General features: G+C 37.8%; 3 protein-coding genes across 9 annotated transcripts; 1 reads left to right on the forward strand and 2 right to left on the reverse strand.

Annotated features, from left to right (window-relative positions):
* Positions 1-24274: 24274 nt before the first annotated feature.
* On the reverse strand, positions 24275-98778 carry LOC143028408 (protein FAM76A-like). 2 transcript variants are annotated; one of them, XM_076190441.1, is made up of 7 exons: positions 98597-98778; positions 83133-83197; positions 67364-67580; positions 52287-52423; positions 46238-46316; positions 36700-36843; positions 24275-36444 (listed from the first exon to the last, which is right to left on the reverse strand). In XM_076190441.1, the coding sequence occupies exons 1-7, from the start codon at positions 98675-98677 to the stop codon at positions 36112-36114; spliced, it is 1056 nt and encodes a 351-aa protein (XP_076046556.1). In that variant the 5' UTR covers positions 98678-98778; the 3' UTR covers positions 24275-36111. The 2 variants fall into 2 exon arrangements, with proteins under 2 accessions (XP_076046556.1, XP_076046555.1); XM_076190440.1 differs by having other exon boundaries at positions 46208-46316.
* A 525-nt stretch (positions 98779-99303) lies between these two features.
* On the forward strand, positions 99304-109632 carry LOC143028409 (divergent protein kinase domain 2A). Of its 6 annotated transcripts, none has more exons than XM_076190445.1 (8): positions 99374-99390; positions 100383-100427; positions 100530-100590; positions 101610-102270; positions 103354-103481; positions 105647-105813; positions 106886-106998; positions 109267-109632. In XM_076190445.1, exons 4-8 carry the CDS (start codon positions 101617-101619, stop codon positions 109465-109467), a joined length of 1263 nt encoding a protein of 420 aa, XP_076046560.1. In that variant the 5' UTR covers positions 99374-99390; positions 100383-100427; positions 100530-100590; positions 101610-101616; the 3' UTR covers positions 109468-109632. The 6 variants fall into 6 exon arrangements, with proteins under 6 accessions (XP_076046559.1, XP_076046560.1, XP_076046558.1 ...); XM_076190443.1 differs by lacking the exon at positions 99374-99390 and adding an exon at positions 99397-99563; XM_076190444.1 differs by lacking the exon at positions 100383-100427 and having other exon boundaries at positions 99304-99390.
* Positions 109633-110669: 1037 nt separating this feature from the next.
* On the reverse strand, positions 110670-121221 carry LOC143028410 (programmed cell death protein 6-like). The gene is made up of 5 exons (XM_076190448.1): positions 121062-121221; positions 115304-115487; positions 114707-114880; positions 114303-114446; positions 110670-111270 (listed from the first exon to the last, which is right to left on the reverse strand). Exons 1-5 carry the CDS (start codon positions 121065-121067, stop codon positions 111050-111052), a joined length of 729 nt encoding a protein of 242 aa, XP_076046563.1. The 5' UTR covers positions 121068-121221; the 3' UTR covers positions 110670-111049.
* Positions 121222-144179: the final 22958 nt, after the last annotated feature.

The raw sequence follows: 144179 nt of genomic DNA on the forward strand, positions 1-144179 counted from the left end.
TTGTAAATCCAAGGAAGCACAATCTGCCCATCCATCCCTTTCTTGCATTATATCTATTAACCTTGAATAAAAACAAATCAAGTTTGTGGCACATGATCTTCCTTGTCCAAAGCCAAATTGTTTTGGATTTTGTATATTATTTTCTTCCAGATGTTTAGTCCATCTACTTTTGATTTTTTTCCCACATATTTTAGCTATTGTGCTTGTAAGGGAGACTGGCCTATATTTTGTTGGGTCTTCTTTATCTCCCCCTTTATATACTGGTACAATATTTGTATTTTTCCAATCTTGTGGTACCTTTCCTTCTGAGAGAGCAATCTATTATCTTATATATGTTGTCCGTTGGTTCATCTATACATTTGTTTAGTATACAATTTGCAATTCTGTCTGGACTGTGTGATTTTCCGACATCAAGATTTATTATTTGGTCTTTTCTTCCTGTGTCACAATTATTTTTTTCATTGGGGGATCTTTCTTCCTTTCCTTCATCCCAATTGTGTTTATTTTCCTTTGTGAATACAGATTTAAAATGTTTATTCATAATTTCAGCCATTTCTACATCTATATATTCCACATTCCCTTGCTGCAGTTTCACTATTTCCAGCTTAATTTTAATTTACCAATTACATATCCGTAGAATAATTTAGGTCAATCCTTACATTTGTCTATTATGTATTTTTCAGTTTATTTTTTCTTCCCAGCATATTTTTATATATTAATTTCTTAGTTTGATATATATTTGCCACTTACCTGTTTTTTCCATCTTTTCCAAGCTTTGTCTTTTCTATCATTTGCCCCACCACATTTTTTGTTGTACCAGCATTTAAAGTACAACTTTTCCTGTTTTTTTTTGTATGTATTTATCTATTCCTTTATTATAGATTCATTTTAATATGTTCCATTTCTCTTCCATCTTTGTTTCTTCATTTAAGAAGTTTTCCCAATTCACTTTTTGAAAGAATTTTCCGAGTTTTTCAAAATCTGTTTTGTTATGAATTAATTTTCCCTTTCTGTGTTTCTCTTTTCTTCCCAAATAAATTTCCTCTTTTAGTTTGAACTCAATATATGGCCACTCTTCCCAATTGGTGTCATGTATTCCATTTTATCCACAATTTCAGGCTCCAATGTAAATATTAAATCTAGTCTCAATGGTTCTTCATTTTTTCTATATCTGGTATTTTATTTTGCCCATTGAGTCATTGTGTATTCAATGGTCATGTCCAGTAGTATATTTCCCCAAGGGTCCTCTCCACATTTCACTGTCATCTCCCAAAATATTTCTTAAAGTCACCCATGATTACTAAGTTTCCTCCTTTCAGTATTTTATCTAATGAATGCTTTGTGTCTTCCAACATTTTGGAAAGGTCCCTCTGTCCATGAATAAGTTTTTTGGGGCACATATATCACAAATTTTCTACTTTTCATGTCACTGTTTTCAGCTTTTATCATAATCAATTCCACATTATCATTTCCTTCTGTTATCTTTGTCACATTTAAGCTTTAGTCAAAAACATGAATCCACCCTGTTTCTCCTCTCTATTCTTTATCCAATGATTATATAAACCTTGTCCCAAAGTATTTAGTGGTAGTGGACCTTTCAATTTTGTCTCCACAATTCCCTTTATATCTGGTTTCTCTTCTGCCACATAGTTGTTTAACTCATTTAGTCCTGAAATGATGGCATCTATGTTGGTATTCATTATCTTTAATTTCTTCCTTTTCCTTTTTTAATTCTTGTGTTTCCTTTTTTATTTTTGATATACCATTTTCTCAGCCTCAGGTCCAGTACTCTCCAAGAAAACTTGCTCTTTTCAGTCTCTGTTCTTCTCTCATTTTTTTTTTATTTTATATTTGCTTCCTTTCTTAGTGTCATTTCCCTCTCTTTTTCCTCATCACTCATTTATTTTTTTAGCCATATATTTTTATAATTTTTGCTTTTTGCCAATTTTGCTGTTTTTGTTAGTACTTCTTCCGTTATCATTTCAGACCTTAATTCAATTTTTAGTGGTCTACGAGGGTCATTCAAAAAGTTCTGAGCCCCCCTTCATAAAATTTGCCACAGTGAACAAAACGGGATCAAACTTCTAGGTCCTGATTGTATATGTGTAATGTAACATTGAGCTGAATTTTGTTAAATATACTCATCATTTACTAGTATAAAGACGACCTTGATCAACACACTTTGTTCCATTTCGGAAATATGAGCTTCTCAAAGGAAGAAGTGCGAACGATCATCAAATTTTCGGTTCTTCTGGGCAAATCTGCTTCTGCCATCCACGCAGAACTTGCCCAAGTTCTTGGTGAAGAATCTGCACCTGGCCTTTCCACTGTGAAGCGTTGGGTGGTGAAGTTTCGTGAAGGAGAAGCAGAAGTCTCGGATGCCCCCAGAAGTGGACGACCAAGAACAGCGACCACAGACGACAATGTGGCGCTGGTGCAGGAGCTGTTAGCAGAAGATCGGCGTCTGACAGTTCAGGAGATCAGCTTGGAGGTTGGGATATCTGAAGGAAACGTTTGGGATATCCTCCACAACAAACTGCAGAAGAGGAAGAAGTGTGCGCGGTGGGTTCCACACCTCCTCACCAACGAGCAGAAGGCCTGGCGCATCACACTGGCTCGTGCGCATCTTCGACGGTTCAGGAGGGAAGGAGATGCTTTCTTGGACAGAATAGTAACCGGGGATGAGACCCAGACATCTCTTCATGTGACTTCCACCTGTTTGCAACTCTCAAAGAGCCGCTGCGTGGTCAACGATTTCAGGACGAAGATGAGATAAACATCGCCGTTTCCAACCGCCTGAAGACCATCCAACGTGAAGGCCTGGGAAATGGTGTTCCCAAACTTCCTCAGCGCTGGGAAGCCATCATAACCAAGAATGGAGAATATATTGAAAGTGACAAATAAAATTTTTGTAATAAATCTTCTGATTAAAATTTTGTTAAGGGGGGCTCAGAAATTTTTGAATGACCCTCATATGTTTTTCTTTACAGTCCCATTCTATGCGCTTCCTCTATTTCCTTTTCCATTTCTTGCCTATCCTCTTGTATCTCTTTCAGAATTTTTTTTTGCTATTTCTTTCGTCTTTTTCTCTTAAGCATCTAGCTACATTGTATTTTTCTTTAATACCATAAACTTTTTTTTATCAACTGTGTCTGACCCAATTTTCTTTCTTTTTAATTACTTTAATAACTGTTTTGAATTTTCTTCCACTTGTACAATTTCTTTAAAAGTTATTTTTTGGTTTTCTTGTTCCACTTTCCATTGAGTTTTGATTTCTTGGAGCTCTATCTCTTTTATGGTTTCTCCAACTTTCTCAATCACCACTTGTATTTGTTCTTTTACTTCTTTTTTCAAAGCCTCATTTTTGTTTATATCTTCATTTTTCATTCTTTTGTTCCCACTTTTGACTATGTTTAATTCCTTTTTAGATCATTAAGCTCTGTTTCAACATATCTTTTTTTTCAGCTCAATCACTTCTTTATTACATTGCCCTGTATTCAGCTTTCAGATTTAAAATTTCATTTATCAGTTCTGTAATCTCTTGATTTCTGAGAATATTTTCATACCTTGTTTCTCTTTACAAATCTATACCCCTACCTAGTATTCCACTTTCTTTTGCAAACCCTGAAAAATCTATACTTTCATACTTTCGATTCACCTTCGGTGTTTCCATGTTGCAACTCTTTTTTGGGATGACACCAAATGGTGATTCAACTCTGCTTACATCCAGTCTTCTCTTCATTGGTTCACTATATTTTTGTCTATTTTCATCATCCTCCATTTTATATTTTAACCAGTGAGTGAAATTACTCTATTATATCATTTTGGTCACTTGATGAACAAAGCTCCCTTTCCATATACCAACTAAGCATTTCCTCCAACTTAGCAAAAAAGCGATGTACTCCAGAGCTCATTCTAGACGTCTGTTCCAGATGGTGGTTCGCCAGTGTGTATGTATGGATGATGATGTGATGCATGGAAGGGAGTAGGTGGTGGATGGGGGGTGAGGGAGTATGTGTGAATATCTTAATACAGTCTGAAGGGATTTCTCCCCATCTTCTCTTTTTCTGCATGAGGGGATGGAGAAGGGGGGGTCACTGATTAAATGAAGTGGCCTTGCTGTGGATGTGCTGTGTCTTGCTACACTGCTTCTGAGCCAGGGCAGTGGGCAAAATACAGGGATGACCTGTCATCTAGGAGGAGCCAGGATATGAGGGAGGGAGGGGGTGAATGGGAGTGGAGTATGTGTGGATGGAATGGGTGGGAGTGGATTTTATGCTTTTTACTTTGGCTACCTCCCTTGTAAGGGGAAAAAAGCCATTGATATATGTATGTGCATATATAATTATATATAAATATATGTATACATACATATACACATATATATATAATATGTTCACTCCTTTCATGAATATGATCATTGCTATCACATCACCTTTCATTCTGTCTTCTAATATTGGCAGACTGGGACCAAGATCTCTCTCTATCAACTTCGGGTATATTTCTTACATCTTTTCACACTTGAGCTGAAAATCAGCAACTGCACCCTTCCACTACTTTCATCTCATTATGCAGAAACAGTCCCACACTAATACAACACAGACAACATTCCAAAATTTCTCCCCAAAGAGATAATTGGGAGTGACCAAGAACCATTGTCAGCCCCTGTGAGACTCAGGGTTTTCCAATTTATGAAACCTGAGGCAACAATAATTAATATTCTACCTGTGTCTTAGCTGCATCTTAATTTACCTCTTACAAATCCATAGACCAGCTTTTATTTATCTCTACAATGTCAATTATACTTTTCTCACTTTTGTACTAATACAACATCAATAGAACACACATTCAGAAACTGACATCTTTCCCATAAAGCAGCACATGAGAATGGCACACACAGTTATATGCAAATGCCTTTGAACCCTCCCACCCTTCACACCACATCCCACAAACACAACAAAATAAACATAACATAAAAACTACCCTACACTAAACTGCCCTAAACTCACCCTTTTCAGATAGTAACAGCTACTATTTATCTATATACCAAGGGCTTTTTCCCCCTAACCAGGGAGGTAGCCAAAGTCAAAAGACATATCCCACTCCCACCTATTTCATTCCCACCCATTCCATTCCCATCCACCATCCTTTCCTCCCTCTAATCTTAGCTCCTCATGGATGGCAGGTCATCCCTGTATCTTGCCCACTGTCCTGGGTCAGAAGCAATACAGCAAGACACAGCACATCCACAGCAAGGCCATTTCACTTCATTGGCAATAACCCCTTTTTGACCCTAACCCCCTATCCCTCATCCACTCCCTTACATCACAGTATCCTCTATACAGAGCCATTTTCCATTCACCCCTATCTATTTTCTCCCTTCTTTGCTCTATAGAGATCCCCCTCTTGCTCAATGCCCCTTTCACCCCATCCATCCATCTCATCCTCGGTCATCCCCTCACATTCACTCCATCCCTCTCTTCAACATCCCTTTTACTAATCTTTCTTCATTCATTCTTTCCATGTGTCCAAAATATCCTGATACTCTTTCATCAACCCTATCTGCCACCTCTTTTTCCACCCTCACTCAGCTCCTCACCACCTCATTTCTCACTCTATCCAACCTTGTAACTCCAACCATACTTCTCAGACATTTCACCTCAAACACATTTCAACTTTTCCTCTCTGCCTCTATCAAGGCATAAGATAGTAACATAAAATCTCATGGACTAAATCAGTGGCTGTGGGTAATTTTCTGGGGAGGTGGGGTGCAGAACTCCTGCAAGGGAACTGGGGCAAAAGACTGATTTCTTTATCTCTATCAAAGTTTCTTTCTTCTCTTCTGATTTTTACATATTCATTTCTGGTTTTCCTAATTTATCCTTTAGTTTTGTTGGTTTTCTTTCTTCACCTTATCCACACTTTGTCATGTGAATTGGTTGCATACATCTTCAACCTGAAATGTTTGGCCAATTATACCTGAAGCCCTGCTTCACTGAGCAACAGCTGACCTCTACACCAGTTACCATGGGCTTGACTCAATGATCTGGAGGGCCATGCACAGTATGATGGCCTAGGAATCAAAGCAAATTACAACACCACAAGGAACCCTGTGACTTGTGCAACATTCACATACCTTCAGTTGTCCATATCTTTCCTCAAGATGCTTCCACCAAGCATACCTTCCAACAAACAGTGACAAACCTCCCACAGCTGGGAGAGAAATATATCTTACATGGACTAGCTGACTGGGTCATACAGTTCCCCTCAGCCATTTCATTTGGCAAGGTAATGAAGCCGTTCAAGAACTACTTCAGGTGGGATGCTCCTGAATAGTTCATCACAAATTACAGCACTAACCTGACAAATGGTGAGATGGTTGCCTTCCTTAAGAGATGGGGTATTGGAACCTGCTATTCCTCCACCTAATACCAATCAAAGGGCAGGGTTGAAGTTGCCATGAAGACAGCCAAAAGTGCTGTAGGGCAACACTGGACTAGGTGCAGTCCAAAAAGCAACAGGATGTTCCCTGCTTTGCTTAAATATCTCAACATATCCCTCTGCATGGTGAACAGGGCATGATTATGCTTAATTACAGACCTGAGGCACAGATGAGCTTAGGGGCAACCTATCCTAATTGTATATTGTTGAATAGACTAAAAGTTGCCACACACCACTGCCAAATCACTAAAATGTACAAATATCAATATATATATATATATATATATATATATATATATATATATATATATACGCACACAAACAACAGAAAAACTACTATTGGAGTGAAAGAAAATCTTGTAAGAAAGCTAACTTCTATATTTTAGATGCCAACTGCAGTCCTCTTCAAGAACGTACAAGATAGGTGAAATAGTTGGAGAAATATATACTCCTGTCACCAGGGGGGATTTACTAAAGAACCTGGACAACCAGCTGACCTGGATCAGGGGTCATGTGTGGGGTCTGGAAGATCATTGCTGACAAGGAGACTTCCTGCCAAATGTGAAATAATGTCCGGAGACGACTGTCCTTTGGAGATGTTTAAATTAGGACACTTTTCAATGAGGGTGATTCAATTATCTTCTTCCTGAAATCACAGCTAGACTTGAACACTAGTTTGGCCTTTTCCAGTCAATCTGGTGGTTATGATGACTTGCATGATAGACAATAGCTGAACTTTCTTGGGCATATCTGATGGGTCATTTGTGTTTGACCCAAAATATTTGGGGTTGCATGTGGCAGGAAATGGAAGTTTGAGAGAGGCAGAAAGAAATTTGAATGTGTTTAAGATGAAATGTCTGAGAAGTATGACATAGGTTAGATAGATTGAGAAATGAAGTGAGGAGGAGAGAAGGGGTGGAAAAGGAGATGGCAGATAAGGCTGATGAAAGAGTATTGGGATGGTTTGGACACATGGAAAGAATGAGTAAGGAAAGATTAGTAAAAGAGGTGTGGAAGGCAGAAATGGACGGAGTAAACTTGAGGGGATGACTGAGTATGAGATGGATGGATGGGGGTGAAAAGGGGTTTGAGCAAGAGGGGAATGACAATTGAACAAGGAAGTGGAGAATGACTGTGTATGGATGATACTTTGATGCAGCCTAAAGGGATTTCTCCCATCTTCTCTATTTTCCACATGTGGGGTTGGAGTGGGGATGCCAGTTAAGTGAAGCAGCCTTGCTGTGGATGTACTATATCTTGCTGCATTGTGTTTGACACGGGCACAAGGCAGGAGACAGGGATGACCCTTCATCCAAGAGGAGCTAAGATGAGAGGGACACAAGGGTGGTGGATGGGAGTGGAATGGATGGCAGTGGAATAGGTGCAAGTAGAATGAGTGGGAGTGGGTGAGTGCCTTTGGCTACCTCCCTTATAAGAGGGAAGAAATCCTTGGCATTTAGAGACTTGTGTTCAACCAATTTAGTGTTCAAATCTCTCTCAGTTTGGCTTAGATACATCAGATCACAACCAGCAGGGGAAATGTCAATTCTAGGAGAATCAGTCTCCCTAAATCCTTGCACATCAAAGATTTAGGGGGGCTGAGGAAGACTTCAACACTAGATTGGTCAAACACAAGTGATTCATTAAATATGCCCAAGAAAGTTCAGCTGTTTTTCATCATGTTAGTCATCATAACCACCATATTAATCGGGAAAAGGACAAACTAGTATTCAAATCAAGTTGTGGTTTCAGGAGAAAGAATGTCCTAATTTCAACATCTCCAAAGGACATTGGTCTCCAGACATTATTTCATGTTTGGCAGTAAGTCTCCTTGTCACCAATTATCCCCCTCTTGACTCAACACATGACCCAAGATCCAGGTCAGCTGGTCTGTCACATAGGCCAAGTTCCTTGTTGGGCTGCAATTGGCAGCCAAAATATAAAAGTTTTCTCACAAGTTTTTCTTTCACTATAATAGTGAGTTTTCTGTGTAATTTACAAATGTGCTACTACATTTCTCTTTTGTGAATAAATCATATGTATATAGATACATATACAGATGCTCCTCTACTTACGTTCATTCGTTTTACGTTTTTTTCGATTTTATGTTTGAACTGACTGAAAAAAAAAAAAAAGTGAATTTTTTAGTTTAGCGTGCTCTCCGTAGTTCAAACGATACTTGCGCATGACGCTGCGTCCATTGTTTACATTGCACAAATGACAAACTGAACATGCCTTGCCTCCTCCTCCTCCTCCACCATCTCAATTTATGTTGCTTGAATTTAATTTATTTGAAATTAATGTTATTATTTTACAATGTTATGTGTATAATTAATGATTTAGGGGTGTTTTATAAGATACTGTAATAGAATTTACGGATGTATAGTACAGTAACAACTTACGTTCATTTTCAACTTACGTTCGGCCGTTTGGAACGTAACTAAAACGTAAGTTGAGGAGCGTCTGTATACATATATATATATATATGAGCCAACTGAATACGTTAAGAATAAAACATCTAAGAAACAAAATACTAGAAAAATTACCTAGCCTAGACATATTACATTCTAATAATCAACCCACCAAATAACCTCAACGTAATACAGATCACAAAATAAGTACTTCTATACTGACCACAAAACTCGCTTCTTTATAGCCCTCAAGATATCAGCCCTAAAGGGAAAAAAGAAAAAAGAAAGAAAAAAAAAAAAAAATCCTAAGGGAAGCAAGAACCACATTGTAACAACTATGTTCAGCTCACCACCCAGTATTAAAGCAACACCAACACAAAATAACCCTGTCAACAGAAACAAACTGCTTTAAATGCAACCATCACATAGGAGACTCACTTGATCTCATAACTGGCCCACCTTAGCCATACCCAGACAACTACACAATATTTCTTCCTTGAGTGACCTATGGCCCAATTCAGAAGCTGTTGCCAGTCACCTTAGAGCCGTGTGACTTCTGCAAGAGAGACCTTGGGGAACTTTTATCCTTAGGATCTAGGGACCAGAGGCCAGTGCATCAGGTACCTTATGGTTAATCATTCCCTGAGGGTGAAGATCCCCCATCCAGCAGGTGAAACAGGCCAACAGCTAAGAGATGTAGTGCCCACAGCTAGACAAACTTAAAAGCGTGGACCCACACTACCAGGATGTTCTGAATGAGAGGACCAAATGCCTTTGGAAAATGAGGACATGCTGCAGCAATGTGGAGGGCTATGCTATTAATGATGACAACTGCTAAAGTCCCATATCTGACTCCAAGACCCCCTGAAGCACATCAGGTTGCATGGTGAGAGTCTACTCTTATTGTCAGGATGTCATGAGGATAGATGGGTTCAGCCATATATCATCACACAACTGTGGCTATCTCAAGGAGTGGCAGCAACCCCGCAAGCTACCCTTGATACCATTGGTTTACCAAACCATCTTACAGGAGCTCTGCAGGTGCTGTAGACACTCTCACTAGCAAGTCTCAGAACCCTGCCCTTTGAGGCATAAGACAACGATGAGATGGACAATAATGTAGTGCATTATTTGTTTCATTTGGTATATATTCTCACTTACACTGTACTTCATCTTATTCAAATATACGCTGCAGTCATACTGTCATGGTTAACTGTGATCCACCTGTCTCTTACAATTTTGTGGGGAGTTGAAGAAATTTGAAGTTTGGAAAAATGCCAACTCTCCATTTAACAGTGCACCAATTGGGAGCCAAGCTATGGGGAAGTCCATTGGCATTCCCACAGAGAAACTATGGAATTTGAATGTCACAATGACATTTTTAACATTCATTGACTAGTGATGTACAATTTCTTTTCAGAAGGACAGGAGCTCAGTTAAAAAAGGGTACTCTCTTAGTATTCTTAAAAACTGAAACAGCAATGACATGCACTGTATAGTTACAGTATTGTATGTAGTACGAATGGAACCAGTAGCTAAACACAAAGTGTTAATAATGTGTCTTCTATCAACACTTATTTTTTTGCAATTTTGACTAAAAGGGTACTTTTGATGTGAAGGAAGAAAAGAGAGAAAATTACAGGGGCTCAAACACTCCTACTGTGTTGATTTAGGTTTCACTTGCTAGAAATCCATAGTCCCATAGAGACTACAAAAGATCCTATGGTCCTCCTACAGATCTCTCGGGAAAAACATTTTAGTCCGTTGTCTTTACTGTTTTGGTATAACTCTATTCCTATGTCACTGGCTAAAATGAGGAGGGAAGCAGTCACCAGTAATCAGTTCTCCTTATATAAAAGTGTGTACGGCTGGCTACACATGTGCAGTTTAAACTGACAGTTACAACTGTTCAGTTATAACTATCAGTTGAAACTGCACGTGTGTGGGTATCTCAGTGATACTGAGATACCCATACACATACAGTTTCAACTGACATTTATAACTGAACAGTTGTAACTGTCAGTTTAAACTGTACGTGTGTGGCCGGCCTAAGCTGGGGAACAGTTAAAATTGAAATAAAGATCATGGGTCCAGTTTGTAACTGAGTGCCAACTTCTCAAGGCTGTGCTTCCAGAAGGATGTGAGGGTATTGGGAGGTTTTGCAGGACCCCACCAACAGGTACCTATTGCTAGTCTAGGTAGCTGGCTTTTCACTCACAAATCTAACAAAGGCCAACAATTTGAGATCAAATTGGGATGGAGGGATAGCGGAACCAAAGTCATAACCACAACAGTCACAGCAGGAAAGAAGACTTAAGTATCACAATACATATACCTCCTTCAATAAGGTAATAGGGGTAGGTAATATCATGAACATGATTTCAGCAATACCCATGACCAATGTCACGCTGCTCATGGTCCTACAAGATGGACAGCAGAGAATCATCTTCTTGTTACCTATTTTCAAAACCTGTGAACTTCACTCCTCCATCTGAAGGTGTGTCCCCAAGGGGCTGATAGTCTCTACACTGGACCTAAGTTCTATCAACTTGATTGCATACACGTAGTGACAGATAACCAAGAATCCTATTTGGCTCCATACTAGACGGAGTTCTGTATGTATGCATTTGTTTATGCAGTATTAATGTGATCTGGTATGGAGACTGCACTATAGTAATGTTCCAGGGTTGGATGTAGCCATGTATTGGTGAGTGGTCTCTTATATAGAGTGATTGGTGCTTTAAATTTTGAGGTGACAGTTACAAGCTATGAGACCATGTCTAGGAAACTAAACACTTGAAAAAAGAAAAGAAAAGAAAAGAAAAGAAAAAAAATATATATATATATATCTATATATATGTATATATATATATATACATACATACATACATATACCAAGGCTCTTTCCCCCTTCCAAGGGAGGTAGCCACAAAAGGAAAGGCACAAAAACACTCCCACCCATTTCATCCCTAAATACACTCCACACCCCTCCCACCCTTCCTCTCATCTGAGCACCTCCTGGATGACGGGTCATCCCTGAACCCTGCCCACCGCCCTGGGTCAGAAGCAGTGTCGCAAGACACAGTACATCCACAGCAAGGCCGCTTCATTTAATCGGCGACCCCCCCTCTCCGTCCCCCTTTGCATATAAGGAGAGGACGGGGAGAAATCCCTTCGGGCTGCGTCAAAATTTACTCACACATACTACCCCCCCCCCCCGCCTATTCCTCCTCATGCAGTCACAACATCATCCATATACAACCATTCTCCACTCACCTCTGTCTTCCGTCCTCTCCCTTCCTTCCTCAACAGACATTCCCCTCTTCCCCAAAGCCCCCTTCACCCCATCCATCCACCTCATCCTAGGACGTCCCCTCATGTTCACTCCCTCCACATCTGCCTTCCATACCTCTTTTACTAGTCTTTCTTCACTCATTCTTTCCATGTGTCCAAACCATCCTAATATTCTTTCATCAACCCTCTCTCCCAAATCCTTTTTCACCCCTGTTCTCCTCCTCACCTCCTCATTTCTCACTCTATCTAGCCTAGTAACCCCCACCATACTTCTCAGACACCTCATCTCAAACACATTCAAACTCCTTCTCTCTTCTTCTCTTATGTTCCACGTTTCTGCCCCATACAGTGCTGTTGGCACAATCACTCCTTCATACAGTCTCCTCTTCGCATCCATTCCCAAATGTCTATTTCTCATTACACTCTTTAAACCACCAAGGCATTTACTCGCTTCTCTCAATCTACATTCTACCTCCACCTTCACTCCACCTTTTCCTGCTACACTTGCACCCAAGTATCTAAAACTATCCACTTCCTCCAGTCGCTCTCCCTTAATGTTCACTTCCAGTCTACTGCCACTTTCACCCCTTGTACATCTCATCACCTTACTTTTACCCACATTTATCTTTAGCTTTCTTCTATCACATACTCTCCCAAACTCTGCCACCAGCTTCCTCAATCCCTCCTCTGACCCTGCCACAAGCGCAGTGTCGTCCGCAAACAACAGCTGGCTCACCTCCCACTTCTCTCCATTTTCTTTAACCATCTCCAATCCCTGACTCACTACCCTAGCATTCACCTCTCGCACCACCCCATCCATGTATAAGTTGAACAGCCAGGGCGACATAACGCATCCTTGACGAAGTCCCACCTTTACTTCAAACCACTCACTCTCTCCATTTCCAATCCTAACACATGCTCTACTACTCACATAAAAACTCTTGACAGCTCCCAAAAGCTTTCCTCCTATCCCATAAATCTGCATAACCTCCCACAGTGCCTTTCTGTCTACCCTATCATAAGCCTTTTCCAGATCCATAAAAGCCCAAAAAACATCCTTCCCCTTTCCTATAGCTTTCTCACATATCTGTCTTACCACAAAGATCTGATCTACACAACCTCTACCCGTCCTAAATCCACACTGTTCCTCACCAATTACTCCTTCTGTTCCTCTCCTAATCCTCTCAATTAAGATTCTCCCATAAGCCTTCCCTACTACACTCAACAGGCTAATCCCTCTGAAACTACTACATTCACACTTGTCCCCTTTTCCCTTGTAAAGAGGAACTATACAGGCACTACTCCAGTCCTCCGGTACTTTACCCTCTCTCCAGCAAACATTAAATAATCTCACCAACCAGTCCACCATCACTGAACCTCCCTTTTTCAGACATTCTGCATGACATCCATCCAGACCAGGTGCCTTACCTGCTTTCATCATCTTTACAACTGCCTTCACCTCATCCTTCCTTATTTCTCCTCCGTTCTCCTCACTCATCACTCTCATTTTCTTCGTATTTCCCACTGCAGCTATCTTTCCTTCCCTATCCTCCTTCACATTTAGCAATTCCCTAAAATATTCTGCACATCTTCCCTCACTCACTGCCATCTCTTCCATTATCAACTCTCCATCTGTACCTTTTACCTTTTCTTCCCTACTTGATTCGCCTCCTCTTCCTCTCTTAATTTCTTTCCAAAACATCTTTTTATTACTTTCAAAATTTTCTGTCATACTCCTACCCCATTTCACATCTGCTCTCCTCTTTGCCTCCTTTACCTTTTGCTTTACGTCTCTTTTCTTTTCTTTGTACCTCTCATATGACTCCCCTGTCCTCTTTTGTAACCAATCTGTGAATGCTCGCTTCTTCTCTTCTACAACCTTCTTTGTTTCCTCATCCCACCATTCACTACCCTTTCTTCTATTTCCCCCTGTCCTTCTTGTTCCACACACCATCCTTGCACACTTTAAGACTCCCTCCTTGAACCATCCCCATTCCTCCTCCACACCCATCTCTGCTCTATCCTTTACTCCCTCCCACTCCTCCTTCAGCTTCTTTACGTACTCCTTCTCCTTTTCCTTTTCATTCAAGGAGTTCACTCTAAGAACCTCCCTACCTTTTGTCCCTTTCCTCCTTCTCCATCTATCCTCCACTCTCAACTTACCTTCCACCAAAAAATGATCTGATATTCCCCCACCTTCTCCCCTTAGCACATGTACATCCTTAACTCTTCCTATCATAATCCTATTTACCACTACATAATCCATTAGCGCTCTATCTACCACCCTCTCCCATGTGTACTTATGCTTGACTTTCTTCCGAAACACTGTATTTGCTATCATCAACTCTCTTTCTAGACACATTTCCACCATCAACTCTCCACTACGATTCTTTCCTGGAACTCCACACTTCCCAACCACTCCATCGATTGGACCATTTCCCACTCTAGCATTAAGGTCTCCCAGTACTATTACATTGACATTTCTTCCTAAACATTAAAGAAGCAAAAAAGCAGCAAAGGCCAAGTTAGACTATGGATAAGGAGACTTCTGATGGTTTAAAGAATACACAAAAATTGGGATGAACAATTTTCTGCTAAACAAAAATTGAGAAATTTCTGAAGATCTTTATCATGGAATCAGAAAGCTTATTAGATTAAGATTTCCCAGCAAAGAGGGAAGACTGGTTCAAAGATATTTGGTGATAAACTTGGAAAGACTTGCTCTGGATGGAATAGTCAATAGAGCATGCATTATGGCAACCAGGGTTATTAGTATTACAAAGAATAAAGGTATAAATCTGTGAAGATCAGAAAGGAGAGACCAATAACATATATCTATTAGGGGTGGCCCTGTGAGATACACAATAGAGAGAACCATCTCTATGCCACCAATTTTCAAAACCTATCAACACTTTCACAGTGGGACAAGGTCTATACAACCACTGGATGAAAAATAGAAAGGAGAAACAGGGTGGAGGAGTCATGTTTTTTTTTTACTAAGAAAGGGTTAAATGTAACTAAGATACATACATACATACATATACCAAGGCTTTTTCCCCCTTACAAGGGAGGTAGCCAAAAAGGGAAAGGCATAAAATCATTTCCACCCATTCCATCCCTGAATACACTCCACACCCCTCCACCCTCCCTCTTATCTGAGCACCTCCTGGACGATGGGTCATTCCTGCACCTTGTCCACTGCCCTAGGTCAGAAGCAGTGTCGCAAGACACAGCACATCCACAGCAAGGCTGCTTCATTAAATCGGCGACCCTCCCTCTCCGTCTTCCCATTGCATAAAAGGAGAGGACGGGGAGAAATCCCTTCGGGCTGCGTCAAATTTTGCTCACACATACTACCTCACCCCCCCACCCCCCGCCCATTCCACCTCATGCAATCACAACATCATCCATATACAACCATTTTCCATTCACCCCTGTCTTCTGTTCTCTCCCATCCTTCCTCAACAGATATTCCCCTCTTCCCCAAAGCCCCTTCACCCCATCCATCCACCTCATCCTAGGATGTTCCCTCATGTTCACTCAATCCACATCTGCCTTCCATACCTCTTTTACTAGTCTTTCTTCACTCATTCTTTCCATGTGTCCAAACCATCCTAATATTCTTTCATCAACCCTATCTCCCAGCTCCTTTTCCACCCCTGTTCTCCTCCTCACCTCCTCATTTCTCACTCTATCTAACCTAGTAACCCCCATCATACTTCTCAGACACCTCATCTCAAACACATTCAAACTCCTTCTCTCTTCCTCTCTTATGTTCATGTTTCTGCCCCATAAAGTGCTGTTGGCACAATCACTCCTTCATACAGTCTCCTCTTAGCATCCATTCCCAAATGTCTATTCCTCATTACACTCTTTAATCCACCAACGCATTTACTCGCTTCTCTCAATCTACATTCTACCTCCACCTTCACTCCACCTTTTCCTGCCACATTTGCACCCAAGTATCTAAAACTATCCACTTCCTCCAGTCGCTCTCCCTTAAGACTAAGATAACAGAAGGAAAAAATAATGTGGAATTGATTATGATGAAAGTTGAAAACAGTGTCATGAAAAGTAGAAAATTTGTAGCAATGTATGTACCCCCTAAAATTGAGTCTTGGACAGAGAGTGATCATTCCAAAATGTTGGAAGACACAAAGAATGTACTAACTGATTTACTGAGAGGAGGAAATATAGTAATTATGGGTGACTTTATCTCAAAAGAAACATGTCGGGATGAAATGACAGTGAAAGGTGGAGAAGACCTCTGGAGAAAAATACTATTAGATATGGTCACTGAATACACAATGACTCAATGGGTAATGGAAAATACCTGATATAGAAACAATGAGGAACTGTCGAGTCTAGATTTAATACTTTACTTACATCAGAGCCTGAATTTGGAGAGAATAGAATACAAAACCCCAATTGGGAAGAGTGACCACTTACTAATAGAGTTTGAACTTACAGAGCAATTTGATTTGAGAAGAAATGAGAAACATAGAAAAGGAAGACTAATGTACAACAAAACAGATTTTGAGAAACTCAGAAAATTCTTTCAAAATGCAAATTGGGAAAACTTCTTAAATGAAGAAACAAAGATGGAAGAGAAATGGAACATATTAAAAGAAATTTACAATGAGGGAATAAACAAATACGTACCAAAACAGAAGCAAGAAAGGGTATACATTAAGTGCTGGTACAACAAAAAATGTAGTGAGGTTAAAGATAGAAGAGACAAAGCTTGGGAAAGATGGAAAAAAGATAAAAAAGAAAAACGAGTGGCAAACATATATCAAACTAAGAAATGATTATGTAAAAATACACAGATGAAAAGAGAAACTATGAAAAGGACATAACAAAAAAAAATGCAAGGAACAACCTAAACTATTTTACAGGTATGTAAATGGTAAACTAAAACACGAACAAGAAATAGTAAGACTGCGCCAGGCAAATAATGAATATAAAGATGTAGAAATGGCTGAAATTATGAACAAACATTTTAAATCTGTATTCACAATTGAAAGTTCAAAAACTGGGAGGAAATACAGGATGATAACTCCCCCAATGAAAGAAATAACTGCGACATAGAAGGAAATTAGAGACCAAATAAAAAAACCTTGATATCAGAAAATCACATGGTCTGGATGGAATTACAAATTGGATATTAAAAGAGTGCATGAGTTCACAGACAAAATATACAAGATAATTGACTATTCATTTAAAGAAAGAAAGGTCCCACAGGACTGGAAAAATGCAAATATTGTACCAATATATAAAGGAGGGGACAAGGAAAATCCAAGTAACTACAGACCAGTCTCCCTTACAAGCACAATAGCAAAAATATGTGAAAAAGATATAAACAGTAGATGGGTTAAACATCTGGAAGAAAAAAATATACTGAATTCAACACAATTTGGATTTAGACAAGGAAGATCATGTGCCACAAACTTGATTTGCTTCTACTTGAGACTAATAGAAATAATACAAGGGATGGATGGGTGGATTGTGCTTTTCTAGACCTATAAAAAGCATTTGATAAAGTACCACACAAAAGACTATCAAGAAAAATGGAATCAATAGGTATTATTAAAGGAAAGTTATTGGAATGGATGGAAGACTTGACTGGGAGAAAAATGAGGATAGTAATTAGAGACAAATACTTGACCTTGGAGGAAATGATAAGTGGTGTCCTGTAAGGTCTAGTATTGGCTCTGATCATGTTTGCCATATATTTAAATGACATGGATGAGGGTGTGGAATGTTATAAGAACTTCTTTGCAGATGATTAAAAAATAAAAAATAAAAAAAAAGTAGAGGAAGATTGTGAATCACTACAGAAAGACCTAGATAAAATCTGGAAATGAAGTCAAAAGTAGGAAGTGAACTTTAACCCGTTCCTCCCCGTTCGTCTTCGCTCCTCATGCACCCCCGTTCGGCATCACGAAGAACCAAGCTGGCCGTTACTCTTGCCAACTTTACAAATCGATCACGGTAGATAGATAGATAGATAGACTTTATTTGGCAATGAATCAATATACATGAAGTGCAAATAATGACAAGAACACATAGTTCGAAATAATAAATGTAAATTGCCGAGGATAACACAAAAAGCATGTACGCTTATTTCCATTGTGGTCCTCATCAGGTTAACATCAAGAAATGTAGTATAATAGTGTTTGGAAAAAAGTAAAAATAGAATACTGAGAAGTATAAAATTGGTGAAAAAGTAAAAACAATAAGCTCAGAAAGGGACCTAGGAGTAATTATCAGCCAAGACATGTCACTAGACAAGCATATCAATGAAATAGTCAGAGAAACCTTTAATTTACTAAGGTCGATGAAAGTGGCTTTTGACTATATGAATGAGGAAATGGTAAAGAAAATATTAGTAACACTGATAAGACCTAGATGTATGCTGTGACACTATGGACACCCAGTACTAAAAAGAATATAAAGAAATTCGAAAGAATACAAAGAGCAACAACAAAGATGCCACTAACACTCTTCAAAATGACATACGAACAAAGATTGCCCAAACTGGAACTACCAACCCTGGAACAAAGAAGAGAAAGAGGAGATCTACTGACTAGTTACAGAATTATGAAAGGAATGGAAGCCCCTAGAGATGACTTATTAAAGTGGGACAAGAGAAAAACAAGAGGGCATGAAAAGAAACTCAAAACGGATAGTTATAGAAGAGATCTGAAAAAGAATAGCTTCCCACACAGAGTGGTGGATATCTGGAATAAATTAGATGAGGCAACAGTGTGTGCAAATACTATTCAAGAATTTAAGAACAAACTTGATGCTGAAAGATACAAAGATGGGTCACTACGAGCATAGCTCCCTTCTCGTATAATACAACTAGGTAAGTAAATACACAACACAAAAAAGAATATAAAGAAATTAGAAAGAATCCAAAAAGCAACAACAGAGATGGTACTACCACTTTCAAAATTGACATATGAACAAAGATTGTCTAAAGTGGAACTACCGACCCTGGAACAAAGAAGAGAAAGAGGAGATCTATTGGCCATTTACAGAATCATGAAAGGCATGGAAGTCCTTGACAGAGAAGACTTGTTAAAGTGGGATAAAAGAAAAACAAGAGGACATAAAAGAAACTAAAAAAGGATAGTTATAGAAGAGATCTGAAAAATATAGTTTTCCACACAGAGTGGTGGATGTCTGGAACAAATTAGATGAAACAATGGTGTGTGCAAAAACCATAGAAGAATTTAAGAACAAATTAGATGTTGAGATACAAAGATGGGTCACTATGAACATACCTCCCTTTCCTGTATAATACAACTAGGTAAATACACAAAATGCAAATTGGGAAAAATTCTACATTGAAGAGACAAAAGTGGAAGAGAAATGGACAATCTTGATGGAAATCTGTAATGAAGGAGTGAATAAATACGTACCAAGACAGAAACAAGGGAAGGTGTACATTAAGTGCTGGTTCAACAGAAGATGGAGTGAGGTGATAGAAGAGATAAAGCTTGGAAAAGATGGAGAAAAGCTAAAAAACCTGGAAAATGGCAAAAATATATCAACAATAGAAATGAAAATGTAAAAGTGCACAGAAGAAAAAATAAACTGAGAAAGACATAATAGAAAAATGTAAAGATCAATCCAAACTATTCTATAGATATGTGAATGGTAAATTTAAAAATAAACAGGAAATGGTGAAACTACACCAAGGAAATATACATACATACATACATATACCAAGGCATTTTCCCCCTTCCAAGGGAGGTAGCCAAAAAGGGAAAGGCATAAAAACACTCCCACCCATTTCATCCCTAAATACACTCCACACCCCTCCCACCCTTCCTCAATAGAGATAAAGTACAGCACTGGGATGAAGGAAGTGAAGTGTGATCTCCCACCCAAGAGGGAAATACATACATACATATACCAAGGCTTTTTCCCCCTTACAAGGGAGGTAGCCAATAAGGGAAAGGCATAAAATAATTTCCACCCATTTCATCCCTGAATACACTCCACACCCCTCCACCCTCCCTCTTATCTGAGCTGGGAAATAACAATAACAAAAAGAAATAATAGATCAATTAACAAACCTTGACATTAGGAAATCACATAGCCCACACGGAATTGCAAATTGGATACTAAAAGAATGTAGAGAACTAATGGAGAAAATATACATAATAAGTTGCTCACTCAAAGAAGAAAAAATACCAAAAGACTGGAAAAATGCCAACATTGAATTAATGTATATAAAGGAGGAAACAAAGGAGAACCAACAAACCCTTACAAGCACTGTAGGCAAAATTTAAGAAAAAATGATCAAGAATAGATGGATAAAACACCTGGAAGAAAACAATATAATAAATTTGAGACACTTTGGATTCTGACAGGGAAGATCATGTGCTACAAATTTAATCTGTTTCTACTCAAGATTAATAGATATGATACAAGAGTGGGATGGATGGGCTGATTGTGCTTTCCTAGACTTACAAAAAGCCTTTGACAAAGTACCACACAAAAAATTATTTAAAAAAAATTGGAGAGCATAGAAGGGATACAAGGTAACCTACTGAACTGGATGGAGGATTTCTTGCATGGTAGAAAAATTATAGTGCTCAAAGAAAAGTGTTCAGGTTGGGAGGAGGTAATTAGTGGAGTTCCACAGGGATCAGTATTGGCTCCAATAATGTTCTCTGTTTATGTTAATGACATGGATGAAGATGTGGAATGTTACACGAGCTTCTTTGCAGATGATGCTACACTGTTGAGGAAAGTCAAAACTGAAATGGATTGTGAATCACTACAGAGAGACCTAACAAGGTTTGGAAATGGAGTCAGAAGTGGGAAGTTGACTTCAATATTAAGAAATGTAGCATAATGGAGTTCAGAAAAAAATAAAAAAAGAATATCAGGACAATATATAATTGGAACAAAGGAAGTGAAGAGGGTGGGATCTGAAAAAGACCTGGGAGTAATTATCTCAAGTGACTTGTCCTCTGATAAACAAATAAACAAAATTGTCAGAGAATCCTACAACTTGCTAAGATCAATAAAGGTGGTTTTTACATATCTAGACAAAGAAATGGTAAAAAAAATATCAGTTACACTAATAAGGCCTAGACTGGAGTATGCTGCGACACTATGGTCACCCAGTACCAAAAAGAATATAAAGAAAATTGAAAGAATCCAGAGAGCAACCACAAAAATGGCCGCAGCACTTTCAAACCTGTCATACGAGGAGAGACTGGCTAAATTGAAATTACCAACTTTGGAACAAAGAATAGAAAGAGGAGACCTACTGACCATCTACAGAATCATGAAACCCACTGAAGTCCTTGATAGAGAGGACTTACTAAATTGGGACAAGAAACACAAGGGAACAAGAAAAAAACTCAAAAATGATAGTTATAGAAAAGACATGGGAAGAAGAAAAAAAAAAAAAAAAAAAAAAATCCACACAGAGTTGTAGACATCTGGAACAAACTGGACAAAACAATAATGAGTGCAAAAGCCACACAAATTTAAGAGCAAACTAGACACTGCAAGATACAAAGACGGGACACCACGAGCATTGCTCCCCTTCCCATAAGATACAACTAGGTAAATACACACATACATGTATATATATATACACTAGGTAAATACACAGGGATTTCTTGATTTATGCAAGGGATACATTTCTGAAGGGATTGCGTAATGTAAAAATTGCATAAAATGAACAGTTAAGTTTTACTATTGTTTACTTGATTTTCTACATCGGGTTATTCCAAAAGTGCATATTCTAAACATGAATAAATTGAGAAATCCCTGTATATGTATATATATGCATAAGTAACCACTAGGAAAAGTAAACTAACAAAGCAGAGCGCTTTCGTATAATTACATCTTCAGTGTTGATACAAAGACGGAATTATAAAATGAAGAAACACGGTACAGAATATATGACTGAGTGAGACATGGTGAAGAGGGAATTCAGAGAGATAGTGGAAGAAATACACGTGACATTTGATACTGACAATAACCAACCATCAGTACTACACCACAACTTCCATGGAAAAACACATTCACACTCAAATCATTAAAGCTCTTCAAAAGAGACCAAGAAGTTCAAAACTTCCCTAACTCCAAACCTCCCTCTGACATTGGCCCCACAGAAAAATCTTGGTTCAAAGAAGTACAAACCACACTGACATGCTTGTGTTCCAGACATCATCCAAGATAAACAGTATCAAGACAGAATAGACCTGGCAAGGGAATAAAAATCAAACCACCATAAATGTAACCACCACACAATAGAAACTGAAGACCTCATTCTACAATGCTCCACACTAACAATCCCTTAATAACAACACAGTATTTCTTCCCTGAGGGAATTATGGGCCTGTCCAGTGGCCATAGCCTAGGAACTGTCCTACAAAAGAGATCTGTAGGAACAGTTTGACTGATTTGGGAGGATTTTGGTTTCTGTGTGTAGGTGCTCTATTGGGATTATTTTGATGCATCCAGTTATTATTTTCAATACTTTATTTTGTATAATTTGTAAGGCATTTACATTTGTTTTCTTAATTGCTGGGAACCAAGCTGTGGAAGGTCTTAAATGAACTGTTCAACAGAAATCAATACAAGGCAGTTGTACTGGTCCAGGAAACTGCCTAAAAGTGATGCAATTCTTATCATAAACCAGGGAAGAAAACAACAACCTACTAAAGATGATTAAGACTGCCAGAATGAGACTGTTTATAAGTCATGGTGGAGTGTTTCTGTGCAGTGATGTCAAATATTAAGTCCATGATGACCAACTCAATCCATTGCCCCATGTTTATCCTGCAAGAGGTCCACAACTCCCAGGATATGGGGACAGCTATCAGATTGGTCCATAAGTCGCTTAATGAAGAGATACTGTGTTGTCTGGTTGAGGCAAGAGTAGAGCAGTGCAGTTTAAGGTGGTCCGTGTCTTCTGTGTGGCAATTACAACTGTGGCAATTTGATTCTGTGGCCAGTATTATTCTGTGTGGGTCTATTTCAATGCTAGGTGGTGGCTTGAATTCAGTTGTGCCAGTTCGTGTTCTTGCTTGTCATGGGAAGGATTTCTTGGTTGTGCTTATGTCTGAGAGAATCATGAGGAGTGACTTTGGGAACAAGTCTTGGGAGTGCTTTTTATGAGGAGCAATCTTGGGATTGCCAAATATCTTACTTGTCTGTTCTCAAAAGTAGTGCACTGTAGTGGTTTATGGTTGATTCTATTTAGTGCCCTGTGTAAAATTAATGAGTAGTGTTTTGATATGATGGGCTTTGAAACCATTTTGTGTAAATATGAGTAGGGGTTGTAGGGTGATGCTGAAGACTGCCCTTTTCATCTACCTTGGATGCTGTGTAGGGGAGTGTAATCCGTCCATATAATGATGGATCTGCTAGCTGACCATGACTTATGTTACTAAATGAAGGTTTAACATGTATGAATACTGGCCTGTGGCCTACGTTGAATAGTTTGTAAAACGGGTAATCCTACCATACGGCATTCTGATGCCAAGACATGTCACCATATTTCAAGTTTTTATAATAACACAACAGCCCAGTCATATTCCTAAAAATACCTGGGAAGTCTTAAGAAACATCCTTGGCACGTGAGTAGATCAATCGACCAATGAGACTGGCTAATAATTCAAATGAGTAGCATTTCAAGCTTCATGCAGGAGATACAAATCAAAACAACTAAGCAAAAAGCAAATAGAATGGCAAAAATCATTCCAAGAATTTCATGCAAACGATGGTTCATGGAAAATTTAACTACAGCTGTACAATTTAATGTATTATCTGTCAAACTACTTTCAAATATGTTGAACCAGTCAAAAAGTTCTTTACTTCGTATGAACAAAGAAATTTGTGTTATCACAAGACTTTTTGTTTTGATCAAAATAAAGAATGAATTCCTTACTGCAATATGACTTGCAAAATATGATGCAACAGAATAGAGTTGGTCTGTTTGAAATAACAAAATGTTCACTCCTCGTGTAGTGCTGCATTTGCATTAATCATAAACATGCAAAGCTCATTACAAGTATTTCGGCTAGCTAACTAGCTAAAACCAAACCCACGTCTTAAAGAAGTCTGGCATAATGGAGACAAAAATATAACTTTTTGCTTTTATTATGTAAAGCTTGATTACAAATCATTTCTTAAACTAAGAATACATAATACATGATAACTACTTACACACTAAAATAAATACAGAACACAAATGATTACATAAGAGATTTTTTTTTTATTACTGAATTCACCATATTTCAGCTCTCGTTTATTGCACAAACTTAAGCAACACTGACATGTTGCTTTGTGCAAGTATCACATCATTCTATATCAAAGTGCAATTGACTCAAATAATTCTTATTTTCATTTACAGTATTGCTTGGCATTGAACTCCAGAGTATAATACTCTTTAGAGAATTTACAATAATTTAAGTCATACTTAATCACATGTTATCAAGTCATTACTCAGGTTCCCCTATGCCATACTTAAGCACAATACTATTTAGCCTATTCCCATTACCTTCACCTATCAACTCAGTATGCATTCCACATTTAATGAGGATGCTAGGAAAAACTAAGTTGAAAAATGTTGTCTGGCCTAGTGAATTTCTCTTGCATGAAAATATGCTGTATATCAGTATGTTTGTACATAAATACAAATACATAATATACATGCATATATATATAAACATTCCATATATATATATAAGCACATATACTAAGTATAGAGCAGTAATATAAAATCAATGTACAATGTATACAGTATATACATGTGTGTTTGTGTGTATGTATACATGTGCATACTATTTGAGAATGAAAAACATATACATACAAATACATACAAGAACCATATATCATTATAATTTACATACATAATGCATGCACATATATACACACACGCACATACACATAAAATTTGTGAAGTTGATTTTTTCAGCTATAGCATTCTCCACATAGTGAGTCACAGGTCCTTAATCATTAGTGAATCTCCAACCCCTTCCCTATGTTGAAGTGTGAGAAAGACAGGAGAGAGAGAGGAGAGAAAGAGGAGAGAGGGAGAGAGAGGGAGAGGGAGAGAGAGAGAGGGCAAGAGGGGGAAAGAAGGAGAGAGAAAGGGAGGGAGGGAGTAAGAGAGAGATGGGGTGGGAGGGAGGGAGAGAAAGAGGGAGGGGAGTGAGGAAAGGAGAACAGTGGATAAAGGGGGGAAGAGGGAGAGAAGGTGGAGAAGGGAGTAGAGAGGGAGAGAAGGAAGAGAAGGAAGAGAGGGAAGAGAAGGGAAAGAAGGGAGATGAGGGAGAGGGAAAGAGAGGTGGGGAAGGGGAATTTCCTTGCCTCTCATACTAGAGATGAAACACAAACTCACAAGACTAACACATTTCTATCTGCAACCAAGTTCAACTAAGCATTAAATCTCCTAAAATTCAGCCTATATTTCTATTCCTCTCTACATAATCACTTCCTTGTATTGTTATGAAGCTATCCTTCCTTTATTTCCATTTATCTAACTTGTACTCTCACGTCCCTAATCTCTCTTGTGAGTCTTCTCCACTCCCCTCTGTTTTGTACTAATTCTTTCCTCGTCATGCACTCTTTTGGATCCTCATTCCCTCTCTTTTTGGTGAATGAACAGGTCTGTGGATAGAATCCTATACAGTGAGTCCTCCTTATATGGTAATTCTTTATCCGGTAAATTCACAGTTACGGTATTTGGTAATTACTACCCTCGATTCTATTTACGGTAAGAAAAATTCACAGATACGGTATCCGCTCGTGTTTTGGAGGTAAAATTAGATATTTTGAAGAGGAAAGAGCAGGGAGAAGGTACGTCTGCCATAAGTCGAAACTTGGGTTCGGTATACGGTAATTTCAATTTGCGGTAAGGTTTTCAGGAACGCATATGTACTGTATAACGAGGACTCACTGTACATTTCAAAAAGTAATTCTGTTATGTGGTTCACCAAAGACCATCAGTGAGGCAAAAGACAGGTTTTAGTCTTCCTTTCTGTCCAGGGATGTACTATCCTCTCAAAGGACCAATGAGGAGTACCAACATGACTGGGCAGAAACTAGTTTCCCAGATGCTCATCTTCAAAACTTATCAATGCTTAAATTTCTGTATGCAATTGACAGTTGCTGACAAGTTTATCAAAAGAAACACTAAGTGAGGAACTGAATCTATATCAGTATAACATTTTGTTTCTTAAAGTTTCATCAAGTACCTATAACATGAGAAACATCATACAAATAAAGGACCTGCCCTCACATAGTGTTTCTTTTCATAAACCTTCATCTCTACCTGAAGGTGATACCCTGAGGGCCTGGCACTTGGTCTCTGGAATGAGCTTAAACTCTACCCATCCACTGGAACCATTCCCCCTCCACCTTTTTTTTCACATGAGGAGAGCTGACAACCAAGACCTGCCCACTTTCTGTTCCTAGCTGGTGAGAGAAGGAGACTCACACTAATACAACAATGACAACAGTCAGAGTTTCTTCCCAGAGAGATCTATGGGAAGGCAGGAGGGCCACTGGCTTACTTGGGGCTGCAGGTTTCCAGGAAGTGAAAGTCGATGCAATAGTTATCATTACTATCCTATCTGGGACCAATAGTATCTGAAAGTGATTTCTTTGGGACGGATGTCAAAGAGTTATTTCCCTGTTGCCTGTCGAACCCGCGTACCCTCACCCTATCTTCGTATTGGGCCCAAGATATCTCTCAAAGAAGTTCAACTACCTTTCCTCCATTTTTCGTACATGGAGCCAACAACTGGTAACCTCTTCCCTACCTCTCCCTGCTAATCAACAATATAGAAACAGATCCATACTAATAAAGCACAGACAACAGTTCAATGTTTTCCTAGAAAGGTCTATGGGAGTACCCAGGGACTACTGTTGGGATGTGGGTTTCCAGTCAGTAAACCCCAAGGCAACAGTTACTATTACTATTTACTAAATTACGAAGATAATTGGCCAACCCATGCAGTGTGTGTCTCTGTGTATATGTTTGTGTAAAGTATACGCATGTATAATTTCATCTATGGTGGAATTCCTTGTGGAAGGGTCATTGACATAGAAGATCATCTGCCAAATCCATCCAGCTCCCAAAACTAAAATACACGGGAGGATGGGAATCATTTCTTTGACATTATTTAAAGGAAATGAGTTAATGGGAGAAGTGGTAAAATATATTTTGGCGATAGAAAGTGGACAGTTCTTTACCTTGCAAAGGTTTAGGGTCAAAACCCTTTGCAAAGAACTCTTGAGAGGTCATTGATAACCCCCCTCTCCCATATCCATAATCAAAAAAGTAATGCTGTTCTGTGGCTAGTAAGAGTACTGGATACACTATATAATGTTTTATTATACAATTCCTTCCTATACTTTTATTACTCTTCAGTCTTTTGTAGTTTGGGATAAGATTAGGATCCTGAACAAATATTTTCACAGAATGTACAATTATGATTATGATAAGCATAAAAGAAACAAAGAAGAGTGATAATACTACTGCTTGACATGAATTAATTACTATGGGCAATGAGTGGGTGCATTACACTGCCTACGAAACAAAGCACACCGAACACGTGGCATAGTATGTACAAATAGGGAAGGGGAAGGAGATATAATGTATCAAGTGCTTAGTAGGCTTAAAGCTTTCACATTCAAGAGAAATAATGAGTGATGATGATGATAATGATGAAAATGTGTTTGTTAATATGGTCCAATCATAAAGTAAAAATGTACATGATGCATCATAGGTTTCAATCACATCCTACAATTTGACCACCATAAAAACAGTAATATTGTATTTTTGTCATATTTCTTCATACCAATACACATAGTGTTATCATCATCATCATCATTATTATTACTACTATTGTTTCTCTCAAAGCAAATGTTTTAGCCATATTGAGCACCAAGTATCTTACACCCGCTAAATCCCTCCCTGACTTGTACCTCTGCCAAGCTGCGTCTTGTTATTGTTGTTATTGCCTTGCTGTGGATGTACTCTGTCTTGCTGCATTGCTTCTGACCCAGGGCAATGGGCAAGATGCAGGGATGACCCATCATCCAGGAGGAGCCAAGAAAAGAGGGAGGGAGGGGTGGTGAATGGGAGTGGAGTGGGTGGGGATGAAATGGGTGGGAGTGGAATTATGCCTTTTGATTTTGGCTACCTCCCTTGTAAGGAGGAAAAAGCCCTTGGTATATGTATGATTAATTTATTAGCTATTGCAACTCACAAATCGGTAAATCTGCAAACAATTGCATTAGTTAATGCTTTAGCAATAATGAAGGTGAGGTGTATACTTGCGACTGAAGTGGCCGCCTTTGCCCTATGTGCTTTTGGGACTTTTGGGCCAGGTAACAATCACTGTTGGGGAATAGGAGGTGCAGGACTTGAACCTGTGATTAAGATGTGAAATTCCCATGCTTCCAATTATACCACCAGCATATATTTAGCTATGATGAAAATAATATACTATAATTTTATTCTAACCAAGGCATAACAATTTCATTTAGCTTTGAACAAGACCTCATGCTAAAGAGTGTATGGCTTCATTAATGACACCTTCATGGTTATGTTTTGTAGTTTACTAGCACTTCTATCTTATTGGACAATCTTGCGGCGACCTTTATAATTAGTTCAGAACAGCTCCACACAATTTCATTCAGTTTGAGGCAGTACCTCATGCTCAAGGGATTAAATGCTGATCAACATTTCTTTTGGTTTACTTTAACTAACATTCATTCATAAGTTTCTTCTCTTACATAACCTTCCAACCAGAATCAGTCACAAGAACAGTGTCCTCTATAAGTAACAACTGGTTCAGTTCTCATATTCTTATTTTCTCACTCATCAATTCCAAACTTCTGCCATACACTCTTGGATTTACCTTCCTTACTGTCCCATCCATACATATGCTGAACAACCATGGCAACATTGCACAACCTTGATCAAGTCCCATAATTTCCTTTAACCATTCACTTTCACCATCCCTGATTTTCACACGTCCTCTACTACTCAAGCATTAAACATTTGACTACTTTCATTAAAAATCCCATCCCATATAATTATAACACTGAATGAAGCTTCTCTGCTAACTCAATCCTATATCTTTTCCAAGTCCTGAAAGGCCATAAAACATCCTTACTTGTTCCTAAATACTTCTTACATCTATTTTACCAAGTAAACTTGATCTATGCACCTTCTTCCTCTCCTAAACCCACACTGCTCTACTTTTATCACTCCATCTATTCCCATCCTAATCAACCCATACCATTAGACTTTACTCCCCACTAAATACTGATTGCTCCAAAACTATTAAATGAAGGTTCTGATTACACAAGTTTTCCAACAGCCCAGGCACATGACAATCTTTTAGCACTGGAGATTAAGCCTCCCCTCTACTTTTTCTTCAACCTTTGCTTTACAACTTATCCTGATAATTCACTTTCTTTAAACACACAAGGACTAAAGATGGGCATAAGGTTGTGACAGTCCTGTGAGATGGACATTAGACAGAAGCTTTTCCCTGCTGCTCCTCTTCAAGTCTCGTCAACATTCTTAACTCAATCTGGGAGTGTAGCTGGATCAGACCCAAGGTATCTTTATCTATCAACTTTGACTACTTTTTCCCTCCATTTTTTCACGGAAAGAGAGCTGAGAGTCAGCAACTACTCATCCTCCTACTAGCATAAGAAAAAACCCACACAAATACAACCCAAACAATAGAGAGATGTATGGGAAGGCCCAAGGACTGTTATTTGCAAATATGGGATGCGAATTTCCAGTCAATGAAACACGGAACAATTATAACTATCATCTAAACAGGGGCATGAAAACAAGTCCAACCTGCCCACTAAAGATGGGTGGAATAAGTGCCTCCATCAAGGGAAAACCTGCTGCAGAAAAAAACAGTATACACAGTAAAGGTATAGTCCTACTGTGAAGGCATAGTTCTATCCTGAGTCAAGTGTTTTGTGGTGCCCTTTACCCTTCCTGAGTTGATATATATACTTTTTTTTTCTTACTTTGAAAGGAATTCATGTGGAGAAAGAAAAGCTTGTTGTGGTCACATCCCATGGTAGAATGTGGGTATTGGGAAAGTGGAGAGCATTGCAGTGAGCGGAGAAAGCTGCTGCATGTAGACAGACAGAGAACTAAAGAGAGAACAAAAGAGAAAGAAAGGGAACAAGAATGAGAGTGAGAGTGAGAGAGAGAGAGAGAGAGAGAAAGGCAATAATAACTTACATATGTATGCAGAGGAGACGGATGGGGAGGCGGTGGAACAAGTTGGGGATGAGAGGAAGGCAAATAAGGATGTGGACTTTAAAGTCTCAGGAGAAAAGCAAGGAGGCATTGAAGGTTTTATCACTTAATTTTAGCTATTCCATACAATTAAGAGGAAATTAGACCCACCCTTTCTAATCTTTTGATTTTAGAAGCTGAATGAAATAACCTGTGATCGCTTAGATGCTCACTCCTATTTGTGGGCAAAAAGCACTACAGATATTGCATGCACACACACACACATTCATACATGAATATATGGGTAGTACCACCACATATTGAGATATATGAACAATGAGACTAGTTCTGTATATTGTCACCCTTAACTGCAGTATTCTCCAACAGATCTACCTGTAGTAAGTGGTCATAATATACAGAACTCCTAGGCCAGGGATGGGCAATCTTTTCAACCTCTTCAATGCGAGTCAAATTTTTGCGTGCAGCATTGGCTGCCTGAAGTATGATGATTTGATGATACGCCACAATACACACATTATAAAATATAAAGTTACAGCTGTATTAGTTCTCTTTCACCCTGAATGTTGATAACCGATAACCATAGAAAAAGCAATCAAGCTTGTTCACAAAATATGGAGGTCACTTGGGTATAACTACAAAATAAACATAATTAAGATGCCGATGCTAGCATCCTCGTATACCCACTGTGCCTCATGATGCTGACATCGGCACCATCATATGGAAGGGGTTCCGTGTGTGTGCCAAAATAGTAAAATTACAGGCCTACATACAAATATGGGCTCCTTCTCTTCACCTCCTTGTGGGCTCCAATTTGCTACTTAGTGCAGTATATGGTTAACAATGGTCAAACAAAAGAAATTAAAGAGTTATCAAATATTTTCCTTTTTCAAGCTGAGCTTTGGGTTTTGCGCGCTAGAAAAAAAGTCACTAGTGTGCCAGGAGTTGCCATATCCACCGCCCCCCCCCCCCTGTCCTAGGCTCTAATATTTCATTCATCTCCAGCAGTGGGTTTTTCTATCAGTATGCGGATTTTTAATACTCTTATCATAACAATATTACATTTTCCTCTTCATATATATATATAAATATATATGAAAAGTAAGAGAGCAGGTTCTCTTGTTAGCATGTGTTATTAAAGTTGATTTTGGTAGTTGCTGATTTTCTTTTGTGTTTTGTGTATTTTCAAGCTTTCTAACAAGGATTCAGCCATGGGGGGGGATATTTGCCCACCCCCCCAAATGGCCAAATCCTTGTTAGAAAGCTTGAAAATACACAAAAGAAAATCAACAGCTACCAAAACCCTGTCGACTTAAACAATATATTATATATATATATATGCACACACACACACATACATGTACATAGTTGCAGTGGGTCTTCTGCAAAAGAGACCATGGGCAACAGATTGATTGACATATTGCTGCCTTGAGTTTCATTGGAAATCCACAGACTCACTGTTGCTGGCAATGGTCCTTGGGCCCTTCTTTTGATAACTGGGATGAAACTTTGTACTGTTATTTTTTAATTTTTTTATTTATCTATTAATTTTTATTTACTTATTTATTTTTTTTTATTTTTTTTTTTGCATTAGTGCAGGATTATTCATATGTCACCAGATGAAAGTAGTAATATGTGGGAGGCAGTAACCAGTCATTAACTCTTCATTTGTACTGTTATTTTTTTCAATTTATTTATTTATTTATTTTTTGCATTAGTGCAGGATTATTTATATGTCACCAGATGAAAGTAGTAATAGGTGGGAGGCAGTCACCATTCAATAACTCTTCATTTGTGAAAAAGGTATAAGTAATACAGCTGCAAATGTCAGAAAGATCCTGAGCCTAGAATCAAGTATCACTGACCCTCCAGATGCGGGTAAGGGAGTTGATAGGTTTTGAAAATTGTAGCATGAAGATGATTGTCTCTACTGCACATCTTGCAAATCACAAGTACTCATAATTGGTTATACATATATACATACATACATATATATATGTATATACATACTCATAGATTTATGCACACAAACTAATCATACATTAACTGGGTACATTCATATAAATGATTGGAATATCAAACACTTCATAGTAATCACTGTATGCAGTGTATCATCCCTATACCATCCCCAAAAACATGATTTTTTTTTTATAATAATTTTCTGAATCTTTACAATTTGGAGAGAAAATGATAAAACTAAGTAAAATGATAGACAGTAATTACCAAACTGATTAATCTAAGGAGAAAAATACTGCCAGGGTATCATTATGCACATATTGAAACATGCTAAAATCAGAATAAAAAGCAAATAAATTTTTTAATTCAGCAGAATGACACAATCTAAAAGGTTTCTATAAGCATGACAGCTTGCTATTTCAAATACAAAATTGCTTTAAACGGATACTTTTCTCTGCCACAAGCACAATAAAAAAATCCTCTACATAGAGTACAACATTTTTCTGAACATCAATAAGAAAACTAAATCTGCCATTCTGTTTAATTACATTCATCACAGTGACTCGTCCTTCAGATTTACAACCTCTGCAACCTTTCTCATATATCATGCAACAAGGGACCCATGATAAGAATATGGTGTTCCTTGCCAGACAAATGTCTGAAGGAATCATCTCCCTGTCATTTGTCTTTAAATCCCATCAAGAACCTCATCTCTATCTGGGGGTGCAGCTCTGGGGAACTGACACTTAGTCAACCATACCCAACTTCTCTATGAGCTATGATTATCTTTCCTTTATTTTTTCATAAAAGGAGATCTCATGTCCAGCAATAGATCTTTCCTCTTATCAGATGTTGACACAGAGACAGACCCAAACTAATGCAGACAATATTTCACCATTGCTTCCCACAGAGATCTATGGAAAGGCCTGAGGACTGTTGCTTTGGGTTTCCAGTCAGTGAAACTCTTAGGCAACATTTGCTGTTATTAGTATTCTGACAAAAAGGCCATTACAACATAACACCAATTTTCTTTTCCTTAGTGGTCCAGTGATGATAAATATGTGTGTTTATGTATTTACCTAGCTGTATCCTATGGGAGGGGAGCTATGGTTATGATGTCCTGTCTCTGTATCTTGCAGTATCTAAATTGTTCTTAAATTTGTGTATAGTTTTTGCACACACTATCATTTCATCCAGTTTGTTCCATACATCCATTCTCTAGGTCTATTTTACTATACACCAACCTTCCCTTTCTGTGTTTCTCATTTCTCTTTATATTTCCTCTTTTAATTCTAACTGGAGTAGTATGAGGTCACCCTTTCCTATTGGTGTCTTGTATTCATTTTTGTCTACTATTTCAGGTTCTGACATAATAAATCTAGTCTCAACGATTCTTCATTATTTCTAAATCTAGTGTTTTCTTTTATCCACTGTGTCATTGTATGTTCTATAGTTATACTGAGTAATACATTTCCCCATTGATCATCTCCACCTTTCACTGTCATCCCTTCCCAACATATTTCTTTGCAATTAAAGTTTCTCATGTGTGTGTGTGTCTCTGTATGTGGAAAGCTGTGCTTCCTAATGTATTTTAAGCTATCTTACTTTTTCATTATTTTACTATGAATTCTTGCTGCTCTTTCATTCCCTACAAGCAGGTCCTGCCTGTCATTTTTTTCTTTTCCTGATTTAAATATCATTATTGTATCACCTCTCTTTGCTTCTCCAATATGGAGTCCCAGTTTTCTGACTCTCTCCTTATGTCTTATCATTGAAATTTGGGATAATCTTGGTCGCTGCCCTTTGTGTATGTGTTTATGTGTAAGCATATGTGTGTGTGCATGAATATACATACATACATACATATATATATATATACATACACACACACATGGGGTTGCAGCATAGGATATAAGTCAACATTTTTACATGGGCTGTAAGGAGGCCGGAAGCAAAATGAACAATACAGATAAAGAAGGGAATGAGAGAATGGGATGCATCAGAGCCAAAAAAACAAACTAGATGATCAAGCCACAAATACATTCCTTTGTCAGAACTGCAACTGCTTTATACTGATCAACTCTGCATCAATTCAGAATTTCTTTTTTACGACATAATTTTTAAATTAAATAAAACAAATCACCACCCATTTCCTATTTGGCAACAGATACATGCTAACAAGCTTTACATCCATACAACACCATTATGGCTGCAAATAAGTGTAAGGCTTGCTAAAATGGTCCTCAGTATCTTGTTTTGTCAACTGCAACTTAACCCTGACAAGCAGACACTAAGAAGGCTCATCCAATAACACTATCACTTCATCTCATTTCCTTACCTTACTTAGCATAGCTGAGTATCACGATAATGTGTATAAAAATAGATATTCAAATACAATCAAACATACTTCACATTTCTAAAAATCCTCTCTGATGGAGACAAAATAATAGTCTAAAGAAATTCTCTAACCTTGCTTATCAAATAACTTCTTTCTGGTAACCACACATGTTCCACATGAGCCCTTGTCCATTGCCTGTCAATTTATACAATGCCAGAAGAGTAAAATAGCTCCAAGGTACAATCAACCTGTCTTCATTAGATCAATACACAATTGTCACAGCAATCATTTCCATGAGGATAATCATGCTACCTCAAGACATCTACTGAAGCCCTCACTAGAAAGAGCTCCAACATGCTAAGAGCCATACCATCAACCATGGAAGGCCTCCTGTCATAAACAGTTCTACTGTCCTAACAGAATGTGGATCATCTGACAATAATGGCTTTCTATCGAGAAATTCTAGCCTATCTTTTTTCTTTACACAGTTGAACTTTTTATTCATCCTCTTCTGGTTACTTAACTGACATCACTCTCAGTTACTAATGACAAGAATCCCTATTAAACTAGGGTTGGAGTATGCTTGCTCTGGAACAAATGAAATCTCAGAATGCCCAAGTTGCCATTTTCAGAAAGCAACCCATGCCTTCACGGTTCCATACATCCATTGTCTTAGTTCTTTTAAAGAAAAATATCAAACTCAATCCAATACAGCTGTACCAGAAAGAGTGCCTTTGTAAGTTTTCCTCCTAACAGACTTAATTTACAGCATTAAAATGTTCGAGTCTCTAAAACCTGAGGTAATCAACTGAACAATGGTTAAGTAGCATAAAAGACTTCATGTCCAAATCATTACTATGTACAATATATTTACATTAAATAGTGTAATTAATATCTACATAATTATTACTCCATTCTACTCAAGAATTGTCAACTAAGCAATGCAAACAACAATTGTTTGTCATAAAAAGAAATCTTCTTAACATTAGTGGACATGTTGACGTTTGTACAGTTGCAGCTAAGTCACCACATAACATCTTTCCCTTATGTATGACCAATTGAAGTCAACTTAAAAGGGCTGTTCAATGTGACTGGATATAAATAATTTCAGAGCTGCTTTGTGTGACTACCTCTCTGTGAAATCACTTTAAAACTATGCTAAATATTACCATTTATATTAGCATAGGTTCAATACATGAATTCAGTGTATCTGTCAGTAGTCATCCACATGAATCACATTCTATGCAAAAGTCCTAGAATGGTCAAGGCTATCTAGTGAGACAAATTTGTTGATATCACTTTCTGAAGTAGTCATCTTCAAATGATAAAGGGCAAACTAATCTTACCAACTTCACCCTACTCTCTGTCTGTCAGATTTATTATCAACCTACTGATGGACTGTCCGTTCCTGAAGATCCTCCATCAGTTGCCGAGGCTGAGGAGGCTCCCCCGCCTCCACCAGTGGCACTACCACCACCACCACCACCACCACTATTACTGGCATTTTCCCCACCACCCGTACTAACCACCCCCTTGTTCCCTGCCTTCCCACTTGTCGGCTTCTTACCCTTGTTCAGTTGAGCAATTTCCCTTCCTTGATCCTTGATTTTCTTCTGTAAGAGCTCAATCTTTGACTCCTGTTCTCGAATCTGTCCTTTCATTTTTGTTCTCAACTCTTGTTCTGCTGTGTACTGAGATGCCTTCAATTCTGTCATCTGTAGAAGAAAATGAAAAAGTGGTAACAATTTCAAATTTCAGTCTGTTATACAATAGATTATTACAAAAGCATGTAAACAGGAGACTTTCCTCTATAACCAGGTTGGACGTAGAAACAAGAGATAGGGAGAAAGGAAGACAAGAGAGAGAGAGGGAGAGAGAGAGAGAGAGAGAGAGAGAGAGAGAGAGAGGGAGAGAGAGAGAGAGAGAGGGAGAGAGAGGGAGAGAGAGAGAGAGAGTGTAGAGTCACCTACCTGTCTTTCTTTTGCAATAAGCTGCTGATCTTTTATGGACAACTGTTTTTCCAGGTTTGCAATCTTCTCTCTGAGTTGTGTTATGAGTACCAACTGATCTGTGTTGGGATCACTGTCTCTTGCTGGAGCAGAGTTTCGGGAAACCTGGACAGAGACAGATATAATGGCGTGAGTACAAAAACAAATGGTGAAATCCTACCACTGTCGTACAGTCTAAAGAAATTAGCTTATAAAACTATATCCTGATGGTGGAAATAAGAATGAGAAAAAGATGAAGTTCTTAATATGTAATTCCCCCCCTCCTCCCCCAACCTGTCTATCATTACCTGCAATGTCAGATGGTTATGCACGTAAAGAATATTCTTACGCATTTCCCTTACATCACACTCATCCCTGTCACTCCTTCCTGCTTGAACTATTAGAAGAATGACCTCATCTTTTATGAGAAGAGTAAAATATATAAAATGAAAATATATACCAATACACGTCAAATGGCCTTTTCCGGGAAAATCCTTAGGGCCAATTCACGCTATACAGTTCATCTTTGCTCGATTACATTTTGTGTTGCATCAAAATATCATTGTGTTCACACCATATGTCTAGGATGTTGTCAGCCAGTATGCTGCTCTTGCTCCAGTATGACACAAAGAAAATTTTGTACAAAAGAGCTCACTGTAATTGCTCTTCTTTAAGATGAAAATGAGGAAAGTAGAGTTTAAACTAAAAAGAAAAGATTGTGGGTACACAACTGCCAAATGAAAAAGTCAGAGGGTGAATTTTGGACTCTACAAACTCCTTGTTGCCTTCGCCCAATTCTATTTAACATTTTGTCGCTCATGACTCCACTGTGCAAGTTTTTACAGACTGATGGCATGTTGCACCCTCTCCTCTGTTATCACCAAGTGAATCATACATAATGATGTTCACAATTACAGCTGGGATGAGGAACATTTCCATTATTTATACATTTTGTCCCCCTGAGTTTCTTCTAAATATATCCAATACAGTAATTACTCCAGTATCCAGACTGCCAGTATACAGAATAGTCAGTATACGGACATTACATCAGGGCTCCTTTGTTCACTTCCCAGATCTGACCAGGAGCACGGCCGGACTGAACACTCCATTTGAATCACCCGTGCACTGTGCATGATACATTCTCTCTTTCTCTAATTTGCATTTCTTAATATTTCTGTAACTTGTTAATTACCCTGCAATACCAGCAGTTCCCCATCTGGGGCATAGGCTGCATGTTATTGTGAGGTTGAAATTGCTCAGTAGCATGCTGCTGATACTTTAGAATCTATATGGGGCTCCCCTAAAGACCAGATCCACACATCATTCTGTGATATAGGAATTCTCTATTCATAGAGAAATTATGCTACTTTGTTACACTGCAATTGTCCCTCCACTCCTAATACTGTCCTGTACCACTTCTCTGATTATACATTTCCCTTTTTGCTGAACCTTGTAGTAGGGGAGGAAGAATACTGCCACCAAGTTTTCCCACTTGAGATGTAAAAAGTGACAAAAATGGGATGGGGATTGGACTAGGCATCCTACTCTCTGTAGCCCGAAAAAGCAAAGGCATAAGAAGGTCTGGAAGTTTTCCAATCAGAACCCTAACATTTGGGTCTTTTAATGTGTATGGATGTGGTAAAGAAACGAGTAAATGGGAAGAGATAGGCAGTATGTCTGTGAGAAGAAAGATGGATGTGTTGGCATTGAAAGGGAGGGACAAGTTTGAGTTTGGAAGTGTAGTTGGGAGTGTCAGGAGTGAAGAGAGGATACGGGAGAGAAGGGGTGGCTATACTAGTAAGTGAAGAGATAGGTAAGTGTGTGGTGGAATGGTAGGTTTCTTCAAGGTTAATGTGGATGAAGGTGAAACTGGGGAGATGTTGGTCTTTGTAAGTGCATATGGGCCTGGTTGTGAGAAGGGTGTAGAGGGAAGAGAGGCTTTTTGGATAGATTTAAATAAGTGCATAGAGGGTTTAGGGAGAAATGTCAATGTAGTGGTACTGGGAGATCTCAATGCCAGAGCAGGAGATGAACTAATAGACTAAGTGATTGGGAAGTGTACAGTGCAAGGAAAAAATTGTAGTGGCGAGTTGATGATACCAGTGTTTATGAAAAAAGTCAAGCATAAGTATACATGGTAGAGGGTGGTGAGAGGAACAAGGAGGAGAGGAGTAAATAGAAAGAAGGGTAGTGAGTGGTGGGTTGATGAACCAAAGAAGGTTGTAGAAGAGAAGAAATGAGCATCCAGATTAGTTGCAAAACAGAATGAGATAACAATATGAGACACAAAGAAAAGTAAAGCATAAGATAAAGGAGGCAAAAAGGAGAGATGTGAAAGGGGGTAAGAGTATGAATTTTTTTTTTAGAATATGTTTTGGAAGGAAATTAAGAAGTGGGGGCGTATTAAGTAGAAAAGGTAAAATGTGCATATGGAGAGATGATAATGGAAGAGACAACAGTAAGAGGAAGATGGGCAGAGTATTTCAAGGAGTTGCTGAATGTGAGGGAGGCTAAGGAGGTAAAGGTATTTGAACTAAGAAAATGACAGTGATAAACAAGAAAAACGAAAAAAGTAAAAAGTGAAAGCAGTTATCAAAATGAGAGCAGGTATCTGGGTTAGATGAGTGTCATGTGGAGTGTCTAAAAAAGGGAGGTACAGTGATGGTGGACTGGTTGGTGAGGTTGTTTAATGTTTGCCTAAAAGAGGGTAGAATTCCAGAGGACAGCTTGTTGAGTGTAGTTGGGAAGACTTATGGGAGGGTTTTGATTGAGAGGATTAGGAGACAAACAGAGGGAGTAATTGGTGAGGAACAGCGTGGATTTAGGACAGGTAGGGGTTGTGGTAAAGATATGTGAGAAAGCTTTAGGAAAAGGTAAGGATATTTTTTGGGCTTTTATGGATTTGGAAAAGGGGCATTCTCTGTCAGATCAACAAGTGCCTAACACTCATTTCTTCAATTTTGCTGAAAATTTAAGGTCAATCTGAACAACGTTCAGGAAATATGACTTTAGGTCATATGAGAGGTCATTAACATTTGCCAACCAATAACTAGGGTAATAAAAGTCATAGCTATATAAATGTATATACAGGGTGTTTGGGACAAATTTGATAATTTTTTATCTTGAGTCATTTCAGAACCATTTGAAGGATTTAATAGCGGTAAGGTGCAACGGAAAGCTGATTCCATGTACTATTGGTGGGTGTGAGAGCTAGTGGCATGGACGACTGGAAAGCACTGGAATATTGGATGAGAGTGACCTGCATTGTGATGATCCACACCAGATTAAAAAAATTGGAAATCTTTGATGCAGCTCAGTGCTCCTTGAATACTGTGAGATGTGAGCTGGAAATGTGGAAGCAGTGGCTAGCAGGAAGTATAGCAGGTGTTCTGACTCTGTCCACATTATGAAATTTGCCAAGAAGCTGCAAAAAAAGGTGTGGCAAGATTCAGGCAAGGCAATGCGGACCTTGGTGAGAGATGGGCATTGGAACGGTGACCATGAAGAAAAAACCGAACAAGGATCTTTGTTACTCCTCATACAAGAGGCACATGGGCCAACTACTCACAACCATGGCCCAAGAGAGCCTTACAAAAGCCAAGAAACTCCTCAACAAGGTCAAACACCCAGTCTAGCCAGGGATGCTCTGGTTCTTCTCAGACAAGAAGAACTTCTGCCAGGACCAGTTGCACAACATGCAGAACAACAGGTGGCTAGCCTACAGTCTGCACAAAGTCCTGTGCTTCATGAAGACCAAGTTCCCTCAAACTGTTGTATTTAGCTGTATTATACAGGAAAGGGAGTTGTGCTCTTAACCTCTTCACTCCGGGGCACATCGCACGTCTGACAGCATTAGCTGCCTGACGTGCAATGTTGTGTCCATAATAATCACACTTTAAAAAATAAAGTCAGTGCTCAATCATTCGTTCTCTTTCACCTATGTATTTTGTTAACCATAGAAAATTGATGAAGCCAGTTTAGAAAGAATGGAAATTACGTAGGTACAACTACAAATTAAATATAATCAAGATGCTGACGTCGGCATCATCAAGTACCCACTTGCTCCTCATGCTGCCTACATAGGCGTCACCGTATGGAAGTGGATAGTGACCTGTCTGTATTTTTCAGCATCTAGTTCGTTCTTAAATTCTTGTATGGTTTTTGCACCCACTATCATTTTGTCCAATTTGTTCCAGACAACCCCTACTTATCCTAAATCCACACTGTTCCTCACCAATTACTGTTCCTCTCCTAACCCTCTCAATCAAAACCCTCCTAATTACACTCAACAAATTGACCCCTCTCAAACTATTACATTCACACTTGAACCCTTTTCTCTTGTAAAGTGGAACTATACAGGCCTCTTCCAGTCTTCTGGCACTCTACCCTCCTTTAGACAAACATTAAACAACCTCACCAGCCAGTCCACCATCACTGTACCTCCCTTTTTTAGACACTCCACATGACACCCATCTAACACAGGTGCTTTACCTGCTTTCATTTTAACCCCTTCCATACGGTGCCTCACACGTATGCTTCATGGGGATCGAGTGTATTCGCGAGGCTGCCATATCGGCTTCTTGATTATATTTATTGTAGTCGCCCCTCCATAATGACATTCTTTCTAATTCTTTTGTAATCGCATTTTCTATGGTTATCAAAATTCACGGGTGAAGAGAGAACGATCGATATAAGCGGTGACTATATTTTATGATGCGAGTATTATTACGACACGTCGTACGGCTGGCATTGGTTGCTGCCACCGAGATCTAAGTCCATGACGCCTACTTGTGCGGCACCGTATGGAAGGGGTTAATAATTGCTTTCACTTCATCTTTATCTATTTCTCCTCCATTTTCCTCATTCATCACTGTCATTTTCTTAGCACTTTTCAATGCAACTACCTTTTCCTCACTATCCTCCTTCACATTTAGCAACTCCCTAAAATACTCTGCCCATCTTCCTCTCTTGTTTTTACTTAAGACAAAATTTTCAAATCTATTCCAATCAATGCAATAATTAGTCCCTCATATGCACAAACAACCCACTTGATTTGCCCTGTTCTGATACTATTTATATGCTGGCTTATCCTCAAATCTAAATCTTTACCATTTTGGCAAATATATTTAAAATTGCAATCCTTACAAGGAATGCAATAAACACTCCCTTCTCTCACTCCAGGTGAATTCTTATCAATAAGATTTTTACTGTGTTGTTATTTTCAAGGACAACTTGAATTCTAAAAATGCTAAAGATATTAGGTAAAATGACCAAATTCTGATGGAAGGGAAGAAATAAAACGTTTTTATTACTGAACTGTTGTCTGAGTTAAACCATAAAAATATTTCCTTGATATTTCCTATGCCTTGTCAATTATATATTTAGGATATTTTCCATCCAATGTCATAAATTGTTTCTAATTCATAATCTAAAAATTCAGGGCAGCAAACTCTGAAGACTCTTAAAAATAAAGATGAAAAAATTATATTTTGGTCTTGAGGTGGTGATAAGAAAAGGAATATGTAATAGAACAATAGTTGGTTTCCTGTAATCACCAACTTAATTCTTTCCAAATCATAACATCTAAAAAAGGCAAACAATATTTCTGTTCAACCTCCATACATACATACATTTTTGCAGAAACCACTGGGAAATGAAAAATACAGATATAGAATGTTTTTGTCTATTCAAGACATCTACAAAGGTTTGGTAACTGTAATTTTCATTTCACAGTGGTTTCTGCAAAAATACTTTATCACATGTTTTTGTGATTTCTTTACTTACATATACCAATGACTTTTTCCCCCTTACAAGGGAGGTAGCCAAATTACAAGGGCATAAAATCCATTCCCACCCATTCCATCCCCACATACTCCACTCCCATTCACCCCCCTCCCTTCCTCTTATCTTGGCTCCTCCTGGACAAAAGGTCATCCCTGCATCCTGCCCACTGTCCTGGGTCAGAAGCAATGTAGCAAGAGACAGCACATCCAAAACAAGGCCACTTCACTTAATCAGCGACCCACCCCTCTCCGTCCCCTCATGCAGAAAAAGAGAAGACAGGGAGAAATCCCTTCTGTCTGCATCAAAATATCATTCACACTTACTCCCTCACCCCCCCATCCCGTCCCTTCCATGCATCACAATATCATCCATACACAAACATTCTCCACTCACTCCTATATTGTCTTCTCCCTTCCTCAACAGACATTTCCCTCTTTCCCAATGCCCCTTTTACCCCATCTATCTATCTCATTCTTGGTTGCCTCCTCATGTTCACTCCTTCCACCTCTGCCTTCCACACCTCTTTTACTAATCTTTCTTCACTTATTCTTTCCATGTGTTTAAACCATCCCAATACTCTTTCATCAAGCCTATATCCCAACTCCCTCTCCATCCCTTTCCTCCTTACCTTCTTGTTTCTCACTCTATCCAACTAAGTAACCTCTACCATACTTCTCATGCATTTTATCTCAAACACATTCAAACTCCTCTCTTATGTTCCATGTTTCTGCCCTGTACAGTGTTGTCAACACAATCATTCCATCATACAATCTCCTCTTAGCATCCATTCCCAAATGTCTATTTCTCATTACACTTTTTAATACCAAAGGAATTTACTTTCTTCTCTCAATCTACATTCTACTTCCACTCTACCCTTTCCCACCACATTCACACCCAAGTATCTAAAGTTATCCACTTCCTCTAGTCTCTCTCCCTTAATACTCAATTCCAATTCACTGCCACATTCTCCTCTTGTACATCTCATCACCTTACTTTTACCCACATTTATCTTCAACTTCCTTCTTTTGCACACCTTCCCAAACTCTGTCACTAACTTCCTTAATCCCTCCTCTGATCCTGCTACAAGTGCAGTGTTGTCAGCAAACAACAACTGACTTATCTCCCATTTTTCTCCATTTTCTTTCACCATCTCCAATCCCCAGCCCATTACCCTTGCATTTACCTCTCACACCACCATCCATGTATAAATTGAACAGCCAAGGTGACATAACATCCCTGGGGAAGTCCCACCTTTACTTTAAACAACTTTCTCCATTTCTAATTCTAACACAGACCCTACTAATTGTGTAAAAAATCCATAGCAAACTTAACTGACAGTAACAAACTACTTAATTTTAACATAAAATTATCCAAAGGTTGGTCATTAGGCCACATGCACAATATCTACATATCTATGCTGAATGGAATTCTTTGGAAGAATATTGGATAAAATATCTTTCAAAAAATTTCATACACAAATTACTCATGATTGGAGACAGAGGATTCCCCATTCCCATTCCAAATCTCTGCATATAGAATTCACCATTATATTAAAAATTTGAATTCATTACATATAATTTACTTAGACTGATTATTGTGTGGGTAGGAAGAGTCATATCATATTTTTCCAATTCATCTTTTTATATATCTTAATAAATCTAAGACTGGGACCCAAGTGAATAAACCTGTAACATCATAACTAAAAGTTTATAATCAAATGAGATATTTTGTCCAAGTAACTTTTCAATGAGATCAAAATTGTTTTTAATAAGAGTTTGAGAAATAGTCCCAACAAGTGGACTTGAAATTGACACCAGCCATTTTGATCAATTGAACAAATGATCAGTCTAGCTGGATTATTAGCTTTATCGATTTTAACTAAACCATACATATATGGCAATGAAGGAGACATTAAAAGTTGTTTGATAAGAGAGTTGATGATAGCAAATACAGTGTTTAGGAAGAAAGTCAAGCATAAGTACACATGGAAGAGGGTGGTGGATGGAAGTGTGGTAGATAGAACATTAATGGACGATACAGTGGTAACCAGGAGTACGGTAGCAAGAGTTAAGGGGAAAGAGTGGGGGAATATCAAATCATTTTTTGGTGGAAGGTAAGTTGAGAGTGGAGGATAGATGGAGAAAGAGGAAAAGGAGAGAAGGTAGGGAGGTGCTTAGAGTGAACTGCTTAAATGAGAAAGAAAAAGAGTAAAATTAAGGTAATGAGATGTACAAGGGGAGAAAATGGCAGAAGACTGGAAGTGCGTATTAGGGGAGAGAGACTGGAGGAAGTGGACAGCTTTGGATACTTGGGTGTGAATGTGGCAGGAAAGGGAGGAGTGGAGGTGGAGATAGAATGTAGATTGAGAGAAGAGAGTAAATGCCTTGGGGGATTAAAAAGTGTAATGAGAAATAGACATTTGGGAATGGATATTAAGATGTGTGGAAGGCAGAGGTGGAAGGAGTGAACATGTGGGGGTGACCAAGGATGAGATGGATAGGGTAATAGGGGTATTGGGAAAGAGGGGAATGTCTGTTGAGGAAGGACAGGAGAGGACGGAAGATAGGGGTGAATGGAGAATGGTTGTGTATGGATGATGATGATGTGATGATGAAAGGGAGTGGGTGGGGGATGGGGGGTGAGGGAGTATGTGTGAGAAATAAATTGACGCAGCCCAAAGGGATTTCTCCCCGTCTTCTCCTTTTCTGCATGAGGGGATGGAGAGAGGGGATCAATTTAATGAAGCAGCCTTGCTGTGGATGTGCTGTGTCTTGTGACACTGCTTCTGACCCAGGGCAGTGAGCGAGATGCAGGGATGACCTGTTATCCAGGAGGTGCCAAGAATGGAAGAGGGGTGGATGGGAGTGGAGTATGTTAGAGACTGAATGGGTAGGAATGGTTTTTATGCCTTTGTTTTTTGGCTACCTCCCTTGCAAGGGGGAAAAAGCCTTTGGTATGTGTATGTACCATTAACTGTTTCTAATGGGTTCTTATTTAATTTAATGTAGGTTTCTTGGTCACTTAGTAATGTCTCCATTTTCTTATAACTATTTTGTTGTGCTGGTATCAAAACTAAGTCCTAAATTTTTGAGACTTTTTCCAATAGAAGAGCATGGCCATTTAATTTTGTTATTCAATGCCTTTGGTATATAGATTGATAAATAGGTCTTTCTGATTGTTTTTCGATCTCAGATCTTTGATATGTTGGGTGAAGGTTATGCAAATATCAAGTCATAAAGTTTTAGGTCCTTTCCCAATAGAAAGGTTACCCATTTAATTTTACTATTCAATGGCCCCCCTAACGGCTGTATGGAGCAAAAAATGTGAAGGTTCCATTCTATTACTTCTAAGTAATAATTCTATTTTTTTCAAGTATGTTTGGGTTTTTTACTCTATTTTATAGTTGCTATGCTAGGTTATCATCAGGTCAACTATGTAGGGCTTTAGTGTTATGTTTTGGATTTTATGTTGGGAGATCACTTGTGAAGAGAATGAATAACATAGGGAAGAGTATTGCACCTTGGGGATGCCATTGTAGTCTTTTGGTCCAAGAAATTTGGTTGTTTTGGGTTAATCTATACCGTCTGCCCTCTATGAAGTTTGTTAGCCATTTCTTGTTATTGTTGTGGATATGTTTCTATGATTTTTTTTTCTTTTATAATAAACACACAACACTCCAGTACATAAAAACAATATAAATACATACTATGATCAAAGGAAGTCCAACCCTGCCTACCTTGGCTGGAGGTTCTTCAGCAGGCAACTTTGTTACATCGGGACGATTTGGTCGCTTGTTGTGGCCACTCACTCGATGTCTGGGGGTTCAGTGGAAAGAAAATATATCTTATAATCAGTTCATGATATATATTCTCTAACAAGTCACAAGCCATGCATATATCAAGTAAGCTAACTGGAAGTTCTAAAATATATACAACCCAAGATAACATAAACAAATACACACAATTTTTCAGGACTGTTGGCAAAACAGTGACATTAAACATCAAATTTCAAAACTTGTGTAAACACATAAGACATGAAACTTCTAACAATGTTATTTATTCTTTTTTTGTTTGGCTCATTGGAGCGGGGAAAAAAAAAAAAAAAAAAAAAAAATCAAGTTTCCTGCTCTAATAGAAAAGAAAAAGGAAATAATAGGTAAGCAGAATGCACTGGATCAAGAAAAATACCAAATTAAATCCCTTAACACTGATATCGAGAGAGTGAGAGAGAAGGAGAAAGGCAGAGTGAGAGTGAGGGAAAAATCTAGCCTAGTGATCCCTACCATACTTCTCAGACATTTCATCTTAAACACATTAAAACTCTTCCTCTCTTATGTTCCATGTCTCTGCACAGTGCTGTTGGCACAATCACCCCCTCATACAATCTCCTCTTAGCATCCAATTCCAAGTGCCTATTTCTCATTACTTGCTTCTCTCAGTCTACAATCTACCTCCACCTCCACTCCTCCCTTTCCTGCCACATGTGACCTTAAGTACCTAAAGCTATCCATTTCCTCTAGCCTACTAACAGTACCACACAAAAATACATACACACTTCAATGAAAAACATCTGCTTCAAGGTCAATCACCAAACTACTTATTCCATCAAACCTCTCCTGACATCAGACCTACAGAAAAATCCCAAGAGAAGCAAGATCTACACTAGTTTGACTACATTCAGGTCACCATGTCACTGAAAAATAGCAAGAAAGAAAGAACAGAAGAGAGAGACAGAAAAAAAAGGGGGGGGGGGCAATGAGAGGAGTGATTAAATTTATAAACAAATGAAAAGTTATAAATATGTACTAAAGAAAGGCATGAAATTTTGCTATCATGTATATTGGGTCTTGATTTTGCCCTACACATATTCCTTTATGTTATACGGATCTCCAACCAATAAAGAGCACCTTGACTCTAGCCCTCAAAGGAATGGAGATGTATTTCACAGTATTATTGCTCTCTTGTTTTATCATCTACATACCAAGAGGCCTTTTTCCCTTTACAAGGAGGTAGCCAAGTCAAAGCATACATCCATCCAAATCCCATTAATTACCCCTCCCATCTCCAGACCTTACCTCCTGCTGCACCACTCAGGTCAGAGGCAATACAAGTAATCTTCTCGCTCTATGTAGTTGCCCTGAAGGTAAGGTGACTTCACATCCAGGCTGTGACACTCCCAACCAAATGCAGAAGCCATTGCCAGAGCCAATTGGACAGATTCTTTAGGACAAGCTGGGGAGTCCATTCTAAAACTGGATGTCCTCCTCAAAACTCCTTGCTACAAAGCATGCCTTGATTAAAGGCTTCCATCTTTCACCTATTCTGTGATAACCCACCGCACAGATAATTTCTATCCTCTGTCCTCCATCTCCTCATAATCACATTTTTTTTTTTTGCCAATTTTGTACTTCCAGCTCCTTTGTTTTTATCAAGTATGTCACCAATTATAGCTTTCAATCGTTCACATGTGCCATTGCTCCACAGACTTTCTGTAGCAGTGGTTAAAATTTTAACACCAAACAGATTGCTAAGTTCTCTCATGTCACTATCATTAAATTTAACTCCATCATTAGAGAGAAGTTTCCTTGGACCACCAAGCAATGAAATCCAGTTTCTGGTGACACTGCCAACCACGGTCTTAGCAGACTTGTTGGTGATGGCTGATGCCACACAATATCTTGTACCAAGATCTACTATGACAAGAAACATATGTTGTTATACCTGTTTCAGATCCTTTGCAATTACTTCATTAAATTTCTCTGACATCTGTATGCTGACAACTGGTCTAGGTTTTGGGTGTTTATGCTTTATACACATTTCACAATTTTCAGTAACCCTTCTACTTTTTATGTCCCATTCCAACATTTCAGCATTTTGCACCTGGGTGGCCAAATTGACAATGTAGTTTTAAAGCAGTTTTACTGCTATCTGGTGAAGCCAGCAACATGTTCTGGATCCATGGTTCTAGTCACAAGAACAGTGGCAACATGTAGTGACCTGATGATGCTACCTTCAACCTCACCCATCTATTCATAATTTTCACTGAATCCTTACCAAAATCAAGAACCATTTTCCTTTTTTTTTCACTGAGTGCTTACCAATCAGAAGTGGAAGAGTGCACTCAACAATGTCGGTTGACAGCTTCAATCTCGCACCTCCAATCCAACATCGAAATACTACGTGTTTAATGGATCTATAAGTTACACCATCACCAAATATAAATATTCAGCTTGATTTTTCTTCTCTCACCATGGCCAACTCTTCATTACCCAGGTTGTTCTAGTAATTCTCCAACTACTGTTGACCGCTAACTGTAGTTGAACAACTGGTATCCAAAATACCACAATTTCAAATGCATAATCTTAGTCTGTTTGACATTTTCATTACTGGTATATCCAACAAATAATGACATTTGTATCATATGTTCCTCACTATTACCACCAGTATCTTGTTCACCATTTTTGATACCCCTAGATGACACTTCATTATTCTTGTACAAATGCGGACAATATCGAGCCCAATGGTAATGCAAATCACATGTCACACATTGTGAAACTTGGCCATCACGACCCAGAGGATTGAATCTTCAATTAGTCCTTTGATCACTCAAGTCAACTTGTGTCAACATTGCAGTTCCTTTTCCTCTTCTTCAAAATCTGTATCTCTGTGATGATCTATATGGTTGCTGTCCATAGGTGGCTTAATAGACCTCTTTATTATTGCCACAAAAATCAGGCTCAGCTTTCATGTTTGAAGGACACTCTGCACCTATGTCCACATCTGACTCCTGGGTTGAGTGCATATTCAAATGCCAATCAAGGACATTTTAAAGTAGATTTCATACTAATACTGTTGATTTCGGAGATCGCTGACATCACAATTCAAGTCTCACTCTCAGCCAAACTGCTTGAACCAAGAAGCATAAAAGCCATCACAGAGTCCAGCAGTGTTATTCCCTCTATGTTCAAACTCACTCACATATTCTTTAATATTCTTGTTATTTCTTCTGAAATTATACAAATTATGAAACGATGCAAATTGATGTCGGCCTTTATCAGATAAGTACAATGCATCCAGTTTCTCAATAATACTCTTTACATCATTTTCACTATTCAGAGCTGTTTATTCAATTTCAGAAGATGCTGTCCTAGCCCAACCAATTAATGACAAGTATATAGCTAATGTCTGCTTCTCTTTTGCTAAATCAGTTAGCTCACTCCATATGCTTATATCCTTTTCCTAATTTTCATATTCAGATTCATTATCAAACTTAGGAGGGCACTTAAAAGAGGCCATTGTCACATTCTGCTACCAGTATTAGCTCCAATCCAGTCTTTGATCCAACCCTGCTCCAGTCATCTCTTACTTTACACTGCAGACCCAGCACTCCACATAGCAGCTCAACAATACTGCCACCTGGTGTCTATTCAGGGAACCACACAAAAATCCGATACGGCTGCCCTCAGCCAAATGACAACAAATGAACACTCCAACAATATATATGTATATATATACATTAGGAGGAATAGAGGGAGTAATTGGTGAAGAATAGTGTGGGTTTAAGAGAGGTAGGGGTTGTGTGGATAAAAATTTTGTGATAAGGCAGAGATGTGAAAAAGCTTTAAGAAAAGTTAAGGATGTTTTTTTTTGGCCTTTATGGACTTGGAAAAGGCTTGACAGGGTAGACAGGAAGGCACTATGGGAAGTTTTGCAGACATATGGGATAGGAGGAAAGCTGTTAAAAGTGGCCAAGAGTTTTTATGAGAGTAATAGAGCTTGTGTTAGAATCAGAAATGGAGAGTGTGAGTGGTTTGAGGTAAAGGTGGGACTTCGTCAGGGATGTGTTATGTCATCCTGGCTGTTCAATTTATACATGGATGAGGTGGTGTGAGAGGTAAATACAAGGGTAATAGACCAGGGATTGGAGTTGGTTAAAGAAAATGGAAAAAAGTGGGACATAAGCCAACTGTTGTTTACTGACAAAACTGCGCTTGTGGCAGGATCAGAGGAGGGATTAAGGAAGTTAGTGACAGTTTGGGAAGGTGTGCAAAAGAAGGAAGTTGAAGATAAATGCAGGGAAAAGTAAGGTGATGAGATGTATAAGGGGAGAATGTGGCAGCAGACTGGAAGTGAGTATTAAGGGAGACAGACTAGAAGAAGTGGATAGTTTTGGATACTTGGGTGCGAATGTGGCAGGAAAGGGAGGAGTGGGGGTGGAGGTAGAATGCAGATTGAGAGAAGTGAGTAAATGCTTTGGGGGGATTGAAAAGTGTAATGAGAAATAGATATTTGGGAATGGATGCTAAGAGGAGATTGTATGATGGAGTGATTGTCCTGATAGCACTGTACAGAGCAGAAACACGGAACATAAGAGAGGAAGAGAGGAATTTGAATGTGTTTGAGATGAAATGCCTGAGAAGTATGATAGGGGTTACTAGGCTGGATAGAGTGAGAAATGAGGAGGTGAGGAGGAGAATGGGGGTTGAAAGGGAGTTGGGAGATAGGGTTGATGAAAGAGTATTGGGATGGTTTGGACACATGGAAAGAATGAGTGAAGAAGGACTAGTAAAAGAGGTATGGAAGGCAGAGGTGGAAGGAGTGAACATGAGGGGGTGACCTAGGATTAGATAGATAGGGTAAAAGGGGCTTTGGGAAAGAGGGGAATGTCTGTTGAGGAAGGATGGGAGAGGACAGAAGATAGGGGTGAATGGAGAAAGGTTGTGTATGGATGATGCTGTGATGCATGAGGGGGAGTGGGTGGGGGATGGGGGCTGAGGGAGTATGTATGAGAAATAAATTGACAGAGCCCGAAGGGATTTCTCCCCATCTTCTTTTCTGCACGAAGGGACAGAGAGAGAGAGAGAGAGAGAGAGAGAGAGAGAGAGAGAGAGAGGGGGGGGTTGCCGATTTAATGAAGTGGCCTTGCTGTGGATGTACTGTGTCTTGTGACACCGCTCCTAACCCAGGGCAGTGGACAAGATACAGGGATGACCCGTCATCCAGGAGGTGCCAAGATGAGAGGTAGGGAAGTGGGTGGAGGGGAGTGGAGTATGTAGGGGATGGAATGGGTGGGAGTGGTTTCTATGTCTGTTTTTTGGCTACCTCCATTGTAGGGGGGAAAAAAGTCTATGGTACATGTAGTTGCCAAATGCACAGGAGAGAGAGGCTTTCATCTTACCAGTGAGATATTATGAGAATGACTATGATACAGGAGAGGAGTTGGTGGGTGAGAGTGGAGGGATAAAGAAGTGAAACAAATTTTGTTTGCAGACAACACTGTACTTGTGGTGGATTTTGAGGAAAGAGTGAAACATTTGGTGACTGAATTTGGAGAAGAAAATTACAGGTGTATGTGGGCAAAAGTAAAGTGAGATGTACACAGAATGACAGTGGTGGTAGACTTGATGTGAACGTGAAGCAAGAGACTGGATGATGTGGTAAGTTTTGAATATTGGGGTTGCATGTGGCAGTGAATGGAGGAGTGGATGTGTGGAAGGAATGATCTTCTGAATGCAATGAGAATGTTGTATGAAAGAGTACCCAAGGCATGCTATTGAGCAAAGACTTACAATAAAAATGAGGCAAAACATATGAACTTGAATGCATTTGAGATCAAGTGTTTGAAAAATATGATGGGTGTTACAAGAATGAAAAGAGTAAATGTAGAGAAGAACTAAAGAATGGAAGTGAAAGAGATATATACCAGTGTTGTGGCGATTCAGGCATAGGGAACGAATGAACAAGAGGGGGACAGAAAACGGGAAAAACAATCTATTATCAACTCACTTCTCCTTTTCCTTGTGATGGCTGGACCGTGACCCTAGCTTGATGTGTGAATGTCGGGCAGGATCTGTTACTTTAGTTTTAGCCAATGCTCGCTTGTACGAAAGTGTGCAGAGCCAGCACAAAAGTTTCCCATCCACCTGAAACAAACAAAACACTCAAATTTTAGTAAAAGTTTATGTATGTTTTGAGAGGGAATTAACTTTTAACCCTTGTTCAATCACCTGCAGTCAAGGATGTCTTCCAATGACAGCAAAACACTTCACCATGCACAAAGAAATGGCTGTAACTGTACAACATAAGTTCCAATATAATTTTCATAAAATCTTGTACTGTATAGGCATATAATCATGTGTACACAGGCACATATCCATAAACCAATCCTTTACCCCCTTTTTTTTTTGTGGAAGAACCATGGTTCCTGGTAATTACCAAGTCACCAGATTGATCCATAAATCACTCAAAGAAAAGAAATTGCTGCTGTTGTCTGGGTATGATGAGGTATTCTGTGCCTTGTGTGGTGACTTCATCTGGAGCAATTTGTGTCTATGGACAGGCTGTGTTAATACACTTACAATGAAGGGCTATTGCCTAAATGCAATCATACCAATGTTCTTGCTCAGTTTAAGAGTTTTTTTTTTTATCTGGGCTGATGTCTGGGGGATTTAGGCAGAGTAAAATTTGGAGTCAATCTTGGAATGCTTGTTTTGAGATCTGTGTGCATATATTTTTTGCATGGAATTGTCATATGGTACAGGTGGTAGATTATTGAAGATATTTATCAATAAGAAGAATAATTAGAAGATTCTGGAATAAGGATGAAATGAACATGACCATCTTCATAATTTATGACAATACAGACTAAGTGAAAATTTATTCAGTTACTTTGTTTTTATGCAAATCTGTGTATGTTAATATAAACATCTCTTACTGTTTCTCATTCCATGTTGATATGACAATAAAATATAAGAATTTTTTTATTATATATTTCAAACTAGTGACAGATGAGTAGTCCAAGACTGTAGTATTAATATTCATCTAATTTATAGCCTGTATTCTTCTGAAGACATCATAATGCCTTATTTATATTGTAAAAGATTGTAGTTTGTGGTGAACTGGGAGAACTCTCATTATTTCTAAATATTTCATACTTGTGAGCAATATTATAAAAAAAATGCAATACTAATATCAAATATAATTCAATTCCTAGTCTGTATTCCGATACACCCTGAAGAAGTTTCTCCCTGTCTTCTCTATTTTCTACACGAGGGGATGAGGAGGAAGGGTACTGTGAAGTGAAGCAGCCTTGCTGCAGATAAACTGAGTCATGTTGCATTGCTTCTGACCTAGGCAGTGGGCAAAAGACAGGGAACACCCTTCATCCAAAAGGAGCAAAGATGAGAGGGAAACAAAGGAGATGGATAGGAGTGGAATGGGTGTATGCCTTGATTGGCTACATCTCTAAGGGAGAAAGAAGCCCTTGATATATAGACTACATCCCCCTAATGACACAATGCTATGTATACACAAGTTATGCAGTTTGTGAGTTTGTGACGAACTGGCAAACAGAAAAATAAATGTGCAAATAATGGCACCTGAAGTACCATTTTATTTTGTAACAGAAAAAATGCAACACTACTTCATTCTTAGCTTATATTCCCCTCAGGACATAATGCCATTTTAGACTGTGAAAGCTACTCAATTTGTGATCAGTGATGTCATTAGTGTGCAAATCTGTGGTAAACTGGGCAAACACACATCATTTTTACAAGCTTTTACAAACTTTATATTTACAGTAGATATAGACAAACAGAATGCTGTCTGAGGGAGTAACTATCCATGACATTACATGAAGCAAAACCATGGAAGAGTTTGAATGTTTTTGATATAAACTGTTTAAAGGGCAATCACCATGCCCAAGTACAACTTTGCATTTTTTCTTTCATATATTTATTTTAACAAGAACCATAAAAAAAAAGTAGTAGTAGCTTCTGAGGGACTTTTTGATGAATATATTTGTCATCTGCTAATTTCCATTTAAAATAAAACATACAGCACTATCTCTTGGTATCAGTTCTAATGATATTACAATGTATACCAACCCAAGCCATCTCAAATAACAATGTCGTCCTGAAGCAAATTAAACCATTCTTTCAGCAATATTGAATTTCGTCTTTTGAGAGTATTCTGGACTACCTATCTCTGACAACAGGCAAGTGTGTAGATAGACAGCACAGTTATGGGCTATCAATTTGAACTGTAATATCTCTATGAAGAATTTTTCATATTGGTACATCATTGGTGATTATGTACTTGTTGACTGAATATTACATGGGTGAATATGGTATACCAGTGTTGCTGGGTAGTTTTCATAAGCTTTCTTCTCCTGCCTTTCTCTCTGAGTTCTACATGTTATTAATATATTATTATCTACCTCTTTTCTCTTACTATTTTCTTCCCAATCATGTATATTCCTCAGTTGTTCCTTCTTCATTTTCATAATTCTTAAATACGATATAAATTAGCCTGTGGCACTTAGCACAATCACTATTCACTATTCTTCACATCTTTTAAATGACGTATCTAAAAGATGTGAAGAAATACAGTTTTCCGTATAGATGCATTAATACTTGGAATAACTTAGGAAGTGATATAGCCCAAGCTCAAAGAATACACGAGTTCAAATCTAAGTATGATAACTAGAAATCAAAGATAATTAAGTTGGATCTGTACAAGAGAACAAGAGACGGGACCTAATGAGTATTGCTTTTTTCCTGTATACAGCGAGTCCTCCTTATACGGTAATTCTTTACATTTTCTTATGTGACTATTTTAATGTATTTTCAGGTCTGTTGGGGCGACTTTCGACATGCTGGAACACATATCATATTACTACATGTTATAATGGGTTCGGTATACGGTAATTTAAATTTATGGTAAGGTTTTCAGGAATGCATATGTACTGTATGATGAGGACTTACTGTACTACAATTAGGTAAATGCAGTGACAATGTATAAAGAATGAACATCATCTCTGATATCAATGCAAAGCAGATTATGCCACAGGTAGGTTTTACAAGAATGGTTGAACCAGACACTTTCAGAATAGGATCAGTAATTTCAATTTGCAATAAATATGAGTTTTTATGTAATTTATTTTGCTATTACTGACTTTGGTAAGTACTAAAAATTCCAGTAAAATCAGACACCTTCAATTTTCAGAGTAATTAGAAATATGAGATAAGAATGAAAAGAGTGAGATATGTGGACATGAGGCAGACAATGGGAGTACAAAGATCTGTTACACAGAATAGATTCAAGAATGCTGTGCTAGTGAGGGTACAAGTAATGTATGTGTAATGGAGAATTAGCACAAAGAGTGTGGATGAAGTGAATTTGAGAGGATAACCAAGAATGAGGCGGATAGATAAGTGAAGAGGGTCCTGGATATATGATCAATGTTTGTTGAGCAGGAGAGAGAGAGTGAAGTGAGAGAAAGAGAGAAAGACAAAAAGAAAAGAGAAAGAGAAAGAGAGAGAAAGTGGGGAGATAGACTATGAATGGATTGAAAGGATGACACAGTCTGAAGGAATGCTATTATCTGCTCCACAACTTATTCTGTGTGGATGAGGGAGGGGAGGGGGTCTATTTGGTGGAGGTAAATCAACTGTAGCTCTCAGGCCCTGTGATATGGTTTAACGTAACAAACTCTTCCTATCAGAAGGCTAGGATGGTGTGCTTCACAGAGGACTCTCAGGCCCTGGTGTGGAAAAACCAGCAGCACGGACTGCCCTCAACCCAAATGGTGTGGAAGAGTACGAGGATGAAGTGCTGAAATCACCAAGGCATTAAACTTGTCTTAATGTGCATGTATTAGGTATGTGCCTGACTTGACCACCCCCTGTATTATCCTGTTTGATTTAATTTTCTCCTTTAAAGATATTTACAGAATACCCATTCACATGGTATCATTAGCTTAATATGGTGACAAAATGGCTTGTTTCGCAAATCCATGCATTTTGGTAATTCCTAGAAGATAAGAAACCAAGGAACAAAAATTCTTGTGGGTCAGCCTGTGTATCATCTCCATTTCTCTTTTTCATGCAACTTACCACATACGTTCGATGATTTGCTGCATTTTCACTCAACAAGCTTTCCTTACCTTCCATGATGCCATGTTGGATGGGGGGAAGCATCCTTAGTAGTGGTTCAATAGCCAAACCTTGATTGAATTAACTTTTTCTCATAGGCTTGCTGTTGCCATTTTCCTATGGATTCCCAGAATAGACACAAGTATAGGAAATGCAAAATGGTGAAGAGCATCTTTTATTAGGTGCCAAAAACTGCTCCTCCTTTCCAAATTCCACATAGGTCATGTAAACTGTCTTAACAATAATATGGGTCCTCCTCGTGAATAACCCCTCCCCAATAAAATCACGGGAGACAGAGAGAAATAAAATAACAATAATAACTGCTGCCTTGAGTTTCACTAACTGGAAATCCACAGCCATACAGTGGTTGACAATGGTCCATGGGTCTTCATTTAGGCTTCCCTGAGAAAAAACTTTGAACTTTTGTCTGTGTTTCATTAGTTTGGGACTGTTTCTGTGTCACTGGCTGAAAGTTGCAGGAGGATATGAGTGGAGCAGTCACTAGTTGTCAGCTTTTCACATGTTAAAATGGGGGAAGAAATACAGCTGAATTGATCAAAAAGAAAACTTGGACCATCTGGAAATTGAATGTATTTCTTAGAAGTTCCATTGCAGGCAACAGTATTTTGGTAGTTATCCGTGTTGTTTAAAAGCCTTTTGTTTCATTTCCAAACTGAACACACTGCTTCACCTCTTGCTATTGTTGTTAGTAACACCGATTTTACTACATTTAGTAGACATGATACACGCCACAGTAATATCGTTTAAAGATAATTTAGCAGATGTAATATGAAACACATGATAAACAAGACTGGATGCATACTGAAGGTATACACTGTTATACATAAAACTTTTTATTCATGAGGGAGGTAGATCATAGAATACGATAAAATATAGTACAGTACAAAGGCAAGCTGAAAACAAGAGTTTGTCATGATTATCAAAACTTATGTTACATGCCTACAGTACTCCCTCAATACCTATGGGGGTTACAGTCTTGAAACGGTTATTGACAATAAAACTGTCGATGCTGATACAGTCATGTACCAGTAGCTATCTATAGCTTAGTGCAGGTCTCCCTGGTAAATGTACTTTTAAGTATTAAAAAAACTTTCCTTTACTTAGTATGCTAAATGAATGTGTAAATATATAAAAGTATAAATAATAATGAGTAAAAAAAAAAGTCAACTTATGATTCCACCAGTGAAGAGTTGATAAGTTTGTATTGTGTATAGTATCCTGATAGTGTAGTATATTGTATCATTATTGTCCTTAATCCTTGGTAGGCCAGCAAATAATAAATAATGACAAATGATGATGAATGATGATAGATGATGATGAATTGTGATGAATAAATTTTATTTGTTGTCTGAGAAAACTGACCAATTGGATTGGAGCCATGGCCATAAAATCTCTAAGTAAAATGGGGTCAAAAGACGGAAATTGATGGACATGAGAACAAGGTTATCGATGCTATTGTGATCTAACGTGAGACCTTTGGTGTGGCCCAAGGAAACTAGGAGACCCCCATTGTTGACACATCTAGTGATTACCTGTACACGGTGATCTGTCTCATTGTTATTCTGCATGTTATCTATTTATGGAATATATATATATATATATGTATGTATATATATATATATATATATATATATGTATATGTATAATATACAATGTATTCATAACATGACTATATGGTGTTAGGAATGGCTTGGGATTTGAGAGAAAGACAATGACAGTAAAGTTTCCATTTCACTCAGCAATGTCACATTAGCCATGTTGCCAAATGAAATGGAAATTTTAATGTCATTGTCTTTTCATCAAATCCCATGCCATTCCTAATGCCATACTTTTGTGTTATGAATATATATATATATGCAAGGTTGACCACGAAGAAAAACTATTAAAGCAGAGTGCTTTCGTGTATTCACATCTCCAGTGCTAATAATACATGTATTATTTGCACTGAAGATGTGAATACATGTAAGCACTCTGCTTTAATAGTTTCTCTTCATGGTCAACCTTGCATTTTCAAGAACACATGCTTCCAGTGTTTTTCCTATATATATATATATATATATATATATATATATATATATATATATATATATATATATATATATATATATATATATATATATATATATACATATATATATATACATACATATATTCCATAAATAGATAATGCACCGAATAACAGTGAGACAGATTGCAATGTGCAGGTACTAGATGTCTACAATGGGGGTTTCCCTGGCTTTCCCTGGGCCATGCCAAAGAGCTCATGTGAAATTACATTTACTATAGTGACAAGAATGCAAACTAGGCAAGCTCAGGTGTGCATGATACAAATATATGGTAAGATAAAGTAAACTGGATTTTGCCTACCCTAGAAATATTTAGTTAATTCATGGAAAATTTCCATCAATAATGAGGGAGTACTGTACACCTAGCAGCACAATATTTGTATACAAAAAAGATGATACCAATTGCATGTGATAAACTGTTGCATTTCCTGTCCCATTCTACAATTAGGTTTTCTGAACCCGATTATCTATGTTTCTTTCTGCAGCAATCATTCCATCAGTTTGGATATGGTGAATAGTAACGAGATTTGTCTGTAGGATCCTGGGATTTCTGTTGATTTGTTTGGTTTTAATATGGGGAATATGTTGGTAAATATTTTCCAGGCTGTTAGATTTTTGTGTAACCAAGAGTGGCTGAAAGTATCAATCAAAGCATTTATTGCAAAATGGCCAAGGTATTATAGATGGATTTTGAACCCTTATGGGCTTCTGCATAGAAGTTTTTCAACCTTTTTTTCTTCTTCTAATTTTCTATATCCTTGTTGATGCAAGTAGTGGAATCTATGTCTAGTTTTATTTTAAGTATCTCTTTATCTTCTTATCTTCTGGAATTGTGTTTTTAAAACTATTTTTTGGAGAAGTTTGTGTTGATGATGTTATACTGCTGTTTTGGTGATTGGATCCTTCCTGTGGTTACTCCAATTATTTCATAGGTGGGGTTGGGTTATTTCTATTATTATTACTATATTTTTTTCAATTTTTCATGTTTATGGTAATCCACTTTTTTTTTTCCTTTCTACTGTTTTTATTTTTTTCCAGTTTTCTTTCTTTTTATTTGTTTTGTGATGCCTTTGTTTAGATGTAACAGTTTCCTTTAAATTGGCGACTTTATTTTTTTTTCTACGTTTGGTATATAACTGGGGGTTGTATTTTCCTTGTAACCTTTTGGAATACGTCTCCTGTTGACTGTCTGTATGGTCACTGTGATCTCTTGCACTGCTCTCTCTATGGATGGAAACCGGATGCAAAAATCTCCAAGTTCATTTCTGTTTTCACCACATATTCTTGCCATATTGCTTTCTTATAGTTTATGAATGTTTTCTTGTATGTAGTCTTACTTTTCCTTGAAATTCTTTAATGATCTTTATTGACTGACTGATTTCAGGGGAGGTATGGTTTCTCCTGCTATAGAGTTTAGAGGGTGAGCACATTGTTAGGGCTGAGAAAGTTCTTAGTTGGTTGTGCTGGGGAAGTTGTCTGGTGGGATATTTACTGGAGATTAATGTGTTAGGTTGGGGAATTATTCTAGTACTTTATTTCCTCTTTGAGCTGCTTTTTATGTGTATAGCCACAGTATATAGCTTGTTGGTGTGATAATAGAGTGGGGAACTGATGTGCAAAGTGATATGTAGAGGTTTGTAACATTTTAAGTTTTCTTGATCTGAAATTTGATTGTGATTGTTTCTGTTGTAGTGTCGGTTGGTGACTGATTAGTTTCATTTTGGAGAAAGCTATGCTGAGTATCAATGTTATTATTCCACCTTTGTGTTGAGTGTTGTCTCCATTGAGTGTGTTGTATTCAGTGAATGTGGATAGAGTAGACTCACATGTGAGCTTTGTTTCTTATATTAGTGCTCAAATATATTAGTACAAAAGAAAAAAATAAAATAAATAAATAAATAAATAAATAAATAAATAAATAAAATAAATAAATCAGGCGGGGTGAAATAGAGGCATGTTCAATATCTCACCCCACCCAAATCCTTTGCTTTCAATTGCAAACAAAATTTTAGAAAGCTATCCCTAGTTGCCCTCTACACCTTTTACCTCTCATGACTTTTGTCCATTTGCATTGAACAACTGCCCCCTCACCTTATTTTCTTTTTTTGTTCGACAATGAACAAATGTCCTGCATCATGACTATATACTTGATAAAGTTGTAACAAACAAAATGTCATACTAAAGGCTCTGTCCTCAAATGGTATTTATTTTGACCGACTTGTTGGCAACTACCTATTTTATACAAGTATGGTGCATGTAAGATGGACCCATATAGAGCTCATTTTGCACTGAATAGATGTCTAGGAATAAATCATAGATTTTGTACACATAGGCTTATGTTTTTTCAAAGTTACAATGGATTTACCTCCCTTGTAAGGAGGAAAAAGCCCTTGGTATATTGTAAGTACAATGAATTGTGGCAGGTTAGAAAAATCCCATAATTCTTAATTTCCTGGGGTGGGTCATATGGGCACATATATTCCCATATTAAATAGGCCCATTTATGATAATTGCTGTATTGCATATTGCATTTGTGGCACAACCGCCAACCCTATCTGTTCTGCTACCATTGCTCATATGATGTTTATTTTGATAGACTTGTCAACAACTGCCAATTTCATAAAAGTATGATGCATATGAGATGGACCCACACACAACTCATGTTGCACTGAATATGGGAGTAATTTTGAGGTTTTGTACATGTAGGTTATGCCTGGACAGGTTTCAGTGTCACCAGCTAGGTGTGGAGCAATGACCTCCTTAAATAAATAAATAAATAAATAAATAAATAAATAAAGAAGAAGAAGAAGAAGAAGAAAAGATATGATGGAATGATATAAGAGGAAAGGGTAAATTTCTAGACTTGTTCTAGAAACCATATACCAGCCCCTTGGGGGTAATCTCTGAGTGGAGGTAGGGAAAGTTCAATGCTGTGAGAAATACCTCATCCACTGCATAGCCAGACAAGTACAACCATTCCTCAACTTGTGATAATTCAGTTTGCAATTTTTCAAAGTTATGATGGATTTTGGTAACTTTAAAAAAATCCCCTAGATTTCAATTTCCCAGGATGGTACATATGGGTACGTATATTCTCATGTTCAATAGCCTCATTATAATGATTGCTGTATTGCGTACTGTATTTGTGGCGCTGCCGCCACTACCTTGGTCTCTGCCCCCACACCCCCTTTTCAGCTTATGATGGGTTTCTCAGACATGAATGCCACTGTAAATCAAGGAGTAATTGTATGCAAAGCTGGTTTCTTCCCATCTTCAGCTACTGATCCATGCACAGGAAGAGATAATTCTTGCTGCACTGTTTGACCCAAATGATATATTTATGTAATTGTTATATACAGGTCATTCCATGTCAAATAAATTAGTAAAAAAAATCTCAAAATGGCTATCATGAATTTTGTGGACCTTGTTCATAATCTATTAGGTAATAGAACTCAATGAGTATAATTGAATGGTACCAATCTTAATCATTTAGTTTAAAATGGTTTTGGTGATATGTCACCTCTGTATTTTCTGAAAAAGGATCAATGTTTCATAGTAACACAAAAACATCAAATACCATATATTGGTCATTATATAGAGAATATGTCATAAAAGTAATCCTAGGTGGCACATCACTCAAAGTTCAACTAGAACAAAATAAGTAATTTCTGTATTACATATGCATATACCAATATGACCTTTCCATCTCAAATTTTGCACACCAATCCTTTGATACAATTAGAAGAGAAGATGAAGAAAAAATAACAAGTCATACCACCTACACAAAATAAAAGGTAAAGCTATAAGAATCTTGATGTGATATAATAATGAGTTATAGTTGTAACAACTGAGATATTGTAATTGAAAATTCTGTGTTGCCATGATATATGGACCTTTTTCAGAATATTTAGAAGGCCATAAATCACCAGAACCATTTAAGCTGCATGAGCAAGATCAGTGCCATTCAATTGTATCCAGTGACCTTCATACATTTATAAATGAACAAAATCAGTGACAGTCACATTATAACATCTTGTTGATTTAACAAGATACCCCCATAAGAACTACATTTATTGAGTTCCATTTCTGTGTTACCATTAGTCAAAATTTGACTTGAAAGTTGCTTACGTTGTACGACAAGACTATGAATATATATATATATATATATATATATATATATATGCAATGTAGTTACTTTGCATATGCAGAACCCACATCCCTAGGTACATACATACATACATACATATATATATATATATGTAAAGCTTGTGTTGACCACAAATTCTTATGGGATGGGATTACAAGGTTTGATATAAAAACCTGCAGCTGGGAAGCTGCACTCACACAATCACAGGGATTGGGTTTATTTTCTACAAAAGTAGTTTAAGTTTACAATGTTTAACAACATATCAACTTATAATAACCAAATCCATTGTCAGACAAAAATGAAAACCAAGATATAGTTCCATATGTTGTAACCATTAACTGCAATACTCTTTGGCAGAGGTACAAGAGGAGTGCCACATGGGACTTGAGTGACATGTCTGGTTGGATTGATCCTACTGGTTGACCTTGAGTTGAATCTGGAGAAACATACTTGGAAACTGAGTTGTTCACAGCCAAGCTTGTGATCAACTTCATTTCCAAGACATGGTGTGGCTGCTAGTTCAGATAAAAGTTGCGAAAGCATTTGTGGAGAAATTTGCAAAGTTCACTGAAAGTGAAGGCTACATCTCATATCAGGTATTTAATTGTGATGAAACTTGCTTATTTTGGAGAGAGAAAAAATAAAACAAAAACAAAAAGTACTATACCTAGGAGAAGGTACTACATGGACACAAGCCAGTGATGGACAGGCTTACACTTTTATTTTGTGCTAATGCAAGTGGCGACTAAAGCCAAACCACTTTTCATGCACTGCTCAGAAAATCTTACGTGTCTTTAACCTCTTTGATACAAATCAAATTCTTGCAGGCAGCATTAGCTGCCTAATGTACGATGATGCATCACAACACTCACATTATACAGTTACAGCTGTATTACTCATTCCCTTACATTCTGAATGTTAATAACCACAGAAAATATAATCAGGTTAGTTCACAGAATATAGGGGTCACTCACCTACAACTACATATATACATATACCAAAGGCTTTTTCCCTCTTACAAGGGAGGTACCCAAAAAACAAAGGCATAAAATCCATTCCCACTCATTCCACCCCCATTCACACCACTTCCTCCCTCTTATCTTGACTCCTCTTGGATGATGGGTTGTCCTTGCATCTCACCCACTGCCCTGGGTCAGAAGCAGTGTCACAAGACACAGCACATCCACAGCAAGGGTGCTCCATTTAATTGGCTACCCCCCTCTCTGTCCCCTCATGCAGAACAAGAGAAGATGGGGGAGAAATCCCTTTGGGTTGCATCATATTATTTTTCACACATACTCCCTCATCCTCCACCCACTCCCCCTCATGCATCACAGCATCATCCATACACAACCATTCTCCATTCACCCCTATCTTTTGTCTTCTCCCATCCTTTCTCAACAGACATTCCCCTCTCTCCCAATGACCCTTTTACTCTATCCATCTCATTCTTGGTCCCACCCTGAAATTCACCCCTTCCACCTCTGTCTTCCACACCTTTTACCAATCTTTCCTCACTCATTCTTTCCATGTGTTCCAACCATCCCAATACTCTTTCATCAGCCCTATCTCCTAACTCCCTTTCTACTTCGATTCTCCTCCTTGCCTCCTTGTTTATCCCTCTATCCAGCCTAGTAACCTATATCATACTTCTTAGGCACCTGGAATAAATTAGATAAGGCAACAGTGTGTGCAAATACTATTCAAGAATTTATTAACAAACTTGACGCTGAAAGATACATAGCGTAGCTCCCTTCCCGTACAATACAACTACGTAAATATATTCAAACTCCTTCTCTCTTCCTCTCTTATGTTCCATGTTTCTGCCCCATACAGTGCTGTCAGTACAATCACTCCTTCATACACTCTCCTCTTAGCATCCATTCCCAAATGTCTATTTCTCATTACACTTTTTAATCCACCAAAGCACTTACTCACTTCTCTTAATCAACATTCTACCTCCACTCCTTCCTTTCCCTCCACATTTGCACTGAAATAACTAAAACTACTCACTTCCTATAGTCTCTCTCCCTTAATACTCACTTCCAGTCTGCTGTCATTGTCTCCCATTGTACATCTCATCACCTCACTTTTACCTACATTTATCTTCAACTTCCTTCTTTCTTACACCTTCCCAAACTCTATCACTAACTTCTTCATTAGCAAACAACAGCTGGCTTATCTCCCACTCTCCTCCATTTTCTTTAACCATCTCCAACCCCTGACCCACTACCCTTGCATTTACCTCTCGCACCACCCCATCCATGTATAAATTGAACAGCCAGGGTGACATAACACATCCCTGGCAAAGTCCCACCTTTACCTCAAACCACTCTATTTCTGATTCTAACACAGGCTCTACTACTCTCATAAAAACTTTTGACTGCTCTTAAAATCTTTCTTCCTATCCCATATATCTGCAAAACCTCCCACAGTGCCTTCCTGTCTACCCTGTCATAAGCCTTTCCAAATCCATAAAGGCTCCCCCAAAAAATCCTTACCTTTTCCTAAAGCTTTCTCACATATCTGTCTTACCACAAAAATCTGATTCATGCAACCCCTACCTGTCCTAAACCCACACTGTCCTTCACCAATTACTCCCTCTGTTCCTCTCCTAATCCTCTCAATCAAAACCCTCCAATAAACCTTCAACTGATCCCTTTCAAACTACTACACTCACACTTGTCCCCTTTTCCATTGTAAAGTGGAACTATACAGGCACTCCTCCAGTCCTCTGGCACTCTACCCTCTTTTAAACAAACAATAAATAACCTCACCAGCCAGTCCACTATCACTGTACCTCCCTTTTTTAGATATTCTGTATGACACCCATCTAACCCAGGTACTTTATCAGTTCTCACCATCTTAACAACTGCCTTCACTTCATCTTTCCTTATTTCTCCTCCATTTTCCTCACTCATCACTGTCATTTTCTTAGCCCCTCCCACTGCAACTACCTTTCCCTTTCTATCCTTCTTCACATTTAGCAACTCCCTAAAATACTCTGCCCATCTTCCTCTTATTGTTGTCTCTTCCATTATCATCTTTCCATCTGCACCTTTTACCTTTCTTCTCTACTTGATTCGCCTCCTCTTCCTCTCTTAATTTCTTTCCAAAACATCTTTTTATTTCAAAATTTTCTGTCATACTCTTACCACATTTCACATCTGCTCTCCTCTTTACCTTATCTTATGCTTTACTTCTCTTTTCTTTGTACCTCTCATATGGTTCTTTGTCCTATTTTGTAACCAATCTATGAATGCTTGCTTCTCTTCTACAAACTTTCTTGCTTCGTCATCCCACCACTCACTACCCTTCCTTCTATTTCCTCCCATCCTCCTTGTTCCACACACCATCTTTGAACACCTTGTGACTCCCTACCTGAACCATCCCCATTCCTCCACTCCTCTCTCAGGTTCTTCTTATACTCCTTCTCATTTAAGCAATTCACTTTAATCATCTCCCTACTTTCTGTTCTTTTCCTTTCTCTATCTATCCTCCACTCTCAACTTACCTTCAACCAAAAAATGATCTGATATTCCTCCACTCTCTCCCCGAACAACATGTACATCCTTAATTCTTCCTACTGATTACCACTATATAGTCCATTAATGCTCTACCACCCTTCCATCCACCACCCTCTACAATGTGTACTTATGCTTGACTTTCTTCCTAAACACTACATTTGCTATCATTGGCCCTCTAGACACATCACCATCAACTCTCCAATACAATTTTTCCTGGAACCCCACACTTCCCAACCACTCCATATATTGGTTCATTTCCTACCCTAGTATTAAGGTCTCCCAATACCAATACATTGACATTTCTCCCTAAACCCTCTATGCACACATTTAAATCTATTGAAAAAGCCTCCCTTTCCTCTCCACTCTTCTCACTACCAGATCCATATGCACTTAAAAAGACCCACATCTCCCTTCCCAGTTTCACCTTCATCCACATTAACCTTGAAGAAACCTCCCTCCACTCCACCACACACTTACCTATCTCTTCACTTACTAGTATAGCCACCCCTTCTCTCCCTCATCCTCTTTGTTCCTGAGACCCTTCCAACTACACTCCCAAACTCAAACTCACCCCTCCATTTCATTTTAGTTTCACTCAATCCTAACACATACATCTTTCCATAGATATACTGCCTATATCTTCCCTTTTACTCTTGTACAACTACAAAAAATATATAAAATCAAGAAGCCTATGCTGGCATTCTCATGTACCCACTTGTGCCCCATGATGTCTACATAAGCATTATTGTACCGAAGTGGTTAATTTCTAAGTATATCACTCTTAAGCCCTATGGTCAACCAGTAAGTCATCCCAACCTTGGGCATGTCAGTTGAGTCCCCCCCATTCCCTTGCACCTCACATCTTGTTCTTTACATTCTCTGCACTCTTCTTATTCCACCTTTGCTTAAGAGGAATACAGTTAGTAGTCATAACATACAGAATTCCTAGGATTCCAATTTTCAGTTTTTATTTTCCTCTGCCAGTGGATTTGATTATTTTATGAATGTGATATTACATTGCTCTTTCCCATGTCATGTTAACATGTCAGATATCAACCTAGGAGTTTTGGTGAGCCTGTAAGGAGAATTCTGTAGTAATTACATAAAGATGTTAATTTAATATAAAAAAAAATTTAAAAACAGCTGAGAGATACTAAACACAACACACCTTTTTCTTGTCGTCATCTTTCCGGTCAAAGGCGCATTTCTGTTTGCACTGGTCGCATGTGAGTGGAGGCCCATACTTGCGTTCAGAGTTGGTACATCGTTGACATTTGTTACCAATAAAGGCTGCGATGACGTTGCAATATTCACATGCGGATGGTTTTCCATGCTGCTTCACCATTGACTCACATTTCTTGCAGATTGTCACCGTGCTGCTTTTGCTGGGGTATCAAGGAGGCGAAGGTTAGTTAAAGAAACATTTGGAATGTTTTCAAAGGACGAGGAAATAGTTTATATTTGGATACATACTTTTTATCACCATACCATGACCTAGAAATGAAGCAAATGGAAAAAAAGTAAACAAAAGACAGAATTATGTACTGTATATACACATATATAAACATGCATATTTACTTAATCTAAACATACATGGCTTTCCAAAGACTGAATCTTCTCCACTATGGAGAGTGACCTCTACTGTTTCTAAGAGTTAAGAGGCCAGCAGTCAAGAGGCAACATAAGGCCAATAAGTGTTACTGCACTCTCTTATATTCTCTCTTTCAATAACTCATAGTTGAACCAAGAATACCTCTAATACAAATACAGTAGCTACAGAGCTGAATACACATAACCTTTTATACTAGTACTGGCATGGATATTTCACACTTGGAAATATCCATGAAAAATAATGAAGCATGATATAGCCATTTTTTGTGAATTGTCTTTGATAACTTGAATATTCTCATTGTACATTTTTCTAAAATCACAATAACAAATACCTAATTTAGAAAATAAATTCCAATAATAAAAATATATATCTTATATTGATAATACATACATATACATACACACATGTATTATATATATATATATATATATATATATATATATATATATATATATATATATATACATTACACATACAGACATATACACTGTACAATATAAGGTCAAATAATAAGTATTTGCATTTGGTGGTCTTGAAATATTGACTGCAAAGTTGCCCATTTTCAAAAACCGCCAACCCCTTCACCCCCACTAGGAGGTGCAGGACCAAGATCTCTTTATCAACTTCAACTGTATTTCTGACACCTTTTCAAACATGGAAAACTGACAACTGGCAACTGCTCCCCTCCTATCACTTTCAGTCAGTTAAATACCCCCCCCCAAAAAAAAAAAAAAAAAAAAAAAAGTTTCTTCTCAAAGAGAGCTGTGAAAGTGCCTTTGGACTTAGTGATGTGGGTTTTCCACAAGGCAACAAATATATATATACATATATGGTACACACACACACGTGTATGTGTGTGTGTATGTATATTTATACATCTTGCAGCAATGCCTCTGACCCAAGGCAGTGGACTGGGAAAATACTGCCATCACTTACAAATCCCATTGCAATTTCTGGAGAAAAATCATTGAATCCTCCCATATTCAACACTACCCAAATTTCAATACCTCTAAAGGTCAATGGTCCTGGACTGCATCACTTGGATGGTAGCCTATATATTTCAAAAGTGACTGGACCAGCCCTCACCAAATGTCAACCTCTGACTCGACCTCATCAAGGGCATGTGACACGAGTCACCTTTCCCTGTCTCCTAATTGTATGTGTTATGGCTATATTTATTTTTGTACACTATTTTTTCTATTTGCTGAAGAGGATCACAGATAGTGGTCAAAATATATGGATCTTTTGTATCTCTGATCTTATTTCTTTGTGGGGGTTAAAAGTTTTATTTCACCCATGTGCGACATTATGTACATATATGTGAACAATTTTTGTTTCTGTTAACGAATGATACATTGGGGGGTACAAACATAATGCATACACCTGTACACACAATCCCATCAGCAAAGCAGTATTTTGGCATGTTTGCTGTAATCATTTTGGTCAGTGAACATTTCTGTTTAAGAACAAAGTCAAGGAACAGATCAAGTTCAACATCCAAGGTTCAACTATACATACACACACACACATCCTATCAGACCTTGCCCAACACACCTTCGTCATGCATGAAATTTCAGGTTTACATGAATAGATAAAATATCTTAACATTTGCCCAACATGACAATGATTAACGATAGCATGATATGAATAGCCTGCTGTGTCATGTTGTGTGCCTAGTGTCTTGAGAGGGGCTTGGAACCTTGCCTATTTTTTCCCATAAGACTTGTTACTTCACCCAACATGAATTTTGTCCTGCACGATGGACTAAGGAACCTAACACTCATGTTGGGTGAGGTCCGACTGTATGTATGTATGTGTATATATATATATATATATATATATATATATATATATATATATATATATATATATATATATATATATATATATATATATATATATATATATATATATATATATATTGTCACTGACTAGCCTTGTATTTGAGTTGATGTATCAAATCTCGATCATGATTAAAACAGTTCCTTCAATCTGAGACAAGACGAACAAGGAGCTTGATGATATCTGAAGAATTAAATATGATCAGAAATGAGAATAAAAGAATGAAAAATGAAGATAAAAACAAAAACGAGGCCTTGAAAAAAGAAGTGAAATACAAGTGGTGACCAAGAAAGTCGGAGAAACGATTAAGGAGACTGATCTCAAAGAAATAGAAAACCAATGGAAAGTGGAACAAGAAAATCAAAAGTTAACTTTTAAGGAAATAGTACAAGTAGAAGAAAATCCCAAAGAAACAGTAATCTATGTAATTAAGGAAAAAGAAAATTGGGTTTGTTTCATGCCTTTCTTCCTACTTTGGTTTCTTCTTAGCGCAAATTTTTCCCGCAAAACTTGCAGCTTATAATAATGTCTCACATTTCTGTGTGGTCACATATAGCCTAGCTTCATTGCTCAGTAAGTCAAGGAATTCTTCAACTGCAATCACTTCCAATGCCATTTCTAGCTTTTTTACATTTTCCACATGCATCTATTTGTCTAGGTCATCCCTCATATTCCCGGCTAGATCCATATATCCATAACCAATATCCTTCCAAAGTAAAAGAACAAATACAAATGGTGACCAAAAAAGTTGGAGATAGCAGAAAGGAGACAAATCTTAAGAAATCAAAAACCAATGGAAAGTAGATCAGGAAAACCCAATTTTTTTTTTAAAGAAATTGTACAACTGGAAGCAAATGTGAAGGAAACAGTTATCAAAGTAATCAAAGAGAAAGAAAATTGGGTCAGGGACACAGTAGATAAAAAAGTGCATAGTAGTATATGGTATTAAAGAAAAACAATGTAGCTAGATACTAAGAGAAAAAGAGAAGAAAGAAATTGCAAAAGAAATAGAAGTGCATAGAATGGAACTATACTCTAATGAAAAAATAGACTTCTAAAAATTAAACTAAGGTCACAAATGATAGTGGAAGAAGTATTAACAAAAACAGCAAAGTTGGCAAAAAGTGAAAACTACAAAAATATATGGATAAAAAAGGAAATGAGTGATGAGGAAAAGACACTTAAAAAATTAAGTTAATGAAAAAAGAGGGAGAAGATCAGAGACAAAAGAGCACTTTGTCTTCTTCAAGTGCTGGACTGAAGGGAGAGAGAGAGAGAGAGAGAGAGAGAGAGAGAGAGAGAGAGAGAGAGAGAGAGAGAGAAAAAAAAAAAAAAAAAAAAAAAAAAGTAATATACACCAACATAGGTGGTTTGATTTCAGGATTAGATGAATTAAATGATTATCTGGCAGAAGAAAAACCAGATATAATGGGAATTGTGGAGATGAAATTAAAGGGCCCACTACTACCAAGTAGTGTTGGACAAAGTTTATAGAATCACTGGATAAAAAATAGAGAGGAAAAACAGGGTGGAGGAGTCATGATTTTGACTAAGAAGGGCTTAAATATGATGATCATAGAAGGAAATAATAATGTGGAATTATGATTAAAGATGAAAATAGTGACACGAAAAGAAAAAAATTGTGGTGATATATGTGCCCCCAAAAACATGTTCTTGGAGAGTGACTATTCCAAAATGTTGGAAGACACAAGGCATACATTAAATGAAATACTGAAAGAATGAGAAAATTTAGTAATTATGGGCAGCTCTAAAGAAATATGTTGGGAGGAGATGACAGTGAAGGGTGGAGACGACTTTTGGGGAAACATCTCACTGGACATGACCACTGAATACACAATGACTCAATGGGTAAGAGAGAATACCAGATACAGAAATAACAAAGAACCATCAAAACTAGATTTAATATGTCAGAGCCTGAATTTATAGATAAAATCAAATACCAGACACAAATTGGTAAGAGTGACCACATACTACTTGAGCTAGAACTAAAAGAGGAAATATATTTGGGAAGAAACGAGAAACAAAGAAAAGGAAGACTGATTTTGGGAAAAATCAGAAAATTCTTTCAAAAAGTGAGTTGAGAAAACTTCTTTAATAAAGAAACACAGGAAGAGAAATGGGTGACATTAAAAGAAATCTGGAATGGAGTGGATATATATGTACCAAAACAAAAACAGGAAAAAGTGTACATTAAGTGCTGGTATAACAAAAAATGTGATGAGACAAAAGGGACAAAGCTTGGAAAAGATGGAAAAAAAAAAAGGCAAGTGGTAAATATATATTAAATTAAGATATGAATATGTAAAAATATGCAGGGAAGAAAAAAGAAACTATGATAAAGACATAACAGACAAATGTAAAGATCAACCTACAGTACTCTACAGATATGTGAATAGTAAAATGAAAAATAAACAGGAATTAGTAAAACTACGTCAAGGGAACACAGAATATAGAGGATACAGAAATTACTGAAATTATGAACATTTCAAATCTGTATTCACAAAAGAAAACACACACAATTGGGATGAAGGATGTGGAGAAAGATCAGCCCCAATTAGATAAATAATTGTGACACAGAAAGAAATAATAGGCCCAAACAATGAACACTGATGTCAGAAAATCACATGACCCAGACGGAATTGCAAACTGGATATATACTAAAAGAATGTACAGATGAACTCAAAGAAGGAAAGGTACCACAAAACTGGAAAAATGCCAATAGTGTGCCAATATATAAAGGGGGAGACAAGGGAGACCCAACAAACTATAGACTGGTCTTCCCTTACAAGTACAACAGCTAAAACTTGTGAAAGTCATCAAAAGTAGATGGACTAATCATCTGGAGGAGAATAATATACTAAATCTGAAACAATTCCCTTTTAGACAGGGAAGATCATGTGCCACAAATTTGATCTGTTTCTATTCAAGGTTAATAGATATATTGCAAGAAATGGACAGATGGACAGACCGTACTTTCCTGAACTTACAAAAGGTGTTTGATAAAGCACCACACAAAAAACTATTATGAAAACCCAAAACAACAGGAGGTATACATGGGAAACTATTGAAATGGATGAAAGATTTCTTGCATGGGAGGAAAATGAGAGGGGTGCTTGAACAGAAATGATAAGTGGAGTCCCACAGGGTTCATTATTAGCTCCAATAATGTTTGCTATATATATGACATGGATGAAGGTGTAGAATGTTACATGAACTTCTTTGCAGACAATGCAAAATTACAAAAGAAAGTAAGTACGAAAAATATTGTGAATCGCTACAAAGAGATCTGGACACGGTCTGGGAATGGAGTCAAAAATGAGAATCGGACTTCAACATTAAGAAATGTAGTATAATAGAATCTGGAAAAAGGATATCAGGACAATATAAAATCGGTGCTAAGGAAGTAAAGAATATTGGTTCCAAAAAGGACTTGGGAGTAATCATCACCCAGACGAACAAAATAGTTGGAGAAACCTACAATTTACTAAGATCAATAAAGGTGGCTTTTAATTACTTGGATGAGGTAATGGTAAAGAAAATACTAGTCACACTGATAAGACCAAGATTGGAGTACACTGTGACACTATGGATATCCAGTACAAAAAAGAATATAAAAAAAATTAGAAAGAATCCAAAGAGCAATGACAAATATGGCCCCAACACTTTCAAAATTGATATACGAATATTGTCTAACCTGGAACTACCAACCCTGGAACAAAGAAGAGAAAGAGGTGATCTATTGGCCATGTATAGAATCATGAAAGGCAGAAGACCTATTAAAGTGGGATAAAAGAAAAACATGGGGACATGAAAAGAAACTCATAAGGGATAGTTATAGAAGAGATTTGGAAAGAGTGAGAGAGAAGAAATGCTTTCAACACAGAATGGTGGATGTCTGGAACAAATTGGATGAAACAATAGTGTGTGCAAACACCATACAAGAATCTAAGAACAAACTAGGTGTTGCGAGATACAAAGATGGGTCACCAGGAGCATAGCTCCCCTTCCCGTATAATACAACTAAGTAAATACACACACAGATATATATATATACATATATATATATATGTATACACATACACACACACATTTTTCTAATGCTGAATGTTCTCCTATGTGTAGAGGAGCCTGCACTATTCTCAAAAATTTAAAGTAACACCAGCATAACTAAAGGGGTGTCTTGTTATAGGTTTGTCCAGATACTGGGGCCCAGCTAGTAACTAGAAGTAATTTTGAGTTATTCTATTGTATGCACAGTGTAATATAATAATGTAGTAATAACTTAATAAAATAATAGAAACTTGGTAAAACAAAATTGTACTGTAGTATGTGACCCAGCCCAACCATCAAGACCTGACCCAATGACCAGCAGACCCATTCCCACCACCACAATATGTACCCATCACCACTACCTCAAAACACATCCCCTACACCACCATACTATTTGTACCCGTCCATTGGTGGAGGGCTGGTGTGAGCCTGAGAAGTGGATAGACCAGATCAAGGATACAAGGTCAAAAGGCTGAAGAATGTGTTGATCATAGTTTGGCAGTAGGACAGATGGTTTAGGCGACAAATGTCTCTGTGACAAAACAAATGTAGAACTACCACACAGCTAAACGTGACCCGTTCCCTGTCACAATCCAGGTGCTCTGCGTACTCCAAAATGAAGTTGAGGTGCTCTGAGAGCGCTTAAACTTGGAATGGAAGAGGAAATTTAGGTCTGCATCATCATCATCACTGCTGCCTGCATTGCCAGTGTTTTTGCCAGCGAGTCAGACACAGATGCAGCAATCTCAGCATCAGACATGATCAGGTAGCTATGATAGCTGCCATCCTCATCAAGCCACTCTTTGATTACACAGGGGAACACTTTTTCAGTAACTTTGAGTTGCATTGGATATTCTAACGGATTTTGAAAGGGTTTTAGGCGCTGATTTCAAATCTGAATTTAGTTTTTCTCTACAAGCTCTAGTTTGTATGCAATTTGAGGTTAATAAGATTGTACATATGTGAACTTGCGTAAACCATGTATAAGCATTTTAACGTCCATATATATAGATAGCTTCTAATATTTTGATCATTCTTCTTTTGTTTCAGTTCAAACATGGCTTCCAGAATGAGACATCATTGCAGAAACAAGCCTGATGCCTTCTGCTACATATGTGGATGCTACACACTCAATCGTCAGAGACGTAACATATCCTCGTTCGTCAAGCGTGCCTACAAGGCATATTTTGAAGTTCATCTTGGTGATCAAGACAAGCAATGGGCTCCTCATGTTGTGTGCCACAATTGTGAGGAAATGCTTCGAGACTGGACCAAAGGAAAACGCAAAGGTCTGCCTTTTGGAGTTCCAATGATTTGGCGCGAACCCACCAACCATGTAACTGACTATATTTCTGCATGGTAAACACAACGGGTGTTGGGAAGAAAAACCGACATAAGATTACGTATCCGAACATTCCCTCAGCTATTCGGCCTGTTCCGCACTCTGAAGAAGTACCTGTTCCAGTTTTCAAAGGCTTGCCTTCATTGGACGATAAAGACATTGGACATGATACAAGCCAGCAAGACAGTTGTGACAGTGAATTGTCAGAAAAGTGTTCACAATCGGAGGACTGTTCTTCAGACACTGAACCTTTCCCCGTCCCTAAGCCTCTTCCCCAGGCTGAACTGAATGATTTAGTGCGGGATCTAGGTCTTTCAAAGAAAGCAGCAGAGCTTTTGGCATCAAGATTACAAGGCAGAAATCTTGTTGATCACTCTGTTAAAGTATCATATTTCAGAAAGCGTGACCAGCTTTTTGTGACCTTCTTTTCAAAAGACAGACAGTTTGTTTACTGCCATGACATCCCAGGGCTTCTCAAAGAACTGGGTGTACCTTACTATAGTCCTGCTGAATGGAGACTCTTTTTAGACAGTTCAAAATGCAGTCTAAAGTGTGTTCTTTTACATAATGGCAATGTTTATGGAGCAGTACCTGTCGGTCACTCAGTGCATTTGCGGGAAGACTATGATGATATGAGAATGGTCATGGACTTATTAAAGTATCATAAGCACAATTGGATAATTTGTGTAGACTTAAAGATGGTCAACTTTCTTCTTGGACAACAGAAAGGTTTCACCAAGTTTCCATGTTTCCTCTGTATGTGGGACAGCCGAGCACGAGACTGACATTGGGTCCAGAAGGACTGGCCTATTCGTGACACCCTTGAAGCAGGCATGCCAAATATCATACAAGACCCAATTGTAAACAGAGATAAGATCATCTTTCCTCCTCTTCACATCAAATTAGGTTTGATGAAACAATTTGTCAAGGCACTGGAAACCGAAGGTGAATGTTTCCAACACATCATCACAGCTTTACCAGGGTTATCATTTGAGAAGATCAAAGCAGGCGTGTTTGATGGCCCACAGATTCGAACCCTAATTCGTGATGATCAGTTTGTTGCTAAGATGACCGCTTTAGAAAGGGCAGCATGGTTATCCTTTGTGGCAGTCGTTCAGAACTTCCTTGGAAACAATAAGGCGGAGAACTACAGTGAACTTGTGAACAGAATGCTCCTCGCTTTTCGTGATCTCGGGTGCAACATGAGCATCAAGCTTCATTTTTTGAACAGCCACCTTGATCAGTTCCCTGACAACCTGGGGGCTGTGAGTGACGAACAAGGAGAACGATTCCACCAAGACCTAAAGATCATGGAAGAACGCTACCAAGGGCGCTGGGACAAAAGTATGATGGCTGACTACTGCTGGAGCATTAAACGAAATTGCCCAGATGAAATGTACAAACGCAAAAGTTACAAACGCAAATTCCTGCCTGAAAAAAATACACAAAGAAATTGATAAGCTTCCATCAGCTGTGGTGATGTTCTGAAGGATGCTAATCTAACTTTGGGATAGATGTTCTGTTAATGTTCTGTTTCTTTTGCCTTAATAAATGGACAGAAATGGCTTTCATACTGTTTTAAGATTCAAGTGAACAAAAGAATTGTAGCTGATATTGCAATTTCCTATAATAACGAAAATTTACAAGATAAATAAAAATGTCAAATTGCATAAAATCTGTAGCTTGCAGACAAAACCCGACTTCAGATTTGATATCAGCACACTCAAGTTGACTATAGAAAAGTCTTTTTTTAAATGCAACAAAATGAGTGTTCCCCAGTGTAATCATCAATGGTTACATTCTTGCCTGCAGTACATACACAGAGAAAGCAGAGATGTAATTCATCAACTTTAAAACCCCTGAAGTGATGTCTAGCCTCAGCACATTTTAAGAGGTGAAACCAGCCATTCTCCAGATTATTTATTAAGACTGGAGGAAGTGGATAGTTTTAGATACATGGGTGCAAATGTGGCAGGAAAAGGTGGAGTGAAGGTGGAGGTAGAATGTAGATTGAGAGAAGCGAGTAAATGCCTTGGTGGATTAAAGAGTGTAATGAGGAATAGACATTTGGGAATGGATGCTAAGAGGAGACCGTATGAAGGAGTGATTGTGCCAACAGCACTGTATGGGGCAGAAACATGGAACATAAGAGAAGAAGAGAGAAGGAGTTTGAATGTGTTTGAGATGAGGTGTCTGAGAAGTATGATGGGGGTTACTAGGCTAGATAGAGTGAGAAATGAGGAGGTGAGGAGGAGAACAGGGGTGGAAAAGGAGCTGGGAGATAGGGTTGATGAAAGAATATTAGGATGGTTTGGACACATGGAAAGAATGAGTGAAGAAAGACTAGTAAAAGAGGTATGGAAGGCAGATGTGGAGGGAGTGAACATGAGGGGACGTCCTAGGATGAGGTGGATGGATGGGGTGAAGGGGGCTTTGGGGAAGAGGGGAATGTCTGTTGAGGAAGCACGGGAGAGGACAGAAGACAGGGGTGAATGGAGAATGGTTGTATATGGATGATGTTGTGATTGCATGAGGTGGAATGGGTGGGGGGATGGGGGGTGAGGTAGTATGTGTGAGCAAAATTTGACGCAGCCTGAAGGGATTTCTCCCCGTCCTCTCCATTTATGCAATGGGGGGACGGAGACGGGGGGTCGCCGATTTAATGAAGCGGCCTTGCGACACTGCTTCTGACCCAGGGCAGTGGACAAGGTGCAGGGATGACCTGTCATCCAGGAGGTGCTCAGAGGGTGGAGGGGTGTGGAGTGTATTCAGGGATGGAATAAAATGATTTTATGCCTTTCCCTTTTTGGCTAACCTCCCTTGTAAGGGGGAAAAAGCCTTGGTATATGTATATGTCTTTCCATGCATTCATCCAATTATGTATAGCAGACTTGATATTGTTGTGATTCAGGTTCTCCGTGGTCCTCTGGTATCAAGTGTCCTTCCCCTGTGCCTTTTCCTGCTTGTCCTTATACATCACCATAACCTCATCCAGAAACTTTGGCTGGTATCACCTCTTGGTTACCACAATGATATCTTGGTCCATTGGTTGAATCAAAGCAATAGTATTCAGAGGCAAATACATGACCTGAATACAACTGTTAATAGCAACCAACACTGGCTAATTGGGCATAACACTACAGCAGAAACGGGTCAGTTGGTGGCTTGTCAGCAAAGCACATTTCTTCCCAGTAAATAAGTAATCAAGTACTGTTTCATTTATATATTATACTTTTGTTAAAGTCTCATGGTACAGGATAATAATACACTATAAAATATATAGGTGGTGTAAAGTAAAAACTAGCAAGTTACTGAAATATTAAGAAACATAAATTAGGAGTGTGTTCTGTGCAGCACGCGGGCAATTTTAATAGAGTGCACAGTTCAGGAAGTGAACAAAGGTGCCCTGTCACAATGTCTGTATAATGATGAGTCTGCGTATGGGCAGTCCTGATACTGGAGAGATTACTATACATATTTACATATCCTGTTCAATGGGGAGGATTTGGGTTTCAATGTGTATATCTTCTTTAAGGTTGTTCTACTGCTCCCTGCCATTATTCTTAATGCTTTATTTTGTGCAAATTGTAGTTAGGGTGCATGTTTTTTATTATTGTTGGGAACCATGACAAAGAGGGACATTCCAAATATTATGAACATTAGCAAGCACAGGTTTTGCTCAGTATTAGGAAATTAATCAGTATGCACTTTTCAAGAACCACATTTGTAAGTACAACATATCTAACATACACACAAATATCCTGAGAGAGAGGAGGAAAGGAAGAGGAAAGAAGGGAGAGATTGCAGGTTTATTTAGCTTATATTTACAATTTGGAATATATATATATATATATATATATATATATATATATATATATATATATAAAAATAAAAGCAAGCAAGTCTACTAATTCAGTGCTGGAGTAAAACTACAGCATCAGTAAATTATTTATAAGCATGATAAGTTTCTGGTATATGCCACAGAGGTTGACCATACAACCATTGAAAATCTGACCCAAACCAGAGTAAGTTATATACACACACAATCACCAAACAAATAAATATAAACAATGGAGGGACATGATAAGAAACTATAGAAGACTTTTCCTTTAGGGATATCAAGAAATATAGACAATTATCAATCTAGAAATATAGTTTTCCATACAGATGTATCAACTCAGGATCATCACAAATTATGTGCAAAATGGTGGTCCTAAAAGAAGGATTCCAGAAAGAATCATTTCTCTACTCTTTATCTTTAAAACCTATCCACAGCCTCACCTGTGTACGTACACTTAGTCTCAAGACTGGGTCCCAAGATCTGTATCAATTTAATTTTATATTTCTTTCATTTTTTTTTTCATAGATGGAGAGATGACAATTGGTGACTGCTCCCCTTTCCCTCCTGCTATAGTCCAGTGATACAAAAATAGTACCTACTAATACCCCCCCCCCCAAGACCTATGGTAGGATTCATGGACTTGCATGTCACTGTGAGGCGATGATATTCCACTAAGGGGAGTTTGAGGTAATAATCATATCATTATTATTATATATATTGATTTGTGGAACAGCCTAGATGAAGAAATAGGAAGAAGAAAAAGAAGAAAGATGACAATGTTGACACATGAGATAGGTCCCATTAGTGTAGTTCTTTTCCCACACACATTATTGCAATTAAGTAAATTCACACCTCTACTTTCCGCATTTAGAATTCATAATAAGCCAGTGTTTAAGAATAGCCAAAGAAGGGACTGGATGTTAAAGAGTTTGATTTGTTCTTGTAAAACTTGTTACAATACTTCTAGATACACATACAAAGGGAACATTTACTGAACTGTAGGTCATACTACACTTTCCACAAGTGTGGGATGCTCATGTGCACCTTGACCCTAAATAAAGTCAGGACATATATTTCATATTTTCTGTCATACATACACATATGAAAGGCCTTTTCCCCCTTATATGGGAGGTAGCCAAAAAACAAAGGCATAAAAACCACTCCCACCCATTCCATCCCCACATAATCCACGTGTTACTGAGGTGATCAATCACAGGTGATTTATTTAAAATATTACAGTATCAATGGAACAAAGGAAACAGGGAACATGAAGATAGGGTAGACGAGATTATGCCAGTCTTAAAATATCCATTTTGGGGAATAGATACACAACCCTAGTTGTGGAACCAATAACAGGTACTTGCAAGCAATGCTCCTACATTAGCGAGAATAATCTCCTTGGTGCCCATCTTCAAAACCTATCAACATCTTCACCTCCATCAGCAGGGGCTGACTCTCAGCCTCCAAATTATGTCCAAGTTTCCTACTAACTTTAAATGTATTACCTCCACCTTCTCACATAAGAACAATTGACAGCTAATAACCACTCCTCTTTTTGAGCTCTTTTAAACTTGTATACAGTTCCACACTAATATAACAGTCTCCTTAGAGATCTATGGGAGAGCCCAAGGATCATTGCAACCTACTGTGGGGCTGCAGATTTCTAGTCAGTGAAACATGAGGCCAATTATTACTACTATCCTTAGATGTGAATTTAATTATATCTACCTAATTATAATACAAAGGGTTGGACCTATGCTTATGGGGTCATATCTCTGTATCTCTATTTATCAACTTTGCCTAAAATTACTAATTTACAATATCTACCTGAATAATCTCCAATTTTCCACACAAATTAAAGCATCTATGTAAAAACCTATGCTTCCTAAAGTCTTTCAAGCAATCTGTCTTCTTTGGTTTTTACTGTCATCTTAATGTTCTTTCATCCTATATCCAGATCCTCTTTTGTAATTTTCTCCACCCTTTTCATCGTTGCAAAGATAATAATATCTCCTCTCTCTCTTTGCCCTTCTAATATAGGCAATCCCAGTTTTTTAAATCTTTTCTTACAAGTCTCACCAACCAGTCAAGGGATCATTCTAGCTTTTATACCAAAACTCTCTTAAGTTTCCTATTCTATGAGACCAAACTACCATTGCATATTCCGGGGGGGAAATCAGATTTTAATTATGGTTATTAGCAGTTTATGTCCCACATCTTATTCTGTTTACAGGGAACAACAACAACGGGTGCCAGCTTGTGGTGGTCCTGCAAGATGAACAATGGAGCAGCCAATTTCCAAAACCTGTCAACTCCCTCACCTCCAACTAGAGGTTCAGCACTGAGGTGCTGACATTTGATCTCCAGACTGGGCTCAAAATTTCTTTATCAACTTCAACTGTATTTCTTACATCTTTTCACACATGGTGAGAAGACAACCAATGGACATTGCTTTCGTCCTCCTACGTTCAGTCAGTGACAGTCCTTCATCAATACAATATGGGGAAACGGTACAAAATTTCTTCCCAGAGAGATCTGTGAGAGGGGTCAAGAACTGTTACCAGCCACTCTGGGTTTTCCATTTAGTGAAACTTGAGGCAACAATCATTATTACTCTGGTTGTGTTTTTCTTGTGACAGATCATTCATGAGTAAGACTCCCAGCCATTTTCCTCAATTGCTTTTATGACTGTTTCATTTGATACTTTGTACCTCCATACAAGTATTTTCTTGCTTTGACCCATTTCCAGAAATTTGCTTTTCTTTATACTGAATTTCATTTACCATTCCTAACTCCATTCATAAACCTTATTTAGGCCTTCCTAAAGTGATTTACAATCTTCTTAACCATCTCTTTTCATAAGCTTGCCATCGTTAGCATATAAATTAGCAAAGCTGCCTATTCCATTCATGTCGTTAATGTATGTCAAGAACATTACTAGTACTAGCACTGAGCCCTGTGGTAGATCACTGTTATCTCAACTGATGATAATCCAGACTTTTAGTCTGCAATTTTCTTTTAAGTTTCTTAAGTTATTTTTTTCTGTACCACTTTTTAACTTCTTACACTCAAAATACCCAAACGTGTTATAAAACAATGGACACAACTGACTAAAATCATAGCCAGACTGTATCCATACAATGACCATATGATACCTATTTCTATCATATAAATCAAGCAAAACAAACAAAATTATAAAAGCTATCCTTTGTTTTATTCTCTTTCCTTTCATTCTTGTTAATCATTGTTGATGTTTACAAATGTTTTTCTTTACATATTTCCCTCTTCCACTCTATTTCAATTCATACACTTTTATTCTTTACTCAAATATTTCCCCAAAATCTATTAGATCAAATATTTTCTATCTCCTGTCTACCATTAGAATTTTTTTTAGCAGTCACAAGCATAGAATTCAGAAGACAGAAAGAAGTTTGAGTGCATATCTTTCATACATAACACATTAAATTTTGTCCACCACATGGTTCCCCAAAGACAAACAGCTTCAGGAAACCACCTATACTCAGAGCCCTAACTCCTCTTACAGGAACAATATATATATATATATATATATATATATATATATAATGATGATGGGGAAGGATTTCTATGTAATGAAGAAGTGGGGGTGAACCAGCTTTGGCTGCTGTCAGGCCCTACTGTGAAATCCTGTATCTTGCTTTACTGCCTTCAACCTGAACAGTGTGGCAGGACACACAAATGACCCTTCATTTGTGAAGTGCTGGGATGGTAGGGGGATTAAACAAGTTCAAGTGTATGAAGGGTGTATGTACTCTGACTCAACCATCCCTCTTGTATGGGGACAAGGTCTTTGGTGCATATATTATATAACCATTAATATTATTGCAATATTATCACCACAACTATCATTATTATCATTACTGTTATAAATCTTGCACCAGGTTTCTCCTGGATGAAATACACTCAGTAGCAGAAACAAAACATGACGTTTCATAAAATATTCATATTAAGAGACTATGTCCACTGTAAATGAGGAAAATGCATGCAAAATTTTTACTTCAGCCATACCATAAATTTCAAACCACCACATATGTGCTTTTGGTAAATCTTTGAAGCACTTCATACCCTGCAGCCCCGCAAAAATGTTCATAGCAAAGCTTTTACCCTAGTAAGAAAGAAGGCAGAAAAGAATACCTATGCAATGGCAAGCACCCTGGGTCTAGTCGCTAACCAATAAAAACAGTGCTTACCTTTCCTGCTGAAATTCACTGCGACAGTAAGTGCACTTGACTATGGGGAACGAACCTCTGCATTCCTGTAAAAGAAATAGCAACATACTGTAATAACATTCTTGATAAGTACTCTACATTACTGACTATATTTTCCTACCATCAATTCTACAGAAGATTATAGTGAGAAATATCAAACTTGAAACATCTCACTACAATGATGGAGGCTGACCCAAAAATATTTAGAATACAGGACCCTCTTTATTTTTCTGCAAGTTTGTATGGAGAAAAATAAATAAATAAAAATAAATAAATAATAACAATGATTACTATTTATCACTAACCATAAGCACCTAAGCAAGATGCTGTAATTATTATTATTTATTTTATATTATTTGTTTTTGTCTTATTATCATTTGTCTGTTTGATTCTCATTTATAATTAGTTATATGTCAATTTATTATTATTTACTATTTACCTGTTTGTTGTGTGACTGTACCTATGCATTTATTTATGTATTTTATTTGATACATTATAGTTTTTATTTATTTATTTTTTCGCATCCAACCTAGATATGGACCAAAAGGTCTCCTGTCGGCATGCTCTGCCTTTGTAATCCATCTATGTGACAGTGAAACAATAAAGAGGGAACAAAAAATACAAACACTATTATTAGAAATAATATGACACAATAAATACACAAATGCCATACTTTACTCATTATTGGTCTCTCAAAATTGGACTTAATAAATAATCATTACAGCCCATATCACACTAATGAAAAAATGACATATTTACAAAATAAAATTTACACAATCTGTGACATGCAGTCACTAATTTAGACTTTATGAGTGGCTCTACACACTAGAGTTTAAAACTCTTAAATGAATGATACTTTTGTGCTATTGCTGTCCCTTCTTTATGCTGTTTCCTTGAACCTGTTCTTTATTATTTCTATGACTCTACCTCTTCCTGATCCCTCTATGGGGGAGAAGAATGTTGCCACCATGATCCCAATCATGTTGTAGTAAAGTGAAGAGGAGGAAAAGGGAGTGAGGCAGAAGTGGTAAATGTGAACAAAATGAAAGAAAAAGGAGAAAAAACACCAGGAAAAGTTGAAAGAAGCATGAGAGGTAGAGAAAAGTAAAAGAAAAACAGGAGCAGAGGAAGAATGGGTATGCTTCAAAGTGCAAAGATGGTCTGTGGGACAAGGAGGATGGGAGTGACAGAAAGAGTGGTAAGAAATGGTGAGATGACGAGGTAAAGGTGATGATATGGTGGAAGAAAAGAAGTGAGCATTTGATGATTGTTTGCACAAGAGGTACAGAAGGGGAATAAAGCAAAATGCATGGTGAGGGAAGCAAAGAGGAGGCCTGGTGGGGTACATATTTGACAAAGACTTTTGAAAAGAAGATAGTTTGGAAGGAAGTGAAACAAATGAGAGAGGGGAGTCAGGTCGGGGGGAAGATAAATGGGGCAGACATATGGTAATGGAAGTGAAGGCAGTAGGAGGAAGATGAGTACAGTATTTCAGATTTGTTGAATGTAGAGGAGATTTGGGAGGGTTGGACAGTGGCAATAGGAGATCCCAGGAAATTTATTGTGATGAGAGAGGAGAGTGATGGTGCTCTAGCAAAATTTGAGATACAAAGAGCACTACCACCCTCACCCCTTATACATTTCATCATCTTACTTTTACCCAGTTACTTTCAACTTTCTCCATTCATATACTCTCTCAAACTCTATAATCAACTACATTATACTCTCCTCAGGTCCAACTACAAGCACAGCATCATTCACAAACGAAAGTTGGCTCACCTCTAACTTCTCCCAATTCTCACTAACCATCTCCAACTCCTTGCCTATCGACCTTGCATTCACCTCCTCTACTATCTCATCCATGTACACACTGAACAGCCCTGGTTCAACCCCACCTTCACCTCCAACCAATCATTCTCGTTACCTAGTTGTATTATACGGGAAGGGAGCTATGCTCATGGTGACCCGTCTTTGTATCTTTCAACATCAAGATTTTTCTTAAAATCTTGAACAGTGTCTGCACACACTATTTCTTTATCTAAATTATTCCAGATATCCAGTACTCTATGTGGGAAGCTATTTTCTTTTTTTTCAGATATCTTCTATAGTTATCCTTTTTGAGTTTCGTGTCCTCTTGTTTTTCCATTGTCCCATTTTAGTAAATCATTCCTATCTAGGATTTCCATTCCTTTCAAGATTCTATAGTCAGCAGATCTCCTTTTTCTCTTCTTTGTTCCAGAGTTGGTAATTCCAATTTGGACAATCTTTGTCCGTATGTTAATTTGGAGAGGGTTGGAGCCAACCTTGTCATTGCTCTTTGTATTATTCTTAATTTCTTTATATTCCTTTTATACTGGGTGTCCATAGTGTTGCTGCATATTCCCAGGACTTGTGATAATACAACAGATACAACAGTTCAAGGTTCTTGTCAGAGGTCTATTAGAAAGCCTGAAGTTCATTGATTGGTACTTTAGGCATATGGGTTTACAGTAAAACTCTGGGCAACATATACAAGTACTGTTACAACACAATTATTTATAGGTAGGTCTTCCAGAATGTGGCCATTTTGAGCTAATCTGGGTGCATCAGATATGAAATTGATCAAGTTTGAACAAAAGTAAACTTTTCATATATCAAATCCTGTTTTAGTGAATTTCAGATGTAATGAACATCACTTTCCTTCTGAGCTACCCACTGATATACAAAACATAATTTGATATACCAAATGGAAATTTGCTGTGTGTAGTGTATGAGCAGTTACAACACCACTTCTGGCATGGATTGTATAGCAATGTAGGAACATATTGTAGTACAGGAAAGGAGAAATGTTCATTGGGCCTTGTCTCTTACATTCCAGTTTTCATACCTAGCTTTAAATTCATGTATCATTCCAGCTTGATTCATATCCTTACTTTCCAATTATCAGACTTATTTGGTTGGCCAAGTAGTTGGATTAACAAACCCCTAGGCAACAACACAGTATCTCTTTTCTAAGTGACTGATGGCCCCAACCAGAGGATATTGCCAGTTCCCTGGAGGACATGGGTCTTCTGCAAGAGACCAGGGGCAACACATTCATTGATTGGAAGCCAAAGCACCCATCCACATTAAAAACAGATAACCCAATCAACCACCCATCCTATTCAAGCACCTCAAAGAAGAAGGGTTTTCCCGTTCCTTAAAACATTGTTTAGGTAGAAAAGAATGCAGTGGGACATAGCTCTTCCACAGCAGGGCCCAAAAGCTTAAAGCTGGGTGGCTTCTCTTACCAATGGTGCTGGTTATCTGAGAGCAGTTGATTTCCTTAAAGAGACTTGGGGCAACAGAATGATTGATTGACTTCACTACATGATATCCCCCCACCTCCTTAACTATTCAGCCTCCCAGGCTACCTTATCCCTTCATCTGTTAGTCTCCCTCCATTCACTCTTATCAAATCCATTCTTCATTTGTACACATTCAACAGGAAACCAGAGCCTCCTTCACCCCATCTATCTCATTCTCAATCTTCCTCATGAGTTAACTTCATTCATTTCTGCCTGTCATAATCTCTTTGATAGTGTTTTTCTTTGTCCATTCTTTCCAAATCCCCAGATCATTTTAGTGCTCACTGTTGTAACTTATTTGACAGCTGTCCTACTTATAAGATGGAAAAGGTCATTGGTATATAGATGTAACACAAGCGGTGACCAAGAAAGTTGGAGAAACCACAAAAGAAATAAAAAATCAATGGAAAGTGGATCAAGAAAACAAATAAATAACTTTTAAAGAAATTGTACAAGTGGAAGAAAATGCAAAAGTCATTAAAGTAATTAAAGAGAGAAAATTGGGTCAGAGACAGTTGATAAAAAAAGTGTATAGTAGTATATGGTAATGAAGAAAAACACAATGTAGCTAGATACTTAAGAGAAAATGAGAAAAAAAAAATTACAAGAGGGGCAAGAGATGGAAAAAAGAAATAGAGGAAGTGCATAGAATGTGACTATACTCTAAAAAGAGAGAGAAAAGATGCCAAAAAATTAAGATGATGAAAAAAGTGAGAGAAGAATGGAGACCAAAAAGATTTTTTTTTAAACAATACTGAACTTGAGGGAAAAAAAAATAATGTACTGTATACCAATATAGATGGCATGATTTCAGGATTAAATTAATTAAAACTATTATCCGGCTGAAGAGAAACCAGATATAATGGGAATTGTGGAGACAAAATTAAAATGTCCACTACCAACTAATACTGTTGGAAAAAGTTGATATAATAGAAACAGGATAGAGGAGTCATGTTTTTGACTAAGAAGGGCTTAAATGTGAAAAAGATAACAGGAGGCAATAATAATGTGGAATTGATAATGATAAAAGTTGGAAATAGTGACATGAAAAGTAGAAAATTTGTAGTAATATAAGTGTCCTGAAAATATATTCTAGGAAAGAGAGTGACCTTTCCTAACATTGGAAGACACAAGGCATGCATTAAATGAAATACTGAAAGGAGAAATCTTTATATCAGAGCCTGAAATTGTGGATAAAATGGAATACAAGACACAAATTAGGAAGTGACCATATATTGAGTTCAAACTAAAAGAGGAAATTTATTTGGAAAGAAATGAGAAACACTGAAAAGGAAGACTGGTGTATAACAAAATGGATTTTGAGAAACTCAGAAAATTCTTTCAAAAAGCAAGTTGGGAAAACTTCTTTAATGAAGAAACACAGATGAAGGAAAGGGAGAAAGACCCCCCAATGAAAGAAATAATTGTAACACAGAAAGAAACAAGGGACCAAATATTAAACCTTGATATCAGAAATCACACAGCCCAGATAGAATTGCAAATTGGATACCAAAAGAATGTATATATGAACTAATAGACAAAATATACAAGATAATAGATTGCTCACTCAAAGAAGGAAAGGTACTGCAAGACTGAAAAATGCCAATATTGTGCCAATATATAAAGGGGGGAAATATGGAACACCCAACAAACTATAGACTAGTCTCCCTTACAAGCACAATAGCTAAAATATGTGAAAAAGTCATCGAAAGTAGATGCATTAAACATCTGGAAGAGAACAATATACTGAATCCAAAACAATTTGGTTTTAGACAAGGAAGATCATGTGCCACAAACTTGATTTGGTTTTATCCACGGTTAATAGATATAATGCAAGAAAGGGACAGATGGGCAGATTGTGCTTTCCTGGATTTACGAAAAGCATTTGATAAAGTACCACACAAAATGCTATTAAGAAAACTCGAAACAACAGGAGGTATATACGGAAAGTTATTGAAATGGATGAAAGATTTCTTGCATGGGAGAAAAATGAGGGTGGTATATAAAGATAAAAACTCAACCTGGGAAGAAATGATAAATGGAGTCCCACAAGGTTCAGTATTAGCTCTGATAATGTTTGTTATATAAATGATATGGATGAAGGCGTAATGTTATATGAACTTCTTTGCAGACAACACAAAACTACTAAAGAGTACAGTAAAAGACTGAATCACTACAGAGAGACCTGGACAAAGTCTGGGAATGGAGCCAAAAGTGGGAAGTGAACTTCCACATTAAGAAAAGTAGTATAATGGAGTTTGGAAAAAGTAAAAAAAGAATATCAGGCCAATTTAAAATTGGTACAAAGGAATTAAAGAAAGTTAGCTCCAAAAAGGAGTAATTATCACCAAAGACATGTACCCACACAAGCATATAAACAAAATAGTTGGAAAAACCTACAATTTACCAAGATCAATAAAGGTGGCTTTTAATTACTTGGATGAAGTAATGGAAAAAAGAAACATTAGTCACACTGATAAGACCAAGATTGGAGTACACTGTGATACTATCGACATCCAGTACAAAAAAGAATATAAAGAAATCAGAAAGAATCCAAAGAGCAATAACAAAGATAGCCCCAACATGTTCAAATTTGACATACAAAGATTGTCCAAACTGGAACTACCAACCCTGGAACAAAGAAGAGAAGGTGCGACCTATTGGCCATTTACAGAATCATGAAAGGCATAGAAGTCATTGACAGAGAAGACTTATTAAAGTGGGATAAAAGAAAAACAAGGGGGCATGAAAAGAAACTCAAAAGGCAGTTATAGAAGAGAGAGAGAGAGAAAAAAATTAGACAGAACAATAGTGTGTGCAAACACCATACCAGAATTTAAGAACAAACTAAATGCTGAGAGATACAAAGATGGGTCACTACAAGCATAGCTCCCCTTCCCATATAATACAACTAGGTAAATATATACTAGAATTAACAAAAACAACTAAGTTGGCAGAAAGTGAAAACTACAAAAATATATGGATAAAAAAGGAAATGAGCAAAAAGGAAAAAGAAAGAAAAGACACACACAAAGAGAGAGATGAATGGAGACTGAAAAGAGGGAGTGTTTTGGGATTGTGCTGGACTTGAGGCTGAGAAAATGGTATATCAAAAGAAAGGAAACACAGGATATAGAAAACAAGGAGGGAATATATGTATATATATATATATATATATATATATATATATATATATATATATATAAATAATTAAATACAAAATAAAAGAATAAATAAAAGTAATGTACACCAATATAGATGGTCTGGTTTCAGGATTAAATGAATTAAATGATTATCTGGTGGAAGAAAAACCAGATATAATGGGAATTGTAGAGACAAATTTAAAAGGTCCACTACCACCAAATAGTGTTGGACAAGGTTTGTATAATCACTGGATAAAAAATAGAGAGGAAAAACAAGGTGGAGGAGTCATGCTTTAGACTAAGAAAGGCTTAAATGTGACGAAGATCACAGAATGAGATAATAATGTGGAATTGATCATGATAAAAGTTGAAAATAGTGACATGAAAGTAGAAAAATTGTGGTTATATATAGGCCTTTGAAAAGAGTGACAATTCCAAAATGTTGGAAGACACAAGGCATACATTAAATGAAATACTGAAAGGAGGAAATTCAGTAATTATGGGTGACTTTAACTCTAAAGAAATATGTTGGGAGGAGATGACAGTGAAGGGTGGAGAGGACTTTAGGGGAAACATACTACTGGACATGACCAATGAATACATGAAGAACTGTCAAGCTTGAAATTGTAGATAAAATGAAATACAAGACAAACTGGGAAGTGACCACATACTACTTGAGCTAGAACTAAAAGAGGAAATATATTTGGGGAGAAATGAGAAACACAGAAAAGGAAGACTGATGTATAACAAAACTGATTTTGGGAAACTCAGAGAGAAAATTCTTTCAAAAAGTGAGTTGGGAAAACTTCTTTAATGAAGAAACACAGGTGGAAGAGAAATAGAGGATATTAAAAGAAATCTATAATGAAGGAGTGGATAAATATGTACCAAAACAAAAACAAGAAAAGGTGTACATTAAGTGCTGGTATAATAAAAAAAAATGTAGTGAGGCAAAAGATAAGAGAGACAAAGCTTGGAAAATATGAAAAAAGTGGCCAAATATATATAAAACTAAGAAATGAACATGTAAAAATAAGCAGAAAAAAAAAACTATGAAAGACAAACACACAAATGTAAAGATGAACCCAAACTATTCTAGATATGTAAATGGAAAACTAAAAAATAAACAGGAAAAAATATAACTGTCATGGGAACATAGAATATACAGAGGATGTAGAAATGGCTGAAATTATGAAGAAACATTTCAAATATGTATTCACAAAAGAAAAGATACCCAATTGGGATGAAAGAATGGGAGAAAGATCATCCCAATGAGAGAAATAATTGTGATACAGAAAGAAACAAGGGACCAAATAATGAACATTGATGTCAGAAAATTACATGGCCCAGATGGAATTGCAAACTGGATATATACTAAAAGAATGTATAGATGAACTAATGGACAAAATATATAAGATAATAGATTGCTCACTCAAAGAAGGAAAGGTACTGAAAAACTGGAAAAAAGCCAATATCATGCCAATATATAATGGGGAAACAAGGAAGACCCAACAAACTATAGACCAATGTCCCTTACAAGTACAATAGCTAAAATTTGTGATAAAATTATCAAAAGTAGATGAACTAAACATCTGGAGAAAAATATGCTAAATCTGAGACAATTCTGTTTTAGACAGGGAAGATCATGTGCCACAAATTTGATCTGTTTCTATTCAAGGTTAATAGATATAATGCAAGAAAGAGACGTATGGGCAGACTGTGCTTTCCTAGATTTACAAAAGGCGTTTGATAAAGTACCACACAAAAAACTATTAAGAAAACTCAAAACAACAGGTGGTATACACGGAAAACTATTGAAATGGATGGAAGATTTCTTGCATGGGAGAAAAATGAGACAAGTACTAAGAGATAAAATCTCTACTTGGGAAGAGATAAGTGGAATCCCACAGGGCTCCTCTGATAATGACATGGATGAAGGTGTAGAATGTTACATGAACTTCTTTGCAGATGACAGAAAACTACAAAAGAAAGTATGGAAAAAGACTGCAAACTGCTACAGAGACATGGACAAGGTCTGGAAATGGAGTGGGAAGTGAAATTCCACATTAAGAAATGTAGTATAATGGAATTTGGAAAAAGTAAAATAAGAATATCAGGACAACTGGTGCAAAAGAAGTAAAGAAAGTTGGTTCCGAAAAGGACCTAGGAGTAATCACCACCAAAGACATGTCCCCAAACAAGCAGATAAACAAAATAGTCAAAGAAACCTACAATTTACTAAGATCAATAAAGGTGGTGTTTAATTACTTGGATGATGTAATGGTAAAGAAAATACTAGTCACACTGATAAGACCAAGATTGGAGTATGCTGTGACACTATGGACACCCAGTACAAAAAAGAATATAAGGAAAACAGAAAGAATCCAAAGAACACTGACAAAGATGACCCCCAACACTTTCATAATTGACATACCATGAGCAAAGATTGTCTCAACCGGAACAAAGAAGAGGAAGAGGTGATCTATTGGCCATTTACAGAATCATGAAAGGCATGGAAGTCCTTGACAGAGAAGACTTATTAAAGTGTGATAGAAGAAAAACAAGAGGACATGAAAAGAAACAAAAAGGACAGTTATAGAAGAGGGAGAGAAGAGGAGAGAGAGAAAAAAAAAAAAAAAAAAAAAAAAAAATCCAGAGTGGTGGATGTCTGGAACAAGCTGGATACAACAATAGTATGTGCAAACTCCATACAAGAATTTAAGAACAAACTAGATGTTGCAAGACACAAAGACGGGTCACCATGTGTATAGCTTCCCTTCCCATATAGTAACCTAGGTAAATATATACAGCCAAATCCTCTCACTGGAAAAGAACACCAAAATACTAGGCTACGCTTTTGACGCTCACAAGACCTTCAGCCTGCTTGTCAAAGGTCTCAAATAGTAAATCAATAAGGAAACAAACACACTAACATCAACTGCAAGCATAGGCTTTGGATAACAGAAGAAAACTCTCATCACAGCATACAAACAGTTCATTAGAACCACCCAACTGTACCTCAACAGTTTGGTTTCCACAATCAGCATATACACAGACACCTCAGAAACCATACAAAATAAAGCAATGAGAATAACAGGATGCACCAAAACAACTCCATAGAAAGCCTGTGCTCAGAAGCCAAAGTGCTCTCCTCCTATATGAAAATAGGTGCACAGTTCTATACAAGAACCCTGGATATTCTATTCCAGTATCATGGAAACACATTTTTTACTTTCTTCTTTTTTGCATTTGGAAAATCAATATTTTTTTTTCTATAGACTGGTCAGGTTATATTAACCCCTTTCATACGGTGACGCCTACGTAGGCGTCATGGGGAGCAAGTGGGTGTGTGAGGCTGCCATATCGGCATCTTACATACATACATACATATACCAAGGCTTTTTTCCCCCTTACAAGGGAGGTAGCCAAAAAGGGAAAGGCATAAAAACACTCCCACCCATTTCATCCCTAAATACACTCCACACCCCTCCCATCCTCCCTCTCATCTGAGCACCTCCTGGATGACGGGTCATCCCTGCACCCTGCCCACCGCCCTGGGTCAGAAGCAGTGTCGCAAGACCCAGTACATCCACAGCAAGGCCGCTTCATTTAATCGGCGACCCCCCCTCTCCGTCCCCCTTTGCATATAAGGCGAGGACGGGGAGAAATCCCTTCGGCATCTTGATTATATTTATTGTAGTTGTACCTACGTGACCCCCATACTCTGTAAACTGGCTTCATCATATTTTCTATGGTTATCAAAATTCACGGGTGAAAGAGAGAACGATCGATACAGCGGTGACTTTATTTTTCATAATGCGAGTATTGTGACGCAACATCGTGCGTCTGGCAAAACTAATGCTGCCCGCGAGATTTTGGCCCAGCATGAAGTGGTTAAGTTAGAAGCTATCAGACAAAACAAGTTTTTTTTATCTTAAATATCTGTGCTTGTGTGATTCTGGATTTTTGCTAGACCCTGAACTCCAATACACAATCACATTCAGAAAATAATAAATAAAATAACAACTACCAATGGTAACATAAAATACATCAACACACAAACACATTTACACCCAGATCACCAAAACTCTTCAAGACTGACTGCCAAATTCAATACTCCACCAATCCTTTCTCCCTCTCAACATCAGTACAACATTAGAATCCCTCTAAAGAGAAGTAAGAACCACACTTGCACATTCGCATTCAGGACACCACCCATTTCTTGGACAGTATCAACACAAACAGGCCTGGCCACAGAATCAAACTGTCCAAGATGAAACCATCATATAGAGGACACTAAAAACCTCATCCTACACTGTCTCATATTACTATCCCGAGACATACATATACCAAAGGCTTTTTTCCCTTATAAGGGAGGTAGCCAAAAAACAAAGGCATAAAAACCACTCTCACCCATTCCATCCCTATAACACCCCACTCCCCTCCACCCTCCCTCTTATCTTGGCACCTCCTGGATGATGGGTCATCCCCACATCTCATCTACTGCCCTGGGTCAGAAGCAGTGTCACAAGACACAGCACATCCATAGGAAGGCTTCTTCATTAAATCAGTGACCTCCCAACTCCGTCCCCTCATGCAGAAAAGGAGAAGACAAGGATAAATCCTTTCGGGGTGTGTCAAATTATTTCTCACACATTCCATCACCCCCTATCTCCCACCCATTCCAACTCATGCATCACAGCATCATCCATATACAACCATTCTTCATTCACCCCTATCTTGTCTTCTCCCATCCTTCCTTAACAGACATTCCTCTCTTTCCTAATACCCCTTTTACACCATCCATCCATCTCATCCTAGGTCGACCCCTCATGTTCACTCCTTCCATCTCTGCCTTCCACACCTCTTTTACTAGTCTTTCTTCACTCATTCTTTCCACTTGTCCAAACTATCCCAATACTCTTTCATCAACCCTATCTTCCAACTCCCTTTCTCCTCCTCACCTCATTTCTCACTCTATCCAGCCTAGTAACCCCTATCATACTTCTCAGACACCTCATCTCAAACACATTCAAACTCCTCCTCTTATGTTTCATATTTCTGCCCCATACAGTGCACAATTACTCCATACAATCTTCTCTTAGAATCCATTCCAAATGTCTATTTCTCATTACACTTTTTAATCCACCGAGGCGTTTACTCGCTTCTCTCAATCTACATTCTATCTCCACTCCTCCCTTTCCTGCCACATTTGCATCCAAATATCTAAAACCATCCACTTCTTCCAATCTCTCTTCCAGTCTGCTGCCACTTTCTCCCCTTGTACATCTTATCACCTTATTTTTACTCACATTTATCTTCAACTTCCTTCTTTCATACACCTTCCCAAACTGTCACTAACTTCCTCAATCCTACCTCTGATCCTGCTACAAGCACAGTGTCCGCAAACAACAGTTGGCTTATCCCCCCACTTTTCTCCATTTCCTTTAACCATCTCCAATCCCTGGCCCACTACCCTTGCATTTACCTCTTGCACCACCCCATCCATGTATAAATTGAACAGCCTCCTGGATAATAATAATAAAATTAATCAATTTGGCTAAAAAACAAAATAAGTAAATAATAATAATTAAATAAAAATAAGTATATTCCTGTCCCTCCCATTGTAGCTCATGGCTGAAGGGTTTTTCCTCTCCCCAACCACTGTGCTTTGGTCAGAGGCAGTGCAGTTAGACAAAGCACTGCCCAACAGCTTAACAGCTACAGGGCTACACCCATAGCTTCATCAAGTGGCAACCTCCCCCCCTCATCCACTCAAGAAATATACAGAACAGACCAAAAGAAATCCTTTGGGACTATATAATTTTCTCATCCATTTACAGCCATTCTCTATTTGTTTCTCTCTTCTTTGCCTGATAGGCATTTTTGTATCCCACCCATCCATCTCATCCTTCATCATCCACTCAAGTTCCCTTTATCCACTTCTGCTTTCCTCATTTCTAGCTAGTCTTTCTTCAAGGGCTGGGTACAAAAATTCCTACGGCAGATTCCTAAAGCATCATAACACCCAATGTGTGTATTAACCAAATAGTATAATGAAATTTGCTAGCATCCATATAAAATATATAACTGTCAATCAAATATGATGTACTTTTTTGTAAATGAATGTACATTATATTTTTCAAGTACATTGGGTCTAACTCCAAGTACAGGTACATGTACTTGGACCCAACCCTACTTCCTTCAATCAATCTTTCCATACATCCAAACCATCTCAGCATTCCTTGATCACCCCTATCTACCAGATCTCCCCCCACCAGCCATTCTTCACCTCACCTCCACATTCGCCTTATCCCCACTCATACTTCATAACTCCTTTGATATGATGATGCTTACATATGTGCCCTGAGGATGCCTGTGTCAGCATCTTGATTATATTTATTTTGTAGTTGTATCTAAGTGACCCCCATATTCTGTGAAGTGGCTTGATCATATTTTCTGTGATTATTAATATTCAGAGTGAAAGAGAATGAGTAATACAGTTGCAACTTTATATTTTATAATGTGAGTATTGTGATGCATCATCATACATCAGAGAGCTAATGCTGCTCACAAGAGTTTGACTCATATTGAAAAGGTTAAACATTTTGTTTTATACAAATTTTTTCCTTTCTCCCTCCTTTGATTTCCAAGTTTGCTCCATATAGTGCTCTGAGCACAATTACTCCCTCATAGTCTTTTCTTTGCATATATCCCTTGATATGTCTCATGACTTTTTCCATTCACTTAAAATATTTACTTGCTTCTCCTTTATACCCACTCCTCAATTCCATGCTACTGTACATGTGATCCCAAAAACTAAGCTCACCACTTCCTTGGCTTATCCTTTAAACTTGCTTACAACCCACCACCACCATCCCTCCTTGTACATCTCATCACCTTACTTTTGCTCATATTTACTTTCAGCTTCTTCCTTTACCCTCCCAAACTTTGCCACTATCTGTTTAAGTCTATCCTTTAACTCAGAAGGGGGGCAAGTCTAGAAGAAACAAGATAAGGGTCCAGATTGACATGGAAGTGATGGCAGTATGGGGAAGATAGGTACTATTTCAGAGATCTGTTGAAAGTAGAGGAGGCTCGAGAGGCTATGATTGGCAGAGGAGGATGTCAGAAAATGATAATGATCAGGGATGGGTGATAGAGTTACAGAGAAGAGAAACAAAAAGCATTAAAAAGAGGTGTAAGATAAGCAATTCGGTTATATGTTTGCCACTTGCAGGGTCTAACAAAGGGAGGAATATTTAATGGAATGGCTAATGAGATTGTTTAATGTGTGCCCAAGGTAAGGAAGCGTTCCATTGGACTGGAGAGGTATACATATAATTCCATTAAACAAGGGAAAAGGGGAAAAATATAGAGTAGTTTTATTGGGCTGTCTGTTAAGTGTAGCTGGTTAGCCATATGGTAGGGTATTAAGTGAGTATTAGGAGAGGAACAAAGGAGAGCACTGGATTTAGGAAAGGATGAGGGTATACTAATCATTTATTTGTAGTAAGATATGAGGGAAGTTTTTGGCAATGGGTAAGAATGTCTTTGGGCTTTTATGAATTTGGAGAAGGCATAGGACAGGATTGGCAGAGGCATTATGGGGTGCATCAAAGATATAGGGGATAAATCTACAGAGAGCAGTCAAAGGTTTTTATGTGAATAGTGGAGCTTTGTGGAAAAAACCTTATAGGATGTATACAGACAGATAGTAGAGCATGTGTGAGAGTCGGAAATAAGAGTGCTTTCAGGTCAATAACTTTAATAGGTATTAATTTACTTTCTGGCATACAAGTACCTTCACTATATTTTCTTATCTTTCCCTCCACTTCCTTGTTTGCTCATACCCGTATTGATCTCCTGTACCCTACTTCTGGTGCTACAGATTATAATGTACATTTACTTCCTGGTGTTCATACTAAAGTGTAATTGCCCACTCCATCCTTAAGTATAGGATTTTTTTTGTAATCAATCTGTAATTAATTAATAGGTGACCCAAGCTGCCATGTAGCATTCACTATAACTACATGTTGATGGCCTGCATCCTTCTATCCTGTAATACTTGATATTTACTCATAGCCTAGGATGGATCCACCTTTAGTCCTACACTTGCTACTCTAGCAGTAGAATAATGTAGTATATTACCAATGATGCTACACTCATCTGGTACTCACTCATACATTTTTGGTACGTTTTAGTACTTTTCTGTTGTTCCTGATGCATACTACAATGTTTATTTGTTATGCTGGTTTTCAAATTTTGGTCTCAATCCTATGTTACAAGCATTTTAGTAGCATTAGCAAATTGATAATAATGTTTATATGCAATATGTATACTGATTGGTATTACTTTTGACTGTTTCTGGTCCCCTTAATCCCTAAATATGTTGTCTGCGTAATTTAGTGTTGTGTAGAGTAACATTCTAATAAGGACCACAATCGAAATAAGCTTTTTAGTGATATCCTCGGCAATTGTAATTTCAATTTTTTTTTTTCTGTACTTGATGTATTTGATTTACCAAATAAACTTATTATCATTATTATGAATCACTGATACCTGTATGTGATTCCCAGGACAATTTTGAATTTTAAATTCAAAATTGGAAGTACTACTGTCAACACTACACTTTCACTTTCAGCATCCACTCATTAATTTCAGGTGAAAGTTGAGTTGCAATTCATGGGCACAAGACATATGACTTGAAATTTACCACTCCAAACTCCACTTTTATTCACCCTCCACCCCCTTTTTCATTCATAACTTGATCCACTTGTGGATCAAGTACCAAACTGAAAGTACAGGATGTGACAAATTGTACTAAAAATTCTGCTTCTCTGACATAGTTTCTTGCGATTGGTACAGCCTGTTCTTTACAATTACGTTTGGCAAGAATGAGAAATGTTATGATATTGTTTAATTTTCATTCAACTGCAGTAGATAATAAACATTTGAGATCCAACACTCCGCCTACCTTGCACAATTGCTGCCCCTGCGAGAGCTCCTCAAAAGGATGCCTACTGAAGCATCTAGAACAAGCAAATAATGCCGACATTATATATTTAATTTAACACTGAAAAACACTTAAGTAGCACAAGATTGATTATTCACTTTTCCGTTGTTTCCCGACACACAACCACGGCCATAACAAGTGACGTCAGTAAGCGTCACACAAACCTTAGCCAATCACAAGCGATCTTAGGATGCCATGTTTGTAATTTCTTTATTTCATATATGTGAAATATTTAATGCATCATTATAATCAATAATATATTTATTAATAATAAAATACAAATAACAATAAAATTAATTTCATCCTATTTTTGTCAACTCCTACATGATTTGTGTATTGCAAAGTCGTACCATTCGTACGATATTTGAATATTGCTGTCTAACATGTAAAATTTGAAAATGAAAGTTTACTATTTTATATGAAGGCGATGGATAGTATACTCTTATATTTACTAGAAGTGAAAAATATTATATTTTGCGGGAATACGAGACATATATGCATAAAACTTTAACGATTTGCAATATGCTGTAGTAGCACAATATGCTGCATATTCATACAATTCGTCTCTAAAAATGCAATACGAATTAAAAATATATATCTAAGTTCAATTTAATACTAAACATTAGCTAGTGTCAAGGTTCGTAAAGATAAGCAATATCTATCTATTTGTCTCTGGAGATATAGCACTCTTAAGTTTAACTCAGCAGAATTTTCTTCAATTTGACAACGTTTTGTGATTACGAATATCAGATCCGGTAATTTGGGGTTTAAGTACTTAGGTGTTTGTAAACAAGGGAATAACTTTGTATGCATATCTATTGTGTTCAAATTTATTTATGTTAACTGACAAAAATGTGGGCGCCTCTTATAATCCTGGTAATGTTAATCAGGAAACTTGAGCGAGGCTGAGAGTTACAGTGGTACACAGGTGGGTTGACATAACGGGATAGGGGATTGAGAACCTCGAGAAAGTTGAAAATATGTGAATATTTGGTGTGCATAGTACATGTATACACATGTAACAATAATGTTTAAATAGGGTTTCCTTTGACCTTTACCCAATATTAGGGTTTCCTTTACCGAACAACAATGTTTCCTTCATCAAATAAACCTAATAATAAATAACTCGTAAAACCCCAACAAGTATTAAATATTGCTAATGTTAAAGTTTAATAACATAATATATATATATATATATATATATATGTATATATATATATATATATATATACATAATATATATATATAGTATTATGTTATTAAACTTTAACATTTGCAATATTTCATACTTTTTGGGGTTTTATGAGTTATTAGGTTTATTTGATGAAGGAAACATTGTTGTTCGGTAAAGGAAACCCTAATATTAGGTAAGGGTCAAAGGAAACCCTATTTAAACATTATTGTTACATGTGTATTCATGTACTATGCACACCAAATATTCACATATTTTCAACTCTCGAGGTTTTCGATCCTCTAACACTCGCGAATTGTATTGCTTAGGTGTGCACAAGGTTAGCCATCACCAATGTCAAACTGACATTGACAGGACTGGAGAGATGACACAAACATGGTTTCTCAAAGCTGTTGTAGTAGCTCCTATCAGTAGTGTATTTATTTTTAGCATTTTTTATTTATTTATGCTAAGAAAAACATATGATGATGAATTTTAATTTGCCAAATTGATTTTTAATTTTTATATTATATCTGGATTTAACAGAAATTTTATTTCTAAATATTACTTTTTTAGAACACCCACTTTTTCATCTTTGAAGATCAAGGGTCATTGATCTTTGTAAGTAGATGCTAATCGTCTCCAAAATGAATATGAATTATTGTATAACTTTTATCAAGTGCTGGTTTGCATACAATATTTATCAGACCATTTATTTTGCAGTTGTAACTGAGGATTACAAATCTGTGGTGAAAATGAAGGACAGAATTATATAGTTTTCTTTGTAAGTATATTTTCAAGTTTAAATTGAATGTTAATATAGAATTCTTTCTTCATTATTTTATGATTGTATGAAAAAGTTGTTTGAAAGAGTATTTGTGCCTACAGTGCTATGTGGAGTAGAGGCTTGGAATATAATAGAGATAGAGAGGAAGAGACTTAATATTTTTGAGATCATGTTTGAGAAATATGACAGGAATGATTTTCTGAGCCCAATCTGGAGATCAAGTAGCGGCCTCTTTAAAAGGTGATGTCCGAGTTAAAGCATACACCCATGTTACACCCATCCTATACACATTCATTGCTCCTCACATCTTAGTATACCTTGTGGATGAAAGGTCATTTCTGTCCCCCACCACACTGCTTGGATCAGAGGCAGTGCAATGAGACAAAGCTCTTCCATTGCAAGACCTAACATCTGGAGCTGATTTACTACCGCCACTTCAACGTATGGCATCATTCCCTCCTTCATCATTCACTCAAAATGAATTAAGGAAGAGGCAAGAGAAGATCCCTGTGGACTGCCACATTTCTTCATTTATTTACAATCAGTCCTATTTTTTGCACTCTCTTTGCTCAATAGACATTTCTCATGCATTCACTGTCCCTTGCATAAGGCCTACAGTAGGCAGCTCCGTATCCATCACCACCTGTCATCCCTATACATAAAGTTGTCTAATCGTTTCTTAAAACAACTGAAGCGCTGAAACTATCAGTTATTTTAAGAAATGATTAGACAACTTTATGGATGGGGATGACAGGTGGTAATGGATACAGAGCTGCCTAGTGTAGGCCTTATGGTCTCTTGCAGTCTCCTTCATTCTTATGTTCTTCATCCCAACTACCCACCTCATTCTTTGTCTTCTTCACTAGTTCACTCTACCCATTTCTCCTTTCTATAGTCTTCTTGCTAAACCATCCTCACTTATTTTTTCCATATGCCCAAAATATGCAGTGGTATCTTGTTATTAATGCCAAATAAGCCAGAATAACTACTTTTTTTTTTTTTTTTTGTACTTTCAGTTCCATTATGGTGAGAAGAAGATGGAGGAGCTGGATTATATTCTTGAGCTGTATTGGTGTGGGCTTCTTGTGTTTTGGGTGGAAACAGGAATTGGATAAAGAATTTTTGGAACTTGACACGTGTCCTGCATGTTACGGCCAGACTCTATGCCATGACTTCCCACTTTTGGGAAAGCATAGGAATAAAGCTAGTTTTATTGAACTTGATTTTTATTCAGGCTTAAAGCCCACAAAATTAGTTAATGTAAAGAATGTCTATTATGCAAAGTGGGGGCATAATTTTATCGTGCTAAAGAAATTAGCCCATGATAGTGAGCTGAAAGAATTTGACCAAACACTATGTGATGCTGCTCGAACACTAAATTGCAACGTTTCTGAAGCTCTAGTGAAATTGATGAACGAGAGCAGAATGAGTATGGGGAGAATAGTAAAAGATGAGGCAATATACACAGAAAAAGGAACAGGCATCAACTCAAGAACTGTTGTTGAAGTGATTAGAAAATTCCCGAAATTATTTCAGAAAAGTGAAGTTCTACAGTGTGGACAAAATAGTAGCATTGAGTACTTATTCAGTAAGTTCTCGATGCTACACAAAGGACAAGACGTCATTCCTTCCTTCTTGACATTATTGGCTGTCAATCCAGAACCAATAATAATTATGGTGAGTACTCTCTTTTTAATGGGCATTATAGTCAAATAAAATGGAGTATTTGATTGCAAAGGATCAATTACCATATGTATTTCTATATTCCTATTTTGACACAAGGTATTTTTCAGATTGGCTGTTGTTAGTTCTTAGTACTTAGATTTATTTATTTATGAGGGGATGGAGAGGGGGGTGGCTGATTTAATGAAGTGGCCTTGTTGTGGATGTGCTGTGTCTTGTGATACTTCTGACCCAGGACAGTGGACAAGAAGCAGGGATGTCCCATCATCCAGGAGGAGCCAAGATCAGAGGGAGGGAGGGGGTGGATGGCAGTGGATTTTATGCCTTTAATCTTTGGCTACCTCCCTTGTTAGGGGTAAAAAGCCTTTGTTATATGTATGTATATATGGTAGTGGTTGCAACGTTAGAGTGAGAAACAAGAAGAGTGGGGATGGAAAAGGAGATGGGAGATAGGGTTGAAAGAGTATTGGGATGGTTTGAACATGTGAAAAAAATTATTGAAGAGAGATTAGTTAAAAAAGTATGTGGAAGGCAGAGGTGGATGGAGAGAACATGAGGGGGCGACTGAGAATGAGATGGATGGGTGGGGTGAAAAGGGTGATGAGCAAGAGAGGGATGTCTGTTGAGAAAGGAAGGGAGAAGGCAGAAGATAGGGGTGAGTGGAGAATGGCTGTGTATGGATAATGCTGTAATGAATGGAAGGGATTGCGTAGGGGATGGGGGGTTTGGGAGTGGTTATGTGTGAATGATATTTTGACGTAGTCTGAAGGGATTTCTCCCTGTCTTCAACATTTCTGCATGAAGGGATGGAAAGGGGGGTTGCTGAATGAATGAAGAAAGCATCTTTGCTGTGGATGTGCTGTGTCTTGCTGCATTGCTTCTGACCCAGGGTGATGGGCGAGATACAGGGATGACCCAACATCCAGGAGGAGCCAAGATGAGAGGGAGGGAGAGGTGGTAGAAGGGGGTGGAACTATGCCTTTTGACTTTGGCTACCTCCCTGGTAAGGGGGAAAGAGCCCTTTGTATATGTATGTGTGTGTATGTAATTTACATGTACTGACTGTTTGCTCTCAAGTCCTTTCAGTCATCTTATGGAGGATTTTTGCCGATGCTGTATGGAACTTGTGGACGCATCATCGCAGAGGAGTACGTTGGGGTGACACTTGCTCACTTGATAACTGCACAATGGATAATTAGGGCCAGGTATGTTGACTAGTTTTTTATAACTTGTGACTAAGCTTACAAGTCAAGTTCTTTAGCCACAATTCTACTGCTGTTGAGTTACAGTTAGCTTTAATCTTAAAATTTGGGGAACAGGTATTATGGTACAGTTTGACAAAAGTTGTTTTAAATGAAGTTATTAACCACTTCAGTACAACTCAAATTATGTGCAGCATTGGCTCCCATATGTACACTGCATCACACTACTTGCATGACAGAATATAAAGTCACTGCTGTATTATTCATTCTCTTTTACTCTGAGTAATGATAAACACAGTAAATATGATCAAAACAGTTCACAGAATCCAGGGTTAACTCATGTACTACAAAAAATATATATATATATATACATACACATACATATATGATCAAAATGCTGATGCCAGCATCCTTGTGTACCCACTCATGCCTCATGATGCCTACGTAGACATCATCGTAACGAAGTGGTTAAAAGGGTGATAATGTCCAACTAGTTTTTTTAATGGAATGTGCATGGTTCATTTATCTATCTATCCATCTGTATACCAAGAGCTTTTCCTCCTTATAAGGGAGGTAGCCAAGTCATAGGCATGTATCTACTCCCACCCATTCCACTACCCTTTCCTTTTCCTCATCTTAGTTCCTCATGGACGATGGGTCAGTCCTGTATCCCGCCCACTGCCCTGGGTCAGAAGCATTGTAGCAGGACACAGCAAAGCCACTTAACTTACTTGGCAACCCCCCCCTCCTCCACCCTCTCATGCAGATAAAGAGAAGACTGGGAGAAATCCTTTTGGGCTGCATCCAAATATCATTCACACATAAGCACTCCATCCCCCACCTCTCCCTTCCTTTATAATCAATTTAAACTCTTGTGGTCTGGGTTTTTGTCATGACTGTTCAATATGCACACAGATGGGGTGGTGTGGGAGATAAAGCCAAGGGTAATGGGCAAGGGACTGGAATTAGTTAAAGAAAATTGAGGAAAGTGGGAGATAAGCCAGTTGTTGTTTGCTGATGACACTGTGCTAGTGGCAGGATCAGAGGGGGGATTAAGGAAGTTAGTGACAGAGTTTGGGAAGGTGTGCAAAAGGAGAAAGTTGAAGGTAAATGTGGGTAAAAGTAAGGTGATGAGATGTACAAGGGGAGAGGATGGCAGCAAATTGGAAGTGAGTATTAAGGGAGAGAGGCTGGAGGAAGTGGATAGCTTTAGATACTTGGGGTCACATGTGGCGGGAAAGGGAGGAGTGGAGGTGGAGGTAGATTGTAGACTGAAAGAAGTGAGTAAATGCCTTAGGGTATTATAAAAAGTGTAATGAGAAGTAGATATTTGGGAATGGATGCTTAGAGGAGATTGTATGAAGGAGTGATTGTGCAGACAGTACTTTATGGGGCAGACACATGGAACATAAGAGAGGAAGAGTTTAAATGTGCATAAGATGAAATATCTGAGAAGTATGGAAGTAGTTATAAGGTTGGATAGAGTGAGAAATGAGGATGTGAAGAGGAGTGCTAGGGTAGAAAAGGAGATGGGACATAGGGTTGATGAAAGGGTATTGGGATGGTGTGGACACATGGAAAGAATGAAGAAATATTAGTAAAAAAAAAAAAAAAGTGTGGAAGGCAGATGTGGATGGAGTGAACATGAGGGGATGACCAAGGATGAGATGGATTGGTTAAAAGGGGCATTGAGCAAAAGGGGATATCTGTTCAGGAAGGAAGGGAGAGGGTAGGGGTGAGTGGAGAATGGCTGTGTATGGATGATACTGTGATGCATGAGAGTGAGTGGTTATATGCGAGTGATGTTTTGACACAACCCAGAGATTTCTCCCCATCTTCAGTGTTACTGCATATGGGGATGGGGATGGGGTGGTTGCTGAATAAATGAAGCCACTTTGCTATGTATGTGCTGTGTTTTGCTGCATTGCTTCTGACCCAGGGCAATTAGCGAGATACAGGGATGACCTGTCATTCATGAGGAGCCAGGATGAGGAGGGAGGAAGGGGTGGTAATGGGGGTGAAATGGGTGAGAGTGGAATTATACCCTATGGCTTTGGCTACCTCCAGTGTAAGGGGGAAAAGCCCTTATTATTTGTATGTATTTCATGGGCTTATAATTTTTTCTTTATATATACAAATTTTATTATTATTATTATTATTTTTTTCAGATATGCCTTACAGTTGCTGACAATGGCCAGGGATTTTTCTCAAGGACGCTTTAGACTGTACATGACTGATGTGTCAACAGATAATTTTGCTGTTGATGCAAGTGGAAATGTGAAAATCATTGATGTGGAAAACATTTTGATGGTAGATAGTGAAGACAAAGCACTGGGTAAATTTTAATTTATCTCTTGGTATACATCCTTGTAGCTTGTCAGGGCCTTGTTTAGTTTGCATTTGGAGGTGGATGAATGACCAAAAGAGGCAAAGAATAATTTATGAAAAAAAAAAAAAAAGTTATGTTGTTGTGATACCATTTAATGCTGTGATGGGCTGCCATAACAATACCAAAAGATATGTTACTCCTAGAACTGAGTAGAATCATACAGCGAGACTCAGAAAAAATATCATCATACTGTCTTTTAGAATCTTAGCATTCAAGGGTCAATAAGACAAACATGGACATCAAATTTTTTATTCTAGATAGTGGGGAGATTATCTATTCTAACACCTGTCCCTTGGTACCAATTGTTCAGTCACCTGATGTTGGTCCTGCTTAGTTCAGGCTCACTGAAAAGACAACTAATGTGCCCCCCATCAGATTACAGAGCAGAAACGAGGCTAATGATTTTGGTATGTACTCCCAGTCATAATTATCCAATGTCATGCACAGCTGATTTAAAGATAATTGATAAAAAGTATGGATAGCTGAGAAAATTTTTCATAAAAAAGTATTGGATACAGTTAACCAGAACAAGATATATGAAGTATGGCAAATCTGTAACATAGAACTTGGTTCCTCACCAAATTTTCATTTAATAGAATATTTATGTCAAATTAAATAATAGTTCATTTCTATTGGTTAATATAAGGAAATAGGGAAACCTAAATATTTTGATTATTGGTATCATTAGATAGTGATGACTATTTATAGTAAATATAAATAGTTACCTAAATATTTTGATTATTGACATTAGATAGTGACTATCATTAGATAGTAATAGTTCCTATCCAGAAATATGTCAAAGGTTTTGGAGTGCCTATTGTGAAATAAAGATTTGGAGGAGAGACACAAGTGGCAATGTAGTCTTTGTAAAATGTGGCTGCCACGTAAAAAATATTTTAATGTGAAGCAGTTTTAATGCCTGTTGTGTTACTGTAGCACGTTTCAGTGTCATGCCTGCTCTCCCGGTTTCACTTGCTATTGTACAATAAATTTATATTTTATTTTTTCTTTATTTCAGACCAAAAGGAGTCGATTAATGATGGGTTTGCTTGCAGAAGATGTTTCAGCTTTTCATACGAAGATGTTTGCACACATCTGTATGCTGATCACAACTATTTTGCTGTTTGCAAGGTGATTTATCCAGGGTATTTTACTATTTCATTGGCAATAATCAGTGCCTCAATCCTTGAGAGATACTGTAGTACCATACTGAAGAGATGGAATCATAAAGGTGGTATAGGAGATAGTTAAGAAGGGTCAAAGCAGAAATTAGGGATAGTAGAAGCTTCTAGTTGTCATACTTGTATTCAAATTAATTTACCTGCATATTGTCTACCTGGTCTTTATTCATCTAGGGTATTCTATATATTATGCATCTACACAGAATAATGTACTACTATTGTCATCCTAACGTCTTCACGAATTTCTTGCCAGGTCCTCTTGATATTCTCGCATCCTGTGATGATAGAACTTCTTTGTCAATTTTATCCAAACCTTTCCTTGTTCTGAAAACAGCTGTCATCTTTCTGTGTAGTAATAGTGTGAGACTATTTCTATATCACCATGGAGGGGAGGGGAACAGTCACCACTTATTAGATCTCTGATTTGAAAAAATAGAAACTGAGTGACAGCCCCCAGAGGGTAGCACCTCTATATGGATGCGAGTGATAGGATTTGAAGACAGGTGGCAGGGAGATTCCATTTGACTTCTATCATACAGAAGCACTAATTTTTACCCAAGTACTACTCCCTTACATATACATATACCAAAGGCTTTTTCCCCGTACAAGGGAGGTAGCAAAAAAGGCAAACTCTACTCCCACCTGTTTCATCCTAACATACTCCACTCCCATTTACCTCTCTCCCTCCAACATATCTTGGCACCTCCTGGATGACGGGTCATCCCTGCATCTTGCCCACTGCCCTGGGTTAGAAGCAGTGTCACAAGACACAGCACATCCACAGCAAGGCTGCTTCATTAAATCAGCGACCCACCCCCTCCGTCCCCTTATGCAGAAATGGAGAAGATGGAGAGAAATCCCTTCAGGCTGCATCAATTTATTTTCCACACATACTCCCTCACTCCCCATCCCCCTCATGCATCACAGCATCATCCATACACAACCATTCTCCACTTACCCCTATCTTCTGTCTTCTCCCATCCTTCCTCAACAGAAATGTCCCTTTTACTCCATCCATCCATCTCATCCTTGGTTGCCCCCTCTTTTACTAATCTCTCTTCACTCATTCTTTCCATGTGTCCAAACCATCCCAATACTCTTTTATCAACCCTATCTCCCTTATATATACACTGTATATATATTAATTTTTGTCTCATGTGTGTTTAATTTTTTATCCTAGGAAAATATTGATACATACATGCATACATATACCAAGGCTTTTTCCCCCTTTCAAGGGAGGTAGCCAAAAAGGGAAAGGCATAAAAACACTCCCACCCATTTCATCCCTAAATACACTCCACACCCCTCCCACTCATCTGAGCACCTCCTGGATGACGGGTCATCCCTGCACCTTGCCCACCGCCCTGGGTCAGAAGCAGTGTCGCAAGACACAGTACATCCACAGCAAGGCCGCTTCATTTAATCGGCGACCCCCCCTCTCCGTCCCCCCGTGCATATAAGGAGAGGACGGGGAGAAATCCCTTCGGGCTGCGTCAAAATTTGCTCACACATACTACCTCACCGCCCACTCCTCCTCATGCAATCACATCATCCATATACAACCATTCTCCACTCACCTCTGTCTTCCGTCCTCTCCCTTCCTTCCTCAACAGACATTCCCCTCTTCCCCAAAGCCCCCTTCACCCCATCCATCCACCTCATCCTAGGACGTCCCCTCATGTTCACTCCCTCCACATCTGCCTTCCATACCTCTTTTACTAGTCTTTCTTCACTCATTCTTTCCATGTGTCCAAACCATCCTAATATTCTTTCATCAACCCTATCTCCTAGCTCCTTTTCCACCCCTGTTCTCCTCCTCACCTCCTCATTTCTCACTATATCTAGCCTAGTAACCCCCACCATACTTCTCAGACACCTCATCTCAAACACATTCAAACTCCTTCTCTCTTCTTCTCTTATGTTCCACGTTTCTGCCCCATACAGTGCTGTTGGCACAATCACTCCTTCATACAGTCTCCTCTTCGCATCCATTCCTAAATGTCTATTCCTCATTACACTCTTTAATCCACCAAGGCATTTACTCGCATTTACATAAGTTTAATGAATCACAGAAGTTTGATACTTTAGCTACAATATATATATATATTTGATAAATAAATTAGTTATGAGTAATTAGGCTATTGTGAATTAGTAGATAGAAATACATGGGTTACATAAGGAAAATTCATACATTTAATCTACTTTATCTCATTAACAGGGTCTTCTGTCTTCAACAGCATTTGCTCATGACCTTCCTAAAGGCTTCCTTCACACTCCTCCATCATGGTTGCATTCGGAATACGGGGAACTCCCGAACCTCATAGAAAAATGCGCAATGCCAAGTAATGGGGAGAGTAGAGCAGATGCTGCTCTGGACATAATCAAGATTTTCACGGGTCTCCTGCAAGATCGATCATGACAGATCTTTCCCAGGAAGGAAGAAGCTTGAATGAAGAAAAATATATCTTTAGAATATATTTGTTATTAAAGATGTTATATATTTATTGTATCCAAGATAATACTTCTGACTATTTCAGTTGATGTATACTGTTCCTATATGAATAGAGTTGTCTATCTTCTCATATTTATTGTGTTTTTTAAACCTTTTGTAAAGTTGCTACATCAGTTTATGAATGCTATCAATCCATATACCAAAGGCTTCTTCCCCTTATAAGGAAGGTAGCCAAAAGATTGATTGATGAAGTACCCATGCTAGTAGGCATGTAGCTGTGGCCAAAGCACCTTTGCCCTATGTACTTGGACTGTTAGGGCAGGTAATTGTCACTGCTGTGAAGGCAGAAAGGAAGAACTTAAGTATATTTGAGATGAAGCATTAGAGAGAATGGAGGGCATTAAGAGGATGGATAGTGAGAAATGTGGAGGCTACACAGTGGGGTTGGAAAGAGCCGGCAAATATTATTGATAAAAAAAAAAATAATAATAATAGGATGGTTTGGGAATATGGAAAGAATGAAGAAGGATTAGCAAAATGAGTGTGGAAAGTAGGAGTGGATGAGTTAAGTGGGAGACTAAGGTGGTTTGACAGTGAAAGGGGCATTGAATACAAGATGAATGTTTGTCGAGCAGGGAAGGGAGAGGGCAAAAGATAGGCATGAGCAGAGTTGTTGTAAGTGAATGAAGAAATGATGCAGCCAGAAAGTTTTGATTTTGTCTATTCTGTATTTTACAAAGGAGATACAAACAGACTTATTGGCCTTTATGAGGGTGCTTGGGAACTGTAAGGTGTAAACAGTGAAGAACCACGGACTTGATTTAAGTGTACGAAATCATGATCCTGAGAAATCAGTTTGACTGGGGTTGAATGTTATGTATTCATCTAGGCATTTTTTAAGTGTCAATTGTAATTGAACTTACAACATAAATCGGTAGTTTGTTCCAAGCATTTACAATGTAGTCGACGAAAAAATTAATTGGTTCATTGGTATTTGATCTCTTATAGCCTATTTTGTAGCCATTATTTCTTATGGCATTATTATGGTCCATGATAAGATAATCCTCTATGTTCATGTTAGCAAAACCATGGAAAATTCTAAAGACTTAATTACATCAAACAAGCTAGAAATAACTATAGGTTGATTTAATGGCAAGAAAACACACAAAATTGAATATAATTTAATGAGCTCCAAAGGCATGGTATTATTCTTTCAAAACATATTTGAAGAGAAGGCCACAAATATTTCCTACAATAACTCCATGACTAATAAAAATAGACTTTCAAAAGGACAAAGTCAAATCATGGAAAAATTAACCCTGCTCCTGTTTCTAAATTAAGAAAAAGACTCAAACTAACTGATTACTTGTCTAACAGCCACCACCAAAAACTGCTGTTGTAACCTTACAAAATCAGTATTCCCAAAATAACTGTATATTCTCAAAAGCATTAAAGAAAGTTGGTCTTATAAAAGTGATCTTTGGTTCTTGATCATACTATACTGCTTGGAGAATGCACAAGACTGATAAGAAACAGAAAGAAAATGCTTCTATAAACTTGAGAGAGCAGTTGTCATGAAATCCTCATACCCAATAGTTATGACACCCTTCATCTCCCTGTCACGAGCCCTGAAAGCATCTGTTAAATTCCTAATTTGCACATTAAACACGATAAAGTTATCAAGCGTGACTTTCCGTGTCTTTGGGGCAAACTTTGCAACACCGAAAGCAGTAAACTGAGGCGAAAGTCTAAAGCCCATCTGCTGCAGTGCTGTAAAGAAATTAAAATTTTTCTTAAAACAATTGCGTTAGTAAATTAATCACAATGAACTCTCAATAATATGGCAACCAATAACCTGGGACTTATAATGATTTTGAAGTTTTGGTTTGATGTAATATTGAGGTAGTGCCAACATAATTCTAGAATACACAAGAAATTCTGGAAAATAGTAATTCTAGAACTTCATTGGTGATCTCCAGTGCTTCTATCTTTAAGGACATTATTGTGCCAATGAGACAAGGGATGAATGCAAGTAGAAATAACTTTGCCAACCATGTAGTTGATGAATGGAATAAACTTCCTGCAGAGGCAGTGCAATGTAGTTCAATTTGAAGCTTTAAGATTCATTTAGATAAACACCTAAGCAAGATGCTGTAATGCCTGCCATTTACTTTACATTATTTGTTTGTTTTTATTGTCTTTTTATTTGCTTGATTTTCATATATTATCATTATTTACTATTTACCTGTTTTGTTTATTATTTACCTATACCTATGCATTTATTCATTTTATTCATTATTATCTTTTTTATTTATAATTATAATTTTTTTCGTATCCATCCTAGTTATGGACCAAAAGGTCTCCTGTCAGGATGCTCCACCTTTGTAGTCCTTTGTAACAAAGGGTAGTTAATCAATCTGCTGCCTCGCGTCTCTCTTCCACAAGACCCATAGCTCCCTGATAACCAGCAATACCCACTGAAATGGCCCATAACTCACTAAAGAAAGAAATATTGTATTGCTGTCTGGTCATATATCTTCTATAAGCACAGGCACTTATCATTTAGCGAAACAATGATAACAATTTGCCATTGTCCTGAAACAGTGTGGGGGTACCAACAACTCTTATGCATTTAATATCTTATGAATGCTAGTAACATCAGCATTCTTTCATGGTTGGTGACTAATTCCAATTCAAAATAGAAGACGAAGAAAATAAATTTCTATTATTCCTCCTTTCTAATGCCCTTGAATATCTTACTACCTCCAAAATTACATCTTTTCGGTGTAATATTGTAACTTTACAATAGAAGCACTGGTTATATCTGATACACATTCATGCATACATCTACCAAAAGGTCCTTTTTTCCCCCCTTTTAAGGGACATGGCCACGTCAAAGCACCCATCTAAAACTTATTTGCTGTCCCTTCTATATTAGCTCCTTATTGATGAAGAGTCATCCCTACCCCTGCCCACTGATTGGGTCAGAGGCAATGCAGTATGACACAGCACCTCCACAGAGCAGACAAAATATTCTTGACAAAATACTAATATCATTATCCTGAAAAAGGCACTCTCAATGATTCATTGTTATTTTGGGAACAACACAGCCTCAAAGGTGCCAAATTACCAAGGTTCAATTAGAAAAGTTAAAACTAAGAGACTATGTGAGAAGAAGAACCACCACCAATGAAATCTGTCTTTTATACAAAATGACTTGTCTCTTAGTTTGGGGATTATCTGTTTGCCTCCAAGCAAAACAAAGGCAGCTGGAAAAAAAAAAAAAACTCCACTACATAGGTGAGGCAGAACTATTTGCCTTAGCAAAATGGCCAATCAGCATGCAGCACTCCCCAATATCCACCCATGCCTCACCCAATCATTGAGATGCAAAGCTGTTGTCATGACAATGATTCTGAGGCCTCTTTCAACACATCTTGCTTGTCACGAGAAGATATTGCAATGCAGTACCTGTTGTTTTTGCATTATTTATAGCATAGCAGACCTTCACCATGCATCAGGACGGTAACAACAGAGACAGTAAGTTTATTTTTGACAAGCCTGGAAGAAAGAGGTAAAAAATCTTGCTGCCTCGAGACAGGTCTCAAAGAAGAAAAAAGATGTATAGATGAGTGTTTAAAAACTAGCTAAAACCTTGGCCTAAAATGAACATTTTAATAGTCTTTCTTTCAATGTATTTCTGGTTCTATGCTACATATGGTAGCATTGTGTACTTACCTAAATGTACCTCACAAAAAATTGGAGGGGAATTACAGACTACATCGATTCCCCTGTGCAATGCTTCATATATTAACGGAATTCCAGTCAATCAATTCATTGCCTAAGGTCTCTTGCAGTAGACCCGTAGCTCCCAGGTAACCAGTAATGGCCAGTGAACAGGCCTATAAATCACTTACAGAAGAAATACTGTGCCACTGTCTAGGAACAGTTAATGTTAGTCAGTGTAAAATGAAGTGCTCAATATTCTCTTTGTGATGTTTGCATCTTGGGTAGTTTGTTTCTGTGCTGATACTGTCTGTCTTAAAGCTGAATATTGTCCTGAACAAGTGTATGCTAACTGTGGTTCTTACTATTCTTGAGAGAGATTTTTCTCTAGGGCTGATGTCAGACGGGGGTGGGGGGGTTGGTTGGTTTAGTGGAGCATCGAGTTTTGTGGTTCTGTCTTAAGAAGCTTGTTCAGTGATTTGGGTGTGAATTTTTGTGTGGACATATTGTATGTATACTGCTTAAACAAGAAAGAAAAGGAGTACAAGAAGCTGAGAGAAGAGTGGGAGGGAGTGACTAACTGATGGATGCAGGGTTAAGAGTAGTTCTTATGAATCAAACTGCTCTTGATGCAACCATGACACAGAGGACACTGAGCACCTCATCCTACATTGCCTTACACTATCCCTTGACAACAATACTATTTCTTTTCTGAGTGACTTATGGGTGCCTGGGAACTGCAGGTCTCCTACAAGAGATACCTGAGGCAACAGATAGAGTGCTATTCAAATCTTGTGCTTATACCTTTAAGTATGTTCAGTTTCTTATCTTTCACTGTGGGGTCTTTCACATGTGTGGAGTATAGTCGCAGGTCATGTGTATCAAATGAAAGACCTATTTTTTTAGGACTTTTGGCCAGTGGCAGTGATTGGCCAGTCAATGTGAAAGCTCAGTGTTTCTTAGATTCATGTAGATTAATATAAGAAGCATCACTGAGGACATTTGAGGGGATCCAGACATTCTGAACAATGATAACCTGTATCATCCTATGACATAAAAAGTGAAACATTACTCACCTTGATGCATCTCACCCTCATCAATGGTCCCTGAGTTGTCTTTGTCATAGCTTCTATAAACATTAGTCCACTGACTGATGAAGCCAAACAGTTGGCTAAACTCGTGGACATTTATACTTCCTGAATTATCGCTGTCAAACATTTCTGACATTCAAGACAGAAGAAGAGGGCATAGGTAAATGAAATGTTGGAAAATTAAATCACTTATATAATAGCTCTTCTATTAACCCAGTCAATAGCATTCTAGTCCATTTCAAGAACATTGCCAAAAATATCTGTACTTTATAATCATTCAGTAAAGTAATATACTTTTATTGATATATAAAAATAAGACAATTATCTAGTCAGCAAATCTATGAAGATTGGTAATGAAGATATACTTTAATCACACTAGTTCTACTCACTAATCATCAAACGACAGGCTTCTTCCGAGAACTTGGACCAGTTGCCATTCTGAAGAGCCTGCTGCAATTCAGATGCATTAATTTGGCCTGAGCGATCCTGATCAACAGCCTGGAACCACATCATGATATTGGGATCCACAGCTGGGGCTCCTTGGTACCCAGGTGGTGCTTGTCCTAGAAACATTCAGTATGAAAAAATAAATATACATACATCCCCCCTTATAAGGGAAGTAGTCAAAGGCATAAACCCACTCCCACCCATTTCATCCCCACATACTCCACCCCCATTCACTACCCCTCCCTCCCTCTTTGCTTAGCTCCTCCTGGATGATGGGTCATCACAACATCTTGCCCACTGCCCAAGATATGAGGGAGGGAGGGGACTGAATGAGAGTGGAGTATGTAGGGATTGAATGGGTGGGGGTGGATTTCATGCCTTGTTTTTTGGCTACCTCCCTTGTAAGGGGGGAAAAGCCTTTGATTATACGTAATAAGAATCAGTCAAATATAAAAAATATCTTGAAAAATATTTGAAATATTATTCAAATTATCAACACGAGGCATACAAATATCCTAGAAATTGACTGGTATGGGTACCTGGGAATCCTTGAGATGGCTGCTGTCCTGGGTACCCCTGAGGCTGCTGACCTGGGTATCCCTGGGGTTGCTGCTGACCTGGGTATCCCTGGGGTTGCTGCTGTCCTGGATATCCCTGGGGTGGCTGCTGGCCTGGGTAGCCATAAGGTTGTTGCTGGCCTTGATAGCCATGACCTGGGTAACCCTTCAGAATGATAAAAGTGTTCTTATCAAAACATGAATAAAAATATGGCTTTGTAGGTTGGGATGGTTTAGATACATGGAAAGAATGAGTGAAGAAAGATTAGTAAAAGAGGCTTGGAGGGAATGAACATGAAGGGTTGACCAAAGATGAGATGGATGGGATAAAAGGGGCACTAGGAAAGAGGGGAAGGTCTGTTGAAGATGGAAGGGAGAAGACAGAAGATATGGGTGAGTGGGGAATGGTTCTGTATGGATGATGCTATGATGCATGGGAGTGGGTGGGGGATGGGGGGATGAGGGAGTATGGGTGAATGATATTTTGATGCAGCCCGAAGAGATTTCTCCCCATTTTCTCTTTTTCTGCATGAGGGGATGGTGAGGGGGGAGGGGGTTGCTGATTAAATGAAGCAGCCTTGCTGTGGATGTGCTATGTCTTACTACATTGCTTCTGACCCAGGGCAGTGGGCAAGATGCAGGAATGACCTGTCACCCAGGAGCCAAGAAAAGAGGGAGGGAGGGGTGAATAGGAATGGAATATGTGGGGATGAAATGGGTGAGAACCTTCTTTACCAATAAAAATATTTAGATTTTTTGTTAAAATCAGCTGTGTATGGTTCCAGAGTTATTACTGATTCTAAAATATTTCCTAAGTCCTTTTCCTTTACAGGGACATCAACAAGAGACAGGGTTTTAGGACTCCCAGCCCCATCAAGAGAAGTCGTTGTGGCAGAAAGTCTAAAATGGTGTACAGGAATACCTCACTATACGACCGAGTGCTATAAAGTAGGTAAAACAAATGTTGGGTGTATGTGAAAGCCCCAGTAGGCAAAAATTGAGGAGGGGGGGTTGACAGGGTCCATGAAACCCCCCCCCCCTATTTACATGTAAAACCCATCTTGATATACAAATGTTCGCATTGCAACCAGTCAGTTGGGAACACAACTCGGTTGTATGTGAGGTATTCCTGTACTCCTTTTGGAGGATTGCAGTCCTCCTATCCTGTGAGACTCGGCACAGGAAAGTGTACCTGTGGGGATCAGTCTTCTGCTAAGGAGGGGCTGCCTCCCTTAAGGTTTGGCAAACACTGATCAGTGGAGGTAAAACCCCTCCCACCGTCAGCCATGGGGCCTGCCCCCCCCCCCCATTACCCACAAATACAGGGGACTTATAACTGGATCCCCAAGACCCGACTCTTGACAGACGTCTGCAACCTGAGGGGCCTGCCAGGTGGTGAATGCATCTAAAATAATGAGTATCCAGTTCCTAAGTCCAAGACAAGCCAAGGCAACTGTCCAAAAGATGAAGAAGGGAAGAATGAAGTAGTCAGAAGAAGAAACAGGCCCGACTACAATTTGTTGTGTCAGCTGTCGTCACCTAAACCCGCCAATGGCGTCAATGGGTCAGAGTCTGGGGTGGGTGGGACCACCTTATAAGAGGAAAAGGGCCTTTGACTGTGTATTTACCTAGTTGTATTCTATGGGAAGGGGAGCTATGCTCATGGTGTCCCATCTTTATATCTCACAGCATCTAGTTTTTTCTTAAATTAATATATGGTGTTTGCACACACTATTGTTTCATCCAATTTGTTCCAGACATCCACCACTCTGTGGGGATTTTTTTTTCAGATCTCTTCTATAACTGTCCTTTTTGAGTTTCTTTTCATGTCCCTTTGTTTTTCCTCTTGTCTTCTCTATCAAGGACTTTCATCCCTTTCATGATTCTATAAATGGCCAACAGATCACCCCTTTCTCTTCTTTGTTCCAGGGTTGGTAATTCCAGTTTAGACAATCTTCACTCATATGTCAGCTTAAGAATTGTTGGGGCCATCTTTGTCATTGCTCTTTGGATTCTTTCTATTTTTCTTATATTATTATCTTTTTTTTTTTTTTTGTACTGGGTGTCCATAGTGTTGCTGCATACTCCAGTCTTGGCTTTATCGGTGTGACTAGTATTTCCTTTACGATTTCTTCATCCAAGTAATTAAAAGCCACCTTTATTGATCTTAACAAATTGTAGGTTTCTCCGACTATTTTGTTTATCTGCTTGTCTGGGGACATGTCTTTGGTGATAATTACTCTCAGGTCCTTTTCAGAACCAACTTTCTTTACTTCCTTTGCACTGATTTTATATTGTCCTAATATTCTTTCTTTACTTTTTCCAAATTCCATTATACTACATTTCTTAATGTTGACTTCCACTTCCCACTTCTGACTCAATTCCCAGACCTTGTTTAGATCTCTCTGTAGCGATTCACAATTTTTTTCCATACTTAATATCTTTAGTAGTTTTGCGTTGTCTGCAAAGTTCATGTGACACTCCACACCATCCATGTCATTTACGCAAACATTATCTGAACCAGTACTGATCCCTGTGGGACACTTATCATTTCTTCCCAAGTAGAATATTTATCTCTGAGCATCACTTATTTTTCTTCCATACAAGAAACCCTCCATCCATTTCAATAGTTTTCCTTATATACCTCTTGTTGTTTAGTGTTTCTTTATCAAATGCCTTTTGTAGGTCCTTGTGGCATATGACCTTCCCTGTCCAAATCTGAATTGTCTTGAATATAGTATATTGTTCTCCAAATGTTTTGTCCATCTATTTTTGAGAAATTTCTCACAAATTTTGGCTATTGTATTTGCAAGGGAGACTGGTCTCTAGTTTGTTGGGTCTTCCTTGTTTCCCCCTTTATATATTGGTACAATATTGGCATTTTTCCAGTCTTGTGGTACCTTTCCTTCTTTGAGTGAACAATCTATTATCTTATATATTTTGTCTATTAGTTCATCTATACATTTAGTATCCAGTTTCCAATTCCATCAGGGCATGTGATTTTCTGATATTAAGGTCATTATTTGGTTCCTTATTTACCTACTTTTATCTTATGGGAAGGGGAGCTATGCTTTTGGTGTCCCGCCTTTGTATCTCGCAGTGTCTAGTTTGCTCTTAAATTCGTGTATGGTTTTTGCACACACTATTGTTTCATCCAGTTTGTTCCAAATGTCCACCACTCTGTGTGGAAAACTGTTTTTCTTCAGATTTCTTCTATAACTATGTTTTTTTAGTTTCTTTCCATGTCCTCTTGTGTTCCTCTTGTCCCAATTTAACAAGTCCTCTCTACTGAGTATTTCTGTACCCTTCATGATTCTATAGATGGTCAGTAGGCCTAGGTCACCTCTCTTCTTTGCTCCAAAGTCGGTAACTCCAATTTAGCCATTCTCTCTTCATATGTCATAGTTATTTCTCTTATTGGGGGGGATCTTTCTCCATTTCATCCCAATTGGAGAAGGGTTGTATATGGATGATGTTGTGATGCATGAGATGGAATGGGTGGGGGGATGGGGGGTGAGGTATGTGTGAGCAAAATTTGATGCAGCCAGAAGGGATTTCTGGCTGGATGAAGCAGCCTTGCTGTGGATGTGCTGTGCCTTGTGACACTGCCTCTGACCCAGGGCAGTGGACAGGGTGCAGGGATGACCCGTCATCCAGGAGGTGCTAAGATAAGAGGGAGGGTGGAGGGGAGTGGAGTGTATTTAGGGATGGAATGGGTGGGAATGATTTTATGCCTTTTTCTTTTTGGCTACCTCCCTTGTAAGGGGGAAAAAAGCCTTGGTATATGTATGTATGTAAGTTGGACTAGACTCCCACAGTAAGTTATTGAATCCAACACAAATATATCTGAAGATAATTTAGACAAATAATGGCACACTGGAACAAAAGCAAAACATGTATCAATTACAACAGTACTGACTACAACTCCCTAAAATCAATCTTGATTTTGTAAGAAATCTTGATCCAGAGACAGGTTACTACTATTAAAATAAACATAAGTAACATTAATGAACCTACTTAAATCCATGTCAAGCAATGACTATAGACAACAAAAAGAAACCCTAGCGACAATCTACAAGAACCACCCTTAACTACACCTCCAATCCATGGTTCCTAACAACTGACAAAATGAACTCAAGTCAACTTACAACTTTACATAATGGAGCACTATGAATAATAACAAGAAGAAAAACTACCCCCAACTGGACACCTACATACATACAGACATCAACATCTTCCCCCATAGTACACTACATGAAAACGACTAGAATACAATTCTACACTGTCATCCTATACACTATGCACCAATTACACTAAGTTTCACAAGCACCACCAACTGAAAGAATGGAAAAGAAAATGAAAGGTAAAAATAGAAAATATTAGCAGCATGCTACTTAAGCACCTATGACAACCTACTTCCTATATCACACAAAACGTTGACACAAACACCTGGATTACTAAACAAACCCCTTTAAGACCGACTACCAAACAAACACTCAAAGAACAACCCCTAGACATCAGCCCCACAGGAAAAGAAAAAACCCTCTCGTGTCTTGTAAGAACCACAGTGACACACCGGTGCTCAGGACATCGTCCAACATTAAAACAGTATGAACAGAGAATAGGCCTAACCATAGATTCAAACTGTCCAAGATGCAGCGACCATAGAGGACATAGAACACCTAATAACCTAAAGCTACACTGTGCCAAACTAACAACCGATAGACAAAAACACAATATATCTTCCCTGAATGATTTAAGGTTCCTTACTGTTCCCAGTTGCCTGAAGGCCGCAGGTCTTCGGCAAGAAAGACCAGTTGCAATGGATTGATTGATATTTTGAGAATTCAGTCTACTTTTACATCTATATCTATAGATTGAGAATTCAGTCTACCTTTATATTTATGTCTATAGATTGAGAATTCAGTCTATATTTACATTCACTCCCTCCCTCACCACCATAGGTACTTCTTCCCTCAGCGATTTATGGATTGAACTCATGGGCTGTAGTTTTTTTTGGGGGGAGGAACATTGGTCTCTTGTAGAAGAGAACTCTGGCAACAGACAACTGACTGACTGATTGATAAAAGAGCATGAGTCATACACTCAAAAATATACCTACTCACAAGTTATGGAAGCAAAATCAAATGAGAGAGAAACTGCCACTAGTTGAATTATCAAATACATATAGTCCGACATAAATCTGATGAATGTATAAACAAAATTTACTTGAAATTATTGGGGAAAGAATGTTTGAAAACTGTACACTGTAAGATGTTTCCAGCTGATTTGAATGACATCAGATATCAAAATATGTAACAATGATAAATATAAAAAAGAGAAATATTACCATAATTTTGTAACTTTAAAATATATATAAAAAATAAGAAAATATTGAGAAATAGAACTAAACTAAGATGGGCGACCTCCGTGATGGGGGGCGGAGAATAATCAAGCATACAAACTCAAAGAATAACAGCTTGGGGTCCTTAGGTTATGTTAGGTAGAGCGTCCTCTTTTGGGATGTAGGAGTTACCAGTTGGCAAATTTTAGTTAAGACGGCAAGTACACTCCCACCAAATCATACTACAAAATTTATACAAAGTTACATTGCCCTTCGCCTACAAATTTAGACATCCGAGATATACTGCAAGCACTAGGTTCAATGACCGTTATTTTCCTAAACATTATTTATCATTAACTGAAACACATTTACTATTCAAAATCTTAGTATACTCACACTCATGATTGTAATAGTGTAACAGTGCTAGATTTCAGTTTTTCCAGATTGCCGAACCGCATAACCAGGCTCGGAATTACGCTGAAGGTTTAAAAATTGTTTATCTCAAAATATCCACAACATGAAGTAAGCGACACGTATAGGTCACTTATTGATGGAAGTTAAAAAAATACACAAATGAATAAAATCCTAATTCAATAAATAAATAATAATCTAATTACTCTATTGACACTATCACATGAGTACGATAAATTATGATTTTTTGTTTTCCTAGGTGGCACCTTGCCAATTTGGCATTGGCAACTTTTCAAAGAACTTTGATTTCATAATCTGTCTTGTGAAGAGATGACATATATAATTGTATTAAATATCGAAGAACATTTAAATTAGTTGTATTTGACATTCCTCTAAACACAAATGATTATTAGAGATGGATAGTAAGAACGAGTAAGTGAAATAGTTGGTTATCAGTAGCTGAATTATTGTGGACAATTTATTCCGGCGTCGTATATGTTATCTTATACTTCATAAATTGGCTTAGTTGGCTAAGGATGTTAATAATTTCGAGGTATTTTTTCTGTAGTAACTTGTGGAGTGATAGAGGTAAATATCGTTGTTTTATTGGCCAAGATATGGTGTTGTCTGATTGTATCATTATTATAGGGGGTAGATGAGTGTAAGTTCTGTAGTAGATTAGACACTATTAACAGTATTTGTGATATTGCAATGGGCATTTCACATGGGCGTGTGGAAGCATTGTTTCCTGTCATAGACATAGACATAGAAGGGTCCCGGAGGTAGCTATTGAGCCTGTGACTCCGGCTCTAAATGACTAAAACTTAGGTCATCTATGGTCTAGTGGTCACTGTGGTCTAGGTGTTATTTATTTATTTGAGCTGTGTAATCGAATATTTGATCTTGATGTGGCCATGTGTTTGGCGAGAATGTCCTATTCATGGGAGTATTAGAGTGCGGTGTCATAAGAACATAAGAATGGAGGGGACTGCAAGAGACCATAAGGCCTATACTAGGCAGTTCCACGTCTGTTACCACCTGTCATCCCATCCGTAAAATTGTCTTACCGTTCCATAAAACAACCGACAATGTCAGCGCTCACTACATGGTCACTAAGTCTATTCCATTCGTTGGCTACCCTATTAGTAAACCAATTATTTCCTATTATCTTCTTAAATTTAAAACTGTCCAATTCAAAACCATTACTGCGAGTCTTGCCCTGTTGTCTTAATATGATGGCCTTGTTTGCGTCACTCTTGTTAAAGCCCTTCATCCACTTGAACACCTCTATTAGATCACCCCACACTGTCTTTCCAGAGAGTGTAAGTTAAAGTGCCCAAGCGTCTCTACGTAAGGTAAATTTCTGAGCCCATGTATCATTTTGGCCATTCTCCTCTGTACTGATTAAAAAAAAAAAGTCCATTCTATAAGACAGAGACCAAAAATGTACCGCTTAGTCAAGGATAGGTCTAACTAACGCTAGATAGGGTTTGATAATTTCCTCTGCACTTTTATTCGTAGCCGTCCTACCAATGAAACCTAATGCTGTGTTAGCTTTATTCCTAGCGCTAATGCACTGTTTCCTGGGTTTAAGGACAGGACTCACTAGAACTCCCAAGTCTCTCGCACTCAGTTTTCTCTAAAAAAAATGTGTTATCTAAGCTATATCTATTTTCGGGGTTGTGTAACCCCACGTTTAACACGACGCACTTTGAGATATTGAAGTCCATTTGCCATTTCACCTGCCAAGTGTACAATTTGTTAAGATCATCCTGCAGGATCTCGGCGTCGTCTCCTGACCTAATTAGGCGCCCTATTTTAGTGTCGTCCGCAAACTTACTAACATCACTATTACTCCCATTGTCTGAGTTATTTATGTACATAATGAACAATAAGTGACCCAAAACCGAGCCCTGGGGAACTCCACTAGAGACACTCCCCCATTTGGATTTTACACCATTTATGGCGACCCACTGTTTTCTGTCACTGATCCAAGCTCTAATCCATTCTAACACTATTCATCCTATACCATGGTCTTTGATTTCATTTAATAGTCTCTGGTGGTGTTACTTGTCGAACGCTTTGCTAAAGTGAAGGTAAATAACATCGTAACTATCATTGTTATCTGACGCCTTGTTAGGGTAAAAAGATAGAATATTAATCACACATGACTTACCCTTGGAGAAACCATGCTGTGGGTCACGAATCAAATTATGTCCCTCGATGTGATCTCTGAGTCTATTAACTATTATTGATTCAAGCATTTTATCTTTAATTGATGTCAGACTGATTAGCCTGTAGTTGCATATAGACGATTTATCTCCCTTTTTGAAAGCAGGAACAACGTTTGCCTACCCCCAAGCAAAAGGCACAAAACCAGTGTCTACCGACTTATCAAATATTTCTGTTAACTGGTCGTAATTTCAAACTTACACTCTCTAAGGACCCTCGGAAAATTTCGTCTGGATCAGAGGATTTTGTAGCTTTAGTCTTTCAATCTTTTTGACTACTTCTACCTTACTAAAAGTTATATTTAATAATCTACTTTCTTCATCCCAATGAAAATCGGATTGCAGTCAGGTACCTTATCTAACCACTCCTTAGTGAACACCGAGAGAAAATATTTGTTAATCTCCTCACTCGTTTTTCCTCCGATTCTATCATGACATTTTCGTCGTTTTTGATTGGGCCTATCCTTTCCTTATTTTTTGTTCTGTAGAGATGAAAGAAGTCCTTTGGGTTGGATGTCGCTTGTCTGGCAACCTTAATTTCGTATATATGTTTCGCTGTGCGCCTGTTCTTTTTAACCAGTCTTGCCATATTTGGATCTAAAGTTTGTTTCCCCGTTTTTTATTCTTACGTAAAGTCCTCTTTTCATTCCGATCTCATGTTTCAGCCTGTCCGTCATCCATTTGGAAGCATTACTATTCTTCCGTATTTACTTGAGGAATAATTTAATCTTGTGCATTTAGAATTAAAACTGTTAGGTTACTGTACATTTCGTCCAAATCGCTGACCGGTCTGATGACCTCGTATTTATTTGTAAGTGATCAAATGTCTTTCATACTCTCATCTCATCAAAATTTGTTCTCCTGAAGTCCGGTACTAGAACGTTATTCGTAATATTTAATTCTTCCCAGTTAATATTATATCTTGTTTCTTGATGATCGCTAGAGCCTAGACTATCTCCCACTATTACGTTACTCGTTAGGTGCTCATTATTAGTTAGAAGTCCAGAGTATTAGGTGTTCATTATTAGTTAGAAGTCTAGAGTATTCTCTCCCCTCGTAGGATCGATAATGATTTGTTTTAGGAAATTGTCCTGCACCGCATCTAAGAAATTTTGCGCTTTCATATCTACTAAAAAATTCCCAGTCAATGTTTCTATAATTAAGATATCCTATGATCACAACATTTTTGTACTGGGACGCCTTGCGAATTTCATGAATCAGGGGTTCAGTCTGCTCAACGCTAAGGTTAGGAGATCTATATAGGACGCTAATAATAAGTTTCTTATTCTTGCCTATAATTTCCACCCAAATAAATTCCGTACTCTTCCTTAACCGAATTGTTAATAATACAGTTTATTGTATCTTTAACAAAAAGTGCTACTCCTCCCCCACTCCTGCCAACCCTGTCCTTGTGAAAAAACTTGTATGCTTCTATCTAGATTTCCGGAAGGAAATTTCTATCAGCCATATTGATCCAGGATTCAGTAATGGCTACAATATCAAATTTCTCTAGACATGCTTTACCTCGCAGCAAATACATTTTATTCATTACGCTTTTGCTGTTTGTATTGTAAACTTTTAATTTATCCTTCCTTCACCTGATTAGGGGATTCTTTTCAGTTCCTCTGAGAGCTGTTTCTATTGCCTAAACTATATTCCGATACTCCCCCCCCCCGACTCTCACGTAACATTATATATGTATATATATATATATATATATATATATGTATGTATGTATGTATATGTATATACACACATATATATATCCAGGATGCCTACTTCTCGCTCAGGGGATTCAGCAAGGAGCCGAAATCTTTTGGGTGACAAGTGCACCCCGTCCCTTGTATATACTGTAGATGATTCTTACCGTAAAAGCGATCCCAGTTGTCGACAAATACCCACCCGTTATCCTTACAATATTTTGCCAGCCCGCAATTCATCGCAATAGCCCTGGAATGCTACATGGCTCCAACTCTACGCCTGGGAAGGATTCCACATACAATAGGAACCCCTCCCTTATTCCTAATCTTGTCAAGCGCATCCCGGACACAATACCTCGCTCCCTAACTTACATATGTCATTCACCCCAGCACTCAAGCAAACCATGTGTTTCACACCTTCCCCGATTATACACTCTTCTATCCTGTCTCTAACATTACCTATCCCCACCCCGGGGAAACTCATCTGGGTCCTATGCTTCCTATTTTTGTCACAGAAGGCCCAATCTCTCCTCATATGACAGGTTTGCAAGTGTTGGAGCCATTTTCGTGGTTGCTCTCTGGATTCTTTCAATTTTCTTTATATTCCTTTTGGTACTGGGTGACCATATTGTCGCAGCATACTCCAGTCTAAGACTTATTAGTGTGACTAATATCTTTTAACCATTTGTCTAAATAGGTAAACGCCACTTCTGTTGATCTTAGCAAGTTGTAGGATTCTCCGACAATTTTGTTTGTTTACCAGGGGACAAGTAATTTGAGATAATTACTCCCAGGTCTTTTTCAGATCACACTTTCTTCACTTCCTTTGTTCCAATTGTATATTGTCCTGATTTTTTTTTTTTTTTTTTTTTTTTTTTTTACTTTATCCGAAGTCCATTATGCTACATTTCTTAATGTTGAAGTCTGCCTCCCACTTATGACTCCATTTCCAAACCTTGTTTAGGTCTCTCTGTAGTGATTCACAATCCGTTTCGGTTTTCACTTTCCTCAACAACTTAGCATCGTCTGCAAAGAAGTTCGTGTAACATTCCACATCTTCATCCATCTCATTCACATAACTAGCGAAAGTTACTGGAGCCAATACTGATCCCTGTGGAATTCCACTAATCACCTCCTCCCAACCTGAACACTTTTCTCAGAGTGATATTCTCATTTTTCTACCATGCAGGAAATCCTCCATCCAGTTTAGTAGGTTACCTTGTATCCCTCCTATGTTTTCCAGTTTTTAAAATAATTTTTATGCGGTACTTTGTCGAAGGCTTTTTGTAAGTCTAGGAAAGCACAATCAGCCCATCCATCCCTTTCTTGTATTATATCTATTAGCCTTGAATAGAAACAGATTAAATTTGTAGCACATGATCTTCCTCGTCTGAATCCAAATTGTCTCGAGTTTATTATATTGTTTTCCTCCAGGTGTTTTATCCATCTATTCTTGATAAAAACAATTATATAAATTCTGGCTACAGTGTATGTATGTATGCATGTACATATATATATATATATATATATATATATATATATATATGTATAATGTGTGTGTGTGTGTGTGTGTGTGTGTGTGTGCGTGTGTGTGTGTGTTAACCAGTCTTTGAATATCAAAATTGAAATATTTAACTTTGGGAGGTTTAGTTAAACGTTCGCTCGAGATGGGAGGAACGTCTACAGGGTGGACACCTCTAATTGAATAAAAAAAATCGTTATATACTAAACATATTTGAAGGACTCAATGGAGTACTTAAACCTTGAAGGGTTACTAGTAATAGTTTACTAGCGATAGTTTGTTGCGGTTTGACCTTCCGGAATTTACTCTAATTTGAATAAAATTGTCGGGCGCTCGATCGCTAAGCCAAAATCGTTCAATGTTGTAATTGGAATAGTAAAACCTCAAAAAATCAATTAGGAAATTTTCTGTTCCACTTGAGACATTCTCCCATCACGTCCTGTGGTTTTTTGCTAATGTAAATTCTTCCTGTGCCAATTCGTCCGAGAATGGAGTCCTGTCGAGCCTTTTGACGATTTTGTTCTTCGATATCCGTCCTGGAAGACTCACATTTTCTTTTCCTTTTTCCTCCTCCTCCTATTCCAACTCGTTGAAGCAAGTTCCTATTCATTTTCTTTCTCCTTTATTCCTTCTCTTCGTTTTCTTGATCATCTTCTTTTGTGGTTTCCTGCACCCTCACTGGTTCATATGTCATCTTTACCTGTCTCAACCTCTTTCTCCACCCAACCCCTCTAACTCCATTTTCATCACATCGTTTACCTTCATTGCTACATCCATCTCTACTCCCTCCATCATCATCCTCTCCTCCGCCTTAGCTCTGAGCCAATCTTCCCCTTCACTAGCACGCACCTCAATTTCTCCCTCACTCAGAGCCAAACTTGTTATCTTCCATGCTCCAGTTCACCCTCCTCCATCAGAGGTCATATGCTCCCAAGTGCATTCCTTCATCACTGTATACAGTTAGTTACTTCCCTTTTCATTATTTTCATATTGTTTTTACTCTAAAACCACCCACCCGTTCCTCCTACTGCTCTTGCTTCCTCCTCTTTCCCTCATTTTCTTTCAGTCTTCGTTTTCTTTCACTTCTTAATCCTCCATCTTCTCCAAATCCTCTTCCTTCTCTTCTTCCTTTTCTATATACTACATTTAGGTTTTCGCCAATGCCATTCATGCTAATTAGTGAGAAGTAAATCCATAGCAGACTGACAATAAAGAAAGGAAATAATAAAACCATGTTTCTCAATGAAGGATTAAATTGAGACCAACTTAATTGCTTACAGAGCGGAAGGTATTCTCGTTGATAAAAATGACTGGCTAATACCTTAATACATGTATAAAATCCCCACTAATAGGGAAAGAGTTTAATTTATCCTGTCGTATTTTTCATTATTATTATTATTATTTTTTGGGTGGGGATACTGAATTCCCTTTCCTTTCTTGAATAAAACGGCTTGAAAAAAATAAATATAACTAAATAAATATAAATAAACAAATAAAACTAAATATATGAATATAAATAAATAAAAATAAACATATAAAGATATATATACATATATATATATATATATATATATATATATATATATATATATTTATATATATATATGTATATATTATATATATATATATAAACATAAATAGATATATAAAATTAATAAGTAATAAATAAATAATAAATAGAATAAAGAGCACATGATTCTGGTGGCCAAACCTTTCGATCCAGTGAAACTTTTGTCTAATGCCAGGCAATTTCATTCAAGTGGAAGTCACATTGAAGACAATGTGGAGTCTCGGTCGATCAAGACTCTAATTTGTCCCAATTCTGCCTCCCTTTTGAGCTGAATGAAATAGTCTAGCATTAGCTAGAATAACAGATGCTGAGGACGTCATTGAAGTGATGGGGTTAAGAGCCTGTCCGAGGCAGCTGCAGTCTATATTTCAGGCTGGCATCACTAGACGCTGTTCTGATGGAACGGTCGCAAGGTCATGCCTTGAATATTATTATTATTTTTTTTTTTTGTAAAATTAAGTACCACAATTAGATTTCTTTATTCATATTGTCACACCGCTAAAACTTGCATTATGGAAATATAACATTATTAATACTATTACGTCTTTCATATCTATATGTAAATATAGATATTAGTATTACTATTCTGTTAAGATTAAATTGTAATTCATAAACCAAATTAGTCGTGGTGCTATTAAATATCAAATGTGTATTATGTCATTCTTGCATAAAGAATTATGTCTCGCTGAGAAGACAACGGCTTTGGTCACCTATACTCACATTATATTTCCAATAAACAAGACCCCATAGAATTGAAGATTACTTAATTCCATCTATCCTCTCGGTGCAGTGTACCCTACACCTAATCCAATAACATAACACTACAAACCCCTCATCTAACTTTTCAAAGACTACTTATTAGCCATTCTAATTAAACCATCGGAGTTAATTGTCTCCTTTGTATCTTTTAGCTGTCACCAGGCGATTTTATTCAAGTGAGGACATAAGAATATTTTTCGTTCATCACAGGTCGAAACGAGTCTTAGACTCTTAGACAGACAGTGTTCACGCCCGCCAACCTTGTCCTAGTGTTTCAGTCCCTTTGAAACGGGGACCACACCTTTATCAAGTCCCCTGGAACTGGCCAGCAACTTGATTTGCAGTGACTCACCTGATCAAAGTTATTCAGCACGACAATTTCAAGGCATTTGATTAGCGTTAACATGTTAATTAAACAGATTACTCTGCGATAGCTAGATCACAGCAGTATACCCATCCCTCTGTAGATTCCTTCAGTTTGGTCTGATAATGACTGGAAAATCTACAAGAAATAAAGTTAGTTAAGATAGTTCTAATCGTAAACATTTATTTGAGAGGTTGACCTTTAACTAAGTAAAGTTATCTGAGCCTACTCAAAAGAAAACCCATAAAGAAATCCATCAGATCAGTTTGTTCGCCATGGAAACACAGTAAAGGGGCTCGACGTCGAATGACGGTATCTCGTGGATGGCAGAAGCAAGGGAGGTCACGTGCTCGGATTCAAATCCAGGGATCCAATTTAGTTAACGATTTCCTACCCCCAGAAGTCAAGTTCCTTCGTAAGTCGTCTTCCTAGCCCTGAACGAAGGAGCTTGTGACGCAAAAACGAATCAATACTGGAGCACAGTATAGGTTTTGCCGAAGCAAGAACAAGACCCGTCTGTCATGCACCTGAGTATTGATCGTCGCGGGGGCTTGATGAATCGACCCTATTCATGGTGGGGGAGGATGATTCAAAGGTGAATACAATCATCCGGGATCTGCTTCTATGTTTACACAGTGAATCACAGTACTAACCCGACTCCCTCGTGGTCGGTCAGTCGGGTAAAGAATTCGGCTGGTATCCTTATAGTTGTTGCTCAGACCTACTAATCTGCTCGTATAATGGTTGCGTCCGAAGAATTCTTTTTTTCTTACTTTCTCTCCTGGATTTTTCCTCTTTGAAGTCAGAATTTGAAAAGTTGATTAAAAAGCACCCGAGAAAACTCGCACAGTGGTCTCATTTCAAGTCTACCTTTGCCTTTAAGGTCAAGATAATGGCCAAAGCACAAACCCGGGCCAACCCTATGTGGATTAGATACACTATTTCGCATTTTTTAAGCTTATTGTCCTCAAAGACATTTTTTTCGGTTTAGAGGAATTTCTAGCCAGTAAAATGTTAAGGTTAGGGTAAAATTAGGTCAAAGACAGTGATAAAGGTCACGGTAAATCATTGTAAAATTCATGGTAAAGGTCACGGTGCGAGAGTTAGGATAAAGGCCAGGATAAACGATATTGAAGGTCAAGTTAAAAGTTAGGATGAACGTTAAAAACATGGTAAAGTTAGTCTAAAGGTTAATGCAAGGAATATAAAAAAAATAGTTTAGTTTAGTTGAACCTCTCGCCGGTAAAGGGCTATCAAGATAAATATCAATGTGGAGATAAGCATGAAGGTCATGGTAAAGACCACAGTAAAGGTTAGGCCAAAGGTCAGAGTAAATGGTAAAGGCCATGTCAAAGATTAGGGTAAAGATGAAGGGGCGTTTGGCCTTGATGTCCTTTGCAATGATAATAATTAACAACAACAACAACAACAACAACAACAATAATAGTAACAAAACAACAATATAATAATAACAACAACAACAACGACAACGATAACGATTATGATGATAATAATAATAATAATAATAATAATAATAATAATAATAATAATAATAATAATAATGATAATAATAATAATAACAATAATAATAATAATAATAATAATAATAAAACTCTTCCGGAGGTCGCTTTTTTCTACAAGGACAAATTACAATATCTTTTGTTGAAAATGTCAACAGTGTTTGAGGTCACCAGTCAGTGATCATTACAGTCTTTTTGTTTATTTATTTATTCTTTTATAATCCATTTTTTCAGCTTTGTTTGCTCCTGCACTATTGCAGCAGTTAAAAAGTGATCACTTAGAATCAGCGCAAAATTTGATGGTAGACTGGCGTGAGAGTTCCTAGTTTGTCACGTCCTTAATGCGTGTAGAATCCTGTGGTTGTGCTGTGTCACGCCCTTGTGTGAATAAAGTCGCCTGTTTGTAATTCTAAGGAACGTCTCGCGTGCATATATGTTATGTGTTATAATTTTGTATTATATTCTATAATATATATATACATACTTGAAATGTGCATTGCGCAATATCAGTCTGTTGGAGCGCACCTATTACGTATTATCAAGTAACGTTAAGCTGAGAAACGTATCATAATTTGGCGGGAAAAACTTACTCTGCTTTCCCATCGGTTGAAGATCTTTTAAACTACCGCTTTACGGACGTTTTGCCATATTTTGAAACGTCGGCTCCCATTCACGGGGTATGTAAAGGGCGATGCAGTAAACGACCAAGAGTCAATAGAGAAGAGAATAAGAGAGACTACTGAGAGGGACTACAGAACAAAGCAGAAAACGAAGACAAGAAAAGGAGCTGTAGCCCGGGGCCCATCTGAACCTACGTAGAATTTCTTCTACATTCGTCGATTATGACAACTCCGCTAAACTAGTCCTTTGGACCACAAATACAGCCCGCCGTCTCAAAAACGAAGTACAAAGCCTTCGTGTATGTCTCGAATTGTTTCGGCCACTCTCCAGATTGCTGTTTGACTACGAACGATTTGACTATTATTTTCTCTATTTAAGAAAACATCATCAACTATCTTGTTCCAGACTACTAGAAGTTTCTCCTACCAGAAGAACTACCAGAAGCTGCCCCTACCAGAAATTATCGTTCACCTCAAACCACCTATGTGTCCCCCGAGATCGTTGATGCAACCTCAGCAACCAATATCAAGATTCGTCTACACCATAATCAAGACTACGTTTCGCCTACCTGGTCATACATGTTGCCATAAGCAGCCTCAACAATTAGTTGATAATATAACAAGATTATTTCTTGCCATGTGTAATATGCTATTATTATTTAATCTTCATTTATGTTTTATGTGTTATTTTTTGTTAATGTAATATTTAATATTAACGAAGAGTTTAATTATCCTGCCTGAATAATTCGTCCTAACTGCTCACGGCCTTATTATTATTATTATTATTTTTCACGATTAGCCTTACCCATAGGTGAGTCGTGACAGTTCTACAACAGAATTACGAAAAATTAGTATGATTTTAAAGCAAACCTAGATACGCAAACGAAAACCATACGTTCTCCAAAAAAAAAAAAAAAAAAATGCTATTTATGAAAACCCCCAACTCTTCATAGAGGTGGTATACGTCACAAATTATCGCCCCTGTGACAACAGGAGCGAGATAGGTTTGGTCAGTTTTAGGGTCAATTGGAGTCAGGACGAGGCAAGAATGTGCACCTCTTTCTATAAGCCGGGCGGGAATCAGTGAAAGTTGACATCTGTAATACACAAACCTCTGGAACTAGCGTATGCGGATTGTTACATGGAGTTACATGGACAAACGAACAGCAACAGACCTATTGATCCATACAAGGGTAGTGAGTGCAGCCTTACTATCCTAAATACCCGTGACTTGCATGTTTATAGGTGTAGGGTTCATTACATCAATTTGATCTTAAACTCTCGTCCTGTTTCTCCCATGTGTCAACAGCTCCAGAACGCGATGGTTCTTTGTTTTGGTTTGTTTTTCCTTTCTGTCCTGGTGTGTCTGATTTCATACGAGGATCGTCTATAGTCTCTATATTCTTTGCCAAACGTTCTACAATTTTTCCTTAAACCACTCTCAGCTCACGTAGAATAGTGTTTTGCAATTTTTGTACTTATGTAGAACTTCAACTTTGCATAGAGTAACAATAAGTGCAAGTGTTGTTCTGACATTGTGTTGTCATATCCTCTTTAAGGCGTTAATTGGTTTCCTCTGATTTAGTTTATGTTCCAATGTGTGATTTTTTAACCTACATAAATTTTTCTACCGACATTAATCAGTTTTTGTTACTTTAAATTTATTATACAGAACTTATTTTTTTAATACTTTAATCATTTTTTAATTTTTCATAATTACACATTATATATGTATATAGAAATCATATAAAAAGTATCAGATTTTATATTTCATTGACAATATTTTTCCATAGACAAGATTTTATCTTTGCAAAGTAGCATGTGTAGAAGTAACATTAATTATAATGATATATTTATTTATCTATTCTTTAACATCTTTGGGGTCCCATTAGTTTTTTTTTTTTTCATTATTTACGTCTAAAGTTTCTTACCAAATTATATACTTGTAGTTTTACATGAACGTCAACGCGACATTTGTAGATATGCTTCCCCACAACTCCTTTCAGTGTTACTTTCCTTGAATTGGTAGACCAGCTTCCGTCTCTTTGTTTTCATTGACTATTCTGTTAACTTTCAGCTTGGTGTCTCGTTTTACTATTACCTTACCCATAGAATAATGTAAGTTGGATGTTTTTTCGTCTATTCTAAATATTGTGTATCTAGTTGTGTTTCTTGTATAATCTTCTTTTGTTATATTGGTCCTTTCCATTTCTCTTTTGATGTGCGTTGTTGTAAGTGATATTGGATCACGTGACCTTCCGGGTGAGAGATCAGCTCGTGTAGCCTAAATTGTGGGTAATGCTGTGCTTAACACACACACACACATAAGGGAGAAGGTAAAAGACTTGCAGTATTGTGATACTTTGCAAACTATGAGCGGACCTGTCTTCCGGGAGGAATTGAGTCTCCCTCTCTCACATTGATAATCAACTTAATGCCAAGTTCTTGTCTTTGGGGGGGGGGGGCAATATACAACCATGAAGTTCCTTCAATTCTACCCTTTAGTTTAAATTTCAGGTGGATTGCTTTAGCCTTACCTTCACTCATATTTGCTTCTTCCACCTTTAAGTCACTTCTCCTCAACAACATTACCCCTCCACCATTACATTCTCCTTTTCTCCAAGTGTATCTGTTGTATTTCAACTGTGTTTTTAAGGGGGGGGGGGTTGATCTCGACTAAAGACAATTCAACAGGCTCGTTTATCCCTAGATAGCCATTAATCTCCAACCTAGTCGATAATAAAGCATCAAGATTAGCATAGGTTATTTAAGTTTCCTTGAGGTGTTTCCATTATACTACTGCACTATTTTTCATATATTTCATCAAATTCACTAACCACTTATTCACGGGTTCCTATTAATGTGTTTCACTTATGAAAAATCGATGAGAGTTAATTAAACTCTACAAAAATTTGTAAAACCTAACCTATCAATATTTCACTCCTCGTATACTGAACAGAAGTATATATAATAATATTAATTACAGTTTTTATTATTTCAAAATTACTATACAAATTTGAAGTGTTCTTTAAATATTTTGATAAATTTAGAATTTTTTATTATTACACGTTTATATATATACATATAAATTACATAAAAAAATTATATTTTGTATCTTACTGATAAGATTTTTCCAGACAAGTTTTATCTTTAAAAAATAGCCTGTATAGGAGTAACATTAATTATAATGAGATCCGAGAGAAATCCCGACGTACATTGAAGATCGTTTTAAGTTATTCCACAGACCACAAGAAAAATAGAAATTGAGGATGAATGCAACACACTACAACCAGTGTAAACATGATTTATGAATGGAGTCAAACGAAGGACTAAAGTTCAATATTAAAAAAAAAAAATAGAAATGGAACCTAGCAAAAACCATCTATAACATATGCATTGGGTAACATAGTCACTGACAATACCGGTGTTGAATAAAGAGCTTGGGGTTGTGGTCATGGACAAACTGTCTCGTAAGCAACGCATCAACAAATTTGTTGGGTAAATCTATGGTTTATATTGAAATTTTACTCAACTTACGAACTCGCTATGCGACTAGGCAAACAAACGACTTCTTTAAAACTCAATACAGAACAACCAAAAAAAGCCAATGCTTATCTATTATAGGTGTTAACACATGGAATAAACTGGAAAAGGATTTACCTAAGACAAAATGTTTATCATCATTCAAACGATACTTAAAAAAGTCTTTAATCTATAAGTATTAGTATATTGAACACTTCAGGTCCATTTCATGGTTGTATTCATGGAGAAACTGCCCAAGTCTGCCGCTCTTTTTTTTTTTTCTATTCCAGCAGGTCACGGTGACCCGGATCTGCGCATTAAGCAATTGTCGTCCGTCGACAATCGACCTGACCTCTCACCTCTCTCCTGACCCCCACAAGTTGCGATGCTCGCTCGTGCCCCCGATTTCTGCGTGAGGTCGGAGTTGGCGGACGTCGTGACGCATGCCATTGTGTGTGTGTGTGTGTGTGTATGCATGTATGTGTGTATGTCGTGGACGGACGGCTCGTTCGCGCACGGCTCGTCCGCGGGACGGGGAGGAGGGACGGCTCGTCCACGGGAATATGGACATCTCGTCCAATGACTTTTTTTTGAGAATAGTAAACATAATTTGCGGAACAATTAAACTTTATTTACATATTTATGTATACAGAGTGCAGGTGTGATTATTTTTTTTTATCATAGTTGGAGCTGTTCTGGGGTGTTAAAATAAGCATGTCCATGACATTTATAAACACATCTATTACTTACCAGAATATATCATCTAAAGCAAATTTTAATGAAATAACATGAAATATCATTAAAAAAAGGTAATAAAATGATTGTCTAGGAGTTTTTTGAAATCTTGTCCGTGGACGAGTTGACCACCCATGGTGGTGTCTGTGGACGGGTTGTCCTGCTTTGCGGTTTTGTGGGCGGGTTGTCCGTGGGCGGGGTGTCCGTGGACGAGTTGTCCTACAATCGTGTATATATGTGTGTAGATGTGTATGTGCCATGCTACCATGTAACAAAAATAAATAAATGAAATTAATTTTTTCCTTAAGGGAGAGCAACTCCCCATAAGCTTTGCTTCTCGCTCTCCCTTTTCAACTACCAATTTTGTAAAAAAAAATGTATATATGTATGTCTAATTGTATTTAATATTGTTGAATAAACCTATAATAAATAAAAAAAATAAAAGTTTATGAGGAAAATAACCATTAGATATGCTTTTCAATATATGGATGAAGTAATGAAAAGCCCCATAAAAAATCAGAACCAGCCCATAACCTAAACATATTATCAATCTTGTCTGTTCAATTGGAGTCCTTTTCTTGAATCGTACACCTAATTTTTCTGAGGTGGTGGTCTTCCTGCCAGCCAAAGAGTGTGACGCAGCTCGTCAAGCCAACTACTTCTTTGACTAGCATCGTTTTATATTATAACCTTCTCACTTCCTTCTCTATTGTTGAATGATATCTTAAGTTACTGTAAGCTCTCTTATCCTTACGTGTTGTTGGTCTATCCTCACTTTTCTCCATGATGTTCAGAAGATTTTTGTTTTTCCCGTCTGTTTCCTCCTGTCTTGCCCTTAAACTACTCTCAGCTCACGTAGAATAATGTTTTGCAATTTTAGTACTTATGTAGAACTTCAACTTTGCATAGAGTAACAATAAGTGCAAGTGTTGTTCTGACATTGTGTTGTCATATCCTCTTTGAGGCGTTAATTGGTTTCCTCTGATTTAGTTTATGTTCAAATATGTGGTATGTAGAATAGTTTTAAAACTCTACCAATGATTTTTTAACCTAACCTAAATTTTTCTACCGACAATGCATCAGAAGTATACATTATAATATTAATCACAGTTTTTGTTACTTCAAATTTACTATACAAAACTTATTTTCTATACTTTAATAAATTTGTCATTTTTCATAATTACACGTTATATATGTATATAGAAATCATATAAAAAGTATTAGATTTTTATTTCATTAATAAGAATTTTCCATAGACAATATTTTATCTTTGCAAAGTAGCATGAATAGAAGTAACATTAATTATAATGAAATCCTTGAGAATTCCTGACATACATTGAATATTATTTTCAATAATTTATCACGTTCACTTGGTACATCAAGAGGTCACTTTATAGTCCATAATATATTGACTCGCAGGACACGCTGTTTGAATGAGATGGAATATCGTATCTCTATTATCCTTGCTTATTGTTGGCCTATTCTCACTTTTCTCCATAAAGTTGATATTTTTCCATTTGTCAGTTTCTTATTTCCCTTCTTATTTAAACAATACTTCTTTAGTTAGTTAGAGGGCAGGATAGATAAGATGGGAGAGAGGGGGGATTTGGGGGGTTTAGTGGAAGGAAAGAATGAAATGGAAGAAAGTTAGAGATATGATGGATGTGGGGCAGACCCAATTGCTCGGTTAATTTTATAGTCTCGTGGACTGTGTTGCTTGTTTTCGTCTCTGAGCCAGGTTTGTTTAATTTCTTGTTCAAGTGGCTTTAAATCATGTAATACTGTCTTATGTAAGGAAATCAAAACTAAATATGTTCAACTCATTCACAATGTCACTCCATAAAAGAGATACATCTAACTTGAAACCTGTATTTTTCTTCTTATTCGTCCCTAACACTACATTGATCAAATTCCTCAGTGGATTTACCCTTGTAACCTTCAAAACATGCTAAACAAAACAAACAAAACTAGTGTTAAAAAACGGCACTTTGTAATGTAAACAAACTAAGATTAATTTTGATCTTCTTTGCTTTCCTAACATAAGTGAGGTCGGGGACGAATAATCACCATTTTCCCTCCTTGACTCTCTCCTAAATTTACAACCAGCAATTTTTTGCTTCCACTGTGACCCTGAATAACGTTGTCTCCCCCTCCCTTGTCCACTCAATTGGCAAATATTTTCATCTAGATTTGTCTATTTGAAAAAAAAAACTAAATTTAGGAACGTCGCCCATCAGCCGTCGATCTTGTAGGAAATGAAAAGTTTAGGGTCTAGCATGAAACCCTTTAGGGCCAGAGAGCATAATGCCTTTCAGTCACCATTTGCGACCCGAGTAGGAAAAAAACGGTGGCGGCAGTATCCTTCACCCTCTACTACAGGGGTAGGCGAAAATGACAATATATTTTCAGAGAAGTGGTACAGGTTAGTATTAGGAGTAGGCGGACAGCATAACGGAGGGACAGTCGTTGTTCAATAAACTAGTATAATTTCTCTATGAAAAAATGAAGTGTGGCTCTGGCCCGTAGGGGCGCCTCATGTAGACCCTAAAGTACTACTACATACTACTGAGCAGATCCAAACGGGGACGGAAGGCACGCGGGGGGGTGGGGGTGCCGAGTGAAGCGGCCTTGTTCTGTGTCTTGCTACATTGCTTCTTACCCAGGACAGTTGACGGGATACAGGGATGACCCGTCATCCATGAGGAGCTAAGAGGAGAGGTGGTGGAGGGGAGTGGGATGGGTGGGAGTGGGCACGTGCCTTTGACTTGGCTATCTCCCTTATAAGGGGGGAAATCTCTTGGTATATAGACAAAGAGACAAGGGTCAGACAAGTCGGACAGAGATTATCTCTTAGTGACAGGAGAACCTCGAATGGGCACAATCACAATCTTGAAAAGGCTACATGTCTCAGGGAGATCAAGAAATACCATTTTCGGTGCAGATGTATAGACCAGTGGAATGGCATAAAAATCAGTAGAGTGCGGGAAAAGACCATAAATCCATTTAAGGCATAGTCTGATAAATATAGTTCATGAGACGGGACTCCACGAGTACAGGTCTGTTCTCATACATTACACTTAGGTAAATACACTGATACAACACAGACAACAGTCCAAATTTTCTTCCCATGGAGATCTTTTGAGACTGAAGACCATTGCCATCCACTCAGTGGAACTCAGAGCAATGGTTGGTTGATTTATTGCTCCCCATTATTATTACCAATGCTTTGTTTTGATAAAACTGAATACTGATAATTACGATAACGATAATAATTATCCTCTCACGATTACTCATTATAGTAACATGACTTTGATGATATTCCCTCTCTCAAGTTTTAGGTGAACGTCTTGACTGCACCCAGTGGGTCCACCTGAGTATGTTGACAATGGTCTATGTGATCGGAGAGTTGAGCCACTTCCTGCTGGGGATTGTCACCCGACCCATGAGCCAAGACATCCATTATGGTGACAGGGCCTGCCTCCCAAACCCATCCCTCAGTACTTCAACTGATTGTCACGAAGCCACCAATGTTACTGAGTAAGTTCTTCAGAGTCTGGTATTTGCGAGCGTAGAGACCAGTGATAGGTACTATATAGTGTAATGCCATAATTTTCACACTCATTATTATTATTATTATTATTATTTGTCTGGAATGTCCGGGAATGACGCCCGTACGTACGGGGACGTAAGGGTACCATCTCATATTCGTGCCTCATCTCCGCCTTTCGTTGTTTCACAACCCGCGATCACAATCCCCCTCCCTTACGTCGATGCCCACACGCTTACAAACCCGTAACTACCACTTTGTATCTAAAAATACACTTGAACCCTTGTGCTACAAATTCAAATTATCCGTTTTATCTGATATAAAAAAAAAATCCGCATTTGTCATTATGTTCCATCCTTTCTATATATTCAGATTAGCATGAATATACAGAGGGAGTTCAGATGCGTTTATTATTTATAGCTACAATGTTGCGGGGCTGTAGGCGTCTGGTCGTCGGAGAGAGAGGGAACGGGGAGGGGTGGGGTTGGGGCGCGGATTATACCGAGAGGGGGCATTATGATCATTAAGAGGTTGATATACTGAGAGCCGGGGATTCTATCAACCGCGCCACCAAGTGGTGTGTAAGTGTTTTATGTGTGTGTGTATGCAAATGACGAAACAAAAGAAAAAAGAAATTTTCTAAGTAAACAGCCTGCTCAGAATACGGATAAATAATCAAGATCAGTTAATCTTGATAATCTTTTGGGTAACTTAAGGCCGAAGAAGCGAGAACACCAACCGTTAACTTCTGTGGATGCATTTGAGTTAGCTTACCTCAAACTATGCCAACTGGCCGCTTCTTAAACCCGAATATATATGTATATATATATATATATATATATATATATATATATATATATATATATATATATATATATATATAAATATATATATATATATATGTGTGTGTGTGTGTGTGTGTGTATAGATATATGTAACACAGATGAGTGGATGGGTGGTGAGAGAAACACAGGGAACCGTTTAGGGATTTATTCTGACGTTTCGTCCTTACCAGGACTTCTTCAGAGTACATGCACATTCAAATCATACACCCCCTAAATACCCGCCGAATCTATCCGCGTTCCACCATGATCGACCTGACCTCTCGTAGAAAGGCAGAGCGTAGGAAGACGAGAGGTCAGGTCGATCATGGTGGGACGCGGATAGATTCGGCGGGTATTTAGGGGGTGAATGATTTGAATGTGCATGTACTCTGAAGAAGTCCTGGTAAGGACGAAACGTCAGAATAAATCCCTAAACGGTTCCCTGTGTTTGTGTGTGTGCGTATATATATATATATATATATATATATATATATATATATATATATATATATATATAAATATATATATATATTATATATATACATATATATATATATATATATATATATATATATATATATATGTATATGTATGTATATATATATATTTATATATATATAATTTTTTTGTGACAGTTGCATGCAGGATTCGAACCCGCTGTACTCGGCCATCCGTAAATCACCTTCCCAGTGCCCTAACCACTAGACCACAGAGGCTATAAAATCCTTGAAACCTGGAACCGAACTGATTCCCGAGGGAAGGAAGATCACTTATTACGGCGATCCGAAATTCCTGTTTTACACAAGGACCAGCCCACCAGTGGTATGGGGTAAGGACCGGGTCGAACCCCTTTCACGCTTATCGCCATTGTAACTATGAGAGTAATTCGCTAATAGCAGCGACATCAAACCGATAATTTTTTTGTGACAGTTGCATGCAGGATTCGAACCCGCTGTACTCGACCATCCGTAAATCACCTGTGTGTGTGTGTGTGCGCGCGCGCGCAGTTGAAAATTTTATATTTATTCATATTGTTAGTTGCAGGGTCGTACATTCACGGTATGCTAAGTGTACGCCGCACACCCTCAGCCAGAGTAAGAAATGCATGGTAGTTATAAATGAATTCAGCAATAAGTGGAAAACGATATTTTTCTTATTGTTTTTAGCCCCAATATAATATTTTGTGATGTAGGTGTTGTGTAGAAGTCTGCACACGTTCGTTGGATTCCGTCTCTTATTCTCTATTTATCCTGCCTAACCTCAAATTATGTTCGGTTCCAACTTAATCTATATCCTTGCTTTCCAATTATCATGTTTAGATTTTAACTCGTGTATTGTTTGAGCTTGGGCTACATTACTTCCTAAGCAATCTTTATGTAATTCTATTTCTTCACATCTTTTAAACATGTGGTCTCTTGATTTGTTCCCATGACCTCTTAAAACGCTCCCATCTTTGATCAGATATCTTCTATCAATGCAAGCTATCCCCTTCAGTGACTTGAATACTGTAATCATATCACCTCTTTATCTTCGATCTTTCAAAGTCAGCAGACCCGGTGCTTTTAGTCTTTCGTCATATGTTTTATCTGCCAGGCTGGGGACCAGTTTGGTTGCTGCCCTTTGTATTCTCTCGATCTTGCTTACATCCATCACTCTGTGTGGGGACCATACCACTGACGCATATTCCTGTCTTGGGCGGATCAGGGTTTCAATGAGCTTCTTCATTATCTCTTCCGTATAGTGAAAGGCCACTTTGATCCTCTGCAGTAGTCCGTATGTCTCACCCACAATCCTGCTGATATGTCTGTCAGGTGACAGGTTGTCTTTTATCGACAAATATTAATATTTCTCTTCTTTTGCTTTTGAAATGGGTTCCCTTCCCAAGGAGTAGTTTAAGGATGGTCTTTCGCCACAATTGCCCATATCCAATACTTTTCATTTTTTTTTTTTTTTTACTATATTTCTTTTCCCATTCTTGGCTCCTTGCAAAAATAGTGTCTAGATCTTTTCGCAGTATTCTGCCGTCCTCAGTTTTCACTCTTCTCGTAATTTTTGTATCATCTGCAAACATGTTGGCATAGCTTGTTGTTCCATCCATCATGCCGTTGACATAGACAAGAAACATTATTGGTACAAACACTGAACCTTGTGGTACTCCACTCGTTACTACTCTTCATCTTGACATCTTATCCTTTACTGCTGTCTTCATGTTTCTTTCCTTCATTTTTTTCCATCCATTCGAGTAGTTTGCCTCTCAGTCCACCAACATGTTTCAATTTCCACATAAGTCAACGGTGAGGTAATTTGTCAAATGCCTTTTCTAGGTCAAGTTACACACAGTTCACCCACCCCCTCTTTCTCTTGCGACACATCAATCACGACCTTCCAGATCTGAAGCCAAACTGACGTTCAGAACATTCATTCTTTCAAGATATTTGATTCATCGATCTTTCACAATCTTCTCACATAATTTCACTATAGTGCTGGTAGTGATACTGACATATAATTCATTTTCACCTTTGTGAACTGGCATCACATTTGCCCTTTTCTAATCAGGCAGCACAATGCCTTGTTTCAGTGAGCATGTAATAAGTTTGTGAATCTTGTCCGCAAGTTGTCCCCTACATCATTTAAGTATCCAATTGGAGTTTTTGTCGCATCCAATAATCCCAAGAGATTGACCACATCACTCACTTCCACATCTATGTCTTCTTAACCTGTTTTTTTTTTTTTTTTTTTTTTTTGCTCCCTCCCCACATTTTCCTCCAAAAAAGGGCTCTCTTTTGTGAAGACCAATGGGAAACATTCATTATTTCTGCCTTGAGGCTTCTTCACAGATCTCACCACCCACTATTATCTTGGTGATTACTTTCCTGTGTCTTAATTTGCCATTTAAAAACATGTAAAACCGTTTCAGTTCATTTTTGCATTTATCTACTACACGTTTTTCAAAGTTGACTTTTCCCCCCTACGAATTTTTGTATAGTCATTCCTAGCTGGTTTTTCGTCTTCTTTTGTTCTATTGTTTTTTCTCCTCCTCCACGTCCTTGACCTTTCTTGCAATCTCACACTTTTTGTTAAACCAGTCTTGTTTCTATGCGGTCCCTGGCATCAGTGCTTCCACTTTTAGGGTAATTACCCTATTTTAGGGTAATCAAGCCTATGCTGGGGTAGAGTTTAGAGTAATGTTTTTTTTTTAGGGTAATTGGGCAAATTTTGGGGTACAAATAGAGAATCTAGGGCAATCAGACACATTCACATTCCTTTAGAACAAAACCAATTTAGAATATTTTTTTATTTTTTCGACATTGATAAATAACGAATATATATGATGGACAGGTATGATAATGTTCTGTCCAGTAACTCCTTGGCCTTTTAAAATTGTGGAGCTTATTCCTAAATCTCTTGTGGATGTAATTAATGCTTTACCACAATTATCAAAATTTGTAGACAAGCAAAAGCTAGATGATGAGTGGAGATCTCACTATTTAGTAGATGGGTTATCCAAACATATGTCTTGTGATGAGTACAGGCACATAGTTTTCAACAAAAGAAATGCAGGTGGAATTATATGCTTTCCCAACCTAAAAGCTGTGATCAGTAGCTTACTGTCGCTGCCCTTTTCAAATGCATCTGTTGAAAGGTTTTTTAGCAAACTAAATTTAACCAAATCATCCCAAAGGAACAGTCTGAAAAATGAAACCATCTGTGGGCTCATGAACGCAATTTACCACATGAAGAACATCAATGCAAAAGCAAATACCTTAATTATTGACGAAAGTTTACTTAAAGCTGTTAGAAATGTGAAAAGCAGTGCTACTTGCAGAGAATCTGCTCCTGTAAGGGGAGAACCTAGCTCCAGTATTTTATAAAATAGCATTTTGCACCTATTTGGAACCAGGAGTTCTCTTTATTTTCTGGATTACGGTCTCCAGTATTTCATAAAATTGCATGTTGCACCTAGTTGGAAGCAGTTCTATCTTTATTTTCTGGATTACGCTCAGTATTGTACTTGATATTTTTACAGAAATACCTAAATATTTACATAAAGGTGACTTTGACTTATGCAGTTCTATTATTTGCCAGCAAAAATTTATATACATATATATATATTCAATAAAGTTATGATTTACGGTAATTTAGGGTAATTGGCACAACTGTCTGAGGTAACGAAATTTTTTGCTATGGA

Source organism: Oratosquilla oratoria, chromosome 9 (assembly GCF_046742065.1).
Source record: "Oratosquilla oratoria isolate Oo_2021 chromosome 9, ASM4674206v1, whole genome shotgun sequence".
In the NCBI taxonomy this organism is placed as follows: domain Eukaryota; kingdom Metazoa; phylum Arthropoda; class Malacostraca; order Stomatopoda; family Squillidae; genus Oratosquilla; species Oratosquilla oratoria.

Coding starts and splice junctions, on each gene's coding strand:
- LOC143028410 (XM_076190448.1), bottom strand. Junction 114,881..115,303: donor GCCATCTCAAGGATTCCCAG/GTACCCATACCA, acceptor GAATGTTTCTAG/GACAAGCACCACCTGGGTAC. Junction 114,447..114,706: donor AGCCTGTCGTTTGATGATTA/GTGAGTAGAACT, acceptor CTTGAATGTCAG/AAATGTTTGACAGCGATAAT.
- LOC143028408 (XM_076190440.1), bottom strand. CDS start 98,677: ATGTCGGCATTATTTGCTTGTTCTAGATGCTTCAGTAGGCATCCTTTT. Junction 67,581..83,132: donor AGTGAATTTCAGCAGGAAAG/GTAAGCACTGTT, acceptor TTGATACCCCAG/CAAAAGCAGCACGGTGACAA. Junction 36,844..46,207: donor TTGGACTTCCTTTGATCATA/GTATGTATTTAT, acceptor GTCTCTGTCCAG/GTTTCCCGAAACTCTGCTCC.
- LOC143028409 (XM_076190444.1), top strand. CDS start 101,617: ATGGTGAGAAGAAGATGGAGGAGCTGGATTATATTCTTGAGCTGTATT. Junction 102,271..103,353: donor CAGAACCAATAATAATTATG/GTGAGTACTCTC, acceptor TTTGCTCTCAAG/TCCTTTCAGTCATCTTATGG. Junction 105,814..106,885: donor TAGTGAAGACAAAGCACTGG/GTAAATTTTAAT, acceptor TCTTTATTTCAG/ACCAAAAGGAGTCGATTAAT.